Source organism: Tiliqua scincoides, chromosome 8, assembly GCF_035046505.1.
Source record: "Tiliqua scincoides isolate rTilSci1 chromosome 8, rTilSci1.hap2, whole genome shotgun sequence".
Lineage (NCBI taxonomy): Eukaryota > Metazoa > Chordata > Lepidosauria > Squamata > Scincidae > Tiliqua > Tiliqua scincoides.
The window spans coordinates 29,564,506-29,694,689 of NC_089828.1; the positions used below are offsets into that span (position 1 = coordinate 29,564,506).

The 130,184-nt window shown below is 45.7% G+C and overlaps 9 protein-coding genes across 9 annotated transcripts; 4 read left to right on the top strand and 5 right to left on the bottom strand.

Annotated features, from left to right (window-relative positions):
* Positions 1-4,325: 4,325 nt before the first annotated feature.
* Positions 4,326-11,219, bottom strand: CALR3 (calreticulin 3). Its single transcript, XM_066635534.1, has 9 exons — positions 11,117-11,219; positions 9,496-9,597; positions 8,682-8,885; positions 8,099-8,193; positions 6,443-6,652; positions 5,601-5,714; positions 5,369-5,512; positions 5,025-5,117; positions 4,326-4,485 (listed from the first exon to the last, which is right to left on the bottom strand). The coding sequence occupies exons 1-9, from the start codon at positions 11,217-11,219 to the stop codon at positions 4,345-4,347; spliced, it is 1,206 nt and encodes a 401-aa protein (XP_066491631.1). The 3' UTR covers positions 4,326-4,344.
* Positions 11,220-11,681: 462 nt separating this feature from the next.
* On the top strand, positions 11,682-23,339 carry C8H19orf44 (chromosome 8 C19orf44 homolog). The gene is made up of 8 exons (XM_066635061.1): positions 11,682-11,845; positions 13,131-13,742; positions 16,480-16,795; positions 17,971-18,047; positions 18,429-18,885; positions 18,990-19,085; positions 21,422-21,588; positions 22,909-23,339. Exons 1-8 carry the CDS (start codon positions 11,756-11,758, stop codon positions 22,990-22,992), a joined length of 1,899 nt encoding a protein of 632 aa, XP_066491158.1. The 5' UTR covers positions 11,682-11,755; the 3' UTR covers positions 22,993-23,339.
* Positions 23,340-23,343: 4 nt separating this feature from the next.
* Positions 23,344-35,580, bottom strand: CHERP (calcium homeostasis endoplasmic reticulum protein). Its single transcript, XM_066635060.1, has 18 exons — positions 35,477-35,580; positions 34,142-34,315; positions 33,626-33,807; positions 32,678-32,815; positions 31,304-31,455; positions 30,717-30,828; positions 30,531-30,620; positions 29,605-29,836; positions 29,201-29,379; positions 28,619-29,048; positions 27,677-27,915; positions 27,241-27,374; positions 26,945-27,031; positions 26,332-26,481; positions 25,799-25,909; positions 25,350-25,444; positions 24,429-24,614; positions 23,344-23,924 (listed from the first exon to the last, which is right to left on the bottom strand). The coding sequence occupies exons 1-18, from the start codon at positions 35,517-35,519 to the stop codon at positions 23,920-23,922; spliced, it is 2,739 nt and encodes a 912-aa protein (XP_066491157.1). The 5' UTR covers positions 35,520-35,580; the 3' UTR covers positions 23,344-23,919.
* Positions 35,581-38,234: 2,654 nt separating this feature from the next.
* On the bottom strand, positions 38,235-48,639 carry SLC35E1 (solute carrier family 35 member E1). The gene is made up of 6 exons (XM_066635502.1): positions 48,173-48,639; positions 45,579-45,649; positions 45,171-45,308; positions 44,881-45,006; positions 43,266-43,511; positions 38,235-41,538 (listed from the first exon to the last, which is right to left on the bottom strand). The coding sequence occupies exons 1-6, from the start codon at positions 48,576-48,578 to the stop codon at positions 41,305-41,307; spliced, it is 1,221 nt and encodes a 406-aa protein (XP_066491599.1). The 5' UTR covers positions 48,579-48,639; the 3' UTR covers positions 38,235-41,304.
* A 7,954-nt stretch (positions 48,640-56,593) lies between these two features.
* MED26 (mediator complex subunit 26) lies at positions 56,594-67,460 on the bottom strand. The gene is made up of 3 exons (XM_066635937.1): positions 67,078-67,460; positions 61,708-61,782; positions 56,594-59,211 (listed from the first exon to the last, which is right to left on the bottom strand). Exons 1-3 carry the CDS (start codon positions 67,150-67,152, stop codon positions 57,550-57,552), a joined length of 1,812 nt encoding a protein of 603 aa, XP_066492034.1. The 5' UTR covers positions 67,153-67,460; the 3' UTR covers positions 56,594-57,549.
* Positions 67,461-71,115: 3,655 nt separating this feature from the next.
* On the bottom strand, positions 71,116-75,918 carry SMIM7 (small integral membrane protein 7). Its single transcript, XM_066635943.1, has 5 exons — positions 75,811-75,918; positions 74,330-74,371; positions 73,247-73,299; positions 72,053-72,143; positions 71,116-71,244 (listed from the first exon to the last, which is right to left on the bottom strand). Exons 1-5 carry the CDS (start codon positions 75,897-75,899, stop codon positions 71,229-71,231), a joined length of 291 nt encoding a protein of 96 aa, XP_066492040.1. The 5' UTR covers positions 75,900-75,918; the 3' UTR covers positions 71,116-71,228.
* Positions 75,919-78,527: 2,609 nt separating this feature from the next.
* Positions 78,528-93,463, top strand: TMEM38A (transmembrane protein 38A). Its single transcript, XM_066636553.1, has 6 exons — positions 78,528-78,809; positions 83,577-83,733; positions 84,314-84,498; positions 85,838-85,925; positions 87,809-87,926; positions 90,957-93,463. The coding sequence occupies exons 1-6, from the start codon at positions 78,686-78,688 to the stop codon at positions 91,188-91,190; spliced, it is 906 nt and encodes a 301-aa protein (XP_066492650.1). The 5' UTR covers positions 78,528-78,685; the 3' UTR covers positions 91,191-93,463.
* Positions 93,464-97,849: 4,386 nt separating this feature from the next.
* LOC136659157 (tetraspanin-33-like) lies at positions 97,850-105,397 on the top strand. Its single transcript, XM_066636249.1, has 9 exons — positions 97,850-97,926; positions 98,228-98,285; positions 99,241-99,365; positions 99,886-99,960; positions 100,210-100,305; positions 101,705-101,830; positions 102,807-102,968; positions 103,659-103,759; positions 104,787-105,397. Exons 1-9 carry the CDS (start codon positions 97,870-97,872, stop codon positions 104,797-104,799), a joined length of 813 nt encoding a protein of 270 aa, XP_066492346.1. The 5' UTR covers positions 97,850-97,869; the 3' UTR covers positions 104,800-105,397.
* Positions 105,398-107,565: 2,168 nt separating this feature from the next.
* NWD1 (NACHT and WD repeat domain containing 1) lies at positions 107,566-128,667 on the top strand. Its single transcript, XM_066635535.1, has 18 exons — positions 107,566-107,649; positions 109,052-109,168; positions 109,429-109,720; positions 110,182-111,436; positions 111,798-112,001; positions 112,111-112,273; positions 112,800-112,917; positions 120,338-120,502; positions 121,192-121,389; positions 121,661-121,783; positions 122,332-122,531; positions 123,019-123,291; positions 123,526-123,616; positions 124,366-124,520; positions 125,151-125,193; positions 125,729-126,288; positions 128,087-128,195; positions 128,378-128,667. The coding sequence occupies exons 1-18, from the start codon at positions 107,566-107,568 to the stop codon at positions 128,665-128,667; spliced, it is 4,440 nt and encodes a 1,479-aa protein (XP_066491632.1).
* The last annotated feature ends 1,517 nt before the right edge of the window (positions 128,668-130,184 follow it).

A 130,184-nucleotide genomic window follows, 5' to 3' on the forward strand; every position in this document is an offset into this window, starting at 1 on the left:
AGGGAGCGACCCAAATGTAACTAGAGTCAATGGGGCTTACTCCCAGGAAAGTGTGGATGGGATTGAGCTGTAAGGCTGCAATCCTATCCACACTTACCTGAGGGTAACTCCCCATTGACTATAATGGGACTCACTTCGGAGTAGACACGCATAGGATGAGGCTCTAAGGCTGCAATCCTACCCACACTTTCCTGGGAGTAAGCCCCATTGACTGTCTTCCTACTCTTTGCAATGCACCATGGCAGGGATGCTGCAATAAAGATGTAACTGGCAAAAATTGCATTGCTTGCAATCAGTTCGTTAGTCTGAAAGGCTTGTTGTTTTCCTGTTATTCATTCTGCAATTGATTTTGCTTTTTTTGCTGTTCACTGTGCTGGGCTGACTCTCCAAAGAAAGAAACACTTATAGTTCCTGCTTTCTTCTCCTGCAATGGGTGGCTGGTATCTTAAGAGGCAAGTCTTTCCTCCCCTTTCCTTTCCAAACTGCGTCCATTCATTGCAGCCTTTTGACCTTTAATGGAAGGAGGCTCCACCAGTTAGTAAACTATAAGCCGCATTATATGTAATACTCAAATCTTAACCCATTTTTGCCCACAGGTGTACACATTTGATCCTTGTTGTGTATATGCAAAGATGGGCAGAAATGGCTTTTTAAGCTAGCACAGCTTAAGAAACAGCTAGCACAGAGGCTCACTCCTGGAATTCAAATTTTGCTAAAATGAAATCCACCAAAGGAGCTCTCAACAACACCTAGTTTGAGACTTCCTGACACCTGAGATAGTGTGCCAGATGCTGTCTCCTCCTTCCATGATGTGCCGGCTGCTGGACTGAAAAAAGGGAGAGGATGGAACAGAGTGGTGGGCTCAAGTGCTGGAGACACTCTAGGCCACCACTCTCTTTCTTTCCACCCTACCAGTCTGCCCCCCCCTCTACTTTTTCCAATTCAGGCAGTGGGAGAAGCAGTAGTTGAGGCAAGTGGGCAGAGGTGGCTGCCCTGTGCCCATCTGCTGCCTGAGACAACCATCTCAGGGCCCAATCCTATCCAATTTTCCATTGTCAGTGCAGCTGTGCCAATGGGATGTGCACCCCACACCCTGTGGTGGGGGGACAGTCACAGAAGCCTCCTCAAGGTATGGAAATATTTATTCCCTTACCTAGGGGCTGCATTACAGTTGCACTGGTGCCGGAAAGTTGGATAGGATTGGGCCCTCAGTTAGCCTCATAGCTACTGCTACTGACCATCTCTACTAATCCCTCATGTAGCAAATATACATCTGAGAAAGGCAGAGTCCTGATTCAGGCAAGATAACCTTCACCCACTGAAGAGAAGAAACTTCACAATAAAACCAACACTAATTTCTCCTTCAGGGATGTTGAAGAACAGCATACTATTCCAGGGACATCTGCTGCTTGAACACTTTCAGGCTGACAAATGTCTGGCACCAAAGACAGCTTCAGCAGAAAGCAAACTTCCTGAAAATGGTTTGCCATAGGAGGCCAGAATAGTGAAAGTCTCTGTTTCTGTGGAATAACTGAGAACCTTGGATAAAGTTTTCAACACAACTTAAAGGGAAGAAGGCACATTATTCCTCTCTCCCAGAACATCTACCAAGAGTCAGACATGGCTAGAATGCCTTTGGGATGAATGAACAGGCTCCCTCTGCAGGCAAATACATCCTTTCTAATGCAGACTAGTAGACACCTAAGGTTATCACTGCTTCAAGGTGCAATTTCTGAAATGCCAACACAAGCGGCATAGGATATGGTGTAGGTACATCCTTAGACACTGGTGCAACAGCTGCATCATCGTAGCAATACACTAAGGGCACTAGAATAATGCTCTGCTGATGTAACTCCCACAGCTATCATGTGAAAATGTGAAAAAACTACCACCAGCACAAACCCCCAAGTGGGATGAAGATGCGGGAGGGACATAGCAAGACAAATAGAAGCTGAAGTACACCACATCCTAAAGCCCCTGCAGATGACAGACATGCCCCAAATGTCAGCAAAATGCTATACTGACATCAGATCTGTCATAGGAATTGAAAAAGCCATATGGAAACAATGGAGAAGAAAAAAAACACTAGAAAATCTGGACTCCTGCCCAGCTTCCCTTCCACTTTCCTACAGCAGGATACACAGTCAATCACCACACACCAATCCCAGTACTAAAACCCATCAGGCAGCTTCTCAATATAGGTAGAGACCAGACCCTCCTTCACATGGCCAAGGTGCAATTTGCATACCACAAAGGAAGCCTGCAGCATGCCTGGCAGAAGTGATCAGTGTGATCCCAGCTGGTCCTCCGGGATTGCTGACCAACTTGTTCCAGATAGGCCCATTTGTTTTGAAAAGTCCATGATAAACAATGAACCAACTGGTGTAGTTACTGACACCCGCTACTTGGCAGGTGGCAGTACCTGCTACTTGGCTACCTGTTGGATACTTTGTAAAGGGACAAGCGCACTGCTGGGATGAGATGGCTGGCAACCTGACGTGTGTTCCTCTTTTAGATGCTGCTCCATCAGTGAGACTAAGCAATAAAAACTTTTACATGATTACCCTTGTCACTTTGTTAGCAAAGAGAGATCCTTTTTCCCCATCCTAGTTGATTCTTACCTATTCTGGCTTCAAGGAGGGACTTTGGGGAGTGGAGAGACCTCTCTGCTACCAGGGCTCAGAGTCTGCCAAAACCTCAGTGATTCCTTAGCCTCCTTCCTAGTCCCAAATCACCTGTTCTCTGCAGCCATGCTGTATAAGGTTCTGGGGGAGAGGAATGATAGCATAACTGCTACACCAGGGCAGGTGTCAGCAATGACACAAAGAGCATAGGATATGGGTATATGTGGCTAAACGGATGGGGCCGAGTCACATGCAAGTCCTATGACTGGCCTATATCAGTGCCCCCTCTGATTATGTGCAATATCCCAGCCCAGTATGCCTGAGGAATATTAAGTGTTCTGGGAGGTGCTCTTTGCCTCATAGTGGCTCGGTTGTTAGAAAGCAGTTTTGTAGACTGACCAGTTTGAATTCTAGACCTACCTCTACCTCTTATTTTGTCCTTTCCATGAGTGTTTCTGGCCAGCCATGCAAAAGGGGAGTGTGCTGTTGGTTATGGCAAGCTCCTTGAACCTGACATGTCTGGCTCCTAAGTCTGTATCTTTGTGTAATGAGCTACCAGCACCCTCACACCCCTGAGTGCTGCTGAAGCAAGACTTTTGGCTTGTAACAGTCCCTTTCTTGGCAAAAAGTTCCTTCCAGCAGGTGAACTCACCCTTGCTATAGACTTGTGTGTTTATTTCACACGGTTCCCCTCTTTCAAGGGAGCTCTCTTCTTTCCTCTGCTCACCTGGAGTCAAACTGTAGTCTTGGAAGAGTGTGTATAGGCAAGTGGCATAGGAGTTGAAAGGAATCTTGCCCATGGCAGGGGGCATGGCTTGCCCCCCACCCTGCCCTCGGCCTCAGGCTACCAGCTCCTCTTATCTCATAGTAGGACTGGCCCTGCCACATGGGTAAAGCTCATACCTCAGAAGATTTGCATAAGATCTGCTTATTTCTCCATTTTGATTTCCCTGTCAGAAACCAGTGCAGCTAAGAGAGCCACCTTAAACTTTACTTAAGACAAAAGCTGACACACTCTTTTAAGGTCCTTGAAAACACTCCCTTGGTCCTGAGATAGCTCTCTGAACACAAAATAAGACTTCTTGTATTCTAGTAGCTTTAGGAAAAAGAGTGGGAAAGTCATTTACTTATTTTGCTCCACTCACACTTTTCTTATGATTGATGAGTGGTGGTGGGATAAAGCAGCTTTTCTTTGCAGAAAAGAGTCCCAGTACCTTTTAGCTTTCTCACCGATCAACTCATTCTGTTCCATTGGTTGGGTGAGAAGTCATCTGATACTCTCAGCCCCCTGCTATTACAAGGAACAGTTATACCAGAAGTTGCATCTTGGGCAGAAGGGCAAACACTGCTATCCCTATGCTATGGATAAAAGTGTGTAGGGAAACCAATTTGACTGGTAGATACACCTACACTGCACCACACTGATACAGACACAAAGCAAAGCCTGGCTGCCTCTTGCCCAGGAAAAATGATTAAACATTAATTGTGAAGGGGCAGAAGAACTGCAAAAGCATTTATTGAATTTTTTCAAAATACGTATTTGTGAAAATGTCACTCTCTCTCTCCTCCTTTGCTTATCAAACTAAAGCTACCTTAACAATAAAGACGCAATAAGGCTCTCAAAAGATAATGTAAAATAAATAAATACATGCAATACCCCCCTCCCACCCACACGAACATATTTTTATGTTAACTCATTTCAGTTGCCTTCCAAGAAAAATCAGAGCTCCTCCTTCTTGGCCTTGATGGTCTCTGATCGATTCTTACGAGTGGTTCTCTTCCGGGGCACTTTTTCACCTTCCTTTCGTTTCATCTTCTTTTCGTCCTCAATTTGCTTCTGATTCATTTGCTGTTCAGGGTACTGAAAAGTTTACATGAGGGGAAAGAAAAAAATAGGAACCAGTCAGGTTGTTTTCCCAGTCATGCAAGTTTAGAGCAAACCCACACATTCACAGAAGCTGTTCACAGATGGACAAAAGGACTATGGGCCCAATCCTATCCAATTTTCCAGTGCCGGTGCAGCTGTACCAGTGGGGCACGCACTGTATCCTGTGGTGGGGAGGCAGTCACAAAGCCTTCCTCAAGGTATGGATTTATTTGTTCCCTTGCCTCAGGGCTGCATTACAGCTACACCGGTGCGGAAAAGTTAGATAGGATTGGGCCCTTAGTCAGCTTGTTCTGTCTGCCTCATCCACAAACCATGAAAGAAATCTGGCATCTTGGGGTGTTGGTTGCCCTCAGGCAGAGTTTGCTGAGGGAACACCACTTTTGGCTTCCATGGGCAACAGGTTCAGGAACAAGATCTACAGACTCACATAACTCTCTGAGGCAGGTTAGGTCGAAAGTGTGTTTGTGACTGGCCCTTTGTTGAGTCCTCCTGAAATCATTTGCATATGTTACCTTTGTTTCTCCCCAGGTTTCATCACCAAATTCTTCAGCATATGCCTCATCATCGGTAACTAAGAAGTTATCGAAAATGGTTCCAGATCTCACCTGCAGTGAAGAAATATAAAGTAGAATCTGTACAGACACGTTTCAGTTAATGGCTTTGGAGTGGTTTACTAATTTTGAGATCATTTCATAATGATATTATTATATTTTATTAAGCACTGCCCAGAAAGATTCACGTATCAATGTCTAATTATTCACAGGTAAGTATTTTATTATAAATCATGAGAATAAAATTAATTAGTGTCAATACAAAAATAGAATGCTTTTGAATAAATAAATAACATGGAACAGACCTGCCAAAGATCTAAGCCAATAACACTGATGTTCTTATAGATCGAGATGCTAGCATCTGGCACGTACTCCAGATTGTCAATTTGTGGGTGGGGCCAAATGCCTTGGTACTTGGGGTTGGCAATCTTTCTGGGTTTCCATTCCCCCTGAAATAAGTCAGATTTTTTTCAGTACCCATTGTCAGAATGGCCATTCAGCTCTTCAAAGTCATTCAACATGCAAAAGTTGTCATACCCTGTAGAGAGGATTCTTCAGCAGAGGGGGTTCCCAGGTGCCTTGTTTTGCCTCATTCCAGTCTTTAGGTTTTTCAGCACTATTGTCCACAATGTATTCTGAAACATCCCAATCCTGGAAGGGGGCAGGAGAGGAAGCATGAAGGGAAGAAAGGGAAGAAATTGGGGAGAAATAAACAATGATACCATCAGATCTGGGCAAACACACAAGGTGGGGATGTGTGACCCTGCTTTTTATGACAGGTAGGTGTTAACATACTTTTAACTGTGGGACTGAGTATGCAGGGAGATCACACATTTCCATCCTGGAAATCAGGTGAGTTTCATGGTCCAATGAGCTAGCTCAGTCAGGCCCCTTGCTTACTGGTCGGTTTTTTGTGTTGTTTTTTTTTTTTGGGGGGGGGGGAGATGCTCAACGACTAAATACCACAGTACTGACAACAAGGCTACTATCTTCAAATGACTCAGTAACCCCTTCAAGTTTCTGAGGCATCACAGAAGCCTCTGATATGTTAATGTCCAAAATAGATTTAAAGGGGGGGAAAATAGAAGCAGCGATTTTCACTAGAAAAGTGATATTCCCTTCCTGAGACCTGAACATAGAACAAGAAGCAAATCTAAATGGACCCACAACATAGCTCTTTATCCACAAATAGCAAGAGGCCAGAGCTGAGAGAGCTTTGGTCCTTCTAACCTGGTACCGTCTATACTGATTAGCTGTGGCCCTTAAGATTTCAGACAGAGAAGTTCTACCTAGTGCCAAAAACTAAACCTGGAACTTTTTGCATGCAAAGCAGGAGCTACAGCCCCTCCCTGGACTCAACTACCCAGCAAGATGATTACCTCTGGCTTGGTGTCCTCTGGATCTTCTATTTCTGCAGTATCATCCCAGTCCTCTGGTTTTTTTACTGAGGGGTCATTTATTTTCCTTGGAGGCAAGAAATCCCAATCATCTTCCAAGACACCTTCTGCAACTACTTCATTATCAATTTTCACTTTATACATGTGATCTGGTCTTAAAACAAGCGTATATAGGTGAGTAAATCCATCCACCTAAAGCAAATTACAGAGAAGATAAAGACTGTTTTCTCTCTCCACCAACTTCATGAAAACGTGTCCACAGGAGGCTAGCTGTGGTACAGCAAAAACCAAAAAGTAGTCTTGTGTGTTCTTAAAAGTTTGATGGATTTAGTGTGGCGAAAGGCTTTGTGGACAGAAACCATTGCATCTGATGCATAAAGAGTCAGCCATGAAACAGCTCAAGTTCATGTAAGTTTGTGTCACAATATCAAGTTGCCACAAGATTCTATGTGGTTGGCAAGAATGTAGTCATGCTTCAGGAAACATTGTTCCAGCAATTTTACCACACATCCGCAAACAGAGAGGCCACTCGCAACATATTCCACTATGAAAGGGAACAACACACAGGAAAAGAATGAGCCCTCTACCTCTGCGCCACGCTTGAGGACAATGGGAGACAGAGTTTTCCATGACCACTGACTGATTTTAGAAGTTCAAAGGAGACCAAAACAGCTAAGAGGCAACAAATGTAATTACCACCTGCCCTTTCCTGGACAGAGGAAAGATCTGTTCAGAAGGTTAGGTAAGAGGATCACCCAGGAAAACTCATCCTGCACAGCAAAAACACAACAATGAAGCCACCTTTTCCACCATAACCTAAACAAAATGTCTCGGTCAGTGGTTTCCAAACTTTTTAGCACCGGTACCCACTTTTAAAATGACACTCTATTGGAACCCACATAGCTTTATGAAGCAAGTTTTTTTAAAAAAAGTTTCATCTTACTAGTAGCTCAAGCTTCAACTTTCTTTGTTGTTGTTGCTGTTGTTTATGGGGGGGCTACTGGAGCATTTGTTGAGTTCCACATTCTTCAGATGAGGAGCATTCTGATGGCCTTGCGGTCCCCTCAACCTGCCCTTCAAAGTGACCGAGGCACAATCATTTACAACAACAACAACAACAGTATTTATATACCGCTTTTCAACTAAATGTTCACAAAGCGGTTTACAGAGAAAAATCAAATAACTAAATGGCTTGCACTTGAATAAACACACACCTGCAGCTCAGTTTTCCTTTCCGTAGGGCTTAATATATTTTCCTTGTCATTTGGGGGCAAGGACTTTCTTCTCAAGTTTTTTTGGAGCCTGCATTCACTGGATTCGGACCATTCTGGTGACGCTGCGGTCCTCTCGGCTTGCCCTTCAACTGAGGCACAATTGCTTACTCACAAGGAAATGTGCAAGTGTGGCTCAATTTCACTTTCCATAGGGCTCAATACATTTTCCTTGTCAGCTATCAGTTTGTCAGTTTCATGACTTACCAACAATCAGGTCAGGACCCATAGTTTGGGAAAGTAGTTGATCCACGTGCAATCCATGAACTGCTTCTAATGCCCTGGAGCAAGACCCTTGTGGGGCACAACCTTTATACATTTTCAAGATGAAAGACAATAGTCATATTGTAATTGGTAGTGTACTTACTCTGCATCGGATTTGTTTCTTAATGGGATAAAGTTTGTCCTTGTAGTTTAGAATGACATGGACTTTCTTTGTATCAGATCCACAAATGTCAGGCCCTGAAAAAGAGAGCACAGATGACTTGTCTTGGGCCTCTTTAAACTTTCCAAAGTCCTCCCCCTGATATACAGTTTAAGCCATTTCTGCCCAGTGTTGCATATACACAACAGGGATCAAATGTGTACACCTGTGAGCTGGGCAAAAATGGGTTTTAATATTCAATCAAAATGCTCGACACTTTCCAAGTAACACAGCTTCCTAATGAACTTTAGCACTGACTCAAAATTACAATCTAACAACCTGACCACTAGAAATTTGTTTGCCCAAGGAAGTCAAGGAATCAAAAAAGGATGAATCTTTCTCTCAGTAACACGCATCCTGGGTGGATTTTTAGAATCTGCACATTCATTTTGCTAATGAAAGAGTTTTGCTGCATTTAGATCTTTCTATCCGTCCCTCTCATTTTTGCTCTGTGCATCCATAATGGATCTAAACAGGGCAAATTTTAGGACCTGGTCTCAGCCACTTACAGCCCAGATCAGCTCACCAAACATGATGTAATACAGGGATTCTCCACTCATGTTCTTCTGGTCCAAGTTGGAGGGGAAGATTTTCACATATCCCCCACCACAATCGATCTTCTGTTCATGCTTTACTGTGTACTGGATGACCAGAGGTCTTCCTTTATTGCTGAATGGCTTAAATCGGGACGAGATGGCATAAAACTTTAAGTTCTCACTTGTCTGCAGACCTACAGCATGCAACAGATGACACAAAAACCGCAGAACTGTGAAGTATTTTTATCAACAAATACCACTGAAGTGGTATTATTAATAACACTGATTGGTCAGCATGGTTGGCACACTTGAGGTTTTTTTTTTTGCATTGTAAATCCAGACATTGTCTTTCATGAGCAAAACTAAAAACTCGGAGTCACACTTTTAAATTTCCTCCATATTTGATGCTTAGCTTACCTTTAATGTAAACCACAGCATGGTTTAATGTAAACCATAGCATTCAGTTACATGGTCAAGTTAGATGGGCTAACTCCAACCATGGTTCCTTCCACTCAATGGCTGGCAGCTATCTCACCCTCTTGGTGCTCCATGAGGACCATTTGTGTACAGTTCACATGTCCAGGATCAAGAGGAAACATGTTTGGGGACTAGGGCAGTGATGATCAGGGGAAAGGAGAACACTGTGGAAGCCAAAGCAATGGGATGGAGGGGTGGGGAAAAGGCTACCTATTAGCCTTAGCCTTATGGAATCTCCTCCAAGTCAGTTATTTATCAGTTTCTTAAAAGCAGTTATAAAGACTGAAGTTGCTATACCAACAAATGTCTAATAAATATCTTCCAAACCTTTGTCAGTTTCTTGGTTGCCATAAAAATTTCCAGCTGTCAGCCTAAATTTTCCATAGTTCGATTTATGTTGAGAAAGCACCCATCTCTCCTGCCATCTTGCTGTTAAAAGGGGAACAAAAAAGAGGAACCATTTGCTGACAGATGTAAATATCTGCCCATAATGTGTAAGCCCCTACAGAAATTGAATCCTACTTAAAATGGAACACTATGCACAAAAAGGCAAAGAGCTAATGACATTTATAAGAGGCACACTGGATAAACACACAGACAGCACATGTATAGGCATATCCATAGAATAAGATGGATATCAACACTCAACTGAACCACGTGCGTATCTGTTTCTCTGCATGCATATACTGTATAGAATTTTATTAAGCCTATTCAGCTTCCATGTAGAGTTTGTTGCTACAAGATGTAGTGGTGATGGCCATTGGTTTAGATGGCTTTAAAAGAAGATTAGACTACAGAGGAGGACAAGCCTGTATCAATGGATATTAGCTATGATGGCTATAAGGAACCTCCAGGTTTAGAGGGAGGTTGATGACCCTCTTGATGACCAACTCCAAGGTAGAAACAACAACAGCGCAATCCTATCCCCCCCATAAAGCACGTTTGCAGCTACTCGGAAGCAGGCTGGCCCAGCGCACAGAATATGCTGGCCCAGTGGAGCGGTGTTGGAACAGCATGAGTCTGTGCTGGCACAGGTGGACTGGCACTGGAGCTAGGAAAGGGCAGAGGGAGGGAAGAACAGAGGCAGGGAGGGGGCACTTCTGGGTGGGGTGAGGGTGGCCCAGGGGATGGATTGGATCAGGGAGGGGATAGGGCCAGCCACAGTGGCATAGGCTGGATCTCAGGCCCTGGTCCCAGTGCCGTTACTCGGTCCATTCTGATTTGCGCCTGCAAGATCATGGGTGCAGATTTGAGTAGCTCCATAGGGCTGCCTGGGCCGTTGCTTGGGGTAAGGGGACTGAAATCCCCTTACTCCAAGTTATGTCCCCAGTTGCACCAAACCTGTGCTGGATACTTGAGCAGTGCCACCACTGTGTGAGTACTCAGGGATGTGCGGTGGGTGGGGAGGCAGGTGAGGCACAGCCTCCCCACTGGAGTCCTTCAGAAAGCACCACCACTGTGTGAGGTGTGAGGGTACTGAGGGACATGCGGTGGGTGGGGAGGCAGGTGAGGCAGAGCCTCCCCACTGCAGTCCTTCAGAAAGCGCCACCACTGAGTGAGGTGTGAGGGTACTGAGGGACGTGCGGTGGGTGGGGAGGCAGGTGAGGCAGAGCCTCCCCACTGAAGGGCTTCAAAAAGGAGCACTGCTTTTCGAAGCCCTCCAGTGGGGAGGCTCTGCCTCACCTGCCTCCCCACCCACTGCACGTCCCTGGTGGAGTCCCCAAGAGAGCCTGAGGGAGGCGACAGGGAGTCGTGAAACAGCCCTTCCAGGCGCCACTTTCCTTCCTGACCTCATGGGACTGCAGCCTTCCCCATCGGGAACAGGGCCAGGGTAAACCCGTGAGTGCTCGCGTGAACAGGCCAACTCGCGTGTTAAGGGAGGCCGTGTCAAGGCTTGAATCCCACACGGTGGTCCGGCCCCACCCGTGACCCCCCTTCAGGCCGCCACCTCCGTCCAAGAACTGTTCCTGGAAATAGACAGTGCTGCGGGCAGCCCAGGCCAGGGACAACACAAAGACCACCAGGGCCTGTGTTCGTGGAATGCGCTCCATCAGCCTGCCCAGGCCAGGCCACAACGGCTCCAGGGAAACGGCCTTTCGCGCGCTTCACAGAACGCTCTCTTCCTATTGGCCGTGTCTTTTCCCACCCTCCGCTCAGAGAAGTGTTTATTGGATGCTGGCACTTCGCCCACCCCCACACTCATAATCTGATTGGTCACATTTTACGTCCCTCACGAGACTATCAATGGAACGCGCGGGGACTGGTTAGCCAGAGCACCAGCCCTTTAAGCCCATTCCGATCGCTCATTGGCTGAGCCACGGAGAAGGCGGCACACATGACTTTAGGCGCTCAGCGTTAATTGGGCATCCTTGAACCTACACTTCGCTGATTGGTTGTTCTCTCTGTCTCTCTCTCTCATCCACCTCTTTTGAGCCAATGACAGAGAACCGCACGTGGGCCTCCAAACCCATGAAGCGCGGGAGCCCTCTACGGCCGGTGTTGCCAGGCGACGCGGCCCCAAGTGGAAAGGGCTGGCTTTGAGGCCTCGCCTTGACGGGCTCCCGGAGGCCATGGTCTGACCGGCACAATGATACGGCGGGCGGAGGGCAGGAGCGCGGCGCTCGGTCGCGCTCAGGCTCAGCTGGCCGGGAGTCGAGCCGCCGCGAGAGGGGCGCAGGTGAGGAATGCTGGGTGGGCGGCCGCAGTTGGAACAGCCCTGATTGGTCGAGCTTCGCTATGAGGTCATGCCACCTTTTGGGGAGCGAACACTGTGACGTCACTGCGGCACTCTGGATGACGTGTTGCACGATGACGTCATGGATGTCCTCCTTAGGGTTGGGTGGTCTTAGACTTTTTCTGTCCATTGAAACTTCCCTTAATAAGAGTGCCTCTTGAGATGAGAGTGCCCCTGAGCATGTAAAGAGTGCATTTTATTTCACCCCTAGGGTGCATGAGTGGCTGTTCTTTCTTTCTTCTTCTTTTTGTAGCAATTCAGGAAATTTAACTTACCAAATTTTGTTACTTACGGCAACCAGATGCGGTGAGAGCCACTGATTTATGTCCCTTTAAAAGAGGATTATATATAATCCTATATATATGTACTTGAGAGGCAGGGACGTGCAATGGGTGGGGAGGCAGATGAGGCAGAGCCACCCCACCGGAGACCTTCAAAAAGCAGGACCACCACTGTGTGAGGCATGCAAGCACTCACTACCCATGCACAGAGCATTCCCACCAGAGTCCTTCGAAAACCAGCACCACTGCCAGGTGAGGCATGCAAGCACTCACAACCCACACACAGAACGTCCCCACTGGAGTTCTTTGAAAAGGAGCACTGCTGCCATGTGAGGCACACAAGAACTCAACCCAGGCACAGAACTTCCACACTGTTCTTCAAAAAGCAGCACTGCCACCGTGTGAGGCGTGCAAGCACTCACAGCCAACGTGCAGAACCTCCCTACCGAAGTCCTTCGAAAAGCAGCACTGCCACCATATAGGTGTGCAAGCACTCACAACCCATGTGCAGAGCGCTTGGGTTGTGAGTATTTGCATGCCTCACATGGTGGTGGTGCTGCTTTTTGAAGGACTCCAGTGGGGAAACTCTGCCTCACCTGCCTCACCACTGCACATCCCTGCTGAGAGTAAGCCTCATTCAACATAGTGAGACTTCCACATAAACACGTATGGGATTGTGACAAATTAATGGAAAAGGAGGAGTGATCCATCAGTGGTTCTTAGCCATGAAAGCTGTGTGGGACTTCTGTGTTCAAAGGCAGTATGCTGCTTAATAGGTAGCTGCCAGGGGGGCAACAGAAGGAGGAGGCTGTTGCTTTTCCTTCCCTGCTTGTGAGCTTCCCACTGGGACATTTGGTTGATCACTCTTGGAAACAGAGTGTTCAACTGGATGGATCCACCTTGGTCTGATCCAGCAGGGCTCTTATGCTTTTGTTTTCTTCTCACAGGAACATTCTGGCAACAGACCTGTTCACCTTGCAGTCAAAAACAGTAGTGACAGTTGCCTCTCCATTCACTTGGCCAGCGATCTGAGCAGTATCTCAGGCACTAGCCCCCAGACAAGAAGGAAAGAGATGGATGATGAGAGATCGATGGAACCCCTTATGTTGTCCAGGCCTCCTGGCCGGTTTCTAAAACAAAAGCCTTTAGGAACCAAAGATGGTGGAACAACTGGGCTCCATCTTACTGCAAAGACAGACCCCAGCACTGCCTCTAGGTCCAGTGCTGTCCTGAGGAAGCTGGCACAGATTGAAAGCAAGATCAGGAGCCGGAAAGTCAGACTGGAGACCAGTGAAATCAGTCAGGAGCTGTCAGAAGAGGAGCTTTTCTGGAGCAAGTCTAGCCAAGATCCTGTGCAAGGGGTGGAAGTAAGAAGAGGAGGCCTTGGATCCCCAAAGAGAGAAACAGGTCCAAAGGAGAACGTGATTCCTGTTTCAGATAGGAATGTGCCTCTCGGAGACAGAGCTGGTCCTGACAGTGAGGAAGATGGTGAGGTACATTTCCTGGGAGGCCTCTGGAAATATGAGAAGGAACTTTCTGGACTCAGCCTTGGGGGAAAGGTAATTGTTATTTTTCAAAGTTCAGGCCTTAAAAGAGCTTGGTAAAAGGGCACAAAAACAGCTTCCCTGGGGTTCAGATCTTTTGCTTGGGTGTAGAAGCTGAATAACTAAATTATGTAAAGCTTGTGATTTGCATGTGTGACATGCCTGTTTGCAGTTCCAAGATCCACTGCTGTGCATGGGAGAGAATTCTTCCTTCTTCAGAACTAAAAATCAAAAATATTGATTTAGATAAAACTTTATTCTAGCTCAGGAAAAAGTGGTTGCTTAGAGTTTGGTTTAGAACATGGGTTGGGGTGAATACCTGGTTCTGTATATACTGCAGGTCCATAGGTGGCACTTTGCTAGTGAACAGAAAGAGTCTCCCAGTTACTGTATTCCTGTTGTGAATCTGTGGTTTTTGCCTTTCGTTGCAGCCCGATTCCCATTTGCTCTGAAGCAGGTTCCCCTGAAATCAGTGGGACTAGCTTCCAAATATACATTTTAACCCATTTTTGCCCAGTCCGCAGGTGTACACATTTGATCCCTATTGCATTTACAGAATGTTGGGTAGAAATGGCTTAAGATCACAAAATATGTGTAATTTTGTTCCATTCTTAAATTCTTTTAAAAAATTCACAGCAATGTACAATGCAGATATTTAAAATACAGGTGCAACCTATTTATCCACAGATTTTTTTTATCTGCGGATTTGTCTCTGGTGGGGGGAACTGAAAGTCACACACAGCTTTGCCCTGCGCTGGCTTCTCATTTCAAGGCAGCCCAAAACACTGCAAAAACGCTCCAACTGGCCCAGTCAGGGAAATAGCCCTGGAGCCATGGAAGAGGTTCCCCTTGTGAAGGAACAGTATCACTTTTGGAGCCCCTGAGCCAGCAAAGAGGCTGAAGAGGGGAAGGGGGGGCAGAAAACCTCTGTAGCCAGAGCATGTGCAGCAAGGTGGAGCTCACTCATTCACACACACAAGGGCAGGTGCGGTAGCAACAGAGAAGATTGCTTTAAAAAAAACCAGGGAGTGTTTGCCCAATTCCCCCCATGGTGCAGGCTCTCCAGCCTATGGAAACAACAGTCCAGCAAGCAAGCCTTCCCAACAAGCAAAGCATTCGATTTAGGCTACAGTCCTCTCCACACTTTCCTGGGAGTACAGGAAATGACTACAATGGAGCTTACTTCTGAGCAGAAAAGCATAGGACTGGACTCATAGAAGCTCAGCATCCCACCTGTGAAAGAAGTGGGGACAGCTGGGAGGGCTGAGGAGGGGGAAGCAGGAGGGGGAGGAGAGGGGATTGCTTTAAAAAACCCAGGGAGTGTTTGCCAAATCCCTCCCACTGAGATGGTGCAGGCTCTCCTTACTTCAGCCTACAAGTCTTCCCAGCAAGCCAAAGCAGGAGATTTAGGCTACAATCCTCTCCACACTTTCCTGGGACTAAGCCCCATTGACTACAATGGGGCTTACTTCTGAGTAGAAACACAGAGGACTGGACTCTTAAAAGCTCAGCATCCCACCTGTGAAAGGAGGCGAAGGAGTGGAGGGCAGGCGATGGGATTAAGAACAGCTGCCTTAGTTTCCTTCCAGCCCCAAGTGTCAGGCTGCAGCGTATTTGCTTAACTCTATGGAATTTAGCACAACACGTTTTTGTTAATCCAGACAAGTCACGGAATGGAACTAACTCAGATAAATAGGCTCCACCTGTACTGTATAACAATATGAAAAGTACCTAGGATCAATAAGGTGCAAAACAACAGAAGGGAAAATCAGTTTCTTAGCCCATTAAGGGTCCGATTCAGAGCCCTGTGCACTGGCTTACCACTGGCACACACTGTCACAAATGTGCTGTAAGGCGTGTCTGTGACCATTACCACAGGCCCAGTGCTGGAGTTAGCCCAATCTGAGCTCGTGCTGGGCCAGCTCCAGCACTGGGCCAATGTTCTACCACTCAGCAGCTCACCCAGACCTCCAGACAGTGATGTGAGTGGGGGGGGGTCGTTCCGGGGTGGGGGAGGCGATGTGGCGAGGGGTGGGACTGACAGAGCTCAGCTCCTCCAAATTCTGAGACCCATGTCAGCCCTCACAGCCCAACACAGGACTCCTCATTTCTGCAGTGGCTCAAGAGCTACCCAGTGTGCACTGGATACCAAAGCAGCCATTTTTGGCTGCACAGCAGTCCCATGCTCCAGGCAGCTCAAGATTGGGCTGTAAGACTTTTTGACAAAGATGAAAGGCTTTTACTTGCCTTGCAGAGACATCTGGGAGGCAGCCAGAGAGATGATGCCCAAGATTCTGGACTCAAACAGAGAAGTCCTTTCTTTTCGTGAATGCTGACCTCACTTTGAAGGATAGAATCTGAAGAAAGTATAGTACTGATTTTGTAGATCATAAGTGCTGGGGTGCATAGCTCAGACTGGATCAGGACCAAGGAGATGTTTCTGAGATCCTCAAAACCAAGACCTCTGTGGGTTTTTGACTTTAAAACCATTTTGGGCCCAATCAAAGCAAAGTACTCCCAATGATTTCAATGCAAGAGATGCCTGTGACATTCCTCACTTGCCTACAAAATTCAGTGGGACTAAAATGTGCTTCACATGGACTAGACTAGGCAATTATATTTCTAGCTTCTCAGTGCAAAGGTCAAAGCTGTTTTGCTATCTACTTGTCTGAATACTACAAAGCATTTTTTTCTGCTTTCAGAATGATAAAGTTTGCATAAATCTCTTTCTTTCTCCTCTCCCCCAACAAAGTCCTTCCTGAAGAGTCAGATCAAATCCCCTCCAAAGACACCTTCCCCTCCCAGCTTAAGATCTCCTCTTCCTGCTAGAAATTATCAGAAGAGACTCTCCCACAGGACTCCCTCCCCACCAAGTAGAAACACTCCAAGGCTGAGCAGGGCAGCGTCTGGTTTGTCATTGTCCTCCCTGAAGGACAGTGGACCAGATGCCTCTTCCCCTGTGAGCTCCATCTTCCCAAGCGGGAGATCTTTGTCTGGACGGAGTGTCATCAGATCGCTGGATGAGCTGTTTTCAGAAGCGGATGACACGCACTCTAGCAGTAGCAGCGGTGAGTCACCCACAGTGCAATGCTAGCCATGTGTACTTAGGAGTCAATCTCATTGTGTGTGGTGGGGCTTACTCTCAGGTAAGTATGCATAGGATTGTGCTGTCAGAGCAGAGAGAAATAAAGGGAAGAGCAAAGGAGAGCTAAAGATTGTAGCTAAAGATTGTTTGGTGAGACTCATTTACAAGAAGTTAAGAGTTGACAGATGGGCAGTCTTAGTGGCGCTGAGGCAGGCAGCTCTTTCTAGGAAGGAACTTGAGGAAAGTGCCAGTTTCCCTAGTGGCCACACCTTGATTAACAGCCCAGTCCTAACCAACTTCCAGCACTGATGCAGCTGTACCAATGGGGATGCTCTGCATTCTTTAGTGTGTGGGGGGCAGTCACAGAAGCCCCTTCAAGGTAAGAGAATGTTTGTTCCCTTTCCTCGGGGCTGCATTGCATCTGCATTGGCGCTGGAATGGTTGTTAGGATTGGGCTGTTAGTGTTATTGCAGGCTTTGGGGCTTAAGGACATGACTGGCTGTCCCTGGGGAGATGAGCAGTCTGACTGCTGAGGAGTGTCTCTTCACACTAAGCTCCCAGGACATGTGAGAGAATTCGTTCTCTCAGATATCTCTCCCCCTACATTCTGTAGCTGACAGTTCTTAGTGGTCCCACTGTCTCTTGAATTGTTGAACTAGTCCCTTCAGTTGTGGCTGTGGAATTTAGGAACCAGCTCCCTGTTGCAGTGTGCCAGATCTAGGAGCTTGCAGACTAAGTCAGTGACATGCATGCATGTGCACACATCATTTAGGGCTTATGCCTTGCTGTAGTGGGGTCAGGTCATTTTGGATGGTTGCATTTTTGGACTCTCCTGATTTTATATTGCATGTTACTTTTAAATTTTGTTCCTCATTTGTATTAAAGAAGAGTTATAAATTCCCTAAAGAAAATGAATGGGGCTTTATAAGCTGAAACCACACTGTGGAGACCGTATCCTCAGGAAGGACCTGAGTTCTGAATTGTCTCTTCTGCAAGCTCTGGCTAATCAGCAAGTGGAAAAGCTCAGCCTCTTTTTAAGACATAGGATATGATTTCTGAAAAGATATGATTTCTGCGAATTTATCATGTCTTTTTAATGTGATAACTTTTGAGATCATGGGCTGCCCCACTAAGTGACAATGTCCCTCCCAATTACAGATTTTAGAGTGAATGTTCTGAGCCTTGATGACTTGGCACCCAGCATGGTCAGCCAGGAGGAGGAACCTAAAATAAAGGTAAAACATCCATTGTGCTGTCACAGAGGCATCTTTAGGTACTGAGAAAGCAACTCGCAGCCAATCCTATGCATGTCTACCCAGAAGTAAGTCCCATTAGTGTCAATGGGGCCTACTTCCAGGAAAGTGTGGATAGGATTGGACTGACAGTCATCTGGAACACAACAAAGATCCTCTTTTCAAAGATCCACCCTTTCTAGTGCTTGTGGGAAACTCTTATTCCAAGGGTGGATGCAGTGGGATTGTAACTGAACTGCCTGGTTTCTACTAGGATAATGTTTAATACTGCAAGCATTGGGGTTGCATGATGTGTTTTGACTGCTTGTTCTGCTTGTTCATGTTGTAGCTAGACTTACGCTCATTGAAGAATGCATTTTCCAGGCCAAGACAGTGCAGGCAGCTGGCGAATCAAGCAAGGAACAGGCCACTGCCCTATTTCCCGTCACTACCCCAAGCACCTTTAAGGCCTCAAATGCCACAATGGAGAAAACAGCAACTGTGGAGGAAGATGAGGAAGTAGAGGATTTGGGAGAGACTGAAATCTCCGAGCAACTAAATGGCAGTTCTGCTGAACATTCTTCAAGGAAACCAGAGAGTTCTATTAGTGCAGAGTATTCTGATGACTTTGAGCCCTCTGTGTCTGAGGAAATGGAGAGTCAGTATTCCTCAGAGGAATCCCAGGGCAGTTCAAGCAGTTCTGTGCATTCCAGGCCATCCAGTTTGTCCTCTGTTAGCTCTTCTCCAGCAGGTAAAAGAAGCACCAAGCCACTGAGGATAATGGTGAAGGAAGCAGCTGTGCAGACAAGCTGCAGTTCACTCACTTATCACTGGTTACAAAGTAAGTCAGGGTGAGATACAAACCTTCTTTCAAAATCTGTGGCTTCTTAGGCCTAGGACCAGAGCTTCCTTGAACTTAACTCAAAACTGTTTTGGTCTCCACAGCTGAGGCTGCAGCTACTCTTGGCCAGACTGCAGGAGGAAGTGCTGTGGTAGCCCCACCTATTGCCAGTCACGTGGTGAGCCTGGACACTGTGGAAGGTATGGTCCTCCCTCTTTTTTGATTTGCACTATCTATGCCTTTCACTCAGCCTATCACAGTCACCTCTTGTGAGGAATGCCTTGTTTTTCCCATTTTTTTGCATTGTTTTCCTCTTTTTTTGAACACTTCAAACTCTTCAGAAGTTCTTGTGCAGTCATTTAGAAACAACTGAGACATGTTCTTACAGCTGCTTTTTTCCTTTGTTTGAATGTCATTACCAGCCAGTTGTGTGCTTGCATGGATTCAGGGTCATTCTCCTTGACTGGAGTAGGCAAGCTTCAGATTGACATGCATACACCTACCAACTGGACAGTCAAAATTGTGTCTAGGGCAGCAGTATCCAAACTGTGACCTGCTGCGTTACAAATAAGCTGTTGGGGCTCAGTGCTTTCCGTTCCATTCTGCAGTCACCTTTCTTTGCACTTAGTCATCTCACAGCCTCAAGCCGGGTAGCCGCTGCCCCTAGAAAAATGTGCAGCTGCCCACACGAGGCTGTGGGAGAAGGGTGTGAAGAAGGGTGGCTGTGGTGTGGAATGGAAAGCACTGCATCCAGACAGCTTATTTGTAATGTAGGATTCGGTCCATAGGCCAGGATTTGGAAGCCCTTGATCTAGGGAAAGAGGTGAGCTGGAGGGGCCAGTTGAGTTTGACTCATCTAGTCAGGTGACACTGTAACACCTTCAAGTTGAAGTTAAGTTTAAGCGCAGAGATACTCTGCGCATTTTCCCGCAAAGCCTGCTGTGAAAACTGATGTTGGTTCACAGAAAGCACACCCACTAAGTGTATTCTTAGGGGATGCCTGCAACTGGGATTCCTGCAACAATGTAAGTAGCTAGCAGTAGGGGCTGTACTAGACACATCACGGAATAAATTTTTTTGTTTTATTTGCTTTCAGCACAAGCCAGGATTCAGTCTGTATCATTTTGCTTCCCCAGGGGTTTGGTCTTGGGAAGTATTTCAGCTCTATTTCCTAGGTGTTACTGGTTATTGTATCCATTTGATCAAGATTTTCTATGTGTCCATTGAGCTGGGTTCAGGCATTTCCCATCAACCTGCTTTTATTTTTCCTCACTCCACCCTTTTTGGTTTAATTCCTTTTCTTCTAGATTTTTAAAAACTAGTTGTCTTTTGACTCTTACCTTGTTGGTCCATGTTCATGAGTAATGCAGTGGGTTGTTCCATCCAATTGCTCTCAGACATTATTGTGGTCTTGATTTTAAACAAGAACCCTGATGCTGTCCTGGGCAGGGAGTTTATCCCAGATAGCCTGGGATGGGACCAGTTCTAGCCATTGCCACCATCCCAGGCTATCTGGGATAAACTCCCAGATTTTAAAAGCTGGTCCCCTGTTCAGCTGCTGATGCCACAGAGGGAAAGTAGAGAGCAGGATGGGTGTGTGAATGCCCTTGGTCAGCTGGCCTTCTCTCAGTACCTTCCCTAACACCCCCCTCCCCATCCAGACATCCTTATGGTGGTCCTTTGCACAGATGCATCCATGAAAACGAATTCCTACAATTGTGTAGATCACACCTATGTATAATATGTGCATGTGATTTTTTTTCTTTAATAGAAGACTGAAGTCTTTGTTTCAGGTTGGGTCTCGCAAGTCATTCTAGGCTACAAAGTGACGCTATAGAAGCAGAGGAAAGGAAGTACTCTGTCCAACCCAGTGCTTACTAAACTCTTACAAGGGAGGTGGAAGCATGGTGTGGGGGGGGGGGGCAAGGTAGCAATGCAATTCCCAGGGATTGTGCTGCTGCTGGGGGAGGTTTTTTTCATCTCTGGGCGGAGCCCTACAGACACCTCTGCAGGGCTCCCCCAAGCCTCTGAACTAGTAAAAAAAAAAAAAATTAGAATGAAAACCACTTCTGGTTTTCAATCCAGAACAGGAAGAGGCTTTCATTCTAGTTTTTTTTTACTATTACAGAGACTTGGGGAGCCTGGAAGAGGTGACTGCAAGGCTCTCCTGCTCCTGAGGCCAGCATTCCATCTGCTAAGCTGGAAAAAAAACCCTCTCCCCTGGCAGCAGCATGATCCTAGGGATCACATTGCTGCCTTCCCCACAAAGGGCTGGAGTTACGTGCTTCCCAGGCTGGTAGATCAACCCCAGTTTGGGAACCACTGCTCTAACCAGACCAGGGTTGAATATTCGCCCGCATAACACACTCCAGAAAAAAATTCTAAGCACTGTGGGCTGTGGCAGTTTCTAGATGGAGAACAGGGCGTGAACCTAAACATTAGAGCCCTTTGGGCCCAATCCTGCAATGGGGGGGGAATTCTCCCCCTCAAGTCTGGGTCTTTAAAAGCTGCTGCTACTTTGTCCCTCTCCCTCCAGCCCTAACAACATACAGTCCAGCTGTCTATGCTTTGAATGACCTGTTGAAGCAGAATGTGCTACTCATCCAGCAGTTTGTGGAGTTCAGTCGCCATCTTCACAACTCTGTTGTGGCTTCACTGGAAGAAGAAGAGTTCCACTACCATACACTGGAGGAAGCCAAGGCGGTAAGCTTGTGGGAGAGATGTTAAGTTGTGTGAGGCAGTGAGGGGGATATTTTTCTCCCTATCCTGCTGCTCTTTTTCATGCTCATAGTACTAGCCTGGACTAAGCCCTTGCATACTGCTTGGTTGAATTAATAGAGCTGGAAAATCTGAAATAACTGGGAATAGTTGCAGGGTCCTAAGCTGCTGTGACCCTCTTAAACAGCCTAGAGCAGTGGTTCTCACACATTTAGCACTGGGACCCACTTTTTAGAATGAGAATCTGTCAGGACCCACCAGAAGTGGTCATGACCGGAGGTGACATCAAGCAGGAAAATTTTTTACAATCCTAGGCTGCAATCCTACCCATATTTACCCAGGAGTAAGTCCCATTGACTATCATTGTTAAAAGAATATACATAGTAGCTTGTTAAAAGTACAGGTCTGTAACATTTCCCCAAATGCAGTCACATATCATCAAGTCTAACATATTAAAAATAAAATATCGAAATGAATGGGGACCCACCTGAAATTGGCTCCCGACCCACAGTTTGAGAAACACTGGCCTAGGGAATAATGTCTAAAAGAGCCATGTGGTCTTTGGTCACCCCTCAACTTAACATCTCTCACACTTTCACTATAGTTCAGCTAGTGCTTAAACATGTCTCTCTTCCCCCCCCCCAAACATTCTGTCTCATTTTAAAAGAAATGGCTGCTCTTCCATGATGCTTAGGAATAGTACTGGAGGATGCCTTCATTCTTATTGAAGGAAGTGGGTTTCAACTTAAACTCAAACTTTCATATTTAAAAAGCTTGCAGGCTGGGCTTAAGGCAAGATGGCAGACTTAGTGCAGTCAGATTTGTGAGAATGATGATGGTTGGTTGCCAAGCTGTCAGGTCTAGTAAGTCTAATATCCACAATATAAGAGTTCTATCTTCCCATCTACTTAGTAAATTTCTGAGCTAAGATGGACCTAACTGCTCCTTCCTTGTATTCCAGCTAAACCTGGAAAGCATCATAAAAATGAGACCATTTGCTCAGACATACTTAGAATCTGAGGTGGCTGCAACACTGTAGTAATTCACACTTTCAGCTGAGAGTTCTCCTTCAAGGGAAGCTCTCAATGCAGGTTAATCCTCCCACTTAGCCTGGATCCATCCCTGTGTGTGCAAATTTACACAGCCCTGCCCCAGCGAGAAAAGTACCCCTCACTAGGAGATTTCTGATGGAAAGGAAGCATTCAGTCCAGTATTCCTTCTAATGATGCAATAGAGTAGAAGAGGGAGGTGCAGGCATGTGCCCTGACCTGTTCTTGAATCTTCTTGAATTGCATTTCTTTGTAGTACATTGACCATAACAAGCCCCCATCTCTGACACTGGAACAAGCTTTACAAGAACTGGAACAACAGGGGCAAATGGCATTTTAGACTCTTTTGACCCAATGGGAGGAGAGGCAAAGGTAGCTGCTGCTCTCTGCATCAGAAGAGTCACCAACACCACCTCAAAGACAATTGCACTGATGGATAAGAAAGCAACCCAATGACTAGATTTTGATTCAATACAAAGACCTTGGTAGAGAAGTCTCAGCAGAAACTACTGTAACAGCCATCTGTCACACCAAGCTTGTGCTTATAGAAATCTCCTCCAGGATTGGTCTGAGACCAAGTCTACTGAACTCAAACTACACGCCTCTATTGACACTATGCACGTAGCCTGGAAAAAAATCACTCTAGTGCTACATTTTTTCCTGCTCCACCCTGAATAAAATTTAACTGTCATATAGAAAAATGTCTGTTTATTGGAAGGCAACAGGAAGTACAATAAGGTAGCCAACTTGGATAGTTGCCAGACAGCTAACAGATTCACAGCTACAGTCAGTCAGTTTACAACTGTTGCTACCTTACCACATCAAAGATTGTTGTGAAAGCAGGTTTTTCCTATTATACAGGTGGGGCAAATTAGGACCCTCAGGCCATCTGAAGCTGGTGGTCTTGGTACACCCTCACTTAGTTACAAAAAAAGGTATTTTGGAAGGGAGCCTCTAGGAAACACTTTGTATTTAGAAATGGGAGGGGAGAGCATTAGGGACAAGGAAGTTTACAGCACTCCTTTTCCTTCTCATTTCAAGGGTATATACAAAAATATAAAAAGGCCTAAAGAATTTGTTACAAAGCACTGAACATCCCTTAGAAGCAATACTTGGGAATGGTTAACCCTCTGTGTTCCAGGTGGCATGGTGACTGAAGAAGATGGGAAAAGGTCTCTTAGGGAATTTAAGATGTACAACAGGAATCTTGATTCACTTGCCCAGTGCTCAGTAGCTGCTTGACTGGCTCTCTCCACTTCAGACAGCATTAACCTTCACAGAAAAAACAAAACCATGTATGGGTTGGAACAAGAGAAGCATGTGTCAGACCTGAGAAGAACCCCACTTTCCTCCCTTTAATCATAAGGGGTACAAGACATCTTAAGGTTCATGCAAGCAGACTGTGTTGTGCTGGTCAAGTTTTAATTACCCAAACAGAGAAAAGATGGCATTAGCTCTCCTGTTCTCTAAAAATAAAAAAATCCCATCCGCAAGAAAGATTTGCAAAGTACTGGAGTTTTGGGGTGGAAGTAATTGAAATTTCTGCACACATTAAAGTCTCCAGTTTGATTCTAATCATTATTCCTCTCCCCTTTTCCCTGTTAAAGACCAGTAGCCAAAAGCACTTGTTTTGGGAGTGGCATCCACACCATACTGAATGATAGGGGCTCCCCACTTCTAAACCAACACTTGTTTAGACTGTCTTAGAGGAAACGGTTAACCTGACTGGGATTCCCAACCACTCAGACCAAGCCCCACCACCTGTCAGAAACTTACTTTCATCTCTGGCCTTCATGCGAGCAATAAAAGAATAACTTTTGTTCCTCCGGTAGTTCTCATAGGGGTCATCAAGGGACACTCCCACACCCTTGTACTGATCCCACTTGTCTCGGATATCCCCTCCTTTAATGGGGTCCTGGATTCCTTGCTCCTTGGCACCCAAGCCCCCAGATCCGCTCCACCCTGAAAACACACAGTGTGATCAGTGGCATGAGAAGGTTGCGTATACAATAGATTGAAGGAGGGGACCCCAGAATGCATACCATGATCATCTCCACAGATTCCCTGGATCAAGATAGTGGCCTCTGCCCAGCTACCCCAATATATTCTTCCTGCTTGCATATATTATTAAGATATGCATCAATGACTCTTGCAGGCCCCTAAATATACATCCTGGCTCTTGGTGCAATGTTTAAGAACCTCTAGGAAAGAAAGCGGCTGCGAGATCTCCTTGGAGGTTCCCCATATCAGCAGGACCCCTACTGAACGTATCCTTTGGTCTGGCAAAGCAAGGAAGATTCTGAAAACATAAATGGCAGGACAGGGGCCATATGGACAGAGAGACTCACTCCTGCAGGCAGGGTCACACTAGACTGCTAGACTGCAGTGGGGCACACCTAAGTGTTTTACAACACCAAATCCCTGGCTCGTACAATAACTCTCCATTGTGTCAACTGTGCCAGCTTCTCTTCTTATTGACTGCTTTGACATCTCCACCCTTCCCCAAGTCATTCACCTCAAGTTCTTGAAAGATCTGCAAATGCATCTAGCAACTAAGGCATATCCTCCGAAATCCTTGGTAAAACAAAAATGACTTCCAAGTACAAGAAAAAGACCTGGAGAACCTTCCCACCCCACCCCAAAGGAACATCTCTTTCTGCCTCCAAAAAATTAAAGCACAGAGTCCAGGTTCCTTACCCATCTTCACTAGCATCTGGTGCCCCTTATTCTCCTCACCAAGTCTTGATTCAGGGATAGGTGGTCCAGAACTGGAACCCAATCCGGCTGCAGAGCTACAGGGAAAAAACAGGTTAGAGCTAAGTACCAAAAACCTTCTGGGTGCTCAAAGCTAATGTTTGCTAAGGAAGAGCAACTAGCTAGGAAAGGTTGTAACTGAACAGAGCTTGTGCTCACATATCAGGTACACTGTCCAGAGTGGCACAAAGTCAGAGCAAAAGGCCTTCAAATGGGGTGCCCTGTTCTTAATCAGAGAAGCAAACATGCTGTGTTAAGGCTGAATGATTCTTAGGTATCTGCAGGCTGGGCACAAACAACAGCATCAGGCAAGATAAATATATGTACTATCAACCTTCTCAGCATTTCTCTTTCTTCTGGGGTGAATAAGCAAATACCCAGTCAAAACTTACGGGGGTGTTTGGCTGCGAGATCGGGACCGGCATCTCCTTCCAGGTGAGTAGGATTTCGATCGAGATCTGGACCGGGAGCGACTTCGAGAAGACCGGGAGCGGCTCCTACTCCTGGAAAATTAAAAGGTAAAAATAAAAGTTTTCTCCTCTGGCTGCTTTGCAAGGCTCCCCTCATCCTACTGAATCTGAAGAGGAAGATTTTCAGAAAGTTCTACACAGAGAGTCAGCAAGTGCTCTGTTAACACTTCAGCTGTGCTCTGGTTCTATCCCAAGAAGCAAGCCCATAAGGAGGTTTCCACAAGAAAGTCAATTAGCTCAGAACTAAATGCCCCCACTCTGTCAGGCAAATGTCTCTGCAGAACTAGAAACCTGGCATCCACTTCAAGCACAGACAAACTGGAATTCTCACTTCTGAATTCCATCCAACTCCCAATGCTGTAAACTGCTCACTACCAACCAGTGACCAAGGAAAGACATGATCTTCCACACCCCTCCCCAGTTAGGCCTCTCCCAAATGCCACCCCCTCTCTCACCTGGACTGCGATCTAGAGTAGGAACGTGATCGAGAGCAAGATCGGGAGCGGGACCTCGAGTAAGAGCCAGAGGATTTTGAAGACCTTGAATTGGAGCGAGAGGAGGAACGGCCTCGACTTTTGGACCTGCTACGGGACCGTGATGGACCACTGCACCAAACAAAGGAGAAACAGGAAAAGGTCACACTGTGAACTGACTGCTGGAAAAGCAGAGAGCGCAACATTGCAAACCATCTTGTACTCCACAGAAGTGCCTCAGTCACAACCCACATTCCCAGGAGGGCAAAGAATTCACTAAATACAGAACTTATGACCATCATGAATCCACACAAAGAACGGCAAAGGTGGCCTTTTCAGGTGGCCCCTCTTGGCACCAAGTGGCTTTCCTCTCTCGAACAGGGTGGTCTTGTACTCCTAGAAAGTGCTTATTGTGGGGTGTCCAACTACAGGTGAGACGCCTTCCAAAAGGGGACCTGCTTGCTGGTGAAACCCTTTCCCTTTCTGCATCTGGACCTGTCCCTTTGGCATACTACAACAGAAACCTTGACACAGACAGACCGTTTGGAGGGCAGATCTTGCCTAGACTGTTGGACACACTTTGTGGCAGTCCCACCTGTTTCTTTTCTCTTGCCCTTTGCGCCGACGAGCCCGCATCTTCGCTCTGAAGAACTCATACAGTCCGTTCTGCTCCCAGCCCTCACTGCAAGACAAAGTGAAAAGGAGAAGAACCAGGTCACTTAATGGGACAGTCTTTCTTGGACTCAAGGCAGCTGTGCAGAACTCCCCTCTCACTTGCCAAGCAAGCCAGACAGGAAGGCAGAAGTCAAAATACTGGGCAGGGAAGTGCCATTGAATCTGCAGAAGAGCCTTTGGCCTGGTGTGTTGTTCATGGGCTGGTAGTTCTCTTACCTGTTTCTTGGCCTATCATGTGATGGTGGGCTGTAGAAGGCTTCAACTGCAGCCAGCAATCTCTCACTGGGGGGCATTGGAGGTGGCAGGCGGATGTCTTTAGGATCCAAAGGCTTGTACTCATGATCTTCCAGCTGAAAGCAGCAGCAACAAAGCTACAGTTATATCTCAGACACAAGGAAAGCCCCGACACAAGGGGCCAGGCCACTGTCTCTGTTCCCTGCAGCATCCTGTCTGTCCCATTCTCCTGATTCTACTCAGGAGAATCATCTGGGCAGCAACAGAAGTGGCACTGGGAAAACAAACTTGCTTGGTGGAAATATGCAGTTGGAGAATGATGCCTCAAGCTGCACCTTGGCACAGCATAAAAATGCATCTTCAGAAAAGTGTTTTAGAAAAGCAGCATCAATCACCTGCTCCCCCCATAACCACTTACTTTGACTAGGGGGGCCATGAGTCCTGCAGGGAGATCAAAGTAGGGGACGTTTGGCACCAGGCTGGGATCATCATGATTGACATGAGGGGGGCCCTGCCTGCGCATGTGGGGTGGCTGCCCATTAAATCCATGCGGAGGTGGCCCAAAGTCAGGATGCTGCGGCCCACCCCATGGGGGGTGCTCACTGATTCCAGGGTGTGGCATACGGTGCCCGGGATGATGATGAGGGGGCCCAATCTCTGTAAAGGTGTAAAAAGAGAAAGAAATTTTTAGGGACTCAAGGGGACTTAGAAAGGTGGCAGGCAAGGAATACCAGTTAAAACAGGCACCTCTTCGGAAAAAGACTGCTAAAAATTAACCTTTTGATAGCTTAAAAAGGCCGCCCCAATTAATTGAGCAGATTTTTAAAAATGAACTACTGGTAACTGTTAACAATTAATGAATTGTTTCAGGCTATGGGAATTATGAAAGGGGGTGATTATTGGGCAGGGTCAGTAAGACATTTCTTCCCTTTGTTCTTTCTTCAGGGATTTTTATATATCTTAAAACGTGAATAAACTTTCACTAAACAAAAACGATTTTTAATGTGAGCATTTAAAAAAACTGGAGGTGGCAAGCACCAGATGGCATCTTTTAAGATGAAGCTTGCCATGACATCTGTGTGCATCATAAAAAAAACCAAAGGTATGGCTCCCCCCTTCTGAATGTTTTTACTGACAAGCAAACATGTATAGATTTAAAACATATTAAAAGTCATACAATTAACCAACTAGAATTTATTTAATTAGCCAAGAGTTTTTCTAAAGCAAAGGCACAGCTCCTCAGCCCCTCTAAGAAGACACCCCCTCCCCCCAGATTGAACCCCAGAATTCAGACATCTGAACTGGATGTGCAGCAGCAACAGCAGTGCCTGGATGAATCATGCACCTTCCAGCCACTCACCTTGAGGGAAATCACCCTGGGGGTAGTCAAAGCGGTGGGGATAAGGAGGCCGCTCAAAAGGGTGCCTTGGGGGGAAGTCGTCCTGCATGAACCGAGGCGGAAACCGGTTGAAGTTGTGGGGGTGGGGTGGCTGGTTGAACTGGGGGTGCTGCTGGTGAGGCGGGAAAGGCCCCCTGAAGTGGGGTGGCCGCTGCATGCGGAAGGGTGGCTCCCTCTGACCCCCACCCCAGGGTGGCTGCTCATGCTGGCTGTTCCAAGGGGCCTCAAACTGGTTGTTCCAAGAAGGGTCAGGCTGGTTATTCCAGGGGGCTTCGCGCTGGTTGTTCCAGCCAGGCTCCCTCTGCTCATTCCACATCCCTTCATGGTTGCTATTCCATGGGGGGCAGTGAGGGGGGCCTTGGTGATGCGGAAATGGAGGCTGATCTGGGGGCTGCAGGAACAAAGGCACACAGTTAGTTACAAGGAGCATGGCTTACAAGGAGTTAGCTACAAAGAGATCAGAAGGAGCACTGCTGTCAAGCCCCAGGCACTCTCACACCCCATACACACAAGCTCCTTCCCACTTCAGACCTATGCTAGTACCTGCTGTTGGCCCCATGGGGCTACTGGATGTGGCTGGTCAAACCAGGGTGGCTTATTGGGAGGAATGTGATCATGAGGCCCAGGCCCACGAGGTCCAGGAGCAGCAGAATCAGGCCCCCCAGCCCCACTGGCTTCATAGTCCGTTGAGCCTGCCAGTGGAAGTGGAGCCTTTCCTTCATCTGAAAGAAATTCAGGGTTGAGAGACAACAGTTGAGGTGAGTCAAGGGCCACATTCCAAGGTTTTCAGCTACACGAGAGGACTCTCTGCTTCAATGAAAATTTGGTTTACTTAGGCTGCCACAGGCTCCACTACACAGGCCCAAAATGCCCTTGTGCTCAGACACAACCCAAGCAGGACAAGGTGCTCCCTGTTCCCACCAAGGGCCCGCCACCTGCCAGTTTACCTGCTTGAGTGATGGGAGTAGCTGGTGGAGGAGCTGGGGTTGGAGCTGCGGCTGGGGCTGTAGGGGCTGCTTTCACTTCGCTCTCCATTTGGGGGATCTGCATTTGTTGCTGCTGCTGCTGAGTCAGACTGTTGACAAACTCCTCATGCTGTGTTTTGAGGGTCTGAATCTGCTGCTGAAAGGCAACTTGTACAGGCTGCACTACACTGGCAAATTCTGTGATCAAAGTAGCCTGTGAGGATGGAACAGAGATCGAATCAGTCTGGGTCTGTGCCATTCAAGCCATCTTGCACCATTCCCAAGATGACAATCCAAGCGTTTGCCTTTGAGCTTCCCACTCAGGTCATTAAAAACTGAACCAGTGAGCAGCCAGGTCCCTACTCATTCCTAAAGTCTTACAATAACCAGCCAACTGCCTTTGCAAATATGAAGAAAGCATCAAATGAATGTCATTGCACAGAAATGTAGCTGGACCCACGTGGCACAGGCCAGGTGGGGCTAGATTCACAGAAACTTTGGTGAGCATTTTGGTAATATGGGCACATGAGAAAACACATTGGACATTGAGTGAAGATGGTTATCAACACCATCCAATATTTTGCATTTAATGCCCCAGACTCCATATTATCCTTATGTTTTGTTAAAGTATAGAACTTTGAGAACTACATGAAGCAGTTGTTATATCTGCCAGCTACAGGTCAATGAAGTATGCAAAAAGGGGGAGGGGAAACCAGCTAAGAACCAAAACATGAATGGAGGAGCCAAATTTTCAATGCCTTATTAGACAGAAGTTACATATATTCAATATTTAGGAACTTCTCACAGCAAATAGTGGATCAAAACTGCCAGACAGTGTGTTCAGGGAACAGTGCTCTCCCCTCCACCAATTCTCTCCTTGGCTATGGTGACTCGGGTCCCCAGCTCACCTGGTACTGCCCAAGCCCAAGTGCTGGGCTTTGCAACTGCTGGATGATTGATTCATCAAAGTAGCCATTTTTCTCCCACAGCTGAAGAAGCTGTGGGAAAGACAGAGACAGAGGAAGGCAGTTATTTGGCAGGTTGGATTCCAGGCAAGTTCTCGTTTCCCCTGCAGCAATGCCAGCAAGGCTCACCCTGGCAATCTTCTGCTGCTTATCTTCCTCCACAGCCAGGAAGCTGGTGCAGTAAATTGGCACCACCACCTTTTGCAACGCAGCCAAAAGGTCACGCTGTTGCTTCCGCTGGCTGAAAGAAAGGAGAAAGAAAGGATGTTGTCTGGGTCATTGCTGGGAGACAGAGCCAAATGGTTACAGCTAACTTTGAATGCCCTATGTGGCTGGGTCCCTGCAAGACAGTCTACTCTCATAAGAACCCATTCCACTGACCAAGGTCATATTTTCAGTCATTTTTCTAGGTGTCCTTACCTTTGGAGCTTAGGCAACCAGCAAGAGGGCTATCCAGTTATGGAACCCTCTTCCCACAGAGGCATGCCTGGCATCCGATTTGGTGCAAAGACATTGTTTAAACTGATTTTTGTTGACAGGTTTTGTTGTTATTGCTCTGTCAAAAACTGCACTTTTGCTGGAAACTGGTTTGGAAACCAGCAACACTGAAAGAGGTTGAGATTAAGCTCAACTGCCTCTGCCATGCCAAAAAGACATTTGGGCCAAGTAACAAGCCTGCATCCTCTCTCAGCGCCTCGCCCACAACCCCTTCTCACCAGTGATGGAGCACATCATTGATCAGGTAGATTAAATGCAGCCGCAGCTCAAAATGGGCTCCCTCGGCAGTGATGCGATTGCGCAGGTGTCCAGCCATCAATTCACAGTGCTGGGGAGATTTGGCATTGCTGAACATCCAGTTCTTGCCAGCCTGGAAAGACAAACTTTCATGAGCAAGGACTGCTCTGGGGAGGTGGGAGAGCTGTGCAAAACTTGCAGGAAGAAGAATTATGGAAGCAGGAAGAAACTCTGGAAAGGGCTTGGGAGTTGGGCCTGATCAAACCAGAAATGTAGTTTTGCAAGAGAATCGTTCTATTAAAGAAATCTTAGTTAACCAATTAAATCTGCACAAACTGGCATATGTGAAAAAAGTTATTTAAAAATACACACACTATAGATGACTTAGAAGAACAAAAATTAACTGCAGCAGGCGCCGTCTTAGCGTCTTCTCTGATGGTACCTACCTGCTGCAGTTTTTATAAGTACTTATGAGCCTATGAAACCGCTTTATACAAATTCAGCCTATCAGTCCATCTTGCTTAGTTCTGTTTCCTTGAATAGATAGTGGCTCTCCAGGGTCTCAGAAAAGAGCCTTTCCTGATACACAGATATCACCAGGACTGAACCTAGAGTCTTTTGCATGCAGAACAGGTGCAATATCACTGAGCTATGGCTCCTCTTTTGGGGCTTGGATGCAGTAGTGGTTAGACTAGGACGAGGGAGACTTGAGTTCAAATCCTCATAAAGTTATGAAGCTCACTGGGCAACCTCAGGTCTGTCTCTCAGGCGGATCTACATCCCAAGGCTGTTGTGAGAATAAAAGAACCATGCACACCACCCTGAAATTCTTGGAGGAATGGCAAAATATAAAAGTAACTAACTTGAAATGAGCTGTCCAGTTAAATTGGGGGTGGGTCGGACACAGGCACACACATTTTTAACTGATCATGTTGTTTTAAAATTAGTCTGATTAACTCAACACTGTAGCCCAGCTACTGAGAGCTGAGCCAGAGTAAACAGGAGTGATTCAGAAAACGGTAGGTAGCAATAATGGAGGGACTAGTCCTGCTCTCTGCTCCCATCAGGAACAAGGATGCTCTCAGCAGCTCGAATGGCTTTTATAGATTTGCTTGACCTCTTTTCGAGACACAAGACGAACATTCTTGTTCTGCTTCCCCACTGCCTGCTATGTTCACTGCCTGTTCCCCAATTCTAGTAGAAATTCACCAAGGAAAACAAGTGAATTCTGGACAGGGTCTTCACCATGTGCTCAAATTTCATGAGCCAATCACAGCCTTATCAAAATACTTAACAAGCATCTTCTCAGACTGCCCCCTCCTACTCCTCTGGTCAGTTTTGCTGCCCAGACTTACCGAGATGGCATCTTTTGTGCAGGTGTCAATGATGGGTTGCAGCAAGTTGTCAAACTCATTCATGTCCAGCTGAGTCTCCTCCAAGACTTTCTGCATTTGCTGCTCAACAGCCAAAGCAACTGCAGAGGAGATCTGTTCCTAAATGAAGAGAGATGAGGAAAAGTACCTGAGTTTAGCTCAGGCAGAAGATCCAGAGCTCAGAGTCCCAAAACTTCTCCTCAGAAGCTGAACTGGGCTACAGTACCCTCCAGGTTTGTTGAGGCAGGCTTCAATGTTTGCGGGCTTCAGCCTGCTTGGTCAGAATCCACGGATGGTCATCACACCCTCATTCCTCCCCATCAAGGAACATATGGCATCAAGTTTACTCTTATCAGGTCATTCCCACAAGTGACAGATTCATGGGCTCAAAACTCAAGCAGCCTACAACCATGCCATGGAGTTCACAGCCATGAACTAGAAACAACTCCATCCTGGCAACCCAGCTAGTAATGTCTCAAAAAACAAAACACAGGGCAGCTGCCCTCTTAGCTAGGATGCCTTAAGCCAAGCCAAGGACAAGAGCTCATTAAAATTCATCATCACAGGCAAGCAACATCTGTTGCAAGTTCTTCAAAGCAACTTGTGTTGAAGGGTAAAATAAAAAATAAAAACTTTTTGCCAACCATCTTAGCTCAATAGGCTATAAAGCATGAGAGCAGCAGGTTCGGAAAGCTCCCGGCCCTTCACTGTGCATATTTTCAGGTATCACAAATGGAAATGCATCCAAAAGTTTAAAGGTGGCTTCTTCCTAAAAGCCTGCCAGCAGTCGGGTGTGTGAGGACTGTGATAACTGCATAAGGCAAACGTACCTGCAATATATTTCTAGGTGGTCCTTGGTTCTGTGCTACAGCACCCCCTTTGTTTCACAACATAGAACAACTTACGCCATGGCATGCCTGCAACCCTCACCTGCCTCAGGGCCAAGAGATGCTGCTCCTGCTGCTGTAAATTCCACTGGCTCTGCTGGATCAACTCCTCCATGGACGGGGTCCCTTGAGGAGTGGGAATGGGGGCTGCAGGGGGCAAGGTTGGTTGGGCTAACGCCTGGATCTGAGGACTAGTCTCGATGTCTTGGCTCTGCTTGCACAACACTGCAGAGAAAAAGAAGCATATAAGAACAGGTTCTGAAAAAGTAGCTCACAACTACACATACATACACACACCAGCCCCTTCCAGGTACAGAAATTCTTCAAATACTTTGCCTACTCAGTTACTTCAGATGCTCACAAACTGAAAATGTTGATTCTGAGCTTGACTCCTGGGTTTTTGTCAGGAGCAAGGCCATCATCTCTCAGTCCCTTTTTGCAAAATGAAGATAATACTTTTACAAAAGTTGTTATAAAGGAACTGAGACTGTGGGTGAAATACTCTGCAGCGCTATATGAATTTCCTTCCCCCAATGACACACATACAACCCAGACTTACACTGCTGCTGCTCCAGGGCCAGCTTGTACTTGTAGTAGCCGTAAAAGTCCCCCCCAAAGAGGAATGAGAACTTGGGATTCTCCTTCTGCTTTTCCATTGTCATTTTCTCGAACTCAGGGCCATTACGCGCCACAAACTGGGCCAGCTTGTCAATGACATTGCGCAGCTCCTGGTCTGGAGGAGGGAAAATCCAAAATATGTCAAGAATTTGCCACCCAATGAACTGGGCACAAAATCGAGCTCCTTTAGAGCCCAGTGTCAGTGGAGCAGAACACACACATCAATGCAACCATAGATAAGCCTCTCTCTTTTGTTGCTTTATTTCATTTGTTAAATGAAGAGCAGGGACAGGAGAACTGTGGGTCAAATTTCAGTTTTCCAAGTAGGAAGGACAACCAGAACAGCAGCATCCAACAAACTGGACTCCACCTCAGTAAATTTATTAAGTCTTTAAAGTAACACAAGCTATCTACAAAGAATCTTTATAAGAGCTTTTCAAGTAGATTTTACTGTTTTAAAAAGCCATTTTATTTACTTGGTCCCTGCAAATACTGTATAACTTTTGGAAACTGAGGCAAAAAATTAGCATATATATATATATATATATATCAGCCATTCTGTAGACAGTCAGGCTGAAGGGTTGGATAACAATTTAATGACTAAGAATAAATGAATTGTGCTGATGATATCTCAGTGGATGTTGCAGTTAGTGACGTATATATATATCACTAACATCCATATATATATATATGGATATATATACATCACTAACTGCAACATCCACTGAGATATCATTTAAATATCTAAGAATTTAAATTTAGAAAGCAGATAAACCAGCAGCTTAAATGCATAAAACATTAACTTGTGTTACAATCATCACCAGCAGCAGCCCTGGCAGATATCAACTTTTACTGTCCTACAGAATTTCTGCTGCCCCTGAGCATGTCAAGAGTGCTAGCCCTTGTGCCGAAGGCAGACGCTCCCCCCCCCCCAGCATGTCAAGAGTGCTAGCCCTTGTGCTGAGAGGGCAGACGCTCCCCCCCCAGCATGTCAAGAGTGCTAGCCCTTGCGATGACAAGAGACGCTCCCCCCCCCGAGCATGTCAAGAGTGCAAGCCCTTGTGCTGAGAGCAGGCGCTCCCCCTGAGCATGTCAAGAGTGCTAGCCCTTGTGCTGAGAGAGAGTAGACGCGGGAGGAGAACCAGACCAAAACCCCCATTATCCTGATGAGCCAACGAGGGGAGGAGCCCACAGAGAGGCTCGGGCGGCCCTCGCTGCCGTGATTCCACTCTCGGGGCAACCTAACGGCTTCCCCTCACATCGCGGGCTCCCTCACCTTCGGGCGGAGGCGGCAGCGGCGGCGGAGGCGGCATCTCCATGATGGCGGAGGAGGGAAAGCGCCGATACACCCGACTCCACGCTAGGCCCCGCCGGCCGTCAAGCGCGCCCGGGCGTAAAAAGAGGTCCTCTCCTTCACGACACTGACGCTAGACACGCGCTTGACGTTCACGTCACCAGGGAGACTAGAACACCGGGAGGGGCGGGGCCGGCTAGGGGTTGGGTTGGCTTTTGGGCATAGAAGTAAGAAAAGACTAGAGGTACATCTTCACTGAACATAAGATGGGTCCCTGTCGAGCAGGCGCAGGACCCATCTAGCCCAGCCCTCTGTGTCTCACAGGGGCCACCAGGTTCCTCAGGGGGCACACAGACAGCAAGAGACCTGCATCCTGAGGCAGCCACTGCCAACACCAGCAGGCGGCTCATACCATCACAGCTTGTGACCTGGGATGGACTTTTCCTCCAGACACCTGTCCAATCCCCTTTCAAAGGCATCCAGGCCAGGTGCCATGACCATATACTGTGGCAAGGAGTTCCGCAGAGTAATTATACCTTTTCCCAACAGAAACCTTACATAAGAAAAGCCATGCTGGATGAGGCCAAAGGCCCATCTAGTCCAGCTTGCTGTATCTTACAGGAGCCCACCAGATGCCTCAGGGAGCACACAAGAGACCTGCATCCTGTTGCCACTCCCTCGCATATGGCATTCTGAGGTAGCCCACCTCTAAGACAAGGAGGTTGCATATACTCATCATGGCTTGAAAGCTGTGGTGAATTTTCCTCCAGAAATGTGTCCAATCCCTTTTTAAAGGCATCCAGGCCAGGTGCCATCCCCACATCCTGTGGCAAGGAGTTCCACAGAGCAATTACACACTGGGTAAAGAAATGTTTTACATTTGCTTTCACGTAAATCAGTTTCCATCTCAGAAGCGTTCCCCCCCTACAATTAGTCTTTTCGGAGGGACTTCAAAAGTTATCCGCAAAAAGAAAAGTTCCTGTATTTTTTAATCGTGCAAAAGATGTGATTTCTAAAAAAATTAAGCCTAGGAAGCCCACTGACTTTGGCTTTTAGATCTAGGCTGGGACTATCTCCATGTTCCCCAGGAACTGAATTTTGAGAGTGGGTCTGGTCTTCTTCCACCTTCCCAGCTCTGAGCTTGGTTGCTCTGCCTTCCAGTCAAGCCCTCCCCACGCAGCCCTTTCGCCTTCCACTCAAAAGGAGGCGGCAAAGTCAACAGTTCGCCCCATTCATTGAAAAGCGCTCAGCCTACCAAGGGGGTGGGACACCCAGCGGTTCTCTTAGTCTTTCATCCCCTCTGTTCAGCTGGACAACCTGCTTTGGTAGACACAGGTAGAGAGGCATGCAGTGCAAGTCCAGACATGTTTACTCTGGCAGCTCAGCCAAGTTTGAGAGGCGGATGCACAAGATCAGGGTGACCAGACATCATCACTGCCAGAGGACCCCGTGTCCCAAAATGTAGGACATTGAAGAAAAATGTAGGACAGGACAAAATAAAAGCTAAAAACACATATATTGATTTCCTGTGATTCATTTAAACACTCTATTATTTATTAAATGTAAAACTATATTACGTATAATTTATCAATTACAATGCTATGCACTGCCTGCAGGGGCCTCTCACAGGGAAAACAACATTTATGATAAGTTCTTTTCCAGGCCACGGGCTAAAAAAGAGGACATGTCCTGGAAAAACAGGGCATCTGGTCATCTTGGATACAATCCAGTGAGTTTTTTTTCACCTTATGGTAGCGACTTTCAACCAGTGTGCCACAGCACATTGGTGTACCATGAATGGTCTGCAGATGTGCCACGGGAATTTGGGGGTCATTTATTAGAAGGGCCATTAGGGATGTGAGGCCTCCACCAACAGCATGGTGTGCTTTGTCAATTGTCAAAAAAACCGATGGCGTGCCTTGACCATTTCAGCATTTTGTCAGTGTGCCATGAGATGACGGTTGAAAATTGCTGCCCTAAGTGTAGAGCAAGAGAATTCTCCCTCTCTCAGAACCATAGACCAGTGGTCTTCAACCTTTCCGGAGCCATGACCCCAATAAATGAATAAAGTATGAGACCACTGATCCCTCTCCTCCTATTCGCACACCCGTTGCCACCCTCCCAGCACTGTTCACTGTAACCAAATATTATTATTAGAGACAGCAGGAAAGATCTGACCCAGCAGGGTTGCTCTTACATCCTTATAGTGCAGGGGTGCCCAAACCCCAGCACGGGGGCCACTTGTGGCCCTCGGGGGCTTTCAATCAGGCCCTCGGGGAGCCCCTAGTCTCCAATGAGCCTCTGGCCCTCCAAAGACTTGCTGGAGCCCGTGCTGGCCGCTCAGCAAGAGAACGACGGTTCGACCTTTCACGAGCTGTGGGACAAGGGCTCCCTCCACTACTTGCTGTTTAATGTCTGTAATGCAGCAGTGGCAGTGAAGGAAAGGACTTTTATAGGCCTTGAGCTACTACAAGACCTTCATTCATTCACACAAGTTCCATCTCTTATATATTCATTTATGTAAATTTATTCAAATTTTAAATTGTAAATTCTTTTTTTCCCCGGCCCCCGACACAGTGTCAGAGAGGTGATGTGGCCCTCCTGCCAAAATGTTTGGACACCCCTGTTACAGTGTGATGATGGCAGCTCAGCAGGTCTAAGTTTGGCATTTCAATAAGAGACTGCAAAAGCTCTGCTGGGCTCTCTGTTGCCTGGAAAATAACACACAGCCACACCTAAGAAGGTTCTGACTCTTGCAGAATTTAGTTTTATTTACATTTTCAATATTTAAAAAGCATAATTACAACACACCCTTTCATTTTATCCAATTTTAAGTCTGCAGGCTAAAAAAATCCATGATTCCTGTACACTACAAATGAAACTCAAAAGAAGTTGTTCACCTGACCCAGGAGAGAAGGGATTGTGTATATTTATAATATGTACATCCACATCTATCAGCCTCCATTAAATATGCCATCTTCAGAAATCAACAATGCCCTTCAGACAGGCTTCCTCTTTGAGGAGCAGGCAACTGACAGTACAATCCAGAACATAACCATTTGAGGGCAGGTCCCATAGATTTGAGTAAAAACAAAGAGTGCCAAGGTTTAAAACCAAGGAGATCTGTGGATTGCACTGTATGCTGTCTCCCAGGCTGTGGCCCTAAAACCAGTGACTTCCTGCAAGCAACATGCTGAAAAGATTCCTCCAGGAAAGAAGAGCCCAAAGCTTCAAGCCCAGACAGGAAAGGTTTATAGGAATTAACTTCAGCTCCCATTCCCAAATTTAAGCCCAGAATCAATCCATCTCAAAGCCTGTTTGAATATTCAGACAAATTCCATAACATATGCCACAGAACACCCCCCTTTTCCTAACATGCTTTGGTATTTACAAGTATTCCCAAGACCTTCTTGAGACTTGCAAGGTCACACTATACTGGAATTTGCATCTCAAGATGGCAGAGCCATGCCTACACAGGAAGTCCATGACAGGTTTTCTGCAAGAAACCAAACTAAAAACCACAGTTTTGCAGACTGAAGCAGTGCCATCCCATGGAACAGTGGGGTGTGTGTGAGAAAGAAATTAAGTTCTGTAGTTTACAAAATACACACTTGGTTGAAACTCTGACCTAAAAGCAGATTGTTTTTAAAATGCTAGTTCTTTATCCCAGGAATCTGTTTTGCTTTCTCTGGAGAGTTACAGAAGTTTTACAACACAATTCAAATCTAACACAGTGGCACACAGAATTCCCAGTTACATATATATAAGAACATAGGGGCTTCTCCCTCCCCCCACAAATACACATCCTCAGAAGTCCCAGCCAAGACAAATGGGTAGTACATCCCAATTAGACTAGGTACCAGAAATATTTCACTGGACTCTGAAAATGGGATCTACTGGCCTTGTCGGTGTAGGATTGCTTCTTCAGAGGGCAAGATTCCTGCATGAAATCCATCCTGGGGTGGGGTGGAAACATTTCACCTCAATATTAAAAACACACACACGCACACACACATTAAATTACATGTCTCAATCATTTTCCCAGAAATATCTTCCATCTTTTTTCTCCTCCTTCCTCCCCTCCATCTAAGGCAGCCTCAGTGGAGCAAGACACATGCTGAACAAGGATGGGAAGAAGGGCAAGAAGAGAGGAAACAGACCTCACCAGCAAATCCCAGATAAAAGGTGAAGGACAAAAGTTTGCAATGATATAGCGCTCCAGCCCCACAATCATAGCCTTCCATATGTCATGAGATGACATTGGGAACCTCCAGGCCATGGAGCCCTTCCTTCCCCTCCCCTTTGGTACCCAATCAAGAGTACCTTCTCGTAGAATGGAACATATCCCATTTCTCCCACCCTACAGATGCAGGCATTTCCGGCTTAAACCCGAAGAGCTGGATTTTTTTCTCCTCTACTCAGAATAGGGAGATTCAAATCTTGCAGGCTGAATTTCCAGGGATACATCAATGTTCTGGGCAAAGTAGGTAAGTTGCGTGATTGGGAGGGATAAGTGCTTTAAAAACAAAACAAAAATAAATTATCAATAGGGAAGCTATAAAATCATTCTGCTTGCTTGAAAAATTAAAATTGCCTTTCAGGCTAGCCAAGATCTATCTTCCTGCCATGAGACTCCTGGCTCTCTGCAAGCTGGAGCTGCTTCTTTTTTCACCTGGGCAAAGATGACCACCTGGTTATAACCACATAGAGGAGAAAACCCACAGATGTTGGATGAAGGCTTTGGCCACAAGTAGCATAAGAGGAATGGCAAACTGTGCCCAACTCCAGAACGTGGCAGTTTCCAGGCAAAGGGGGGAGTAAAACAGCTGAAGTCAGTTACACTGGGGAAGAGAAGCGTGATCAGCACAGCAATATATCCACACCACATGACAAAAGCTGGACAGTGGAATAAATCAATGCTGCTATGGAAAGCAGAAAGAAAAGCGCATTTTAAAATTAGACAGGGAAAAACTCAGGGTATACTCACCCACATTGCATCAAATGACTTTTCAACATAAAGTGAGTTGTGTTCCAAATGCCCGGGTGTATGCATTTGGGGAAAAAAGAGTCACTATAAAGGTAGCTAGACCTCATGATTTAAAAAGGGACAAACAAACAAAAAGACCAGACACAGGATCCTTTAAGGTCTATATATGTGCTACACATTACCAGTGTAACCCCTTGCTGGTTGATTTTTTTTTTTTTAAGACCAGTAAATGTTTTTGCTCTGACTCAAGCTGAACCAGTGTGAAACTGAAAACAGTTCTCTCTTAGCAACCCCTCACAATGCTACATTAGCCAGAGCAAGAGATGGGCAGCTATTCACACACAGACATACAACATCTCACAAATGCTACAGGATATAACAAACTAACACCTCTTGCCCTCATCTTCTCATCTCCAAAGGAGAAGAGAGAGAAGCTGCTTTGTGGGAAATTGCACTTTGAAAGCAGCTGTAGAGTTTAAAATGACAATGCAAAAAGGCAGAGAGCAACCTAAACGTCCAAGGGGACAATACTGGCCACACTTTCACTGCCATGGGCAGTTAACAGATTCGAGGGCGGTTGGCCACATGATACCAAAGCAAGAGTTCAGGGGTCCCACACCACCAGAGCTCTGCTCTGTGCAACCCTTGGTAGTTTCTGCCTGCAAACTCCTCAGCATTCTGGGTCCTCCTCTTCAGACAAAGATGACCCCCTCTGTCCTTCAAAAGCACGTCTTCTCCAGTTGCTTCTTGGAAGCCCCAACAAACATGCTGGGGGAATCCAACCTCAACAGTCCATGCTGGCTGGCCAAGAACAGATCCTTCACTAGACATCATAGCGATTGGAGCTGTACAAAGTTGGGTAGTTCTGCCGGCTGTACTGGAAGTGATCTGTGAGGACACTGCCTCTGCCATACTGGAAGTCCCCATGCTGAGTAAAGGACCCAAGTCCATTCTGAGATTTTTCAGGGGTGTTCCGATGCCGCTCCAGGTTACCAAGGTCCCCTGTTGTAATGGGTAGAAGTTGTTTCTTGGCTTCCCGGTTGGCATCATACTTTGTCTGCGGTGAAAAAAATGCACGTCACAGCCTTGTTTTTCTACAGATTCATGGTGTAAGTTTCTGTAAAGCACAGTCTGAGGGAGGCAGCTGCCATCTACTATCTCCCATCATCTATAGTGCACCAACTAACTGCCCAAGCTCTTATTTATTAAGATAGCCAACTGCACCTTCTTTATGATTGATGTGGCTAAGAGCTGCCTGTAGGATGGAAACTAAGAGTAGGGAGAGGTGGGTTACTCCCAAGTAAGGATGGTGAGGAATTGCTAGAAACCTTTACAGTAAAATAACTGAGCTGCAGCAAAGGCAGCATTGAGTTAAGAGACTGCTTTGGCTCTGGAAGTGCTTCACAGTTCAGTTGTCAAGTGCATATTTCACTCATGCAGAAGGTTTTGCATTCTGTTACTGGCAACCATCTGCAGCCAAAAAGAAGCTCAGAGAGCAGGGCTGGGAAAGACCTCTCCCTGCCTGGGGAGAGACCCGTCAGCAAGAACAAAATGCACAGGAAGGCAGCTTCATTTGTTTAAGGAAGAGTCCATAGATCAAAACGTATGCTTTGCCTGAAGAAGGTCCTAAGTTGCAAGGCTGGGAAAGGACTGAGAGGTGCTGCCGGAATACAGTTCTGGACAATACCGACCAAACTAGGCAGTTGTGTATGTTTGGTACATGTGAAGGAGGATGAAATTCATTGTCAGCAGGATGTGGGTTACCACCACACTGGACTGTTATCACTATTTTTTTTTAATCCCACCCTTCTTCCAAGCAGGCCAGGGTGACAAAAGTTTCCCCCCTATGCTCTATTTTATCCTTGCAACCACCCTGTAAACTAGGTGAGGCAAAGAGTGTGTGTGACTGGCCATCCCTCTGAGCTTCATGGACAAGTAAGGATTTGAACGCTGCTCCTCATCAGACACACTAACCATTCAACCACATTGGCCTTCATTGTGTTTCTATTCTGCTGTATTCTGCCCTTCATTCCCTGCACTTCTTCAGGGTCCTTCAGGGTCCGGGAAATAAAATACCCAGAATTGGTTCAAAGCTTGCAGGTAGGTACAGACCAACTACTTTAAGTTGCTTAGGACCATTGGGATAAGAGAGAGAGAAGATGGATGTGCAGCTTCTCAGAGACTGTTCTGCACAGGTGCCTTCCTAGACTCAAGGACTACTGAAGAGAAGGATGTTGCGAAGGCACCCACAACTCCCTTTCTCAACCACATAAAACTAGTCAAGTATACCAGTTTGTCTTTGCTCTTATGGAATGGATGAAGACAACAAGAAAGTCCCTTGGGTCCCTTCGGGGGTAAAGGTGGGGTATAAATGAAGTAAATAAATAAAATAAAAAGAGGCTGCTTTCTAGCGAATCAGGCAATAGGTCAATCTTGCTCAAGACTGACTACCACAACTGAGAGTGGTTCTCCAGGGTCTCAGCACGAGAGAAACCTTTCCCAGTCAGTGATACCCAAGATCCTTTTAACTGGAGTTGTCAGAGATGTGGTTTGGTTGCTTCTAATTATGGCCTACCACCAAGACGGCCACAGAGAAAGAGAACCTGAGGATAACCTGCCAATCAAACATATATCCCTATGTAACTGAATGGCAAACAACACAGAGTATGCTTTCCAAACCTCCATGATAAGCCCTCCATCTACCCAGGCATGTGTTTTCAACCAATTCTCTCCTATAACGCCATGACCCACAACAGCCCCCAAAACAAGCCTCCTGTCACATACCTTGTTGTACAAAAAGACTCCCAGGATGGCAGTCAGCATGCCCAGCACATTGGTAGTGGTGACAGGGTTGCGGAGCATAAGGAGGGAGACGCTGATGACTGTGATCCTTTTGGTGGCATTTGCAACTGAATAACTCAGCGGGCTAATGAGGTTCAGGATGCTGAAGGCAATAACATTCTGGGCAAAGTTGCAGAAACCACTGACGGCCAGGAGGAGGATGGTCCAGGGCCATTGGGCCATTGAGCCCTGTGCAAGGGAAACCACTCAACTGAATTAATACAACAATATCCAAGCAAACATCCAATATCCAAACAATATGTCAGCAACATCATTACCCAGCAAGGCTGCAATCTTAGGCATGCTTATGTGAGTCCCACCAAGTTCACTGGGCCTTGTTTCTCAGGAAATATACCTAAGGGTGGCTTGCAAGTAGCACAGTGACTGTAGAAAACCAGTTATCTTGAACCCATAACTTATTTATCTATATCTGCTCCATTCAATAATATCACCTTGCAAATGCGAGCACGACTCAAGTTTCTTTCTCTAATCAGAACCAGTGCCTGAAAGATCCACAGTTTCAGACTCCACACTTTCACTCTGAACTTCATGGATTTCAGAAAATGGAAAGTTCCTACAAATGAGAGATGCTCCTCAACTCTTATGCGTATCTGTGTTCCTCAATTAAGTGTTTTCAAATATTTCTTAGATTATTTCACTAGACGCAGAAGACGGACAAATATGAGGCAAGTGATTCCCTTTAGACAGGCTCTCTCCTCTTTGAGGAGTATGAGAATACTGTACAAACATTTTCAGAATAATAGTTTCCCTCCCTGATTTCCCCAACCTTTTCCCACTGCTTATATGTCTGGCACTCTTCCTGCCACCACATTGCCCTACAGTAGCCCTACAGACCTCCAGTCTCGTTTTTAAATAATGGATTTTATACAACAGCAGTGTCCGTCTTTTGTCTCTTAGTGCTGCGGCTCCCACTGAGGCCTTATCAAACTGATAGTGCTGCTCAAGATGACACAGACAGGGATGGCCAGGTCACAAGGTGGACAGAAGAGACTGCTTCAAGAGGTGGCAAACTAATTAGTGTTGCCCTGCACCCTGTGCCTCCCCTGTTTCACTGTGAGCGCCTATGCTATTTTCACTCAGACTGAAACAGCACCAACCCACCTGTTCCTCCAGTATTGCTGCCACAAACAATTACAACAGCAGAGCTGGAGAAAGAAACAGCAAGAAACAGATTTGAGAGCAATCAAAACAGGGTGGCTTTGCCTTCCCCATTGTCTCCTTAGGTAGGCAGGCAAGGAAATGGCGAAGCGCTTCCTTCCCACACACCCCTCTTATCACTGCTTCTTCTGCCTAGTTAGTTCATCAAACAAACAGGTTAGGCATAGCATGCTGGAAGTGGAGTCCACTTTAACTTGGACCAAGTCTGGATAGACCTGGGCACAATGCCAGCTCTAACCAGAAGACAGGAAGCAGAAAGGACCAGGATCACAATGGAACAATATGGGATAGCAGATCTGGCAATGGAACCTTCCACAGCCTAGCCCCATAACAAGCAACCAGCCTAAGAATCCCATTGCAGAGCTGTCCTCAGGCTTACCAAATCATTCTCTACAAGAAAGGAGGAAAGATCAACGAGGACCCATGTTGGGATCATGAAGAATACAGCATGGCAGCCGAGGATGTTTAGCAGCCGAAGGTGGTGGATTCGGGAATCTCTCAATACCTGAAAAGACAGACATTTCAGAAACCATCCCTTTACCAAGGACCAGGCAATACTGACCTAGAAAAAAATCAAAATTCTTAGCTAGATGCTTCAAAAGATAGCTTAAATTATTGTAAAGGTGCAGAGATACTCCTAGCTGCCAAAAGACAAGTCAAAACATATACCTTTTTGGAGAAAATGTTCTGAAGTGAGAAGCAGAGAGTTGCTGCCAGAGCGCTGACAAGACCCCAAGTGTCAAAAGAGAGCTCAGTCACTGTGGCCAGCAGGACTCCACCAATGATGGGTATGAGGGACAAATACACCTGGGAAACAGAGGAGGAAGAAAGGACTTAAGCGGAAGGGTGTGATCTTGACTCTTGGAGTTCAAAAGCACAGAAGCTACCTGTCAATCTCCCAGACAACTCTTCTTGTTCCATACCTACAAGTCTCCTTCAAAGCACCATCCCCAAAAACGACAAGTAAGCCTGCCCTGTCTCAATCTCCCAGACAACTCTTCTTGTTCCATACCTCCAAGTTTCTTCAAAGCATGATCCCCAAAAAGGACAAGTACGCCTGCCCCTGCCCCATCTCACCTTGGTAGTCTGTTTTTCCTTCATGATGATTCTTGATAAGAGAACTACCCAAATGGGCATTGTGGCCTTAACTGAAAGAAGAAAGAAGAAAGATTAGAGGAAAGAGGCCAGCAGAAAGCTTTAGGGAGACCTGAACAAAACAACCAGGAAACTGATAACAGACAAAGAAGACAAATCTTTGCTCGCTCACTTTACACACAAACTCCATGATAACAATTGCCAAAGAAAAGAGCAGCAGCTGCTCTCCACAATGCCAATCCAATAAAGACACATCAGAGAGTCAAGAGCAGACCAGTGTGAACCCCACCCATACTTCTCATTTTAGAAATTAAGCACATTGGTCCTTTGAACAATGTGCAGAGCACTTCTCCCTCATGAAGCTTCAAATTCCCTTCTAGAACACAGTTGTTACATATCTGCTATATTTCAACCACCAATTTCTCCAAAGAGTTCAAGGTGGTGTACAGGAATTTACTCAATTTTATCTTCACCAACCCTTCAAGGGAGATCGGAATGAGAAAGTCTGGTCCCACAAGACTACCCAGAGAGCTATAACTAAATGGGAGAACTGCATCCAGGTCTCTGCGGCCCAGCGCTGCCTTTCCATCTCAGTTTTCCCTCTGACTGAAAACATTCAACATGTGGTTCATAAGCCTTCTCTTCTAACACATTACTAGCAAGAATTCCATCCTCCAGCAAAATGCACCTCTTCATATAGAGGTGTGCTCCCCACCTGCCATGGGAATATAGGAAGATTATTCCTCTAGGAGCATAAGCAGAGTACATCTCTCGGAAAGCCTCATCAGCACTCTCTGCAGGTAGGAATTCCTCCCTTCTCTGTCCTAAAAGACAGAAACACACACCGCACTGCCAAATAGAGGGAAAGTATATCTTTGAGCCATATGCAGACTACTGCTCTCTCAATTCTGAGCTTCAGCAGCCCTCACTCTGAGAGAGTACTGCATGCAGTATTCATTACAGGGGAGAAACATTACAGGCAAGAACTCTTCTCCTCCTCAAAGCCATGCCCCTGTGTTTGAACTGAAGGAAACAAACACCTCTAAGTTATATGCAGTGTTACCATTAATCTAGACCTTCTGCACATTGCTTAGAAGCACATTTCTCCAAAAACTACTAGTAAAAATACCTTCCTTTTTCTTAGCCAGAGGTGTTTTCCATCCCCATTTCCTCCAGTGATTTTCAACCTTTTATCACCTGACACTGACAAGGTACTAAAATTGTCAAGGCACACCATCAGCCTTTTGACAATTGACAAGGCACCCTGTACTGCCAGCAGGGGGCTCACATCCCCCAATGGCCCTACTAATAAGTGGCCCTCCCCCAAACTCCCATGGCACACCTGCAGTCCATATATGGCACACCAGTGCGCCACAGCACAGTGGTTGAAAATGGTTGATCCAAGTCATCTTTGGGCCATATGCAAGGTGTTCTCTCTCTCTCCAAGCATTTGTACATGTTTCAAAAGTACTCTCCTCAAAAAAGATTACTGGTAGAAATCTTTTCTTCTTCAGAGATGAGCTTCCCATTCTTCCTTTAATGTAGTATAGAACAACTGTGCCTCTAAGCCACATGCAGACTGCTCCCCAGTCCTGCAGCTGCTCTGCTCAGAAGCACCCTACCGGTTGCCTCCCCCAACATCTCCCCACATGTCACAGAAAAGGAGTGCTTTTTAAAACCCGTTTCTCTACAGACACTCTGCAAATAGTGATCAACCCCATGCTTCCACAAGTCTCTTGCTCTGCAGGTGGCTCATTGGTTTCCCTCCACTACCACCTCCTCCCCAGGGGTGGATCCAAGGGGGGTCCATGGGTGCATGCCCCCCCAAACTGAAACCAGAGAAGAAAGGTGCCTACCAAGACAGGGAACAGCCCAAGCACAACCAGGAGCCCACATCTACCCACCTGGAAGAAGTGGATTGGGAGCCCAGGTCTACCTGGCAGGTAGACCTGGGCTCCAAATCTGGATGAAAGCCCATGTCTACCCACTGAGCAAACCAGTCACAGAGGCCAGTTCAACCAGGTCTACCCAGCAGGCACATCAAGATTCCAAGTCCAGGTGAGAGTCAATGTCTTCCCGCCTAGCAAACCAGCCACAGAGGCTGGTTCAACCAGGTCAACCCAGCAGGGAGATCTGGGCTCCTAATCTGGTTGAGTCTACCCGCCGAGCAGCATGGAGACTGAAGTTCAGCCAGGAGCCCAGGTCTACCTGCCTGGTGGACCTGGGCTCTGGGGCTAAGGCAGGGCTCATGGCCCCACAAGCACTAGATCGCCCCTCCCCCATATGGTGCAGCCTAAGGCATGCCACTGAAGCAGGGACCTGCGACCGGTGGGGTGGCAGGTGAGGCAGAGCCTCTCCACCGGGGTCCTTCGAAAAGTGCTGCTGCCCATGGGAGGCACCCACACTTTGTGCGTGGGTGGTGGGTGCTTGGGTGCCTCCAAGGCAGCGGCGCTTTTTGAAGGACCCCGGTGGGGAGGCTCTGCCTCCCCTGCCTCCCCACGCACCATGCACTGAGCATGTGCAGAGTGCTTTCCCCCACGTGCACTGAGCATGTGCAGAGTGCTTCCCCCTCATACCGGTGTGGGCGTAGGAGACGGGCACACGCCAGAGCGAGACGTGGGCGGAGACGGAGGCCAGGTACTTGCCAAAGGCGAGCGGGAGGATGAGGCGGGGGTAGGCGCGGGGGGGCAGCTGGGCCGGGCCGGCGGGGGGCACGCGCCAGGCACGCAGCAGGGGCGGCAGGAGGGCCACCAGGCCCAGCACGTGGCACAGCGAGACGGTGACGGGCCGCGGGAAGAAGCTGAGCAGCACCTTGTTCACCACGTTCCCGCCCGCACTCAGCGCGTACCAGGCCAGGCACAGCACCGGCACGCGCAGCTGGGACGAGGCCGGGGGGGGGCCCCGGCCGGGCGGGGGCGCGGGTGGGGGCGCGGGCGGGTGGAGCGGCGCGGGGGGCGACGGGGGCGGAGCGGGGGGAGGCATCCTCGCGTGGAGGGCACAGCAGCGCTGACGACGCCTCTGCCGGTCCGGCGCGCCCGGGCTCCCTCGCCACGCGTCACTTCCGCCCGGGCGCAGGAAGCGGAAGCGGGGCGCCGTGGAGGCCCGCAGAAGGGGAGGGCGCGGGGTCCGCTCTGCACAACCATGGAGGCGGCGGGGCGCTGCGTCACGTGAGCAAGCGAAGCCTTCCGCTCTCTGGACCTGCTAGCTGGGGGACTCTCTCCGTGAGTGTAGACACACACTCTCACACGTAATTGTGTGCATGTGCGGGACTGGGTGTGTGTATACATATGTATACACACACACAATTATTTGTGGGTACAGACACACAGTATATACACTCACAAATCATTGGGTGTATTATTATTGAATGTGAGACTATATATACACACACTATATACAGTCTCACACCTACAATAATATACACACGCAAATATTATATGTGAGATTGTATGTATATATACATACCTACACACACTATATAGACTCACACATATAATGTGTGTATATGATTATTGTAGATATGAGACTTTGGGTGTACACACACACACACACACACACACACACACACACACAAGGTCTTGCACATAATAATTGTGTGTGTGTGTTATTATTACACACACAATTAAGTACGCGGTGCAGAGCCAGCTATCACAGCAAAGCTCAAGGATGTCTTGCAAGGCATGAAGCACCTTGGCAGCCTCAGCCTTTCTGACTGGAAAGTATTTCCTGCAGAGAAACCATCTCATCCTAATCCAAGGAAAGCAGGAAGAGTGAACTTCTGCATCCAAAGCCTTGAGACCCCTCCTGCTTCACGGCCTTAGTACTGAAGATCATACTTGGTCAAGTTCTCTGGCCTGTGATGCTCTGCCAAGATCCCACACCCTCAGTTTTTATCAAATTTACCTTGACTTGCAGTCTGATCTGTACGTACCTGAGGAAGGCAAAACCAAAATATCTGACTGAAAATGCTCTGTTTTCTCATTCATGCCCAGACACTCATAAGAACATAAGAACAGCCCCACTGGATCAGGCCATAGGCCCATCTAGTCCAGCTTCCTGTATCTCACAGTGTCCCACCGAATGCCCCAGGGAGCACACCAGATAACAAGAGACCTCATCCTGGTGCCCTCCCTTGCATCTGGCATTCTGACATAGCCCATTTCTAAAATCAGGGGGTTGCACATACACATCATGGCTTGTAACCCATAATAGATTTTTCCTCCAGAAACTTGTCCAATCCCCTTTTAAAGGCATCCAGGTCAGATGCCATCACCACATCCTGCGGCAAGGAGTTCCACAGACCAACCACATGCTGTGTAAAGCAATATTTTCTTTTGTCCTAACTCTCCCAATACTCAATTTTAGTGGATGTCTCTGGTTCTGGTGTTATGTGAGAGTGTAAAGAGCATCTCTCTATCCACTCTGTCCATCCCCTGCATAATTTTGTATGTCTCAATCATGTCACCCCTCAGGCGTCTCTTTTCTAGGCTGAAGAGGCCCAAACGCCGTAGCCTTTCCTCATAAGGAAGGTGCCCCAGCCCAGCAATCATCTTAGTTGCTCTCTTTTGCACCTTTTCCATTTCCACTATGTCTTTTTTGAGATGCGGCGACCAGAACTGGACACAATACTCCAGGTGTGGCCTTACCATTGATTTGTACAACAGCATTATAATATTAGCCGTTTTGTTCTCAATACCTTTTCTAATGATCCCAAGCATAGAATTGGCCTTCTTTACTGCCACCGCACACTGGGTCGACACTTTCATCGACCTGTCCACCACCACCCCAAGATCTCTCTCCTGATCTGTCACAGACAGCTCAGAACCCATCAGCCTATATGTAAAGTTTTGATTTTTTTGCCTCAATGTGCTTGACCTTACACTTACTTACATTGAAACGCATCTGCCATTTTGCTGCCCATTCTGCCAGTCTGGAGAGATCCTTCTGGAGCTCTTCACAATACGTCTGGTCTTCACCACTCGGAAAAGTTTGGTGTCGTCTGCAAACTTTGCCACCTCACTGCTCAACCCTGTCTCCAGGTCATTTATGAAGAGGTTGAAGAGCACCGGTCCCAGGAATGATCCTTGGGGCACACCGCGTTTCACCTCTCTCCATTATGAAAATTGCCCATTGACACCCACTCTCTGTTTCCTGGTCTTCAACCAGTTCTCAGTCCATGAGAGGACCTATCCTCTAATTCCCTGACTGTGGAGTTTTTTCAGTAGCCTTTGGTGAGGGACCATGCCGAACGCCTTCTGAAAGTCCAGATATAGAATGTCTACAGGTTCTCCCGCATCCACATGCCTGTTGACCTTTTCGAAGAATTCTGTAAGGTTCGTGAGGCAAGACTTACCCTTACAGAAGCCATGCTGAAGTTAATACTCTGCTGAACTCAGAGCACCAAGGGAAGTTAATACTTTATACTCTGGGTCAAATAGGCTCTAATCCGCAAAGGTTTCTGCCACAATGTATCTACTAGTCTGAAGTATCTCAAGATTATGTTTACATCCTCCAGCATTCATGCTCATGTTGTGTTCATGTAAATTTTGCACAGAAATGCCCTAAGCTGGATCTTATATTTCAAAGTTTTTGGGCTCCCCTATTGACATTTCTTATCTTATTACACACACACACACACACACCATGATTTTCAATCAAGTGTAAGTCACACCTAGCAAAGCAGGTTCTGTCCCATGGAAATTACTGCTCTACTCCCTAGCCCCTGAGGTGCCACCAGACTGCTTGTCATTGAGGACAATTGTTTTGTGAACAATCAGATGTTGAAAACAAGAGCTTTACATAAAAATGGCATAAGCTAGACATCTTGCATTTCAAGGTCTTTAGGGCCCCACTACAGGTTCAGCCTCATTATTTGCATGGGTTCCCTTTCAAGCACTCAAGTGGATGGCAAAAAACGCATTATAGCAAATCAATTTAAAAAACAAAGTTTCTTTGTTCCAGTGATTTAAAAACAGCCTTGCTGACCTTTGTGATGTAAGATAAGAGTCATTAAGACAACAATCCAACAATCAGTCTCTCTCAAAGTGCTTAGAAAGGCTCTTCACTCAGCTCCCCCTTCACCAATGCAAAGTGATCAACTTTCTTTCAGGTGCTTTCAGGGGGAAGGGGGGTTGCCTGGAAAGAGAAGGATTGATGGATTTTCAGCCAGCTGCCCTCTCATTAAGGAGGCTATTGTTAAAGGACTGATCAGTTTTTAAAACTGATTTTAGTTTAAAATCAGGAAGTCTGGTCTAGAGGGTATCTGGCTGGCATCCTTCAGTCTCAGAAGACTATGGTGTCACGCTCTGAATGGTGGTTCTGGAACAGAGTGTCCTCTCCAGTGCGCGAAGCCTGGGTAAAGTAGGTGTGGAGGATAGGCTGTTACCCATGCAGCAAATCCCCCCTCTCCACGTCGCTGAAATGGTCCAATGGAAAGGCAGAGGCCAATATGGTTGGTTCCAGCGGCGTCGCAGGAGTTGCCAGAACGTGACTGTGTTCAGCCATGAACTGCCTCAGGGACTCCGGCTCCGGATTTTGCCTCGAGGTTGACTCCAGAAGCCTTTTCCATAACTGGATGTAGCCACAAGGCAGTGGAGGTTTGGGATCAGAGTTTTCCTTCTCTCAGATGAGCTGTCTTCCCTGGCTGACGAGTCCCATCTACCCGGTGGCTGTTTAGTCGCCTCTTACGACAAGTACAGTCAAACTGAGGGCCTATTCTTATCCCCAGCCCCCAGGTAGAGGGTAGAGCCTCCGTTAGCCTGAAGATAACATCAGATGGTCACCAGTTCGAGGACACTGGCAGCTCACTGAAGGGCTGAGAATGGCAAGACCTTGAAGCAGCTGACAAGCCCAGCTGAGTGATTCCACCTGCTCTTGCTGTGAGCAAGAAGCGTCTTGGCTGCCCTCCATGTGAGAGATGGAGCTGCCTGCCAGCCTGCGTGGGAGAACTGGAGGCCAGAAGTGAGACCAAACCAGGAAGATCCATTCTGAAATGTTGTTGATTCTTGAAAGAGAGAACCTCTATGATTGTAAAAATCCCTTTGAGGGATTTAGAAACACCTGCCTATGTAAACTGCCTTGAATAAAGTCAGAGGAGTAATCTGATGACCAGAAATGCGGTATATAAATACCTAGTTGTTGTTGTTATTATTATTATTATTATTAAAGGGGTGCATTTTTCCCCTTCTCCAGGGATCAGCACATTCTTCTCATTTGCAGGGGCCATTCCTATTGAGTCAAATCCGTGTATAAAAAGGCTGGACCTGTATTTACAATGCTTCCCCCTCTATATCAATGGACGGTCTGTCAACCATCATGGATTTTACACACTAGACTCAGGTGCCATAAAACTCTGATGGACCCTAAATACAGTTTTTTTTCTCAGTCTGGCAACCCATGGAGGTGGTAAATAATAAAAAGGCCAATATGCCTGGTCCCTCTGGAATTGGTCTGTAAGGTAAAGACATCCCTTCTCCCCCACTGTTCACAGGCCTAAATTTCCAGGACCACTTCAGTTATGCCCTCTTTGCCTTTATATATGCAAAAACAAAGAAGAAACTCCACCCAGCCTGTTACAAATTTCACTGAGAACCAGTAATTCTCCTTCCTTTAAGTATTGCATCTGTGAACCTGCCTTCTCAGGATATGATCTCCCACACTTGGTAAGAGAAAGCATCTGGTGGCAGGAAAGTCACACAGCACTATGCATAGGGATAGTACTTCCACATGGCGGGAGCCTACTCCCCCCCTCCCAGCCCCACAATAAGTCTTAGGGATACTGCTTCTGTCTCTGCCACAGCATACTGGAGAAAACATAAGCAGGTTCTGTAGCCCTAACTTTATCCCTGACATTAAAGAAATGGCTGTAGTCACCTAGAAGATTAAACAAATTATAAACCTTTCACATATGGGTTAGGGCCTTCACTAAAGTTACAGAATTAGTATAAGCTGCTATACTAACAGAGATGAACCAAAGAAATCACATCTCCCTCCCCTTTTCCAGAGCCTGGTTCTGTCATAGAAAAAAGCTCACAGAGGAAACCACTTACCAAATACATGATCATCAGGCATTACTGTATTTATAAAAAGCACCTAATATACCCTAAGCACTGTACACCTTCAAGAACATATCTAGCTGCTTCACACAGAAATAGCTACTGGTCCCTCTAGCTCCACTGACTGGCAATTTGGAAAACTGCAAGCAGATGAAAAAAAGATGCATTTCCCATCAAGTACTACCAGAGATAGCTTTAGCTAGAGATGCCAGGGATTGAACCTGGAAACCTACTTGCAAAGTACCAGTAGGCATCCCATCACTCTCCAACCTCATTAACAGAGAAAGCAGAATCACCTTTCCTATGGGCTAATCCCTATAAACATGGGAGAGGATAAGAAAAACAATACTAGAACCAATCTTGCAAGTCCCTTTTGTTAAAGCAGCACCTAAGGCAGCAGGTGACAAACCCAGCCAGTGAGCTGGATCTGGCACCTGCAAAAACCTTCCCCGCTGTGTGTAGAGCTTACTGTTCTACGCTGCACCATCTTACCTTTCAATCCAATCTTCTCATAAAGTTGCACCAGGCAGCCATTTCCACTGCCTGTCATCCCAGAAGGCTCTGTGCCCCTATTTCAGGGTGGAAGTGACTGCCTGGTGCAACTTTGTGAGAAGATTGGATCACAAGATAAGACACAACAGTAAGCTCCATGCATGACAGGAAGAGCTTTTCCCTTACAGTTTGATATATGAAACTACATCTGACTGAAGATATGGCTGCATCTCTGTAAGACTAAGCAAAGACTAACTTTCAGAGAATTTTTGCTTCAATTTATAACAGTTTCTGTTCCACCTATCAAAGTGAGCATGCATGTGCACAACCCACTGGCAACTCACAGGCCATGCTTTGACAAGATGGGAAGGGCTGAATTTGTTCCCTCAAGCCAACAGGCACCTAGTTTTGAACAAGGCAGAGAATTATCTGAAAACTGCTTCTGAGTTATGCTGCTGAGATAAGTAAAAACTTAAGCTCAATTGAAAAAAGAATCTTAGGACCAAATCCTAACCAACTTTTCAGCACTGGCATAGCTGTGCCAATTGGGGTGTGTGCTGCATCCTGCAGTTGGGTGGCAGTCATGGAGGCCTCCTCAAGGTAAGGGAATGATTGTTCCCTTACCTCGAAGCTGCATTGCCCTTACCTTGGTGCTGGAAAGTTGGTTAGAATTGCAACTTCAGTTGTTTAATGTGTTTTGAGTTTTAGTCAATTCACTGATCAATCAATCGATTAAAACTCGCACATTTTGGATGATGTATTTTCACCCAGATGTGAGAGAGAATGGGAATGCCTCTTCTCAGATGATGCTTGTTATCTGCATTTTTAATAATGCTTGTACAGTATTAAAAAAATAACATTTCAAAAGCCTGCTGCCCAATTAGCTCAGGCATCTTTTCAGTCATTTCTAATGTAGCTAATCAAAAACTGAAGCCCTAAAAAGCTACATTGTACATGAACATATAGACATACACTGTCCCCTTGACTTTACAAATAAGTTATTTCTAAGCACACTACAGTAGGGGTGGGGAGACTTCAGAAATCCACTTTTTTGTTGTTGTTTTGCTTTATTTTTACCAGAACTACCCCAGGTGCAAAGTTCTGGCTGGAAGGAGGCAGAGCCTGTTGAACCCCACAAGCCTTATGTTAAATGACCTGCATACACAAGTACAAATCTATATCTAGATTACTACAGATCAGGGATTTAAACAAACTTTTGAAAATGTCAAGCAATGCTGCACAAATTCATGGTCAAAAGCAACCTATTTAATACTCCTGTTTTACAGGTGAGAACATGGAGGCCGAGAGGGAAGTGATTAGTACAAGATCAGCCATGTTTGAGAAACTGGTTTACTTGCTAAAATACTCCTATTATTAGGAATATTTATATACCATCTATCAGCAGAACAGTTGCCAAAGTGGTTTACATAGCAAAGAATGTAAAGGATGAGGCCCTGTCCCAAATGGGCTCACAAACTTAAGGACTAGAAAAGATGTTCTTCTGGGATAGCTGCTCTCCCTTTGCTTGATATAAATAGAGCCACCCACTCAACTGGGCAAAGAGGCATATTTTAAGTAGGGGAAACTACAGGGTGTCAGAAACTTTGCTGGCATACCTTGAAACATTCAGAGACCTACCAGCAGATCTCAATCTACCCTCTGCCCATACCCACCCCAAGGACACATAAGGCCAGCCATCTTCTCAGCCTGTCAGCTATCTTCGTGTCTCCCCATTTCCTGAGAACCACCAGCTCTCTCAGAGGCCATTCTCATGGGAAATTGGGCTCAAAAGCAAATGACCTCAACCACAGCTGGCTGTTCCAAGGCACATTAGTGTTTCTCTAGAAACTTAATTCACAATTATCTCTTGCTTGTACCAGCCTTGCCAATTCCTTGGATGCATCTTTGTGACAAGATACTTCCAAACAATGAGAACCTAGAAAATAGTCATGCATAGTTTATATTTTTAGTCACATATATCACCTTGCTGTCAATTAGGTTGTTCTTGTTAATTCCAGCTGAACTACTGAAATAAACACCCTATATAATCATGCAATTAATTTAGTTTGTATCTCAGACTTGGCTTTGAGCACCAACATGCTGTGTGGTCCACTAATCAACTTTGTAAGGTTTTGCTCTGTATGCTTTGCTCTTAGACTCAGAAGCAATAAAGCTTCTTTTTGCATATTGACACTGGACCGAGCTTACTTTCTTCCTCTGAATCCAGAAGAACCTTCCAAGCACACAGCTGCTGGTGTGGAACAGGACTGAAAACAACCAGGTGGTAGCACCACCACATACAGTATCACACTGACCAACCATACAGAAAGTTGTGCTTTGTTCCCCACCACTGAATACCTTTCACCAGACCAAAAGTATGTCAATTGCTTCTAAATATATTTTTTTAAGAATCCACAGTGAGATTTGTGCAAATTTTTTTTATTTCCACATTTATATCACAACGTGTCCACTGAAAGGACCAATAGCAAAGTTGCTCCCTTCTGTGCCTCGGAGACACAGAAGTTCTAGGTACTGTACATTCACTAAGGCTCTTTGTTTTTGCAAATCGCATTTGTGATGGATATCCATAAGGCAAACAATATCTAAAGGAATGGTAACAAGTATATTTCCAGCATACAAACAGGCTTCCATCTCCCCCTTCACAGGACATTTACAAACTAGTAGCACCCTCGATACAGTTGGATTTTTCTTTAAACAAAAAGGCGATTCTCCTCCCTGCCCGCCTCTAGAAAGTTTGCAGAAGAGGAAAACACATGCTCCAGGTGGTGGTGGAGCTGGGAGAGTCGATAACACTTTTTGCAGCATTTCTGAGCTTGGATTGAAACTGAAACCAGATTTGACTCTGAGTAGATGGAATGCTGAACTGAAGGTGGGCACCTCTGTCCCCTCCCCTCACTCCCACCAGGCAGCCTCACAGTGCAACAAAACATGTCTCTGCTATATTTTTTAAGAAAATCAAATCAAGACAAATAAATAGACTTAACGACTGTATTAAATGTTCCACAATCCCCCCACCTCTGCCTGCCTGCCTGCCTGCCCTCCAACTTTGACATTCACAAAGTGCTGGAAACAAGTTTCACCTCTTGAACACTCACATTTTTTTTTTCATTTTTAGAGCTGGCTAGAGAGTTTGGAACTCTTTGTGTTTGTTTTGAAATCAACCTTCCTTATGCCTTCCTTTGCAATTTTGTTAGTAAACTGGTAGCAGCACTTCACAAAAAAGTGTTCTTTTGAACAGGGAAGAAGGAACTGCCAGTGTCCAGCTCTCTTACACACCCTCTCCTTGGTGAGCCTGTTTCAGAGTGCCGGGGGGTGGGGGGGGTGGCACAACCCCTGCCTGTTTTACTAAACCTGCCAGTGTCAGAAGCATCTCAGTAAAACTGTACTCAGTCTAGGCAGATGTAAGGCAGGATGTTCAGGCGCCCATCATCCCCATGGGGGTCTAGCGATATGCATTGCGTCCAATCATACCAGTTACCCTGTGTATCATAGCAACCATTCACACCTGGCCAGTGATGGCTGCATATTCTGTCGAGGTCCTCCTGTGTCACATCCCGAGTCACCCCCGGCAAGTCTGTGGGTTTGCTGTGGGGAGCCAGGACATGGGTCTTCCTGGCTTCTCTCCTAGTGCTTTCCTCCTGCTTTAAATATTCAGACATGAAGTAATGAGCCCCAGGAGTCTGCACCCCCGAAGAGGACAGTAAGCTACTCTGCCTGTTTAAATAGGACTGAATGATTTCATTCCGGGACAACTCTTTCCAATTCGTTTGTTCAAAGGGACTCTGCAGGGGGGGCTTGGGCTCCTGTTTGTCCGTGCCTGTCCTGTGCTGTTGCTCAGCAAGAGCAGGGATGGCCCCCACCAGAGAGTCCCGCTGGGTTAAAGGCTTGATTTCGCCCGTCTTAGGGTCAAAGGTCAGCCGACGCTCCTTTTTTAACCGGACTGGCTTGACCCCACCCTCTAGTGCCTGTCCATCCAAACTGACCACACAATCCTTGGGACGGTACTTTTTCTTCTTCTTGCTGTCAGACCCAGATGCGGTGCTGTCGCTATCTATCTTTGATGCATCTGGCGAGAAGTCAGCCATAGGCAGCAGGGACTCCACAGGGTGGGAGCCTGACCCACTGCCAGGAAAGGTCCCTGCAGTAAGTCGATGTTGGCTCTCAGGGGCTGCTACTGGCTCTTGGCAGTGCGGAGGTGCCTCTAGTCCCAGCTGCTGAGCTGCCTCCAGTCTCTTAGTTAATGCTGGGGGCGTTGCTGGTTGTGCCAGAGAAGGAGGTGGCGACAAGGGTACTGCCATGGCAGCATCCAAAAGTGGCGGCCTGGGAGATGGGATGGGTGTTGAGCCCTTGGGGGAGTGCTGGCGGGCAAATGTCTCCAACCGGGAGCTCCTCGGACTGAACGAGGAGCAACGAGGACTCCTGGGCTGGCCAGCAGCTGTCTCCTCTGCTTTCTCATGCAGCTGCTGTTGGAGCACGGCTGTCTTGACTAACGAGGAAATGCTGGTGTGAGGTCGGACTGCATTGATGGGGATCTTAGCAGGCTTGTCATTTTCACCGAGTTCTGCCCTGCTGCAGCCTTCTGGCCCTGTGGGTAGGGTCACATCTGGAGGGCTAGGGAAACTCTCAGGGCTGCCCCCAATCCCATTTGTTGGAGGCGGGGAAGAGTTTTGTAATACTTCATAACTGACTTTGGAAACTTTTGATGGAGGGCCCTGGTGGCTATCCCTGGGTTCCCCTTTTCTTTTTCGATTCCCTCCTGGCTTTTCTGGTTTTGGAGAGTGCAGCTTTTGAACATCATTTCTGTTCTTTGTGTCGTGAACAGCCTTTGATCCAATCACAGCCCCAGGAGGAGTTTCCACTCGACAATTGTGAGCCCCGCCATTAGCTGAGCCAGGAGGATTTGGCAACCCTCTTGAAACGGCCTCATTTGGTGTTACAGGCTCAATCAGTTTCTGCCAGTTCCGCAGTAGTTTCTTGGCACGCTTGGCGAGCTCCTCATTCTTTGTTTTCTTCCTCACATCATTGATGAGCTTCCCCAGCCTTGTTTCCTGTGTTGTTGTTTTTTAAAAAAGGGAAAACAGACTGTATTACAAGGTTTATGATTAAGTAAAGTTGTAGTCACCTATTAATCCCACAACCCAACACAGGAAGGGACTTTCTCCTGGTGGTCCCTAGTTGACATGCCCTGAAAAGGTTTCCTTCAAAATGCAGAATGAGCAAGAACAAAAACATAAGAGCCCTGCTGGATCAGGTCAAACGGCCCACACAGTACATCACCCCGTTTCCCACAATGACCAACCAGATGCCACTGAGAAGTCCACAAACAGGAGTTGACTCATATCACTCCGCTGCAACTAGTACTCACAAACATATTGCCTCTGAACCTGGAACACACAGTCATCATGACTATCAGCCATTAACAGACTAAACCCCCATGAATTTGACTGATCCCCCTTTTAAAATTGTCTAAACTAGTAGCCACCATGACATCTTGCGGTAGCTAATATAATAAATTAATTATACTTTGGCGCATCCCTTCAAGTCAACTATTCCCCATACGACAAGTGTTTGCATCCTTTTAAAGTTATGAGGTTGCTCCACAGTCCAGGAGGTATACTGCAAAAATAAATTTTTAAAAAAGGGAACAAAACAAATACCCTTCCCTGGGTAATAAGATGGTGTGTATGGGACTTTGCACAAATCCACAGCCATAGGATAGTACAACGTGCACCTGGCTTCTGGATAAAAAGCATTAAGTGCATCAAAGCTACATGGAGAAAGTGGCACACAGCTGGGCCATTTAACCTTGTCCACGTACAAGAAAAAGGTACAATTAGGTAAGGTGTGGGGCTTTACTGAAAGAACTGCTAGGGCAGTGACTGACCCACAGCAACGTAATCCATACTGTCAATGTTGCCAATTCAAACCACTAGTACTGATGTCCATATCATGGTCATAGTTCACTACGGGACAAGAGCAACAAGGAAACTGCTCTACAAAATGAGTACCCTGACAGCCAACCTACCTTCACTACAAAATACTATGCAAGTTAGACTAGAGAAAACTGCAACTGTTTGACATTTGATCAAGCATTGGATCATTTGTGATTCAGCAAACCACAATATGACATTTGATACACAGCTTGGTGGGGGACTGCAGCAACTGTGGAGAAAGTTGCAACTACATTTCATCCTGTATTCCACTGGACTTGCCAAACAGTTACAGTGGTATTTTCTCTACATGACAAGGGCTCACACTCTTTTAGAGCTATGAGGATGCTCCAAACTCCAGGTGGGGGGGGGGGTGACAACCTAGGAACTGTGTTTTTCTGGACAGATCATGATAGGTTTTCTGAATCTCAGCCAGGACATTTTTAACTTCACAATTTTTCAGGGGTAATTGCCCACAATAGCTTTCCTTGCAATAACTCCAAAATGAGTGGCTCTATCACTTTGCCTTTTTAACACACTGTCACTGGCAGTGTGATACATGATGGCAATGGAAAATTGCCATTAACAATTTTCTAGGGGAAAAAAGGACCTGAGGTTCAGCATTAACCTAGAAACCAATTAGATTTCCCATGGGGGCAACTTTGTAACCCAGCTAGGTTTAATTAGTTTAGCCCAAACTTTCATTTCTCCACCCCAGCTAGCTTGTCCACACCAACCACATTATTTCTTCATGCTAGAAAAGTACTCTAAATAGCTCCTGATTTTCAAACAACTTGACTGGATGGCCAAGTAATCTATGACAAAAGGAGAAATAGTTTCAATTTTTACTAATTATTGAATTTAGACCTTACTGAATTCTATATGCACTTACCTGGGAACTGAAATCAGAAGAATTTATTTCTGAATAAACATGCATGGGTCTGCATTGTGAATGGGCATATGGAGCACAAACCTATGCCACAAGACAAATTTGTATGTATGTGCTTAATGTGTGCATTTGTATTTACTAAATATGTGGAGGAGTACAGTACATACTGAGACATATGCCAACTTCTACCATCAAATACAATTAAATTTTCTTGAACTTCAGTTCTAAACTCCACAAATCTAGATGCGTACTACAAATAAACAAAATACATTTTTCCTATTTCTAAATGCATTAAATAATTTTTAAAAACATTATGATGTGGTAGTGTAGTATATGTTTGCATTAATAACACAGCAAAATAAAAAACAATGTGATTGTATGATTGCTTCAAGATTTTTTTTTTCCCTGCAGTGTTAAAGTGCATGTGTTTGATGGTCAAACATTTCATTTGCAGGAACCTCATTTCAATCTATGTCACTCTTGTAGATCTTCTGAAGGGTAGCCCAGACATTTTTAAAATAAGAAATATATTTTTAGCCTGGCTAAAGGAAGGAACACAGCGCCAGAGGAATCAGAACTCCATACTGGGACAAACCATACAGTGCAGATGCACTCATGGCTGCTCCTCCAGACTGTAAGCCTCACACCCCTGAATGAAATCACCCGGTAACAACTTCTAAGGGTTTATGCACCAAAAGGAAACAGAGCAGAGCTCTGGAACACACCTCGAGTGCCTCTTTGGTAATGGGGTATTTCTCCAAGCTGGAGATCACTTCCAGTACCGCGACCATGTTGTGTATCTGGAAAAAAGGAACAGAAAATAAGTGCCACTCAAAGAGATGCTCAGGTCTCTTAAATGTTTAACTGCACTGGGCTGTGTTGTACCAGGAAGCAGAACTATGGATGGCTGGCCTGTACTCTCAAATAGATAACACAAGATTCACGCAGTCAGGGTTAAGGCTTTTATACACTGAAACACATTTAGAAGCCTAACAACAGCATCTTACAAAAGAAAATATCGCCTCTATAATGCCATCATTTTGCATGGTACTTTACAATGTACAAGATAGCAAATTCCTGCTCCAAGCAGCTTACAGTCTAACATTCAACAAAGGGGATATAACAGAGAAGAACATGGAGGCAGAGTTTCTACAATGCCACTTATGAAATACTTCCCCCATGGCCTCCCTTGAGAATGCCACTGAAGGATCCTGGGCACAGGATGCTCTGCAAAACTCCAGCACTCAAAAAAGACCAGCTAAAGAGTCCTCACATACAAAGCAAGAAAACCATTATGAACCACACACAAACCACTATTAGGACACTCTATGGCAAATTGCTGTGGCCCCAAGAATTGCAGTGGTGTCGATGGCCAATTCAGGTCAAGGCACCAAAATAAATGGCTGTCATGCCTCTTCTCATGACCATGAAGCTTCCTAATCTCAGAGCCCAAGACTAAAGGGAGAATCATGGGAATTTTCATGTATTGTTGGATGCATCCACACCGGGTATTCCCTCACTACTCCAGGTCTGTTGTTAATACTACAGCTGAAGACAGGCAACAAAGACAATCTTGCAGAAGGGAACTGTGCTGCTGCCAACAAAAAAGCAAACCCAAAAGACCCAATAAGCCATACCACCCTCACATGAAAAGCCCCCAAGGGCATCTGGTTGGCAAGAGTAACCTAGGGAAAAAGCAGAGAGCAAATGCATTATGAATGTCTGTTTCAGGCTGAAGATTGCAATTATTTGTACCACAGAGGTGAGAAATGAGCAGGATTTGTCAGGGGCGGGGGAAGAAAGAATATCAAACCCTTAGCCAAAGCTTGGCTCACTTGCTCACTTTTCCCCTCACTTCAGGGAAAAGATGATAATTCCTAGAGCTGGAAGTGGTCCCCAAGCCTCACATGTGACAGAAGAATTCAAATGTTACAGTTGGGTAACATTTTATTTGTATCAAAAAGGTTACAACTAAGCAAGAAAATCATGAACCTGAAAGCGTGTTGGTTTCTTTACGACGCTATCATTGATCAAGGCATTACCTACCGCAACATTTGAATTTCTTCCCTAGCAAACGATTTCCTTTACATGAGAGAAGATCAATTCAAAGGACCATGACCAATCCTGTCTGGCTAGGCCTTTCTATCATCACACTACTCAAACAAGGAAAGACATAAGTTGGTCAAAATGTGAAATCCATGAACACCTGCAAAGGAACAAGCTACCATACTCTCCATCACCAGATGCAAAAGGGTAGCCTCAACCCGCAACACTTGTTAAGATCTTTCCCTCAGAAGTTCTGAGCTAAAAATGTGGCTGTGAAGACAGGAAGCTTTGCTTCTGCCACTATGACAGCACTGCCACTGTTAGGAGAGACCAAGGGACATAGGGTTATGAAAGAAAGCAGCAGCAAGACATCTCCTCAGCCCAGCAACAAAGCAAAGTCAAAGTGCAACAGACCTAACTTTGCCAAAAGGCAATCGCCACTGCATTGAAATCACATGAGCCCAGCTAAAAAACCTCTTAGTAGTCCAAGATAGGATGTGCAGAACAACAAACATGGACATGGTTTAAGAAAAGTCAGCCCAAAATCTTCCCCATATGTATGTCCCACCTTCTAGGAATGGCAAGGAAGCACAACTCTGGAACTTCATCATTCTATCACCAGTACAACAATTATTCCCAAGAGATCACTATGAAACCTCAGGGTTAGAACAGGATTGATCCAATTACTGCTATTCCATGTGTGCGAAGAAGTCAGCCACAACTTTACAAGGCAGCTTTAGGCCACCTGTGAAAGATGGGCCTAACTTTATAAAACAGCAAGCACAAGAATTTCTGATCCTCTAAAACAGGGGTGCCCAAACCCCGGCCCTGGGGCCACTTGCGGCCCTCAAGGCCTCTCTATGTGGCCCTCAGGGAGCCCCTAGTCTCCAATGAGCCTCTGGCCCTCTGGAGATTTGTTGGAGCCCACACTGGCCCAATGCAACTGCTCTCAGCGTGAGGGCAACTGTTTGGCCTCTCAAGTGAGCTGTGGGATGAGGGCTCCCTCCACTGCTCGTTGTTTCACGTCTGTGATGCAGCAGCAGCAGCAAAGGAAAGGCCAGCCTTGCTTTGTGCAAGGCCTTTTATAGACCCTGAGCTATTGCAAGACCTTCATTCATTCATATAAGTTCATCTTTAATATATTCATTTATGTAAATTTATTCAAATTTGAAATGTAAATTAATTTGGCCCCCGACACGGTGTCAGAGAGATGATGTGGCCCTTCTGCCAAAAAGTTTGGACACCCCTGCTCTAAAATGACTGAAATGTGCTACATTTCATGCCAAATATAATAAAGAACACTAGAGAACACAGGGGTGTAGCAAGTGAGCAATGTATATAGCTCTGGGTGGCTCAAGAAAGTTAGCCAAGCAACAATGCTTAAATGGAAAAGACACATATTCCAGATTTTCTAGAAGGGTTGAAAACTGCACTGCAACTTGGGAAAGTTGATAGATCCAACAGTCTGTCATGCCATCTTTAGTATGCCCAAGCATTACACAAAAAGGAACATTTAGGAACTGTCTACCGAATCCCAGGGGGTATACACAGGAATCTCTGGACTGGGGAGAAAAAAGCAACCACTGCCACAGTAGCAGGGCACAGCGTCGGATAAGTATTCCCAGGAAGTCATCATGAAACCCCAGTGCTGGAATAGGATTATTCACAGGGGCTCAAAGTCACCCTGCTACCAGCAATGGCAGTTTGCCATCTCTGGTTATGGCAGTAAGGGAGGGCCCAGGCTAAGCTCATGCAGGGGACATCTGGGATTGAAACTCACTCAGAGTTTCAGCTGTCAAAGAGGAATGGCCGTCAGTACTAAGATTTACTTGCAAAAGAGCACTCAGTGGACTCCCATAAACTCTTAACAAGAACCTTCCGCATGGAAGCAGGTCAACCGAATACATTCCTGTTCCTTCTAATCTAGAACTTCCTATTCCAACCTTTTGTGACCAATTCATCACTACTACTTCTATCTTCCACTTGTTTTTTTTTATGATAAACATGCTAGCCTTAGTCCTTCTTACAACTGATCCAAAGAATAGAAAACCCTTCCAGTTCACTTTCTGCAACAGCCACAGTCAGATTCCATCCTTAGGGATGCATCCAAAATTGCTGCAAAAGGACGGACAAGTGAGCCATCCATCTAAAGTGGCGAATGTGCTAACATGCAAAATGTTACCCAAGTGGTTGAATAAGAAATAACTTCAGCAGAATCTGGAAATGGAACTTCCTTGGCACTAACTAGGATACAGCCAGAAAAACCAAGCTAGGGTCCTCTGTATAGATCCAAGAGCCTCCCCAACACACTCCCAAAAAAGGAAGATTATATCATTTGTTTTCCAATCTGGCAGGATAGGGAAGATGAAGACTATCTGACACAATTTCAGCCTGAATGAAGGAGTTAGACATAGCATGGAGGAACAAAGGAGAGACTGGGCAGGGGATGGGATGGCAAGTATTCACTTGAAAGAGAATGAATTATTTCACCAAATTTGAGGCCTTCAACATTGCAGTGATATTTGGGCAGGGAAATGAAGACTTCTTCAAGATCATTGCAAAGGAAGGAAAGATGAAGGACCCCTCTGAACTCCTCAGGAAGTGGAGTCTTGTGTACAACCCTAGTGGTTGAGGCATGCAACCTGCAAGCAGAACAGCCAATGAACTGCTGGTGTGAGGAGTGAGTCCTCAGATGCCACTCATAGGGGCAGACTAAGATGTGGAACAGGGGACAGATTAAAAACATGAAAGAACCTTTGGAGGCAGAAAGAGAGGAGGTGAGGTCCAAGAAGGTTCAAAGCACTCCTCCACCCCTTCATCCCCCAGCAACCAGGAGCTGCCTGAATGCTATACTACAGCCTCACTTTGCAAAGACTAGCTTTACCTGGCTCTCAGTTGCATGGCTTGGGTGGTGCAGCTCCCAAGAACCAGGGAGAGAAGGAAGGTGGAATAAAAATTGTATCAGATGAGAGAAGCCACTGGCAGGGAAGGGAAGGGGAGAAGAAATAACTACAGAAGAACTGGGAAAAAGAATGGAACACAGCTTCTAAAGGTGCTCTTTATGGGGGGGGAATCAGCAGATGAGAAATGCAGGATGCACATAAAGAGCAAAGAGCTAGCTAAAGGTGTGTGTGGACTCCATGTGTATGCAAGGAGACATTCCTCCCATCCACAGATTACTGGAAGGCAGGGGGCTCAGAGGGAATGCGAGAAGGCTGTACTTTGTGTGTGTGAGAGAGAGAACTGCTTCTTCTTGTGGCAGAAGAGAGCAGGAAGAAGGCAGGTAAAGTAGAAGTGAAGGATGACTGTGGAGGCCAGGTCACTGGTGGGATACTGGTTAGGTAATAAGTCATGTCTCCCCTATACACATAATAGGGAGAAACAACTGAATTGTCTCACTGGGCAAGTGACTAAAGAATATGCAGCCAACCAGAAAGAGGGATCCACAGGCAAGAAGCCCCTCTCCCCTTCCTCCATGTCTACATACACGTGTGTGTATGTATAGTGGGGGGCCACTGAACTGCCTCACTGTGCAGGTGACCAGAGAATATGCAGCCAACCAGAAAGGGGGATTCACAGGCAAAAAGCCCCTCATTCCATGTCCACATACATATGTGTGTATGTATAGTGGGGGCTACGCAACTTCCTCACTATGCAGGTGGCTAGAGAATATGCAGCCAACCAGAAAGGGGGATCCACAGGCAAGAAGCCCCTCTCCCCTTCCTCCACGTCTACATACATGTGTGCATGTGTATAGTGGGGGCCACTGAACTGCCTCACTGGGGAGGTGGCTGGAGAGAATGAAGTGAAGGATGCCGGGGGGGGGCATTAGAGGTGAGGAATGAGGCATCCCCCATGGTGTGTGGGTATGTGCTGGGGGGGCAGTCAACTGCCCCACGTAACAGATATATGGGGAGATAGGTAGCGAGGTGATGCGTACCCCATCTGGGGCATACACTGGGGGCTCGCCCACTTTGCAGCCTGGAGAGGAGGGAAGCAACTGACCACCGCCACTGCAAGGGACCGTCCTCCCCCCTCCTCGGACTCACGTTGCTGTTGGGGTCGATGGCCTGCAGCAGCCGGTCCCTGATCTGCTGCGGGGAGGGTCCCGGAACCGCTGTCATTGCCCCCCTGGGAGGGAGGAGACCCGAGGCTGGCGGGGGGAAGAGGGAGGAGGCCCCCCTCCCGCCCTCTTCTGCTGCCGCTGCCTCTTCCTCCTCCCCTTCCTTCCTTCCTTCCTGGCGGGCCTCACTCGCCGGCCTCTCCGCGGGGCAGCGGCAGCCGCATGTTCCGCCCTGGCTCGCTCGCGCGCCCCCCGCCGCTGGCCGCCGGGGGTGAGGACCTCAGCGAGAGGGGGGAGCCGCGACCTGGCTGGCTTGGCCTGGCCTGGCCTAGCCTAGCTCAGCCGGGCCTGGCCTACCCTGACCCAGCTCGGCTCCCACTGAGGAGGAGGCCAAGCTCAACTGTGGGCAGGAGCCAGCCCCGCCGCGCGGTGCACCCTGGGACACGCCCGAGAGCGACGGCAGCGCCTGACGCACGCACGCACGGCGCTTCTGTGACGTCACGGCGCAGCACCACCCATCTCGAGCGTCGGCGACGGGAGGGACGTTAGAACCCTCGTGACACTGCGCATGCGCAAGAAAGGCTCGCTTGCCTGCCGGGGTATAGACACTTGCGCAGCTGGTGTCAAGCGGGGGAGGGGAAGTGCCTCAGGTGGCAGCAGAACAGGCGGGAAAGGGGGTGCTGCATCTGAGGCGATTCGTGGCTCCTCACGCACTGGTGGCAGTGACAATCCCTTCCGCACTGGGAGCAAGTGCAGTCTGTCCCTGGTCTGTCTCCCTGGCCATGGGCCTTCCTTCTTTTCCTCTTTGCCTCAGACTGTTGGCCAAGTGTCTCTTCAAACTGGGAAAGGCCATGCTGCACAGCCTGCCTCCTGCGGGCCGCTCAGAGGCCAGGGTTTCCCACTTGTTGAGGTCCACTCCTATGGCCTTCAGATCCCTCTTGCAGATGTCCAGGTAGCTGTGGTCTACCTGTAGGATGCTTTCCTTGCACGAGTTCTCCATAGAGGAGATCCTTTAGGATCCGGCCATCATCCATTTTCACGACATGACCGAGCCAACGCAGGCGTCTGTTTCAGCAGTGCATACATGCTAGGGATTCCAGTACGTTCTAGGACTGTGTTGTTTGGAACTTTGTCCTGCCAGTTGATGCCGAGAATGCGTCAGAGGCAGAGCATGTGGAAAGCGTTCAGTTTCCTCTCCTGTTGTGAGCAAAGAGTCCATGACTCGCTGCAGTACAGAAGTATGATCTTGCAATCATATCATTGTATTACTATGTATTTAAAAAAGCACAACACTGTGAGGCAGTAGTGTGAAGCATAAGCCAGGCACCATTTTTCCCCACATCACTGGTCAGCCCACATTTCAAACATATGTAGAACACACACCAAAATGTCTATGGTGTTTCTTAAATTGCAAAAAAAGGGTTTGTGAAAGTGGTTAAGGCCCCAGTCAGAGTAGATTCCACCCCCACCCCGCCCAGGCTAAACAGGCAGCCTCTACCCTCTCTGCTTATGTGCAACAGTCACATCACTTTAGCACCACTGATCTTCAAAGACATATGAAATGAATCAATTTACAATCATTTTTGAAAGGGGAAAACCTGCAGGAAATACCCTAAAAGAACTTCGAGAATATCTGTATTTCCAGCTGGGGATGTTTCAAGGGCAAGGCAAGATAATCTGTATCTTTGAAAGGATCAAGGTCAGCTTGAGGGTACAGGATGCTTCCTTTGCTGAGAAATGAGACCAAGACAAGACCCTCCTGTGCAAAAGCAAGGCCATTTTTGCCCTTGGCTATGGAGCCACAGTAGGGAAGTCTGCAGTATGGGGCCATAGTAGCGTTTCTGCCCACTTTGCACCCCCTCACATACAGCACACATGGGAAAGCCATTTTGTTTTGACAATTAAATACTCAAGTACCCAGCTTTAAACACATCTTCCAAAACAGGCCTCTGAATAGAAAGAACCAGGGAGTTAAACCAAGCCTGAATCCAACCCAAACACCAGTTCAGAATTGTGTGTGTGTGTCCCAAAGTAACCTATGGCAAAAACAAAACCAAAAAACAGGCACTCAGTTTTCAACGTATGTTTCATTTCCTGTTTTCTATTCTGATGTATGTAGTTTATTTAAAAAAACCTTTAACATGATAAGTTTTAGTAATAACTATTTAATTTGAAAAATATGTATCACTGTAATACATCTGATCTAATACATTACAAGCAAAAAGAATTTGATAATTATTCTGCACAATGTGTGCCTAAACTCATTTGAAACGTAAATCAATTCAAAATGTTTGAACTTTTTTTAAATTAAGGGTGTTAAATAGAATACAGGTCCAACCTTGTTATACACTTGATTTTTTATACACGGATTTGACTCAACACAAATAGACACTGCAAATGAGAAGGAATGTGCCGATCCCTGGAGAAGGGGAAAAATGCATCCCTTTAAAATCAGTTTTAAAAAACTGCTTTTCTTACTGTTGTAGAGACAGTCATGCAAGCGATACAGGTATAACCTAATTATCCTTAGATTTTTCTATCTCAGTTGTTTAACAATAACCGCATTAATGCATGAGGAATTCATCAATCATTCTGCCTTCAGGCAGCTTCAGCTTCACTCCAAGACCCCTCCCTTTCCCCTGAGCCTGTGAAAGAAAGATAATCATTTTGCATTAGTGAAGGGAGGGGCCATTGGCTGCCTTTCTAAGCACCTGGAGAGAGACTGATTGATGAACTGTCTTCTTAATGAAGCTATCTTACATCACAAAGGTCAGTTAGGCTGTTTTTATCATCTAGCAAAAGAACATTGTTTTTTAAATGGATTCGATTTAGTGCCATCCACATGAGTTCTGGGAACCCTCAGGAATAATGAGACTCAGCCTGTACTGATTAACCTAAACCAAATTCAATTTTTTAATGGTTTGACTCCCTATGAAAAGCATTCCCCACATGTGCATAACTGTGTAGGTTGATGCCAATATTGGATAGCAGCCTGAGGTCTGGTCTTCAATCAAGGAGGCCAGGTTTCAAATATCCAGTCAGCCATGAATCTGGGTGACTCTGAAGTTGTCCTTGTCTCTTAACCTACTCTATTGTTGTGAGAATAAAGGGGGGGGGAAGAACCTATCAGGTACACTGCCCTAAGGACCTTGGAGAAAGGGTGGAATTAAAACACATAATAAAAAAAAACTGAGAGAGGTAATGACCCAAAACACAAGCCCATCTAGCATTTTAGACCATGAGGCTGGGCTGCAGGTATGGTTGACACAACTGCCCCACCAAGCTTTTAAAAATCTGCCTCGGGCATTATTGTAAAAATGTAAAAGCAGGACATAAATATTTACCATAAATAAATAAAAAGCTGTTTTTAAAAAGCATCTCTATTTTGAAGAAATATGTTGGCAGGCATGGACTTTTCTTCTCTCCCAGAAGAAAAGTCAACCCAGTTAAGATCCAGAGAGCCCTACAAAGGCCAGAAGTTAGCTTCAATGAGCCACAAAGCAAGGATAAATTGTGGCAACTCCACCTCAGGCCTCAGTATCAGATGAAAGGATATTCACTGTCACCATGATTTTTCCTGATCTACTCCCTCAACTGAACCTTCTCATGCTCCCAGTTGTCCACTCTCCTCCTTGGTTTCCCTCATTCTATCCTTTAAATCAAGTGCAGCAAGTCACATACATGCAAGAGGTTTTCTACTTCTTGCAAGAACTGGTCTCCTGTGTCAAATCTGCCAATGCTATTAAAGGGGCAGGGTGATATACTAGTAACTTCAGGAAAAGTAGCTAGCAGCTACATTGTTCCTCCTCCCTTGGGGGATCTGGAGATGTGCCATTCCCAGAGACTCACTGCCTGCCTCCCCACCTGAATCAGTAGCATTGCAGGATCCCACCAAGGGGGAGCTTCCAACAACAAGCTTCAACAAGAAAGCTAATTATATTTCTACAAAATATCCCTGCAAAAGAGGACAACTGCATAGTGTTCCTATTTGCTATTCTAGAAGAAATAACAGGGCAGAGTCTAATATGAAAAACATGGCAATGTTTTACTTCATAGCACATATTTGCAACTGAAAGTCATATCTGGGATATCAGACAGTAACATTTACAGGTGCCAGCCCAGTCCACCAAAGATGTTTTAAGATCCAAATAACCTAGTGGAAGAAAAAAGGAAAATTAATGACCATTCTTTTACCCCAGTTATCCATAAAACAGGATACTGACTGTAAATCAGAAGATAATTTTCATATTTCAGTGGGAGAGCTGAGGTGAAAGCTTCACCTCTTTCCCTTAAAACTGGTGCCTGTCATATCTTTTTATTGCACTCTAGCTCCATCTGCTTCTTTTGCCCATCCTGTGACACAGTTGAAATGCTAAGAGACTAAAGCCAGCTTATTGCCGGTGCAAACTGTAAGGCACATCTGCAGGGCTTAGCACCAAAGCTAGCCCAGTGCAAGCTAGCACTGGGCCAGCACCAGTGAGAGGCCAGCAGTCAGCCACTTAGCGGTTGCCTGGACCACCTGGCAGCAGAGAGGGTGTGGGGTTGGACTTGTGGGGGGAGGAGGCATTCTGGGGTAGGGGGAGCCAGGTAGAGGGCAGGTGCAAGGTGGGAATGTGATGTGGCAGGGAAGGGAGCCGGGCAGGACCAGTGGAGCTCAGCTCCACTGGATCCAGAACCCCGTGTCAAGCCTGATAGCTGACACAGAATTGAGTAGCCCCACTGCAGGGCTACTTTCCTTACACAGGGAAAGGGGATGAAAGTCCCCTTCTCCTGAGGATGTGGCGGTGGCGGCTGCCCAGGACACACTGGATGCTGCAGCCACCATTTTGGTGCCACAGCAGTCCCAGGTTGCAGGCAGCTCAGGATTGGGCTGTAATCATATTGTGTAAATGCTCAAGCATGACTTAAAAGGCACACACTGGAGAGACCATGAAGACAGTGCTCCTCATCCTCTTACTTACACAATCATGCAGAACATCATGAAGATATTCCACAGGGCAATGAAGATCCGGAAATACCTCAAGCTCAGCAGAAACTCCCTGATATTATCACCTGGGAGGAGAAAAAAAATCCCACAAAGAAAAATCAATAAAATAATTGCTATGTATCACCACCTGAGGATTTCACCCTCACTTCTTATATCATCTGGCAGCAATAAAATGAAACATAATTAACCATCATTTGTTAAGTACCATATTGGGAAACAAAACATCATACAATTGAATGGGAGAAATTTTTTTTTTACAACTAATGCAGAATTGAAACAATCAGGAATATGAAACCCATAAGCTAGGCGGCAGGAGAACTAGAACAGAAAATTATATAAAACCCCTAGTGTGGCTATCCTGTGTACCAAGTAAAATGTAACCTAGAAACATGCATTTATGGTTCCATTCTACAAGGTTATTTTAACATGACAAACCATAGTTAAGTTGTCAGATGGTTGTGTATTATAAGACAAATATATTTGAAAGGTGGCAAACTTTGGCTGTTAGGAGGATTTGTTGTTTTTAGAAAGTTCTAGAGAAATGTAATATTGGATTAATTTTTATGCAAACTGGAACTACAGAGCATGAAAAAATAACAGCATGTCAACAACACTAAAGGTGCTACAATAAGCAGTAGATATGACACAATCCCTAACCTGAAGGCTTAACAACTATCACACCAAAACCTGGCTGAAAGCAGATGCAGTGCAAATTTTCTGAGTCTCAAGAACATCTGGGGATAGATCATTCCAGACTGTTGTTCAGGAATTGCATGGGGCAACTGCAACATCTCTGTGGTGGCAAGCAATGTGAACTTTTAGTCAGCAGCAACAGCTCTGTGTTTTGCTTCTGGTTACATCTTTAATTTCTAAATAACTCTTTGGCATCAGAGGACAGCCACAGGGGGATTTAAAACTTTCACATGCCAAAAGGAAAATTAATGACCAATCTTTTACCCCAGCTGTCTGTAAAACATGATACCGACTCTGTAAAGCAGAATATAATCCTCATATTTCAGTGGGAGAGCTGAGGTTTAAGAAGTTGGCCACAGCTGTCTTAGGAGTGCATGGCCCCACATCACAGAAGGCATAACTCTCTTACAAGACTGCAGGTGGTCTGTCAGAATGGCAACCTTAACTAGAATCCTATGATAGCCTCAACATTTACCTGTAGTTGGTTCCCTTGCTTCTTCACCAAAGCCCTGACTCTCCTTCTTCTTCCTGAGAATCAGAGATACAAGGATTACTTTCCCTGGAGTATGCTGGTAACTCATAACTGATGGGCAACAAAAGATGAATTAGGCAAGTTCATGGGAGGATGAAGAGGAGTCAATCAATGGCTATTAACCATGATGGCCATCAGAGTTGATATTAAGGTCCAGTGGACCTTGAAGCATGAATTGCTGTGCATGCATATATGCACACACATTATTGGTTTGCCCCTGCTCTTGTACCTAACAGGCAGGCTGGGGGGGGGGGGAGGGAGAGAGAGAGGTGAGCTTGGCAGTGGCAGGCCTCCCATCCTTCCTGCCACAGCATGCTCTAAGCAGCAGCAGAGATCTTCATGCTGCTCAGAATGTCAGCTGCATTGATCGGGGGGGGGGGGGGGGGAGGAAAAAGTACCAGAGCAGCCTCTCTCTTCTCCCTCCTCACCCAACAGGAACAGACACCAACAGGAACACTCCCAGAGGACTTCTGGGAACATCCAATTGGCTGTTGCAGGAATTGCAGCCACCTTAATGTTCACTTAGGAAAATAATGTAGTAACTACATTTCTAAATCTATGAGCAACTCATTATGTTACTATATTTTCTTTAAGGCTGCCTCAACTCCCACATCTACCAATAAGGACTCTATGTGCCCAGATAAGCCCATTCCTGGAGTTAGAACTGATGGTTAGACAGGAATTCCAGGTTCAGCGGCTGTCCTTCTGAATAATAGATGCAACAATGGAACACAACAACGTTAAACAACGGAACACAACAACGTTAAACAATGGAAGGGCTGCTGCCTTTATGGCCTGCTTGAGGGTTTCTCTGGGCTAGGATGGTGGAAATCCCAGATTCTGATCCCTAGGGGTTACAGCTCCCCTACCTCAATCCTTGCCTCCCACTACCCCACAGAGCAATTTCCATTTATAAAAACAAATTATATACTACCTTTACACCTTCAAAAAAAGCAATCAAAGTGGTTTGCAAAAAAAATCACAGAACAAAACAAAATTTAAACCAACAATTTATCTAGTACTCACAGCCTGAAGTTTAGCACAGCTCCTGCATTAACCAGTAGTGTCCTATGCAGAAAAAGAAAGTTGCACACTTTAAAAATATTTATATTAATAATTACAATAAGAATTATATTTAATATTGTTATATAAAACACTTCATATTAAATTAAACTAAATTAAAACCATTTTAATACAACATTTTATTATATTTCAATACTGCTCTTACTCTAGTGAGCTCAGCGTAACTTATAAGGCTCCCCTTTATTCTCACAACAACCCCAAGAGATAGGTGAAGTTGAGAGGTGATGAATGACCAAAGGTTCATTGACAGGTTCAGTATAGAAAGGAAGTGAACCTGGGCCTCCCTGTTCTTACTCCAACAACAGTATTTCCCAAACTTTTTTGTCTGGTGGCTCCCTTGACCTACTGGGCCCATTGGCTGCAGCTCCCCATTAGGACTTCAATCCTGTACATTGTATAGGGCTTTTCACAAAGATTCCACATCTCCCCCGGATGGTTTCCTTGGCTCTCTGGGGAACCACTGCATTGCAACACTGAATCATCAGCTTACATTAGAATTTCTCAATTAGTGGTACGAGTATCACCAGTGGTACTTGAGGTGGTGTCTCTGCCACCCAGTAGCAAGACCAGGAATGTGACGCAACAAATTGTGGTAGGAGGCTCAGCCCAGCAGGCAGACTTCCAAAGCATGCTTTTCTGCTCTTGAAAAAGCCCTCCCATCCACCCTGAGCCTCTTATTGGTGGTTTTTCATGTCACATCTGGTTTCCCAACCTAGCAGTAACTGGCCAGTTACTTCTAGTGGTACTTCAAAAAGATAGACCATGTTAAGTTGCACAACAGAGGAAAGACCTTGAGAAACGCTGACTTATATGGGTCTTTACAAAGAATAAAGACCGGCCTCTGCCCCAATGAGCTTACATTCCAGAGAACAATATTTTACCAAATACTTTAAAGACCTGAAATATTGTGGCAGCGAGGGAAAAACAAGCAAAGTGACATGATGAATAAAGTGGATAGGCCCCCTATACAATTTAGTGGTTCTCAAACTTTTAGCACTATGACCCAGCTTTTAGAATGAGAATCTGTCAAGACCCACTAGAAGTGACATCATCAAGCAGGAAAATTTTAACAATCTTAGGCTACAATCCTACCAGGAGTTAGCCCCACTAACTATCATTGTTAAAAGCATAGACATAGTAGCCTGTTAACGGTATAGATATGTAACATTTCCCCAGATGCAGTCACATACTATGGTAGCATCAAGTCTAACGTATCAAAAATGAAATATTGAAATGGGGTTCCACCTGAAATTGACTCACCGTCTGAGAAACACTAAGGCTTAATGCAAAGGGGCAGCCCCATAGACCTCCCACCCCACACATGATGGCACTTGAAGAAGAGGCAAGAGACTACCTAACCCTCCCTTGGTGCAAGTGACTACTTAGCAGCCCTGTTTCCTCCTCCTCCCCCCCCCCCCGCTTACCCGAAAAGCAGCAAATCCCCCAGCATCCTGCTGCTGCCAACAATCTCCACCGACACCGGAAATGCTCCAATGAACGTCAAAGAGCTCATCAACCAATGAACACTCAGCTCCCCTTCCTCTTCTCAGCAGACAGAGGGCGCCCGCTCACCTTAAGGAAGGTCTCCTAGACCACGCCTACTATTTAAATACGCGCTGCCTCTGAAACTGCACTGGATGGATTCCCTACCGCAGATCACAGACCAGTTGGCTATCATTTCTGCGCATGCTCTGTATCATTAAGTGACGCCACGCGCCCTTCCCTTCCCTTCAATGGATGTCCTTGTCCAATGGGTTAACCCTTTTCTGCCCGGCCCACAGGTGTACACTTTTGTTGCGTATATGCAACGTTGGGCAGAAACGGCTTTGAAAAAAGAAAAAAGCAGTGGGAAGGAAAGTTTATTTTAGGAAGAACTGGGGTGAGGGACAGGAGCAGGGATTGTGAAAGGTGATTGGCAGGAGGCTCAGCTTGGGGGGAAGCAAACAATGCTGGCCTGTAAAACTCACTGCCACATTTATTTACCTTAATAATATATCATCTTTCTATCTATTAGTTACTGAAGGTGGTTCTCAGCAAAGGCATAAAACACAAAATCAACACAATCCATACAGTATAAAGTCAATTTAAAAAAACACAAAATATTAAATTCAAGAAACAAATAGAGAATGTGGGAGGACCACATGGCAGCTTCAAGCTGCCATACAAGTTGCAAGTTTGGCCCTTATTTAACCCAGTTTGGTCCTTTAATCCATTTCCGCCCAGCCCACAGGTGTACACATTTGATTCCTGTCCTGGAAAAGAATTTAAATGCCCTCCCTTTCCCTTTGAGTGGGCCCCTGCAGGCAGCGCATAGCCTTCTTGTAATTAATAAATTATATGTAATATAGTTATAAATTTAATAAGTAATATAGTGTCTAAATTAACCACATGAAATCAATATACAAAATCTTGTGGTTATATAAATTAGGGCGCAATCCTAACCCCTTATGTCAGTGCTTTCCAGCTGCATCCTGCAGTTGGGTGTCACTCATGGACACCTCCCCAAAGTAAGGGAATGTTTGTTCCCTTTTCTCAGAGCTGCACTGCCCTTATGTCAGTGCTGGAGAGTCAATTAACCCAGTGGTTCTCAAACTTTTTAGCATTGGGACCCACTGGAAATGATGTCACTTCTGGTCATGACATCATCCTCCTACACTCCCAAGCAGCTGCTGATCTGTTTAAAAAAAATTCCCCAAACCTTCCAAAGTCTGCATTCTATTCACACTTACCTGAGAGTAAGCCCCATTGACTATCATTGTTAAAAGCAAATAAAGGGTAGCCTGTTCAAAGTACAGATCTCACATACCATGGTAGCATCAAGTCTAATATATTAAAAATGAAATTCACACTGAAATGAATGGGGACCCACCTGCAACCCACCTAGTGGGTCCCGACCCACCCTTTGAGAAACACTGAGTTAGCCTATTGAAAGCAATGGCTTTTATTTTGTCATATCCTACATTTTGGGCTGCCTTGTCCTCTTTATGACATCTAGTCATCTTGAAATGGCCAAAAATAAAAATATAAATACTGTAGGTTGTGAATGCTTTAAAAAAAAAAGAAAAAAAGCACCCCTATCAGGTGTCTGATTCAAAGCAAACTTTAAATGTGCCATAACTGAGTCATTCCTGATTAGAAGTTTCTGAACTTTGGTTATGTCTTTCACCACCAGGCGAATTCTCCTTCCCAGATTTCCTGTGGATGGGTGGGTCAAACTACCTGGATCTTATGGTGAATACTGTATATTCCGGTTTCCTTGGGACAGAATGCTCAAAAGCCCCCTCCCCTGAGCTATGCAGCCCAGCACTCATTTGTCTGGACAAATTCTGTGCAGCGCCGAGTGCTTTTGGGCCGCTTCTACACATTCCATATGAGGACGTCCAATCTCCGAAGCAGTGGCGTAGCCGGAGAGGATGCAAAGCGGTACGTTTTGCAGGGAGCCTCACTGCAGCGTGCAAGAGTCCCTTCCCCTTCCGAGCCATTCTGGGCAGTGGGTGCAAAGCAGATCTGCAAAGCAGTGGCGTAGCTGGAGGGGGTGCAAAGCGCTAAGTTCTTCAGGGAGCCTCATTGCAGCGTGCAAGCACCCCCCCTTCGGAGCCATTCCGGGCGGTGGGTGTTCTGCAAGGAGCCTTGCACCCACCGCCCAGAATGGCACCGAAGGGGCGGGCTTGCACGCTGCAGTGAGGCTCCCTGCAAAACGTAGCGCTTTGCACCCCCTCCAGCTACGCCACTACTCCGAAGCAGGCGCGTGTCAGGGCTTCAGCAGACGCGCGCAAGGTGTTTTTAGGTGGGAGGAGAGAAGCCTCTTAATTGGAGCCAGGGAAATGATGCTGGAGCGGAGAGAGAGCCAGAGGAGCGCTCCCTCTGTGGGAAGGGCGCTCTGCACGCGCTCAGAGGTTCCACGCCAGTCAGGATAACGGAAGGCGGGGGTCCAGGCAGGAGCCAGGAAGGATGCTGTCCCTCCTGCCCCCATCCCCAGTTCAGAGCGAGGCCTCCCAACAAAGCGGTGAACTGGGGGACTGAAAGGCGCGCGTATGATGCTGGCAGAGCAATCCCGGAGGGAAGGGCCCTGTGCACTCTGCACGCGCTCAGAGGCACGCCGGTCTGGCGGTGGAGGGCTCCGGGCCAAGGCCAGGGGCGGAGGCGGGGGCGTCTCCGCGGGGCGGTCCCTCTCCCTGCTCCCCTGTGCCAGCAGCAGAGCTGAGCTGAGCCGAGCTGCCCTCGCCTCCGCCGCCTGTGCGCCCCTGCGCTCCGCCTCGCTCGCTCGCTCGCTCCTCTCCTTCCCCCGGCTGCGCAGCCATGGATCTGGTGGGGGTGCTGGACGTGGGCGACCTGACTGCCGCCTTCGCCCGCCTGCCCGTCTTCCCTGTCTTCGACCTGGGCTACTTTGTCGTCTCCATCCTCTACCTCAAGTACGAGAAAGGTAAGGAGAGAGGCAGGCAGGTGCAGGGGGAGGGGGCTCCAAAGGGACCCCCCCTTTGCATTTGGTTGCCTTCACCTCTGGCCCATCCTTTTCCCCCCTTCCCACCATGGCTCAGAAATTTAGCCGGGGGGGGGGTGTGTGATTGCCTATCCCTGGATCCTCCAGGGACTAGAGACGAGGACCCCCCCCCAGCACGCACACACACACACAGAGCCTTCTCTCGCTTAGCACCTCTGTGCTGTTCTCCAACCCTACCCAGAGATGAGTACTTATGGGGCAGGTGGAAAGGGGTTGGTTTGGGGGTTGGGGTGGAGCGTGATTCCTCCTCCTTCATCGAGATCCGCTTGCCAGCACAATGCATTTGGCACAAATTCTCATTCATCTTTCCTGGATTCAGTCCTCCTAACAAGGTGTGGGGCGGGTCCTTCCACATCCCTTCACAACCCCCCCTTACTGAGACCCAGCCTGGAAAGGTCAAGGGGATGCTCTTCTTTCCAGCTACCCACCACCACCAAAGATTGCCGTCCCCCCATTACAGCTCCACACCAACTAACATGTTCCTTTACCTCTGCAGATTCACTTGGAAAGGCTCTGGGGAGGGCTCCTTTTCATACGGGGGGGCGGGGGATGGACGTAGGAATGTGATCAGATTCCTGTCTGGCACAAGAGGTCAGAGGGTGGTCAGAATGAAATCTTTGAAAAGTGTCGTGCTGGAATAAGAAGAGGCAAGGGTGGGAGTTGCAAAAGATTAAGGAGGGGGAGAAAGGGGACAAATCCTCTCCACAAGAGAAAATGTTAGAAAATGGGACCCGCCATCACAATCCCACACACATATTGTTTTTGTGCTGCTTAATCCAGCAGTTAAACTATTAGCAGCCTTTCTGCTTCTACGCTGTTAGGATCCTCTTGCTGAGAAAGGGTTACTGATCCATGTCAAATGGGCCCCCAGTGTAGGGGAACAGGATCCTGAATCCTACTAACTAGGACAACAAGGGTCACTTCTGTGCTGCACCTAGCACATTGCTAGGCACCAAGTGACAAGAGTTGGAGAAATGGACCTTGTAAGGCAGAAGGGGTTTGGCTTGTGTTGGGGAAGATGGTGGTTGCTCAGTGGAGGATTCCATGGGGTAATGCAGTGGAGGCAGGAGCGGGGTTTCCAAAGATCAGGAAGGATACAAAACTTTCTAAAAAAAGGAATGGACTTGCAACATCATCACACACATACACACACCATCAAGGGGCAGAGACTGCCTGGGCTAGGAGAAATCCGAGCTCCCAAGGCTGAGCCCCTTGACGGATGGCCACAGTTATGTCTCTCCTTGAAAGGGCAGCAGGCTGGTGGTGCCTGTGACAGCTTAAGAACTGCTTGGGTGTTGTGGGAAAACCATGTATGTGTACTTGGGTGAAGATGGGTGGGGAGAAGAGAAACCTGTATGGGAATGCAGAGCTGGGCTCCAAAGAACATCCAGAACCTCCTACTCACAGACAAGTTAGGCCATCCAGAACCCAGTCCCTGTGTCAAAAACAGAGGTGCTCAGAACCAGAGCTGGGCATCACCTGAAATTTTGCAACAGTTGCTAAGGGCAGAATTCAGCATCCTAAGAATGTCAATTTTTTTTTTTAAAGCAAGTAACTGGTTCTCATGACTGAAAAGAATTCAACAACTATAATTCATAAAGACCAATTCATAAATTCATAAAGACTAATAACTTGTGTTGTTTTTTAAACAAAACTCCTCTCCCTATCTAAATCACCAGATGCTGGATTCTCTTTTAAATCATGAGGGCTAATAACTCGCTTTATGGACAGCTGGTAGAACCAAATGAGATTTTTGGATGGGAAATGAGGAGCTTGAATAATTTCCAATGACCAGGTGATAAGGCTTCATGTAATCTTCCCACAGCAAGCAGGATAAAGAATTTTAAAAATTCATAATACACTATCATAAATTAAATAATTTAAAATAATTTTTAACATCAGAAGCAAATGCAAATTTTTACTAGAGTGTGTGTGTGTGTGTGTGTGTGTGTGTGTGTGTGTGAGAGAGAGAGAGAGAGAGAGAGAGAGAGAGAGCCTTGCTCCAATTACTGCATTTGTGACTTCTGGCCCATCCCCCAAACTGGATGTTATTTATTTATTTGTGGTTTATTTCCTGTATGTGATATCTTATAGTTGAAGTCCTCTGCCCAGGCCAGGTCAGCTTGCAAAGTAGAAAATATCCAACAATAAAAATCACATACTCATAAAATATAACAATCTGATATGTAATCAATGGATTTAATTTATTACATATCAATTAAATATATGTATCAATATATACTATACAATACAGTATATCAATATTGTATTCCACCTCTCCAGAGCTCAAGATGGTTTCCCTCAACATAAACTAATAAACTTATTGATAAAGTAAATTAAACCTATAATCATTTAATGCAGCAAACTCAAGGGTGGCAGCAGTAGCCTTCTTATGTTTTATTATGTTACTTGATTGACAGGATTGATTGAAGACATTTATATCCTGCCTTTAAAAACCTTGCTAGGCAGCTTACGATGTTTGAAGTGTGCTTTTTATTCATTGTGCTTTTATTGCAGGTTTGGATTGTTTTTATCCAAAATTGTGAAAATGACATTATGAAGCATTTTTAGAAGTGGGATTTAAATATGGCAACTAGCCACTAGGATTGTGGTGCTTCCTTGGCAGCCACAGATCTTCCAGAAGAGGACAAGGGTTCCAGTCCCATGTCTGGCTCCTGGATCCTGCCCCATCCTGACTCTTTTCCATTTCAAACAACATTCAGGTGCTGAGCAAATAAATCCCTTCATTTGCCTAGGGAGGGAAATAAAACCACCCTCCTTCTCTCTAGCTGGCACAGATTGCGTGAGGCCTCTTTTGGCACAAGGGAAAAATACTCTTATCGCATGGAACAAGGCCTCCTTCTAGCCAAAGAAGCTCTGAAGCAAAGTTCACCCAAAGTAGATCAAGACCAGCTCCAGAATTCTTGTGTTTTCCCACAGAAACACCCATAACAGTTTCTGATCAGCGACTGCTTGGGGCATCAGCAAACCAGTCCCCAAGTTGTCCCATTTCCCCTCCCTGAAAAGGCTGTTCATAAACTGTTTCTTGGGAGTAGTGGCATCTCTGGTTACTTGCCTGCCACCCCTGCTCTGCTGCAAACTAATTCCTTTCTGAATTTAGAAGCAAATCCAGCCAGCTGCTTCAGCCTGGGACTGGGGATAGGGAGGGAGACTCTGTGACATTCGAAGGCTGCGTCTTCCCAGAACAACCAGAGACCTAATAAAATAAAAATTCAGCAAAATATGAACAAGCATTAAGCAATACTAAAGGAAACCAGATCAACAGAATAAAACAAAAGCCACATCAACAACAAAGCCAGCTGGGAGGGAGGGATAGGTAGGTAGATTCCCACCTGTGAGAGTCGGTGTGCTTCTCTAAAGAGAGTTCAGCTGACTGGATGGACCTGGGTTCAGATCTCTGCTCACCCTCGTCCCTCCCTTGGCCTCATTTTCTCCAATCTGTAGAATGGGAACCTCAGGTTATTTCAACAATGGAAAATGTAACCATGGTCACTATTTGGTGGGTTGGTAGTGCAGTTTGGGAACATGAGGTTATTTTTAGACATTTCAGAGATATCAGTTTCACAGAGTGGGGAATGGACAGACTTCATCCCTTCGGAGGTTGGCAGGTGTAGCAACTGCTTGAAGTATTGAGTGTTGGCTGTTTAATGAATTTGGAACTGCCAAGTCTAGGACTCCAGAGTCACAATGGACATTCAGAGCCCTTTTGCAATGAACTGTGGAATCAGAGCAAAGTGTGTGTTAGGCACTGTACAGAATGAAGAAGTGATGCCAGTCTACGCAGGAGAGATATTAGGCATGAGGTGGGGGCAGTGGTGTCGTGGTAAATTTTGAAGTGCAGGAACTTGTCATGACATCCCCAATAGCCTCACCCATCAAAGATTATACGGCCAAAAAATATTTAAATTTAAATTTCTTAGAGTGTTTTCTCCTCTGCCACTTATTCCTACTTTGAACTTACTATGCTTAAATATCTACCTGCATTCATGCCAAGCTCTTAGAAAGGGCTGCTGTAGTTTACATCAAATGTGCAAAAATTGAAAAATGGAATTAAAAAATATCTCAGATAGTACCAAAGATATATTAATCTTAGGCTGCAATCCTATACACACACTTTCCTGGGGGTAGGTTCCATTGAATTCAATGGGGATTACTTCTGAGTAGTGCTATTAATCTTTGCATATTTTCTCAGGTGTAAGTCCCATTGTGTTTAGTACGATTTACTTCCAGGTAGATTTGCACAGGATTGTCGCCTTAATGTAGCAGGAACTACATACTGTTTATCAGGCAGCCTTTGGGAAAGGCAATGAGTCTTAAACATTTACTCCTAGGCAGATTTCTTAGTTTGCTTCCTCCTGAGCCTTATGCCTGTTTTCAGCTGAAAAAAATTCAAAAGCAACACTGGAACACTCCTGCTGATTACATTGCTGTCCCTGCTCCAGGAGACATTGCAGAGTCCACTCCCCACTGCTCCCCCTTGACTGTATCCCTGGTTGTGGGGAAGGGCCACTGATATTCCCAATGCACTTCAATTGCAGTCTTTGTCAGGAGAGTGTTTGACATCTTTCTACACCCACTCAAGGAAACTGCAGTAACCTTTGGCAAACACAAGATGGGGTTAGGCTTGGCCAGGGGTGACTCAGGGCATTCTTTCTCCTCTTTCCACAGGGGCTGTAGAGCTGTCCCGCCAGAGCCCCTTTGCCTCCTGGGTCTGTGCCATGCTTTACTGCTTTGGCAGCTACATCCTGGCTGACTTGCTCCTTGGAGAAGCCCCCATTGACTACTTCAGCAACAACTCCAGTGTGCTTCTGGCCACAGCAGTCTGGTGAGATCATCCCCCTGGCAGGAGGCCTGGCCCAAGGTGACATCCTGCTCCACATTTTTGTGGGACTTCAACAGACAATCTGTACGTCTCCCAACCCTACTTTAGAAGTGGTGGTGGTAAAATATTGTCCTGATTAAAATATGCACTTGATCCATGGAAGAGCTGCTGAATGTACTGCCAGCTTCCTTGCACTGTCACCAGTCCATGAAAATAAATGCTGCCATCAGCTCTATGTGCATGGGCTCCAAAAGCAACCATTTTCAGTCTTATGCCAGTAAACCCATGTGAGTCTCTGATCTTCCTGCCACATGTCCTTTCCTTTGTCTTAGCTCATTGGAAGTGGATTAAACACAGATTGAGAAAGAGGCACTAGGAAGGCATTCTCCCAGTGTGTCTAAGATTTTTAGAAGACCACTGCTGGATCAGCATCTGGTCTTCTATTTGGCTGTCATGTAATGATAATTGATATATTTCTGCTCTTTAAGGAATTTGGCTTATTCCCTTTTAAAAGCCATTTAAGCCAGCAGACATCACTGAATCTTGTGGCAGTAAATTCCATAAATTCTACACTGCCTTCCAGGTACCTGACCTTCTACTGCCCCCTGAACATCTTCTACAAGTGTGTCAACTTCCTGCCTGTAAAGCTTGTTTTCGTGGCCATGAAGGAAGTGGTCCGAGTCCGCAAGATCGCTGCTGGGGTCCACCACGCCCACCACCATTACCACAATGGGTGGCTTATCATGGTCATCATTGGGTTTGTCAAAGGTAAGCTCCATGATTCTGGGACATGATTCCTAGCATGTATTTCCACTTGGCTTGCTGCAGGAGGTGGTGATGGAACAGCTGGTGCCCCTGGCTGCTGTATACCCCCAAAACAAGAACAGACAAATCTCCTGCTGGACTAAAAGTTCTCCTTTGGACTAGAACAGTGGTATCCAAATAGGAAACCACTGTATCATGAAAAAGCCTTCCCTTTCCGAAATGGTGCTTACCATTCTGCTGTGGCATGGCTTTTCTTTCAAGCTGATCTGGGCACAGGGATGCAGAATGGTAAGTGCTACTCATGGGGGGAAGGCTTTTTCCAATCCCCAGATCCAGCCTACGGGCTGGGGTTTGGAGAGCCCTGCACTAGAATGATAGGTGGTTGAATCATCCCTCAAACCGCTGAAGGAAGGGAACTTTGCACTTGAGCAAAGGCACTCTTTCCACAATTCACAGGTTAAGTATTGAAGGTGGCTTTCTGAGTCAGGTTTTACTGAACTCAAAATGAAGACTTACTTTAAGATTTGGGGAGGTGAGGAATCACTGGCAGAAGCAACCCTCACTCACAGCATTGTCCTTTTGATATCAGGGGAGGGGGAGAAGATATTTTGTATATTTTTCTCTCTTTTTTTGCCACAGAAAGAAAAAGACTTTCCCTGAGCTGTGCTTAGCTTATAAGAGGCTGGACATTTTCCCAAGATACCACCACCTTTACCAGCCTGAGGCTCTTCCCCATATCCCTCCCACTAGAGTTCTTGCGAAAGCCCAGCTGGTGCAACTGAGGCTACAATCCTATCCACACTTTCCTTGGAGTAAGCCCAATTTAATTTAATGGGACTTACTTGTGAGTAGACATGCACTGGATTGTATTGTGAGTTGTGGTGGGGATGCTGTGATTTTTTTTTTTTTTTTTGCTGTTTCAGTTTAAAACTTGTTTCTGAAAACATGCGAGATGAAACTTCATCTTCACAATGTAGATTGGAGCTTCCAGGATTCTAAACAGAGCTCATTGCCCAGAATGTCTCTCTTCTTCAATAGCCTGCCCTCCCTCTGTGTGCATGTGTGTGTGCACACGTGTGTGTATCACACACACACACACACACACACACACACACACACACACACACACACACACTTTTCCTTATGTGTCTGTTGATTTAGATTGAAACCTTGCATATTTGTTCAACACTTTGCTTTTCTTAGGCATTTGAGCAATAATAAATATGTTATATAACTACAAAGAAGCTCAGCATTTCCTGCCTCTACCCACCAATCTTTGCTTGGGAAATGGAGACTTGTCACATGCGGATGTGGATGTCACATTTTTCCTTTCATTGCCCAGGTTCTGGGGTTGCCTTGATGTCCAATTTTGAACAGCTGCTACGTGGTGTTTGGAAGCCAGAAACCAATGAACTTCTTCACATGACGTTGTGAGTAGTGTCTGAGCCCCTGCTCAAGTTGGGGAGGTTCATGCTTGACCAGGAGCATGCTTTGTTATTTCTTTTCTTTTAATATATGTATATCCTGCCTTTCTTCCTGTAAAAATGAGATGAGAGATTAGATTCAGAATGGTGAGAGGTCAAGAAGGAGCCGGCTGCAGTTTTCCCTGGGATATTTCCCCTGGGATACTGAAAAGCGGCCGTGGTGACATTCCGGCAGTACAGCATCACAATTTCCACCCTCCTGGCTGTGGCATTCCTACAAGTGTTTTTCCAAATGTGACACAGTTGCCATCCAAAGCACACTTACCTGGGAGTACGCACCATTGAACACCGTGGGACTTACTTCCAAGTGAACATGCCTAGGATTTCACTGGCAAAGTTATAATCTTATGTGCAAGTTTGCTTGAATTTGGACTGCCTTTCAGCCTTGTTTGTGCTATTTATGTCTGTCATTAATGTGGAACAGGGAGCATTGCTGTCTGGGAGAAAAATCCAAGTATTGAGACTTTCTAGTTTTTTTGGGGGGGGGGGAGAAAATTAAAAGAGAACATGATAGAGACTGAAAAAAAACATGATTAGTGGAGACCTAAAAGTCTTTCTTTCTCTCTCATTAGAATGTTGAGTCACCCAATAAAACTGACAGGCAGGAGTTTCCTTCACACAACAAGCCATTAATATATGGCATTCATTGCTACAAGATATGGTAACAGCCACTAACTGATTTTAAAAGATTAGATAAATTCATAGAAGAGGAGAGGTCTAGCAACGGCTAGGCTAATTACCACTACAGTCGCTAACAACGGGACTTCCCATGTTGAGAGGAAGTTGCCTCACAATACCAGATGCTGGAAGAAAACAATGGAGGAAAGTTGTTGTTGTCTGGCCCTGCTTGTGGGCTTTCAATTGGGGCATCTGTATTGGGACAAAATGTTGATAGTCTGACCTTGGTCTGATACTGCAGGAATGTTGTTCTTAGTTGCCATGCAAATGAGTTGGTGGAGGTTTGACACCTGCTTTCCAAAGCAATTTATAAGAAGAAATGCTTCAAGTTATACAAGCAAAATGACTCCTGGACTCCTGAGTGCCCAAAATAGCAGTAGTGGTGCCAGGTTGCTGACACCTCTAAGGCAGTGGTTCTCAAACTGGCGGGTCGCGACCCACCAGCTTGTGTAAAGATGCCCTGTTCCCTTTAAGGGGCTGGGGGGAAGCAGCAAAGCGATCCCCAGATTCGCGCCCCTGCGGGTGGAGGGGGGCTGTTTTTTCACAAACCATATGTGCTCCCAGGGTCCAGGGGGTGTGGGGAGCCCAGCACAGTGCTTGCAGGGCTCTCCGTGGCTTGTAAACAGTGAAAGTTCCAAGCATGACAAAACAGGAAATTCTCTTTCCGGTTTAATCACGCTTTGAACTTTCACTGTTTACAAGCCACGGAGAACCCTGCAAGCACTGTGCTGGGCTCCCCACACCCCCTGGACCCTGGGAGCACATATGGTTTGAGAAAAAATAGCCCCCCGCCCCCCTCGGGGCGCGATCCTGGGGATCGCTTTGCTGCCCCCGCAAAGACTTACCCCAGGAGTAAATCTCCCGGGAAGTTTGAGAACCACTGCTCTAGGGTATCTCCTGATAGCACATTGGGCAGTACTGCTACCTCTGGGATTAAGGATTCATGGGTTAGCCAGGCACTGTGGACCCTATGTCAGGGCCTCACCTAGTCTACTCCTGATACCACCCCATCCACACACTACTGTCAGGAGATCATTATCTTGAATTCCAGCTAGAGAGAAGCAAAGGTAGGAAAGTGTAACACACATTCTTTTTGGGGAGGGGATTCTTGCAGCAGTGATGCCTATGTAACAAAGCAATTTCCCTTGCAGCCCATCGAAAGCCAGCCTGTATGGGGCACTGCTCTTCACCCTCCAGCAGGCTCATTGGTTGCCTATCTCCAAAGCCAGCCTAATCTTCTTTTTCACCCTCTTCATGATAATTTGCAAGGTGAGTCTTTATGAGTGAGGCTTGGATGGTGGAAGGAGCAGGGACCACTTCTAGCTTTCAGTGGGGCCAGTTTGTGAGTGGAGATTGGTGAAAAAGAAGGAAAGGGTAGAATTTACTTTTCTAGACCTGTCTTTTGTCTCTGGAGCCATGCCAGATAACCAGTGTAAGAAAATTTCAGGCCTGTGGAGTCTCCTTCGTTTTTTTACTAAAACTCCAGAAGTCTACCAACTGGAGTCATTTGCAATGTAGTGACTTGAGGAGGGCAGTCAAAAATTTAGAAATAAAGAACAAGGTGCTTCTGAGCACATTTATTTATATACCACCTTTCTTATGTTCATTCTTCACCTTGGAATTTTTTTTTTTGGTGGGGTAGTACTAGAACTGAGATCGCATTTAGGGCGCAATCCTATCCTGCGCTGGAACAGGAGGCTTGCACTGTATCCAGCACAGGATAGTGGCCAGAGGCAGCTCAGCAAACATTTCCCCTTTCCTCCAGATAAGGGCTGCTGGCCCCTGTGGGTCTCCTCGGACTTGCACCACCTCTGGAGGTGGCACAAGTCTGAGGAGAGCGGAGTGGCTTGAAGTCCTTCTGTTCTCCCTGGGAATGGGGGTTGGGATCCAGCATAACTGCCAGATCCCAGCCCCTTCTCCCACTCCCTGCCCACCTGCCTCTGGGCGGATCTTAATCCTAGTTAGGATTGCGCCCTCAGTTGTGTAGGGGTACATTTCAAAAGGCAGGAGTTCATCATAATATGCTCCCATAGCCACGCCCCATTAAGACTGTAACAAGAACAATAAAACCAACTTTGAATTTCTTCATTAGAGAGTTTTCTTCTCCTTCCATTTATTTCTACTTTGAAACTTTCCTATAATACTTACCTGGAAGTTTAAAAACGGTGTTATTTATTTTACTGTACTCAGTAAGCCCATTGTGTTCAGTAAAACTTGGGCTGTAATCCTGTTTACTTACTGGGAAAAAACCCTCTGTGAATAGGGCTTAAACCTAGGCAAGTGGGCATAGGATTGCAGCCATAGAGGAGGAGGATTGCAGCCATGGGCAGGAGGTCTTGTCTAGAGGGTAGAGCCCGAAGATAACATCAGAAGGTTGCCAGTTCAAGGACACCGGCAGCTCCCTGAACGACTGAGAATGGCAAGACTTTGAAGCAGCTGACAAGCTCAGCTGAATGATTCCACCTGCTCTTGGTGTGAGCAAGAAGCGTCTTGGCTGCCCTCCATGTGAGAGATGGAGCTGCTTGTCAGCCTGCATGGGAGAACTGGAGACCAGAAGTGAGACCACACCAGGAAGATCCATTCTGAAATGTTGATGGTTCTTGAAAGAGAGAACCTCTATGATTGTAAAAATCCCCTTGAGGAGTATTCCAATGACCAGAAAGGCGGTATATAAATACAGAGTTGTTATTATTATAGAGTATCATCGTTTGCCTATTTACTCATAAGTATATCTCACTGCATTTAATAGGGCTTGTAAGTAAATTTGTATAGGATTGTAAATAACATAACATGAGCTACAAACATTCTCTCTGTCTCTTGGGAGATACGGGGGCGCCCATATCCGCAAATTCAGTTATGTGCAGATTGGGTCTGCGACATCCTCATGTGTGGTCCCTTTGGCTCACCTTTGGAATATCCTCTGAGCTCAACATGTCTGTCCATGGCCTCTACTAGGCTCAGACTGAGCAGCTAAAAACACGTGACTTCTGGTTTCTCAGTTTCTTCACTGAGAAACCGGAAGTCACATGTTTTTAGCTGCCAAGCTCAGTCTGAGCTTGGCAGAGGCCATGGATGGACATTCCTGGCTTCTGCTGAACTCAGAAGCCCCTCCAGAAGGGAGGGGAGCTAGGCTCCCCTTGCCTCCCATGGGTCCAGATCGCAGGAATGGGCATTCACCCATATCTGCAGTTTCGGCTGTCTGTGGTGGGTTCAAAAAATGGAACCCCCATGAATAAGAGAGCACCATTGTACAATGGCTTACCTAAACATTAATTTCTGTGCCTGAGAAAATGTCTCAGGGCCCAATCCTATCCAATTTTCCAGGGCCAGTGCAGTGATGCCCATGGGGCATGTGCTACATCTTTGGTGGGGAGGCAGTCACTGAGGCCTCCTCAAGGTATTGGAACGTTTGGTTCCTTACCTCAGGACTGCATTGTGGCTGCACCAGTGTTAGAAATTTGGATAGGATTGGGTCCTCAGTTTGTTTCCCTGTGAGCTTGATGCTTCTTCTCAGCTTAGATCCTTCTCAAAGAAGTTTGAAAGGCAGCACTTTTCTCCTACGTGTCGCCAGCTGTAGGAGAAGTCCTGGACCTCCTATTCCTCCCATTCGCCCTTGACTGTACCCCTGCTCACAGTCCTTCCACACAAACCCCGATTTCCCCCCCCCCAAGTTTTCATCATTTCAGCAGCATGACTTTGGTGGCATGTAGGGGAGAAGCCTTTTTTGCTGCTATTCTTAAACAGTCAGATACCCTTGCTGAGCTGTTGAAGTGGTGCAAAGGTGGTGCAGGAGATAAGGCGATAACATGAAATCTCCTCTTTCTTCCTCCTTACTGATTTTATTTATTTACAAATGTATATCCTGCTTTATCTCCCTCATGGCATTCAAAGCAGCATTTTTGTGGGAGGTTGAGAACCCAGCTCCTTACACAGTCTTTTTCCTATATTCATTTGATTGATTTATTCCTCATTATTTTGCTTTAGTAGCTCCAATTGTGTTGTTGCATTTTTGTATTGATAATGCTTTTAATTGATATTGAAAGTTGCCTTGAGTCTCCCAAAGGGAAAAGGGCATTGTAAAAGTGCTTTAAATAAATAAATATGGGGCTTGAGCTAAATGCTGGGAACACCATTTCAGGACACCCCCTTTGGTGCCTTACAAGAGGCAATAACGCCTGTGAGTTTTCTTTTGTTGCCACTGCCTGACAGTGCCTCTGATGGTGGGGTTATACCAAGACAATGGAGCAGCTGGCAAAGCAGGCAATCCCTAATGGATCCCTTTCTTGTCTTACCTGGCAGGTCTTCATGACGGCTACTCACTCCCATGGCTCTCCATTTGCACCCTTTGAAGGTGTCGTGTGCCCCATTCTTTTTGGTTCTGTGTCCGCCGGCCACAACAATCACCACCACGACCACCATCACCACGGGAGCTCCCATGAACCACCTGCCCCACTGCCTCCTCAGCTGCCAGCCAAATCAAGAGAGGAGCTGAATGAAGGCACCCGGAAACGGAAAGCTAAGAAGGCCGAATGAACACCCAGCCAATGATCCCATCCAAACTGCAAACGCACTCCAAGCCTCAAGGGACTTTGCCCACCCTCCCAGCACCTTCCAAGGACATGACCAGGGAGGTTGGGGGGCCGCCAAAGGTTTGGCAAAGGGCCCTGTGTTCCACACCCAGCTGCCGCCACTGTCTTACCAGCCTTCCAAGTGGTCCTTCACTTGTCTGGCCAGCCTCCCTTCTCCTCAAAGCCCCTTCTTCTTCCCTGGTCCTTGTACATAGGGGAGCTGGAACCTACTTGTGAGGCTCTGCTAAATGACTGAGAGCAGCCTCTTAGCATCAATGCAAGACACAAAGGTAAACCATCAAAGCAGGGCCTCAGGCTGAGGTGCTGCTGCATTGCACATGCATCAGAGTGCAAACTCTGGGATTCTGCCAGGTTCTGCATCTAGGCAATGGAATTTTGTTCCCCTTGTGCAGTTTAGCAGAGGGCGGTCCAGCTTGTCAACTCTCCAGTCCATCACCTCATTTCTGCAAGGCTTCTGGCACCAGAAGGAAGTGTGAGGCATACAGCTCAATGTTGCTGCTCTTGTTCTTTGGCTGTGCATGTGTGTGTGGCATGTGTGCGCTGCTCTCATTCCCAGAGCTAGCTGAATTTTGCTGTGGGAAAGTGAAGCAAGGCATCCACTTAGAAACTGGTCTCTGTGCAAAGTACTGTGGGAGGCAGAGCCCCTGCATCAGTGTAAATTATTGCATTAGGATTATTTATTGTGTGCAGTATTTACTGTATGTAGCATTGTTTGGGGGGGGCAAGCTTCTGAGCTGTGTTTTTATGTTCAAAAACCCCAGGACAAATTGAAAGGCAATTCCTCAGGAACTAGTCTGAGTCTTCTTCCTGCTTCAAGGGCAGTGGCCTCTTTTGTATTTTCCTAGGAATGCTCTGAAATGGATTATGGGAGACACAATACAAAGTGGGACAAATCCTCTGTCCTGGAACCTCCTGGAGCTTGGCTTTGCGGCTGCAGCTGGGGTGGGGTCCGCTTGAATGTTAAAAGGAGTTGCTCATCGGCCTCTGCCAGTTGAACATCCAAGCAAGGGGGACCTGAAAGGATCCTGCTACCTGTCCATCATCTTTCTTGCTGCAGCTGGGGGCTTATTTGGAAACCCTGTTTCAAAAGCCAGAGCTAGCACAGCCCTAAAACATGTGAATAATGGACTGCCTCTGATCATGTGCAGAGTGCCTCTTTTCTACCTAACTCTGCAGCCCTGGGATTAGGGAGGCCTGACATCTCATTACAAATGAACTACTGGCTAGGACCCTGGACAGCTCCTTGCAGGGCCACTGGGGAACAAAAGTTGGGGGGAAGTGACTGTCCTGAGTGGGAGAGATTAGGAACTGCTATGAAGTGGCATTGGCTCTGTTCTTCTTTGCCTGTGCTTTGAGTTATGCTGTGCCCTGTCAGCCCTCCATGGAAGGTAGAGAATTAGCCATCACAAACTTGGACAAGGGTCTTTGAAGAATCCCTCCCTTTCTTCTTTCCCAGAGTGTTCTGAGGTTCAGATTTTCAAATCTGAAATGCATGCAGCTCCAGCAGTCCTGCAAAAGTGCCTTTTCTCTGATAATCCTCCTCCCCACCCCTGATCCCACCCCTGTGTAAGGTGCAAGATCATTTGTGATTTTGGGGATGTGGCTATTTTTGAAATAAAGAGCCCCTCTGATATGGCTGGCCTGGATGTTTGAACGTGTTCCTGTCTGAAGCTCTCCACAACATTGGAGAAGAGGCAAAAGGGGGCAGGGAATACCTATAGCCATTCTTCTGAGCTTCTGCAGTGTGTCTGCAGGAGTCTTACAGTATATACCAGGGGTGGCCAAACCATAGCTTGGAAGCCACATGCAGCATATAAAGGTTGGCTCGTGGAAATATGTTGGGTGTGCTCCTTTTTGCATCACAATTAATATAAAAGATAAATTTAAAAAAATTCAAGCTTTATAATTATTTACTGGGTTTAAACTGGGAGTCCACTGGATTAAAATATAAGTTTAATGTTCATGGTGAGTAAGTACATTAAAGAATTTAAGTGCTTCTGTCTTGCAGCTCTCAAACTTCTGAAGTTTATCATGTGTGGCTCTTAACGTTAAACAAGTTTAACCACTTCTAGTATATACATTGGTTCCCTTAAAAAACTGTGTAACCCTTTGTGGCTATACCATCTTTGTGGCTGTAGAAGATAGAAATTATGAGATGTGACCTTGGCCAAGAGCTATGTAAAACAAATAAAGCACCCACTGGAGTCAATGAGGAAAGTTAAGGCCTTCAGTTAAAAGTTTGTCCATTTTGCTGTCCGGCTTTTTTCTTGGTTTTGTGGGAGAGGGATATCTAAATAAGACATCACAAATTAAGGTTTCTGTGACTTCTGGTGCCACACAAATAGAGGCAGGGGATTGGTGAAATGGCATTTGCTTAACCTACTTGAAAGCACGTCTAAACCCTGTAAGTCCTTAGGTAATGTCCATACTTTTCAGCAACTCAGGGCGCAATCCTAACCAACTTTCCAGCACTGGTCTAGCCGCAATGCGGCCCCAAGGTAAGGTAACAAACATGCCCTTATCTTGAGGAGGCCCCGTTGACTGCCTCCCCACTACAGGATGCAGTGTACGCCACACAGACACAGCTATGTCAGTGCTGGAAATTTGGTTAGGATTGCGCCCTCAGTTCTAGTTAACTTACAGTGGAGGTAAGGAGTTCTTCTGTGACTCCTGCAAGGTCATGCAAGGTGCTTCTTTTGTTCCACTCCTGCATGGCACAGGGAAAAAATAATTTCCATTTTTGAGGTAAAGCTCTTGAGTTCCTTCCTTAATGTAGAAGACTGGTCATTTTGTTGTTTGTGGAGTAGAGAATGAGGTGATATGCAAGTCTGGGGGGGGGGGGTGCTTACAAATAGAGCTTTAATCCATTTCTGCCCAGCCCACATCCCTGTTGCGTATATGCTGTGTTGGGCAGAAATGGCTTAAAGGCATCTAGAGATCACATTTTGCTTTACCCAAACTGGAGAGGCAGATTCTGTTCTAGGATTGAGATATGGATGCACAGCAACTTCTGGTTATCCCCAAGAGTAGCAGAAGCACACTACATTGTTTTTTGACACATGATGTGGAGAATGATATACACCACCCAGTGGGCATGTGTCTAAGGACCCTCCATGCCCAAGCCTTGGCATCCATATTGAGTGATCTGCTGCTTCCGTCTCACAGCCATCTTCCTCCCTGCTTATCCATCTTGGTTAATGGGAGCCTCCACACCTTCACCAACATCCCTAGCTGAGGCCATCAGGTCCTCCAAACTCTATTACTTTGCAAAGTCCTGACCCTCCCAGGAATGCTGCTGCACTGGGCAGAATGTCCCAAGTTCCAAACCCTGAACGTCAGCACCTCCATGCCTGCCTGTGCGCATATGTCATGGGCATCTGACAGCTCATTCTGCTGAGGCGTCTAAATTTAGCTGCAGCTTTCATCGGTAAGGAAGCTCTAGCCTTGCTCTGTCCTGCCTGGTACTTCACTCTCTCTGTGGGACTCCTGTGGAGTTTATTGCTTCCTTTTCTTTCAGAATCTGGCAGATCTAAGAAATAGAGAGCAAGAAAGATAACTTTCTGAAATAGTTGCTCTCACTTTAAAAAGACCATGGCAGGAAAAGTTATTAAGCTACCCATTCATTAAGTTGCCATGTTCAAATCATGTGTTTGTTTCCCATCCACCTTTCCTCCTGACTTGAGCTATCAGTTTTGTGGAGGGTAGATCCTGTACTGTTCTACCTTTCTAAAAAAGGGGGGGATGAGGTGAGACCCAAGGGGTGGAGGTTCCCCCTTCACCGAATGTTTGAGGTCTTTAAAAAAGTAAAACCGAACTAGAATAAGTGGAGTCACCAATTATCTAAAATCCAAGACTCGTCCTGTTCACAAAGCATGGTTTTTGTGGGCTTTTCTTTAGGGGTTGTTCCTTTGGAAAGGGGAAAAGGCCACCATGCACATCTGGAAGGTTATATGCTGCTGGTCCAACAACTCAGGAGCATTCAGTTGCTATGGAACCCCAGAGTCACCCCAGAGTCACCATTAATACACTGAACCCAATTAATTTCCCTAGTCTGTGATTACACACAAGAAAAAAGCACTTCTTCATTTTGTGTCCCCCAGCTTCTGCTATTGAGGTAGGATGCAATTCTATGACAATGAAAGCAAGCCAGTGTGGTACAATGGCTAATGTGCCTGAAAAGTGTTGATGAACAGAAAGAGCTGGATTTGAATCCCCTTCCATCACAAATCTTTTGTTGCACCAAATACATAAGGGTGAGGCTGCAGTCCTGCACAGCCAGTGTGGAATAGTGTCTCATAACAAGACTAACAGTGACTTATAAACACTGAATTCAAATCTCCACTCTGCCACAAATATTTTCTTGCTTTTGCTGAAACGGACTGTCCCCCTAAGTGTGCATGTAAAGATGAAGTTGCAATTTACACAGAGCCTTTGTGGCACAGTGACCAGGGTTGCCAACTCTCCAGGAATCCATATCGATCTCCAGGTGAGCACTGAAAGCAACCCAGGAGATTTTAACAGAGCCTCCTTAGCGTAATTGCATCATGTCATCTTGGGAGAGAAAATAAAATCTCCAGGAATAGCTTCGGCCAGAGCTGATAGTCTTAGTAGTTCAGACAGTAACTGGACTGTCTGAAGAATCTAATAATGATTACAGCTAGGGCGGGGTTGAAACACTATTTAGCCATAAAACTTTTACTGCAGCAAACCCCAGCCCTGTGCTTTTATTGTTATATTGTTAGCATAATTTATTGTTAAGATACATTTAATTTAATCCAATTCCCCACCGCTCCTCTGTCACTGAGTTTCAGCTGAGCCTCGTGGGGTGAGGATTTTTCCTATTATTCTGTATAAAGTGCCATGCACACAGTGGCACTGATCAAACAATTTATGTTTTATAGCTTTTACAAAATGTGTTGGCTGCCAGGCTGCAGCGTTCTTTCTTGGCTATCTCCTCTTGTCCAGCAGCTCCCTCTAGTGCTCGCTAGCTATAAAGTGTTACACCTTCTAGGGATTTGCTAGAGACTTTCTCATGGGGTTTTAAATGTTAGCCATGCTGACAGCAATGTCTCATAAGGGCGAGTTTTGTTTTCTTGCTTTGGTCTTTGTTCCTAGTAAATCACTGTTCAGATTGTTAGTTGTTAAGGTTATCATTTTTCAGGGTTTAGCTCGGCTCATTTCTCCAGGTTCTCAGGTAGTAGGCAAACACTAAAGGCACAATCCTAACCCCTTATGTTATGTCAGTGCTTTCCAGTATTGGAATAGCGGTGCCAATGGGACATGTGCTGCATCCTGCAGTTGGGTGTCACTCACGGAGGCCTCCTCAAAGTAAGGGAATGTTTGTTCCCTTACCTGAGTTGCATTGCCCTCATGTCAGTGCTGGAAGGTACATACTGACATAAGGGGTTAGGATTGCGCCCTAAGACAACAATGTGCATATAGCCTGCCACTATTTCTCACCCTGCAGTGGCAGTGAGGGCCAACTCCCAGAGTGCCAACTCAGAGTGCCAACTTGAGGCAAAAGCTCCCTGTTCTTCTTTGTGTGCCTAGACATTTCTGGTACAGGGGACACAGAAGTCCACAAAGTGACTCTCTTTCAAACAGAGAAGTGTTGTGCCCATCTGTGGAACAGCAGCACTTCTAGAAGGTTGACCCTGCTCACCATATGATAAGGAAGAGTTAACCAAACTACTAACTATTAATTTTTATTTCAAAGGCTGTTTTTGTAAAATTAAACAACTAACATCAAGGTATAGAATAAAGATGAAAACTGAGGTAAAATCTGTTAATTTGTTTCTGAAGGACAAAGGACAGATGAAAGTATTGCTTATGAAACTGCTTAAGCAGTGGTCAAAAAGAATTCTGAAAAAGTGTTTTACCCACACTTAAGACACATAGTGTGCATTTTCTCTTACTCAAAAGCAAGGGCAGAATGCTTAACAAAAGCTCTGGAAGTTTCTGAGGTCAGTTCTGCTTGTGCTTAGACCTCCACTACATGTGACAGCACAGAGACCACAAAGAAGAGCTGGTTATACAAGCACGTTCCCTCTGTGGCATGTTGGGAGAATGTGGAATTTGGTTATGGCATACAGCCAAGACAAATGAACTTGAACCAAACTGAACTGGTGTATCATGCATACGGTATTCATTCCCCTCAACCAGAGGTGCCAAGTGACCTCATTACGGCGCTGGGTTTGGTCCATCTGGCTATGATTCGGTGCTCAGCAGCTGAGCAGACTGCCTCCTTTGTCTGCCTTGCCCTCAACACATGGCCCCTGAATACTGTCTGGTACCAGGTTTGCCTTGCATGAGATCAAGCCCAAACCTGTCTCGGACATGCCCCCTGTAAGCAATGTGCTGTCTCTCCCTTCCTGTGTGTTCTCGTCACACCCTTTTGCTTCCCTGCAACCTCCTTCATTCTCTGGGTGTTCCATTTCCCCCTCAAGGGCACCAGCTGTGGAACAAGCAGGCGAGCTAAATACACTACAACCACCCACACTGAAATGTTCAGCTGAATTTGTCAGCCTGCCATCTGCTTTTCTAAGTACTTGGAGGCTGGCAGCCAGGGCCTCAAAACTGGCATCTCACTCACAACTCGCTACGCCAAGCAGACAGACGGAGCAATGCGCACCAACCAGGTCATCAAATATACTCTCTTTGCTTCCTGCTATCTCTTCTGGGTGAGTCAGTCAACACATGGCAGGGTGCTTGGCGAGAATGAGATTCACTCAGGGAATGCCAAGATTCAGGCTTACTTCTTTTGAATTGATGGTTATGTTGTGGCCACCTAGTAGCAGGGCCAAAGGCCCCAGAGACTGGGATGCATTGCCAATTCCTCCAGATCTCTGTAGAAGCAATCCCCTTTACAGTCCACCTCAGGCTGGAAGCTCTTGGCTAATTCCAGGTTTGCCTTCTACACAACCAGGGTAAGGCAGGATGGACACAGAATTTTGGAAACTGTTTGTGCTTCTGTCCCTCTAGGTAGCCAGTGGGCTCATGGTGGCTGTTGGGATATACGCCAGGCTGTCTAAGGAAGCTGGTAAGGAGGTGTGGCCCCCATTCTGCCTGGTATTGGGGAGGCCAATTAAATTTCTTTGTTGGCATTTGCAAGACAGGCAGGGTGATGGGAGATTCTGCCTAGATAGATCAGCTTAGCAAGATGCAGTAGAGGAGAAGCTGCTACAAAACTCTTGCAGAGAAAAATCTTGCACACTGAATTCTTGTGGGGAAGCTAAAACTGTAATGGAACTGCTGAATGTTGGGGTCACAGGAGGCAAGAAATAATCCATTTCAAGCCTTCAAAAGTATGAGGTTTTGTTTTGATTCTAAGTTATGCAAATTCAGAACATATAGTGTGGGCAAGATTTTTTGCTTTCTGACTTCAAATTTAATTTGAGAGGTTTCATGAAGAACTTCATTGTGGGGCCTATTTACAACACTTGGGCTCAGAATGTGAAAGTGTATGAAAAAAGCATGTTTCTGAGAATGTCTAGAATGCCTTTTCTTGATTATTTAGCAGATGATGGAGGAGAATGAGAAGGGTCCAGCAAAGCATATCTCAGCTTTTCAATAAGCAACTGCAAAGTGTTTGGTTTTGCCAGGTCTCATTTTCGATCCAGCTTGGAAAGTGTATGTTTTAATCTCAGTTTTTGCAAAGCTTAGGTTAACTACCAATAAAGTTTGGGAACCCTCAAAGACAGCCAAATCTGATCTGACAAAGATAGAAGTGGAAAGTCATATTTCAAAGTGGGAGGAAGGAAGGATCATTCTGAAGAAATTTTTCCAAACTAGCAGCTCAGCACTACTGCTTCATCAGTTCCTTTGGACATTTCAGTCTAGCTACTCTAATACCAACCATTGCAGTGTTACAGGTGGACTTTCTTGTGCTTTTACGTTCTGGTCTGTCTTTCCTCTCCCCACTGTGTGCTCTCGTTCTCTCTCTCTCTCTTCCCCCCTCCATGGTGCCTCCAACCTGGATTCCTGTCTTCTCCCAGGTGCTGTGGACTCCCTGCTGGCTGACCCCTCCATGATCCTGTTGGCTGTGGGGATTTTAATGTTTAGCATCACCTTTGTGGGGTGCCTGGGGGCCCTGCGTGATCTCACTCTGCTGCTGAAAATGGTACAGTAAAAGGTTCTTCCTCCTCTGCCTCTCCCATAAAACTATCTTCTGATGGGCAAATCATCCTCCTTTGAATAGCAACTGAAAGGGTAACAAGCATCTCCATGCCTTGCTTCTGGTCTTTCCAGAGGCATTGGACTGAGCAACACTGGAGACAGGATACTAGAGAAGACTTACTTTGGTCTGATCCAGCAGAGCTCTTCTCAGGATAGCAGAGTGAATTTGCCATGTGCAGAGGTAATCTACCTCTGAATATCAGTTCCTGGGGAGCAAAACTTTGGGGAAAGCTGCCTTCAGGCCCTGTGTACTTCCCACTGGGCATTTGGTTGACCTTTGGTATAATTCAGTGTTGAACAATGTGTTGAACAATGGCAGATGTGCAACTGCTAAATAGCACATGACAGGGCTGGATGAGACTTTTTGACTATACTGGGTCCTTGGCCAAAGTCTTGGGGTGTTTCTGTTTGCTTGGATTCCCCCTCCCTGCAGCTCTTCTGGTAATGTCTTTTTTGCTTTGCAGTTTGCCTGGATGTTGCTCATTATCTTCATCTTGCAAATTGTGGCAGCTGTCCTGGGATTCCTCTTCTCTAGCATGGTAAAGACTTCATCCTTAGTAACCCTTTTAGTGCCAAAATGGGCACGGGGTTCCAACGGATGTTCTTCAGGTCCTTCAGGTTATTTGGTGCGTGCTGGTGGACAAGATTATATGCCTACAAAATTAGGTTGTTAGCTGTCTGCCTTGAATTGGTAGAACAAAAGCAAGGTATACTTTTTTTTTTCTTGCTGGTTTGGTGTTGGTTATCATGAGGCAGCCCCTAAGACTCGGTCTCCCAATCTGTCCCAGGTGATGGAGAAAGCCACGCTCCTGATGGGCCAAGCCATCTCCCACTATCGCGACAACCTTGATTTGCAGAACCTCATTGACTACATCCAGAAGAAGGTACTGAATCACTTTGTGCTTTTTCCTTGTTTCTGGGGGCAGTCAACAGCTCTTAAACATTTGTATTAATTGATCTGAATTCTTAGCTTTTCAGGTCCCAAGGCCTATAATTCTGCTACCCCTACCAACTCTATGCCCATTGCCCAACTGCCTCTTGCACCTCTCCCAGAGGTTTCTGAGGGGGCTAAGAAACATTTTTGTTCCTTATAAAGTTGGTACAGTAGAAGACTGCACCCATACTACTTGTTTGGGCTTGAAGTGCCTTTATTTGTTTCTTTCGGAGAATTCAGACAATATCAGTGCCAGCCTATTTTCTGTGTTGTCCTCCTGGCTCTTTTTGATCAGATCTGTTATTTAAAAATAAATAAATAAAAATATTATTGTAGTGCAATATTAAGCTCTATTGAAGCTTTATGAGGGGGATACTATGTCTGTAATTGAAAGTCTTCTTTTAGGTTTTACCCCTTCTATTGCTTCCTGTTGAGGGCAGTAACAGCATTACTGATGAACAACATCACTGCTGATCAATATTAATCAATGTTACTGATGAATGAAGAGGTTGATTAGTCAGTTCCCAGGTTGGAAAGGAAGCAATAACACAGGCCTACAAAATTGAGGGTCAGAAAATTTTTTCCCAAATTTTATGGTGGTTTGATATGAATTTGGGGTGCCGATTCAAAAAATGGCATCCGTTTTGCCCTATCACGTCTAGTTTGGGAGATATAGTAAAGCCTCATTAGTGAATGGTTCAAGCAGCTTCCTCATGAGGAAGCTGCTTGAACCATTCACTAAAGAGGCTATGCTGTGTCTCCAAAACTAGACTTGATAGGGCAAAACAGATGCCATTTTCAGAATCAGCACCCCAAATATACCCAGGAATTGGTGTAACGGTTAAGGAAGCAAAATGTGTGTTGGCCTGTATAAGAGGGGCAAAAGCTGCAGGAAGGACTAATAATCATTGCAGAGGATGTTTGTTGGACAGGACTTACTGGTGATAAAACTTTATAGAAGGATCTTGATTTTGAGGAAAGGCACTGCTAGGTAATATAGCACCCTCTTTAAGTGTTGTGTAGAACCTCCTTTTTAATTCTGCTTCCAGCTGATTGCTGAAAAGCAATATCTTAGCAGCCATGTTACTCCCATGCTGTATGGGAGTAACAGCAATAAGGGAAATGCTCATGCAACAGGTTGGGGAAGTTCCAAGCAGACACCCCATTTTCACCCAGGCTACTGAACTGTGTGACGGCCAGCTAGTTCCCTGGGACCCTGTAACAGAATTCTGTCAGGCTGGGGAAGCACATACATTTCCAAGAGATTTCTATCTTTTCTGAGCCATGTGGACCAGATCCAGCTACCTCAGACTCTTCACTCCTTGCTCCACTTCCCTTGTCATTCCCAGTTCAAGTGCTGTGGAGTCCATTCCTACAAGGACTGGTCTCAGAACATTTACTTTGACTGCCAGGACTCCAACCCAAGCCTGGAGCGGTGTGCAGTGCCCTTCTCCTGCTGCTTGAGGGGCAAAGAGGTAAGGAAGGTGCTCCAACAGACCACATATCAATGCCAGACTTAACAAGATTGCAATTTTCTTGAACAGAAAGGAGGTTCTCCCAGCTATGAGGCCAATTTCCCAGCAGTCTTCCAGCTTCATTAGCCACCATGGTGCAATTTAGGATCCATTGGAAAGTTCAGAACAGACTTTATAGGATTCGGATTGGTTTTGTTTAGATAAGAAAGCACTGGAGACTTATTTGGACATCTTTGTAATCATCCACCTAATCACAGATATGCAGCTTGAGAAAGCATTATTGGGGCACTGAAACATGTGCATAGGGAGTGTGTAATATTGGTTCACCTCTCCCAGATCAGAACTGCTGACTGAAATCAGGGCCTAGGAGAGGGGGGTAAAGGGGGTAATTTGTACCCAGGCCCAGGGTCTAAAGGGGGGCCCAGGAGCCAAAGGAGGGGGCCCAGAAATTTCCTGAGATCTTACGTTTTCCTATCTACTCAGACTTGTTGCCCGCAAGGGATGCTAGGGACACTACCACAACTAGGGATGCTGGGGAGACTACTGATGTCACATGGGTTGGTAGACCTGGGCTCAAAGACTTTTCCAGCTGTGTCTACCCTCCCCCCACCCTGTTTCACCCCTCCCTACCCCTATTCTGCTCACTGGTCACCTCCTTCCTCCATTCTGTTTCACCCCTCCCCCTTTGCAAAGGGGCCCAAAAGAAACTTTGTACCCCCTGATAAAATTCCTCTCAGAGGCCGTGACTGAAATAATCCATGCTCTCTTGCTTAGAGAGTTCTTCTCCCAGATATGCATGGGTAAACAACAGATAAATAAATTCTGCATTCAGAGACAGACTATTCTCTTGTTGCATTACACGTTCTAGGGCTGAAGCTGATGTTCTCACTGGTGAAGCTGATTTTCTCAGGGGTGAAGAAGCAGCCCTGTAGTTCATGCCCTCAGGATTTTAAATAACCATTGTCTCTCCCTACAGACCATTCTGAATACAATGTGTGGCTATGGAACACAGAACCTGAAGGCCTGGGAAGCTGAAAGTCTGGTGCATACTGAGGGCTGCCTGGCAAAAATTGTTAGCTGGGGACAGAGCAACCTGTTGCTGGTGGCAGGGCTGGCCTTTGGGCTGCTAGTCCTGGAGGTGAGAGCCTTACAGCACAATCCTATGCATATCAACTCAGATATCCCTCTGTGTTCAGTGGGACTTATTCCCAGGCAAGTGTGATAGGATTTAAATCTAAATTTAGTGGGGGATTGCAATGAAGCATCTCTCATGCCTGGACTGTTGAGGGATCAGGAAAACTAAAATCCCACAATCACCCAAATCAGAGTCACAACGACATGTCTTAAGACACCCCTCCCCCCGAGAAGCCTCTCGATCCCTTGGAGGGGAAGGGAACAGAACCATAACTGAGTGTTAGAACACCTGCTTTGCAAGCCCAAAATCCCAATTTCCTGATCTATACATCTTCAGGCAGAGCTGAGAAAGACCCCTATGATCCTGGAGAGCCACTTCCAGCCAGTGTAGAAATTCCTGAGCTGGATGGACTAACTACTTTAATTTGGCTCACAGAACTTTTATCAGGAGCATCTATAGCTCAGTGGTAGAGTAATTGTACATTCAGAAGGTCCCAAGTTCAAGTTCCCAATTTCAGGGAGAGCATGGGAACACCTCTGTCTGAAACCCTGAAAAGTCACTATGAAAGTATGGCCTGACTCAATAAAAGGTAGCTTCCTTTGTTCACAAGTTACAGCTAGTAACTGTGAAATCCCAGTGAGAAGGAGGGCTTGTCTGACTACCTCCTGGATCATGCTCTTCTTCCTCTTTCAGGTCATTGTCTTCTCCTTGGCTGTTATGCTAATTTACCAGATTGATTTCATCATTCAGAAGCGCAGGAGCACTAAGAGGAGGAGAAAAAGCTGCCCTGAGAAGTGAGCTGGAAGAGAGCAAGACAAGTTGTGAAGAGTACACACACACATTCACGCACAACAGTGCTTTCAAGCAGGGGATATTTTACCAAGTGAAAGTTCTGGTCTGTGATGCCTGCTGCTGGTCTGCCTTTGTAGTTATATATATTTGGCAAAGGCAGAACAAGCAGTCCAGGACTTACGGTGCAATCCTATGCGTGTCTACTCAGAAACATTTCCCTCTGAGTTCAGTGAAACTTTCTGACAGGTGAGCCTTCTCCCATGCCCAATCCTATGTGACCTCTGCGCCAGCGGTACGCTCATATTACCAGCTCTGAGTGTCACAAACATGCCACAAATCATGTTTGTGGCACCCTTTGAGTAAGCCGCACTGGCAGGGAGGCCTGCTCTGCCTACCAGCACCACAGGGGAAGTCCTGGCTGCCACCGGCAACCAGGTAAGTGCCAGGTGGCGCAGGGGCATGTAGAGGTGCTGGGGTGGGGGAGGGCAGGGGCTGGTGGGAGGGAGGGGGATGGGACTAGTGGGGGCTTCCTCCATTGGGTCCTATGCTCCGTTTTGGGCTCAGAAAACTGACATAGGGCTTCTCAAGTCTGTGCCGGTGATTTGGCTGGTGCAGACTCAAGTAGCCCCATTGCAAGGGATGGAGCTTTACTTGGGGTAAGGGGACGAATCTCCCCCAAGGAGACCTCTGGCAGCTTCCTTGGCCCTGCAGGTTACAGTGGTAGCCATTTCAATGCCACTGTTGCCTGTAGCACCGGGAAGCTTAGGATTGGGCTGCCAATGAATCAATGGCAATTAAAGAACACTGTCCATACTCAAAAGTCAGCCATTCTATGGCCTCTTTTCTCTAAGGCTTCAATCCTTTACCCATGTAACTGAGAGTATGGGCCACTGAGTAATTCAACGGAATGTATTTCTGAGTAGTCATGCATAGGATTGAGTAGGAATGCATACTTTACTGTGAGTAAATCTGAGAGGGGGGGGGCCCAACGTTGGTGTAATAAAATCTTTTTTTTCCTTTTCATTTTAGCAGTGCGGAGTGATTTTTCTTTATCATTTGGAAGAAGTGACTTTTTGCTTCAGTGAACGGACCTTCATTGACTTTTGCTATATGTGTGTGTATGTCCTGGTTCTTTATTCTGCTTTTATGATTTGAATATACAACAGCAAAATTTAGGAAAGTGAAACTGGGGGAGAAAAAATTGTTTCAGTTTTATGGTTTCAACTCTAGAGATAAATAGATGGGGAGTAGATGGGGAGGATACATTCTCTAGCAGGTGCAGCATTTAGGCCAGCCCACTACAAATGTTCTTGGCTATGAGTGCGAGTAAGAATGAGGGCTATTATGTTTATGCCCTGTATGTGGGCTTCTCATGGGGGTTTCATTGGGTTGGACCATTGTAGGAAACAAGATGCTGGAATTAGATGGACCTTTCATGATCTGATCTGGCAGAGCTCTTTATATGTTTATGGTATTCTAGAAAGAGGAGTTGCCTCTTCTCAGGAATATTTTCCTGTTGAAAGGTGTTAAGGGGATGACTAGCTTTGCAAAAGAAGACCCAAGGTACAGATCCAGTCATTCCTTGTTTTCAGCCTGTAGCCTTCTTGTAAAATCAAGAAAGCAATGTATAGGATTTGTTTTTTTTTTAAATAAATACTGTACTAAAATAATGTGGCAAGCCAGCCTTGATGGATCATCAACCTTGGAACCAGGGGTGGGCATAGTGGACATGTATAATATCTCTGGAAATAATGCAATAACCACCCATATTCCTGGTCTCTGTTGTGAAGTTCTTCTGTGATAAAACTACTGCAGCTGTACCATGACCTAATACTCCTGCAGCTCTGCAGAATGAGGACTCCTGTTCCACGTCTGTTGACTAATGCCCCAGGTGCGCATCACTTGATAATGTTCTATGATGTGACCCCCTTGAGGCTCTGCCCCAGTTGTAAACATGAGTTGCCTTGGCAATCTGATCCCAGTGGTACAGGAAGCCTTGCAAGGCCCTGGGGGCACCTTCAGCTTAGTTCCAGTGTGACAATTAGCCTTGCCTGGCTGGTTTGTCAGAGTTCAGCAGAAAGCTCGCAGAGAAAACAATAAACCCTTTCCTGGAGTACAACCTTTGGGGTAGGCTGAGCCACTATTTGGGCACCATCTCCAAGCAGACCTCCAGGCTGGAGTCCAGGATGAGCCTCAGCCCAGACCTCTACCAGGAGCTCCTTCAGGGAAAATGGGGCTCACCCTACCCCCGGTCATCCAACCTTGTCCGAGTCTTCGTCAGCTCAGCTCCCACAGGTAATCAAGCTCTGTGGAGGAGAGGGAAAAGCTCTAGGACATTGCAGAGGTAGAGTCTGTCCTCTGGAGCCTTCTTAGGCCACCATATCCTTTCCCTCTGACAAATGCAGGTGAATAGGAGAAGAGATAAACTGTGGTATAAACAGGTCATTGCTGACAGTTAAAAAAAGATGGAAAAATAAGTTCAAATTGGGATACATTTAAGTAGTGTAAAAACGGACATGCATTTTCTCATAAATCTAGTTGCAGCAGCCTATAATAAGACTGTGCATGGTTATTATTCTCATACTTCAAATAGGGAGACGGGAGACAAGGCTGAAGGAAAGTGGCACATCAATAGGCCATCTTATAAGTCCATGATGAAAGTAAGATTGGAAAGGTGGAACAGTGGAAAAGTTAATAGCTTGTGTTTTTAACCGCCATGTTAAGTTCACTCTCTTAAAATAGATGGCTTTAAGACATATGCTAGACTATGGACCCAATCCTATTCAGTGTGCATTGGCTTACTGCCAGCGTGTAATGTCACAAACGTGCCATAAGGAACATTTGCAGGTCCCAGCACCGGTGGAGTGCTAGCGCTAGCTCAGTGGTTGCAAGGACTGCCGGGCAGAGGAGAAGTAGGTAGGGGTATGGGGGGAGGAGGTGTTCCAGGGCAGGGGGAGGCAGAGTGAGGACAAGGAGAGGGTGGGGAGGAGGCATGCGGGGGGGGGGTGGAAGGGTGGCAGGACTGGTGAAACTTCGCTCCACCGGATCCTGAGCCTCCATGTCAGGCCGTCCACCCAACACAGTGGCTCTAAATTCTATAGTGACCCTCGGGTTTTCATAGAATTGAGTAGTCCCATTGCAGTTACACCAATTCGTGTAACACTTCCCCTGTCCCTTTAAGAGGCGGGGGAAGGGGAGGGAGGCAGCAACATGATCCCCAGGATCATGTAGCTAAGGGGGGGTGCTTTGCACTTACTTCAAGAAGGCAGGGCTGCAGCAGGCTGCAGGAGATGCGGAGAGCCCTGCACAGCACTCCCCGAGGCTTGGAACGTTTGCTAAAAGCAGGCACAAAGCACTTCTGTTTTGCAGGAGGTGCTTTGTGCCCACTTTTAGCGAACGTTCCAAGCCTTGGGGAGCACTGTGCAGGGCTCCCCACACCTCCTGTAGCCTGCTGCAGCTCTGCCTTCTTGAAGTAAGTGCAAAGCACTCCTCCTTGCCCCCCTTAGCAACACGATCCTGGGGATCGCGTCGCTGCCCTAGCCCCTCCCCCAGTACTTACTGAGGGAGTAAAGCTCCCTCAAAGTTTGAGAACCTCTGGTCTAGGCAATCATCACACAAAGAAAACATCTGAGTATAATTTGGGGGTATTTTTTCATATAGACACATGGGGAAAGCATTACCACCTGAGAGAAAATTGCACCATGGCATATCTTTTCAAAGAGAGTTTGTGGGGAAGACACTCCCAACAGATTTCTTCTCAGGCACCAAAATAAGTCTTGTTCTCCTGCCTAACTCTTCTGTTGCAGATATGGCGGTAGAAAGGGATGCCCTGATGGAGGCAGCTTACCCAGAAGTGCAGGCCATCTGCCAAAAATATGGGTTGATATTTGAGGTAAGCTGGGTGCCCCGAAACACTGGTCATACCATCTACATGTGGATGACAGCTCTGGTGTTTGCTTACTGTCTTCAATGAGCAGCAATAGTTACAAGAACTGCAGTTGGATGTGTTTGTGGAGGATGGACCTTCCAATGGGAAATAGTCGCATTATTTAATAATACAGTGGGCCCTCTGTAACCACAGGACTTTGGTTCTGGAACACCATGCAGATACCAAAATCAGCAGATGTTCAAGTCCACAGCAGTCACAGTGACAAAACTGCATAAATTAGCACAAATTGCCTAAAGCATATATAAATTGCCTAAACTTGCATAAATGGGCAGGGTGGGTGCAAGGTGAATGATGCTACAGCAGGGTAGCTGATTGAAAATACGTTTTCAATCTGCAGTTGATAAAAAGCCCAATGACGGTTTCATGCTGGCCCACTGCCAGCATGCACTGTCGCAAATGTGCCATAAGGCATGCCTGTGATAGTTAGCGCCGACCGTGCCAGAACTGACCCAGCATGAGCCCGCACTGGGCCAGTGGTGATCGGAGGCTGGCTGGAGGCTGCCTGGCACTTTGTGTGAGTGCTGGGCAGCAAAATGGTAAGTCGGGGCAGGGAAGAAGAGAGTGGGGCATGAGAGGGGACAGGACCAGCAGAGCTCAGCTCCGCCAGATTCAAAGCCCTGCGTCAGGCCTCCCTGTCCAACACAGGGTACTTTACTCTGTGCTGGCAAAATGCCCAGCACAGAGTCGTGTAGCCCCACGACAAGTCTTCTTACCTTACCTCGGGAATGTCCCCTTCCCTCGAGGAAACATTGGGGGGCTGCCAGCAGCTGTCCAGTGTCCATAGGATGCAGCAGCACTGCTGCAGCCCTGGGTGCTCAGGATTGGGCTACTTACCCACAGATGTGAAGCCCATGGATAAGGTGGGCCCACTGCATATCTTTTTGTTCAGAGGTAGTATGATCTTATCAGATATGAGGAACAATTAATAAGGAATTACTGCCACTCTGTGGGTTTCCAGAGGCAACTGGCTGGTCTTGTCACAATGTGCTGAGCTGGGCTACATCCACTCACAGCATGCTTCAACATAACAATTTGTTTGTTTGCATTGACAGCATAACAAAGGCAAACGGGGCAGCACCCTTATGCTTCTAAGAAACAAAAGAGAAATCCCAAAGATGCTTGTAAACGTCCTTAATGTTATGTCTCATCAAATGTCCAAAACATTCAGAGTCTTTTAGTTCTTCCTATGAAAATTCTAAGTCAACTATAGGGACATCTAGTTCTCTTTTCTTTTCCCAAAAGAAGCATTCAGAAGTTAAGGGTAACACAGGAAAATTTTCTTTGTTTTCTTGGCTGATATGATCACCTGACAATTTCTACAAATCCCCTGTCAAATCTGCTCTAGGTAATTGATTTAAGATGGGGCATCCATAATGCTATGGGCACTGGCCATGCAACTGCACAACTCTTTCTGGAGGAGATCAGACGCTGTCAGAAGTTATCAATTGGCCCCAGTTTCATTGTAAGTATAATTTTCTCACCCCACAACACAAGATCTAGAACTTCAGGTCTACAGCAATGAGAAGACCACTGGGAATCAGTACTCCAGGTTCTGGAAGCGTTATGGTGATGGTGGGATTCTAAGCATTGGTCTCTTGCTTCACCTTTCAAGAGGCATATCTCAGATGGGCTCCTGATTTGGATATCCTTGGCCCAGCTTAGCTTTCAGGTTCTTGGAGATGGCTTCTTTCTCTCTATCTGACAAAGTCCTTTCTGCCACAGGCACTTATTGGAAACCACTATGGCAACTGCCCTCCCCCTCTAACCATCAAGGAACGGGAATTTGAGGCCTTGCTTTCTCAGCTTCTGGTGGATCCCCACACCCTGCAGCTCCTGGCCCAATGGTACCTGAAGGATGAGAACTCTATTCCTCCTGTGTATGTCCTACAGCGGTCACCTCAGCCAAGGCCTGACCAGGAACAAAGCTTGGTCTTGGCCCTGCAAAGGGCAGCTTGGGAAGCAGAGAAATGTAGCCTCATTAGCCAAGAGCAGCGCCAACTTTACCACAAATCAGGTGCGTTTCCATAGCTGTGAAGAAGAAAGCTCACATCTTGAAACCAGTTCTCAGAGCTGAGGTTTCTCCCAGCCTTGCTTTTAGTAGCAACATATGTGCCAAACTCACAATAAAAGTCTAATAAATGAGCCTCTGAGTTTAAGGTTTAACTTTTCTGAGGTGTGCACCTTATGCTTGGATCCTGTCCCAACTCCACAGTTGACAACTGTGCCCCTATATAACAAATTCCCATTTCAACAATGGCCCCCTATAGTTTATTTGTATGAACATATAATGATGGAAGGATGAAAGCAATCTTCCATCCTGCTGTGACATTTCTTTGTTTAAATGTATAGTTTATTTTCATCCTCACTGGTCCTTGAAGGGAGAGGTGTGTTTTTGGTCCTTGCGGCTTTATGAACATTGCTCCCAATTCTCTTTCCTTCTGTTTTGCATGCTTAGCTGCCCCCAATCTTTTCTAGAGATCCACAATGAAATTGAGACTGGCCTCTTCAGCTCTGGGGAGAACGAACTAGGTGCTGTTGTATTCTTCAAAGAGCTTGAAGAATCCACTGGAATCCATAATCCATTGGATGGTTTGGAAGAGGAAGAGGCAGATGGTGCACTGAACTCAGAAGATCAACAGATGTTAGCAGAGCTGAAGACAAAAATTGCCAACTTCTATCCTGACCAGCTCAAGGTGCACAAGGTTTCAAGTAACATGACTGACAGTGGCCTCCGGCACAAGCCACAACCCAAGTACCTGAAAGAGTTTTGTGAACAGTTCATTGTTGCCACCAACCACCAAATGCTGAGGAGCTTAAGATCCCAAGAAGGCAGTCTTGGGAGTCCACATAGCTTGTTCCAGGAGCTGGCTCACCATACTGCCCTGGGCCAGGAGCAGAGCCAGACTTTCTGCTGGAGGCAGGAACTTTTGGATCACCTTTGTCAACGCATCAAGCAGAATAATTACCAGGCCCACTCACCTCTTGTCATCCATGGGCCACCAGGTTGTGGTAAAACAACCCTTTTGTGCCACCTGTGCAAGGCTGTGCATGCCGTCCTGGGGCAGGAGACAGTAGTGGTACTTCGGTTGCTGGAGGCATCACAGCTCAGCTCTGCATGTGACAACCTACTCCACAATATCTGCCTACAGGTGTGCCTGGCTATGGGTTTGCCACCTCCTTGTGCCAAAGGGGGTGGCAGTTCAGTTCTGTTCTTCCACAGCCTGCTTCTCTCAGTCTCCCTCCAGGGTACACAGCCACTTGTGTTAATCCTTGACTCTGTGGAACAACTGTGTGCACCCAGAGATTTTTCTGGAGTTTTCTGGCTACCAAAAGTCTGCCCTCCAAAGGTACACATCATCATCTCTGTGCTGCTGGAGGAACACAGTGCACTGCACAAAGTTATTATGTCACCTGAGGATTATTTCGAGATGGGGCCTCTCTCCCAAGAGCAAGCTGGAGAGATCTTGGCCAAACATTTGGCATCAGTCAGGCGAACACTAAGTCCTCCTCAGCGTGCTCTGTTCCAGCAAAGCTTCTCAGAGGGTGGGCATGCTCTGCCAGTGGCATTGGCCATCAATGAGGTCCAGCAGTGGGCTTCATACACTCCACTTTCAGCTGTAGTGGTTTTTTCTACAGCTTCTGAAGCTGTTCATCACTTGTGTGGATACCTAGAGCAAGTTCATGGCTCCATTTTTGTGGGGCATGCACTTGGCTATCTTGCCTGTGCCCGGTGAGTACAGTGTATGTGATCTCTCTACTAGTAGTTAAGCCAGTAGATAGAAATTCCCACAAAAGAGCTCTGGAATTGGCAGGTACATTATCATCACTGGCAAGAAATCTTATGAAACATATACAAAGTGATAGGACATAGGTCTCTTTTTGATCTGGAGAAATGTTAAGGCAAAGAATTGGTCGCACAAGCTTTCCTTCCCTTTACGATCAGTCATGGCTATGGCCAAGACACTTCCATGTCTCACAGCTTAAACACTCAGAGATTCCCTAAAGTGAGTAGTCAGGATGGGGCTCAGCACATGTGTAATGATCTCACATGCTGGGGCAAGAGGAGGATTATTGTCCCTTCCTTTACACAGATGTGGGCTTTCAGAAGCAGAACTGAAAGATATCCTTTCCCTTGACAATGAAGTTCTCTCTGAGGTTTACCAGTTCCATCCTCCTCCAAGCAAAGTGATTCTACGCCTTCCACCTCTGCTATGGGCACGGCTATACCATGATTTGACTCAATGGCTGGTGGAAAGGTGGGCCGATGGCTTCCTGTTGATGGGCTTCTTGCACAGGTCAGTAGCCTCGTGCTTGCTGTTGCCACCACTGCTCCTTCTATCTAGGGCTGACAAGGCATCTGGGGAACTGGTAGATCCTAGTGATACCTTATCTTCTTTCCTCCAGGGAATTTTCCGATATTGTGCAAGAACGGTACTTGTTGACACCAGAGGAAAGAATCAAACGCCACTTGCTCCTGGCTGACTTCTTCAGGGGAACATGGAGCTGGGGCATGAAAAAGCCTGTCGAGCTACCATCTTCCAGCAAGCCTGTGAGCGTTGATAGGAAGGTGAAGCTCTGGATTTGGAGGGAAAAAATGAAAGGAAGAGGAAAAGGGCAACATTAGATCTGACTTGATTACTTGGTTATTTTCCTGTCTCATTTCCTTTCTTTTCCTTTTAATCCCAAACCCCTTTTCCTTTTATCAGATGTAATATGTTTTGATCACATTGCATTCAGTATCAGGTTCCCTGCTGACTCTCCAATCACAGGCTGGCTATCAGCTATTCCTTACATTTACATTACATTGTAATGAGGCAAAGCAGCAAATGAAATTTGTTCAATCAAACAATAGGTGACAGAGAAAGAAAGAGATCACACAAGAATACTAACAAACAAGCAGACATCATGAGAACCAGACATGTATTCACTCAAGTAGAACACCAAAAGCAGATGTGTAACAATGGCAATCTGGTTTTTTTTCACCAAAGGTGTTGAGTCCTAGGGCCCCCCATGTACAGAGGCAGCAGGCTGGTTGGAAGCAACCCATCTGAGTTGTCTTGCTAGTAAGTAATATTTGATCCCTTCTAATACAGGTAACTCCTCAGCCATTATGGTTCTCCAGTACACTTGCAAATCAGAGGAAGCTGAGCGAATTGCCCTTCCATTTGTTGCAAGCAGGACGGATAGAGGAGCTGAAACGGGATGTTTTGGGTAAGGGATAATGAAAGTGTAACAATTGCCATGTTGGATCAGATCATTGCTTGATTTTAATGGACTGAGTTATGCATTGTGTGATCAAGTACTAAGGCCCAGAACAAGCATGCAAAAACCAATGTGTAAATCAGCATTCCCATGGATGTTTGGATGCAAAACCCACATGGGTTTCTTTATCTGTGAGCTTTTTCCCATGCACTATTTTAACTTCTTAATTTGTGAGTTTGGAGTCTTCCATGTGGTTTTTTTAAAAATATTTTATTTATTTATTACAGATACATGTAAGGAAAATGGGTTATACTTAGGGCTGGTACAACACAGGTCACACATGAGGGTATTGGCCCTGGATTACAACATGCATCGTTCAATTAAAAAAACAAAAACAAAAAACATAATAATCATCAGTATTATTATTATTATTATTATTATTATTATTATTATTATTATTATTATTATTATTATTAACAGTATTTATATACCGCTTTTCAACTAAAAGTTCACAAAGCAGTTTACAGAGAAAAATCAAATAACTAATGGCTCCCTGTCCCAAAAGGGCTCACAATCTAAGAAGATGCAAAAAGAACACCAGCAGACAGCCACTAGAAAAGACACTGCTGGGGTGAGGTGGGCCAGTTACTCTCCCCCTGCTAAGTACAAAGGCTATCATATTTATCAATATAAAAATTTGAATTTACCGAAACACTTAATATTGTTTAACTAAGATTATCTATCCAGTCATAAAAAGACTTCCAATATATTCTTACTCTATCTAAATTTCTTTCTTTCATTCTTTCTGTTAAAACTTCCATTTCTGCTATTTCATAAATTTTGTCTATTAAATTTTCTCTAGTTGGCACATCTGTAGATTTCCATTTTCGCGCAAACAATATTCTTGCCGCTGTAGCAATATGTACAATAAGATATTTCTTACATTGGTCTTTGATTTCTGATGTCACATTTAGGAGGAATATTTCTGTTTTGAATGGTAATACACAATGCAATATCTCTTGCAACAATTTTTGTATCATTTTCCAGTATTTCTTTGCTTTTTCACATGTCCACCACATATGATAAAAGGTTCCTTCAACATCTTTACATTTCCAACACTTATTTGATAACCCAGAATACATTTTTGCTAATTTCTCTGGAGTTAGATACCATCTATAAAACATTTTGTATAAATTCTCTTTAAAACACACTGCTTTAGTTATCTTAATATTTGTATTCCAAATTTGGTTCCAGTCATCCATCAATATATTATATCCAAAATTTTTTGCCCAACACACCATTTTCACAATGGAGAGAGGTGAAAAGCGGTGTGCCCCAAGGATCTGTCCTGGGACCGGTGCTTTTCAACCTCTTCATAAATGACCTGGAGACAGGGTTGAGCAGTGAAGTGGCTAAGTTTGCAGACGACACCAAACTTTTCCGAGTGGTAAAGACCAGAAGTGATTGTGAGGAGCTCCAGAAGGATGTCTCCAGACTGGCAGAATGGGCAGCAAAATGGCAGATGCGCTTCAATGTCAGTAAGTGTAAAGTCATGCACATTGGGGCAAAAAATCCAAACTTTAGATATAGGCTGATGGGTTCTGAGCTGTCTGTGACAGATCAGGAGAGAGATCTTGGGGTGGTGGTGGACAGGTCGATGAAAGTGTCGACCCAATGTGCGGCGACAGTGAAGAAGGCCAATTCTATGCTTGGGATCATTAGGAAGGGTATTGAGAACAAAACGGTTAGTATTATAATGCCGTTGTACAAATCTATGGTAAGGCCACACCTGGAGTATTGTGTCCAGTTCTGGTCGCCGCATCTCAAAAAAGACATAGTGGAAATGGAAAAGGTGCAAAAGAGAGCGACTAAGATGATTACGGGGCTGGGGCACCTTCCTTATGAGGAAAGGCTATGGCGTTTGGGCCTCTTCAGCCTAGAAAAGAGACGCTTGAGGGGGGACATGATTGAGACATACAAAATTATGCAGGGGATGGACAGAGTGGATAGGGAGATGCTCTTTACACTCTCACATAATACCAGAACCAGGGGACATCCACTAAAATTGAGTGTTGGGCGGGTTAGGACAGACAAAAGAAAATATTTCTTTACTCAGCGTGTGGTCGATCTGTGGAACTCCTTGCCACAGGATGTGGTGCTGGCGTCTAGCCAAGACGCCTTTAAAAGGGGATTGGACGAGTTTCTGGAGGAAAAATCCATTATGGGGTACAAGCCATGATGTGTATGCGCAACCTCCTGATTTTAGGAATGGGTTAAGTCAGAATGCCAGATGTAGGGGAGAGCACCAGGATGAGGTCTCTTGTTATCTGGTGTGCTCCCTGGGGCATTTGGTGGGCCGCTGTGAGATACAGGAAGCTGGACTAGATGGGCCTATGGCCTGATCCAGTGGGGCTGTTCTTATTTTCTTATGTTCTTATTGCATCTTTAACTGTCTCATCCTCCATTCTTATCTCAAAGAGAAAATTATACATTTTTTAATATACTTCCCCTCATCGATCAAAAATATTTTATCAAAACTTATATCTTCTTCATAAAAACCTATTTTTTGGTCTTCTTGTAATCTTGTTCTTATTTGCATTTCGTTCCACCAGTCCAATTTTATTCCTTTCTCTTCTAACTCAGACTTGCTTGGGATCTTGGGGTGGTGGTGGACAGGTCGATGAAAGTGTCGACCCAATGTGCGGCGGCAGTGAAGAAGGCCAATTCTATGCTTGGGATCATTAGGAAGGGTATTGAGAACAAAACGGCTAGTATTATAATGCCGTTGTACAAATCTATGGTAAGGCCACACCTGGAGTATTGTGTCCAGTTCTGGTCGCCGCATCTCAAAAAAGACATAGTGGAAATGGAAAAGGTGCAAAAGAGAGCGACTAAGATGATTACGGGGCTGGGGCACCTTCCTTATGAGGAAAGGCTATGGCGTTTGGGCCTCTTCAGCCTAGAAAAGAGACGCCTGAGGGGGGACATGATTGAGACATACAAAATTATGCAGGGGATGGACAGAGTGGATAGGGAGATGCTCTTTACACTCTCACATAATACCAGAACCAGGGGACATCCACTAAAATTGAGTGTTGGGCGGGTTAGGACAGACAAAAGAAAATATTTCTTTACTCAGCGTGTGGTCGGTCTGTGGAACTCCTTGCCACAGGATGTGGTGCTGGCGACTAGCCTAGACGCCTTTAAAAGGGGATTGGACAAGTTTCTGGAGGAAAAATCGCTTACAGGTTACAAGCCATGATGTGTATGCGCAACCTCCTGATTTTAGAAATGGGTTATGTCAGAATGCCAGATGCAAGGGGGCACCAGGATGAGGTCTCTTGTTATCTGGTGTGCTCCCTGGGGCATTTGGTGGGCCGCTGTGAGATACAGGAAGCTGGACTAGATGGGCCTATGGCCTGATCCAGTGGGGCTGTTCTTATGTTCTTATCTCTCCTTTAATATTCAGCAGATCGCTGTATGATTTATTTTGGTCTTTTTTAATCCAGTTCGGATTGGTTGCTATTTCAAGCGGTTTTATCCATCTGGGTAATTTAGAATATATCTTGTATTTTATCTGATCCCATATCCAAATTAAAGATCTTCTTAAAATGTGTTGTTTAAAATATCCATGCTGTTTGACTGTATCATAAAACAGGAATGCGTGCCAGCCTATTTGTAGATCATGTGCTTCTAGTGTTAAAATTTTCGAATTTGATACGAGTCCCCAGTCTTTTATCCAGTGTAAAGCTGCTGATTGATAATATAATTCCTAGTCTGGTAATCCAAATCCTGCTCTTTTTTTATCCTCATGAAGTAATTTCAGTCTTATTCTTGGTTTTTTACCTTGGCAGATGTATTTTGTAGTAATTTTATTCATTTCTTCAAAAAAAGTTCTCTTCAAAATAATCAGAATAGTCTGGAATAAAAACATTAATTTTGGTAATATTTTCATTTTCAATAAAGCTATTCTTCCCATTAGGGATAGTTGCAATTTATTATATTTCTCCAAATCTTTTTTTATTTCTTTCATTAATTTAATATACTTGTCTTTCATTAATGTCTTTTTGGTAATTATAATTCCTAGATATTTTACTTTGTTTGTTATCTGTAGTCCAATTTTTTTTTAATCATTCTATATCATTGTCTTTTATATTTTTCAGTATCATTTTGGTCTTCTGGTAATTTATTTTTAGGCCTGCTACTTCCCCATATTCTTTTAAGTCTTCTATCAAAAATTCTGTGGAATTGAGTGGATCTTCCAGGATAAATACCTAATCATCTGCAAACGCTTGTAGTTTGTATTCTTCACTTTTAATTTTGAGCAGTTTCACCCTGTCATCTTCCCTTATTACATTATTCAGTATTTCCAGTGTCAAAATAAACAACAATGGTGAAAGTGGACAACCTTGTCTTACTCCTTGTTGAACGTTAATCTCTCTCGTCAATTCTCCATTTACTCTTATCCTTGCTTTTTGATCTGTATATATTCCTTGTATCATCTTGATAAATTTTGGACCAAAATGTAATTCTTGAAGACAATTAATCATAAAGTCCCAATGTAAGTTGTCAAAAGCTTTCTGGGCGTCTAAAAACACTAGGGTTAATTTCTTATCTGGATGCGTTTCAAAAAATTCCAATATATTTATTATAATTCTGATTGTTTTTCAATTGTCTTTTTGGTAAAAAAAAAAAACAAAAAAAAAAACAAAAACCAGTTTGGTCTTCTTTAATTATTTGGTTTAGTATTTTTTTTAACCTTGTAGTTAAAATTGAAGCAAAAATTTTATAGTCTGTGTTTAAAAGCAAAATGGGTCTATAGTTTTTAATTTCTTTTTCATCCGTGTCTGATTTATTTATCAAATTGTTCCTTCCTTCCAAGAGTTTGGTATTTCTCCAGTCTCCCATATATCATCAATCACTTTTTTGAATGGCAACAACAATACTTCTTCAAATTTCTTATAATATTCAGCTGGTAATCCATCAGGGCCTGGCATTTTTTGGAGTTTTTGCCTTTTAATCGCTTCTGTAATTTCATTTTGTTGGCATCCTTCAGTCTCGGAAGACTATGGTGTCAGTCTCGGAAGACTATGGTCTTCCGAGACCATAGTCTTCAGTCTCGGAAGACTATGGTGGAAGACTATGGTGTCCAGAATGGTGGTTCTGGAACAGAGTGTCCTCTCTGGAGTGTCCTCTCCAGTGCGCGAAGCCTGGGTAAAGTAGGTATGGAGGATAGGCTGTTACCCCTGCAGCAAATCCCCCCTCTCCACTTCGCTGAAATGGTCCAATGGAAAGGCAGAGGCCAATACGGTTGGTTCCAGCGGCGTCGCAGGAGTTGCCAGAACGTGACTGTATTCAGCCATGAACTGCCTCAGGTTTCATTTATAGTAATTGTATTTTCCAATAAATTCTTTGATCAGCTAAAATTTTAATGCTATTATTTTTCTTCAGATATTCTGTTTGTTTCTGGTGTTCTATATTTTTTCTCCCATATAATACCTGATAAAATTGTTCAATAATTGTTTTGTTTATTTCTAATTCTGTTTTCTCTTTTCCAGTCAAATCTTTCAATATCTTAATATAGTTTTTTTGTCTTTCTTTTTTCAGCTTATAAGCTAACCATCTTCCTGGCTTGTTTGCATTTTCAAAAAAAATTTGTTTTGCCATTTTCAATTTCTTCTCCATTTCCTGGGTTTGCATTATTTTGATTTCATGTTGTATCTTCTTAATCTTTTGTTGAATTCTTTGATTTGTAGGTTCTTTCTGTAATTCCATTTCATCTTTCTCTAATCTTTGTATAAGATCTTTCATTTTCTTCTCTTGTCCCATTCTTTGTTTTGCTGCATTTCTTATTGCTACTCCTCGGAAAAAGGCTTTACTTGTATCCCATACAATTTGTGTTTTAGTTTCTGGATGAAAATTGGTCTTTAAAAAAAATTCCATTTCTGTTTTTGCGTGATTCAAAAATTCCTGACTATTCAAATGAGTTTTTCGTATTTAACTTCCAACTATTTCTCCTTAATTATTTATTTATTATTAATAAAATTGGATTATGATCTGCAAAATGTATTAGGTAAGATTTCAGTCTGAAACGTTCCATCTAAACTGGATATTGAGGCCCAGCACATATCAATTCTAGACCAGGAATTATGTGAATTTGAATAATATGTGAACTGTTTTTTCTCCGGGTATTGTGTTCTCCATGTGTCAATCAACTGTAATTCTTCTGCCGTTTCCAAAAAAGGTCTGGGTAGGGTTCCTCCTCTTTTTAGAGATCTTTTATTAAATTTTCTGTCCCATTTAGCTTCAAAAACTGCATTAAAAACTCCAAATAAAAAAAGATCCCTGTCTTCTCCCATAATTAATTTCTCATATAATCTTCTGTAAAACTTATCTTGATGTGTGTTTGGTGCATAAATATTGACAATTAATGCTTTCCTTGTTTCAACTTGGATCTCTACAATCAGAATTCTCCCATCTTCCGACTGCCATTTCAATTCCGGTTCCAATTTGGGGTTAACATATGTAGCTATCCCCCTTTTCTTTTGGTGTGGGTCTGAGGCAAAAAATAAAATTCCCATTTTTCTATTATTGAGAAATCTAACATCATTTTTTCTAATATGTGTTTAGAATATGTCTAATATGTGTTCAAAACCACGTGGGTTTTGAATGTCTGGTTGGATAACTCACATAGCTTTCTAATATCTATGAGTGTCATGTCTTCGGAGGAGGTGAGATGCCCTTACTGTCTCCCAGGGAAATCTCCTTCTTGCTGAGCCCTGAATATACATCTAGCATGTGGTTGTTTTTCTCTCACTCACTTGGAATGAAGTTTCAAACAAACAAAGGCAAAGGCTGCTTGCAAGGGCTGTTAAATGACACATAAGCTTCTGGAGGTTAACTATTCCCAAAACTATAGAAAAGCAGACAAAAACAGAGGGAAAACATGGGAAAACACAGAGGATTCATCATAGGGTGGAAGTTCCCCTCTGAGGCAGTAAACATCCTGGTTCTGCAAATCCTTCCTTGAAGTCAATTTAGGATGCTGTCTCAGCTACTCCAAGGACGCAAAACTCATGGATATAAAACATGAGTTTTCCGATCTGACATTCAAAACCCATGTGGAAGATTCCAAATTCCCACATCAAGAAGTGAAAAAGGTACTTGGCTTATTACAGAGAGAAAAATTTCATGAATAAGGAAACTTACATGCATTCAAATGTGTGCTAGCTACATTCATGGGAAATGCTGATTTCCACATGCATTTTTGCATGTTTGTTGTGGATCTGCCACTTATCTGGCTGCCACCCCCAATTTCTTCTCCTTCTGAGTTCTGCTTCCCGGGGGGCAAGGTGCTTCTTCCTGCCTAAAAACCCAACACTTGTTCCAGCTGCTTTTGTGACCTCACTGTCTGGATTCCTTCTGGCAGGGAACATGAACTGGATTGCCTGCAAAATTGTCACCACTGATGTGGGAAGCCTGACTTCTGACTTTGCCATGTGCCTTGTACACATCAGCTGTCCAGAACTGTGCCTTCTACGAGATTCTCTCCTACTTCTAGAACCCATCCTGGATATCACAGAAGGCCATGTAGGTAAGAGCTGGGTCTGCTGTCAAGTTTTAGGATGGTTCCGGGTGGGTGAGTAGAAGCTCCATATAAGAAGAGTTTGCAATATAGAAAAATGAGCTTCAAGTATGGGGGGGGGGAGGAAGTACACCTATATGTGTTCTCTCTAATGCAGGGGTGCTCACACTTTTTTGGCTCGAGAGCTACTTTGAAACCCAGCAAGGCCCGGAGATCTACCAGAGTTTTTTTTACAATGTTCGTGCCATCATAACATATAATATTTATGTGTACAATGTATGTTGGTGTACCTTGAGCCCCACTGAGTATACCAGGACTTACTCCTGAGTAGACATGCCTAGGATTAGGCTGTGAGGCTGCAATCCTAGCCACACTTACCTGGGAGTAAGCCCCATTGAGTACAATGGGCCTTACTCCCGGCGTTTCCTCCCAGAGGCACCTGAAGGGGGGTGGGTCGGCACTAGGCGATCTACTCATTTTGCCTCGCGATCTACCAGTAGATTGCGATCCACCTATTGAGCACCCCTGCTCTAATGGAATCCTAACATTGTTTTTCTGTAAGAAGTAGCCTTGGGAAGTGGGGGGAACGGTGATGACCAAATGAGCTGCTTTTGTCCCTTCAAGGTTCCAGATGCATAACTGACCCTGAAATTATGGAGCTCAACAATATACTGAGGCTCTCTCCTTTCCTCCTCCAGAAGTTAGTGTTATCTACACAGAGATGTTGGCACGGCTCCATTTCCTTGCACCATTCTACCCCAACCTCATTGGAAGTCTGTGCCAGCAGTGTTTGAGCTGGTTTGGTGCATGGCCCCACCCAGTCCTCATTCCTCTCTGTGGATTTCTCTATCCACCTGGTGGACCTCTGCAGAAAACAATTACTGGATTCCCCAAAGGTAGGATTTCTGTCTTCTCCATGATCATACCACTGTTTATCACTGTCACTTACACAGTAGTCATGGTGGTCTTTACTATGGTAAATGCCACTACTATCTCCATTGTACAAGATGGGGAAAACTGAGGGCAAGAGAAACTGACAGGCTTGGACCCAAGCTTAGTGACCAATCCACTAGCCACACTGCATGCTGTGTTAGTTATTAGACCCAGGGATCCACTGTGGTTTCTGCCATGGCTGCTACCACCAATCTTCTCTTTTTCCTCTTATAGGCACCACAGTGCTGGAGTTCAGTCTTGACCACAGAGTGCTCCTGGCTGGATCTAAGGATGGCTTGATGGTAGCATGGGACATGGACAATTTTACAGTGCGACACATCCTAAACGGTCACTCTGGTAAGCATCCAAATTGTATGTCTATTGTATGTCTGTCTATTGTATGTCTGTCCTCTGAGGTTTCCCTATCTATGGCTCAAGACTGCTGTTGCAATTCCAATTATTATTATATTGAGTATGTGCTGTGAACACTCTGCAGCTGTTTCTCCATAGCAGGTACAGACTCTATTTTTTGTTACCTTTTCCTGGAAAATCACTGTTCCTATTTTTGTATTTGGGTGATGCCTCATTAGTGTTGGGTGCTAGTATTGACATTCTTTAGGATTTAGCTCCCACCCATGAGAAGTTAAATCTCAGTGTGGGAGGCTGCATCTAGTCTGTTGCACCAGCTTCACTGGCTCCCTTGAACTGCAGGTGCAATTCAAGGTCCTGGTATTACCTCTAAAACCTTTTACAACTTAGGGCAGGGTAGCACATGCTCCTAAATGTAACTGTATCTGGGGGTTCATGCCAGCATTCAGAATTTTTTTGTCCCTTTGCATGACCTCATTTATGAGGGCACTTGGCTTTGAGTGTTCTCTTTTTCCTCATCCCTCCTTGTCCTGCAGCTGAGATAAGGTGTATGAGAGTGTTCAGAAAGGGGATGCATGCTGCCTCAGTTGCCTTGGATCACACCTTGCGCCTGTGGAATCTGGTTTCTGGCAGGGAGGAGCTCTCTATCCATAATGTTCACGCTGGAGAACAGAACTGGTGTCAGCTTCATCTAGATGAAAAGAACAGGATTATATATTGGGCATCAGGTTCAGAGGTATGGCACCAAAACTTCATCACGTAAAGTACTTGGAAGGTAGAGAACCAGCTGTGCCAAGTTCAGATAGGAAGACCAGCATATTGAGATGTCAAGATCACACTAATAGTTTAGTTTGGGATCTTGAGTCAAGAGCCCACAGGCATAATCAGATGATCATCAGGAAGAGTACCTAGATGTTATGTTTCAAGCAAATATTGGGATCAGGATCTGATGATGCACATCCTTAAATTTACATCTGTCCCCAGGAAAGTGTTTGTCCAAACAGAATATTTGAGTTAAATAGCCACTTTACAGAGTATTTTTCAACTCTAAAGTATCTGGTCCTCAGCTGTATGCTACAATCACAATCACAAATTCAGACACACCCACTTAGGGAAAAAAGGGTTTTCTTAGCATATCATTTGTGTGAATGAGCCTTGTACCTGCTTGGCAGTGATAGCAAGAGAGTCTCTGAACAGACTTTTTTTTTTCTTTTTTGCCCTAGGTCAATGCTTGGTATCTGGAGACAGGAATGCCTGCTTTCCAGATTCCTGTAGAGCCTCTGGATGGATGGCTCTGCACAGCTGTGTTCATGCCCAGGCTGGTGGTTGTAACTGTATCTGAGAGGGGAACTCTCTGCCTGTGGGACAGTATCAGTGGACATCTGTATTCAAAGCAAGAACTTCAGGGGCTGGGGGAAGAGGTTCCAACTTGCAGCGTGTTGCTCCAGAAGCTGGGCAGGATGGTGGCTGGCTTCAGCCAGGGCTCCCTCTTGACGGTGCTTGTTTCTCCATTGTGCAGGGACTGTGGGCTGCCCCAGGGAGATCTTTGGTGATCTATGCATGGCTTTGGTTTTCCCATGGATTCCGTGGAGATCTTTTCACATTAGTGAACTCTATAGAATCAGAGATTCAGTGCCTTGAAGCTTATTTCAGGCTTTCCTCCTCTGAGTGTGGGTGGTCCACACTGGAGGTGGGAGCTCCATTCCTTACCACCTTTTAACCCTTTGCAGATCTCTTCTGATGGACACAGTCTACTGGAAAAACTCCCTGCTGGACTTCGTTTCATGGTGCTTTCAAAAGATGAATCTCTTTTCGTTACAGGTTTGACTCTAGATTCTATCCCCAGAGAATGTACCTATGTTGCTTAACAAGGGCCATGTCAAAGAGCTAGTGCTAGTTGGTTAATCTCAGTAAGAGCCCAATTTTATGCATGTCTACTCAGAAGCAAGTTCTATTACAGTCAATGGGACTTACTCCCAGGAAAGTGTGGATAGGATTGTAGCCTAAGTTTGACTGAACTTCAGTTTTAATCATGTGACACCAGTTGCTTTGAAAAGCTTGGTTACTTTGCCTTATGGCCCCCTTTTTGAGCAAAAAGTGTCTTTGCAATAGTTAAAATGAGTGCCAATATTATATCTTAAATTTTCTTGGCTGAACTTTCAGTGCAGGTCAGGTAGTGGAAGGCCATTAATTGTTAGCCGTAAGAGCCTCAGAGCCCAGTCCTATTGAACTTTCCAGTGCCACTGCAGCCACAATGCAGCTTTGAGGTAAGGGGGCAAATGTTCCCCTTACCTTGAGGAGGCCTCTGTGACTGCCCCACCACCACAGGATGCAGCACATGTCCTGTTGGTACAGCTGCATCAGTGCTGGAAAGTTGGATAGGATTGGACCCTTGATCTATCCTTTTTATTTTTTTCAAAAGCTGGCAAAGCTTGTTTTGGATTACTTGGTGGTGCAAGGAAGGCCTTTTGCACAGAGGCACTTTTCATCAGCACTGTGGCTTCCCAAGTCTCAGGTCAGAACCGCTTTGGTGTTCAGAGCCCTGACTGACACATGCTTTATCTTTCCAGGCTTTGGACTGTGTGTGAGAGTCTTTCTGGCTGATTCATCAGGATTCCACCAACTCCTGGCCTCAGATTTGATGCACAATGGAGAAGTTAATGCAGCTGCCATCTCAGATGACAACACCACTGTCTTCACAAGCTCACATGATGGCTGTATCTGGGTAAGAAGCAAAACCAGTGGTCCTCTTGGGTGCCAATAGGGGGATGGTGGTGATATCATATTTTGCTGTGTTGAACAGAAGAAGCAGATATACTATAAATGCTTAACATAGAAAGCCCAGACTTCTGTTATCTACCCATCTTGTGTTGCTGGATGAGCTGTGTGCTATTTAGGGCGTGGTCCTAACCCCTTATGTCAGTGCTTTCCAGCACTGACTTAAGGGCAATGCAGCTCAGAGGTAAGGGAACAAACATTCCCTTACTTTGAGGAGGCCTCCGTGAGTGACACCCAACTGCAGGATGCAGCACACGTCCAATTGGCACCGCTAAGCCAGTGGTAGAAAATACTGACATAAGGGGTTAGGATTGCGCCCTTAGTTTTCTTCTTTATTTCCTAGGTGTGGAGTCTAATCAAGCAAGGTTTGCTGATAGATGTTTTGGGTGACACAGGGATGCCTATTATCCATTTGGTCCTCTGGGACAGCACTCTGGTGTCAGCTTCTCACCACACACCTTATCTCAGAGTCTGGGACATTGGTTACGATCGCAAGCACAAACAGCTTCTACCTCATATGGCTTGCACACAGTGTACTGCACTCTCTCATGATGCAAAATATCTCTACCTCCCCCAGACCAGCAAGAGCTATAATATTGTCATTTGGGACTCAGTGGAAGGTGAGTTATACAGGATGCAAAAGAGAAGGTAATACTGAGTACTAAAACTCCAGAAAATGAAATCAGAATCTTTCTTTCTCTGGCACTTCTGACACAAACCCACAAGCAAATCTTGGACAAAGAGTCCCTGCCTCATCCTTTATTGTACTGTAATGGCTGATTTGCCTTCAGTAATGTGAGTGTTCCTGTGGATTCTTACAACAATTAGAATAGTGCCCTTTATCCTCTCTTTCCCCCCTCTAATCTCTGCTGATCTAGTCTTGTTGAGATGGAAGCCCAGCCATGACCTCTGGTTTAATGTGAATTATCCTAGGAACTTTTTAGGAGTGTTGTCAAAATCTCATGGTCCATCAGTGTGACTTTTTTCCCCCTCTGTCTTTGTCCAAGGGACACTTAGCATTCCTATTTGTAGGTCACAATCATGATGATGAACAGCACAGTTAGGGTAGGAAAGAACTGAGATATGAAGCCAACATCATTAATCTCAAAAACGGCTTACTGTCTGGATGGTTATTGCTGATTTCTCTTTCCACAGGTGAGGAGTGTGATACACTGGATGTCTCAGCCCCAGTGCAATGTCTGGAAGTGGCTGAGCAGAGGAATCTCCTCTTTGTTGGACTGGCATCGGGAACAGTGCTGGTGTTTCCTTTGGATTCCAGGCAAGATGTTGGTTGCATCCCACCTGCAGAGAACCAGAAACCCATCAACAGCCTGGCACTGACTCAAAATGAGTTTCAATTAGCCATTGCATGTGATGACATGGTGCAAGTGCTTAATGTGGAGCAGGGAGAGTCAGGTCCTCTATTTGATCAGCCTATCTACACATTTTACACCCAGATACCTGGTGCAATTATCTCTAGCATAGCACTCCTGACAGGGTACCGAGTGCTCTATGGTATGACAAGTGGAGAGCTTTTCTTGTACAATTGCTCACATGGCCAGGTATTTCCTTTGGAGGCTCACAGCAGCAACATTACCTGCTTAAAAATCAGCCATGAAGAGAAATGGGCAGTAAGCGGCTCAGGAGACTCACTACAGTGCCTCTGGGATGTGGATCTCTGCTGCTGGGAACATGAGATGTTCTTCCAAAAGGTGGTACTGCTTGATACTATTACAAAACTTTCATTTAGCACAGGGTTAGCAGAGTTTAGCTTCTGGAAGCTTGTTTTCTTTTACTAGTTTCTTGGGAGCTGCCCACACAAATAGTGGTTTGCACAATATTTTGGTTGTGTTTTTACACACATACTCAGATAACTCTGTTGTGCTCTCTGCGTAATATTCCCTCCAGGGATGCACTCAAGTCCATGAGCCCGAGGCCAGAGTTTAATCCCGAGTCAGCGACCCCACAACTCGACTCGGGTTGTAATTCATGGCCGTAGCAACTGGACTCATGAAAAACATTCAGTCTTTCAACTTGAGTCATTTGGAGAAATGAGACCCCCCCCCCAAAAAAAAAAACGCTTAAGCCTTCCTCCTCCCCTCAACCTCCCCAGCCCCCACCTCCTGGAACCAACCAACCTTGCCACTGCCATCCTGAATGCTGGCTTCCGGATCACCCACAAGGCCTTTCAGCAGGATGTAGAAGCAGCAAAGAAAAAAGTAAACAACACACACACACACACACACAAAATCAAATTGGAACTCAAGTCATTTTGAGTCCTGGCTCATTTTTAGAGACACTGGCCCCAAGCTTCAAGTTGAGTCAGGGTCAGCAACATCAACAACTCAAGTCAACTTGAGTCATCCAAAAACACATTTTTGGGCGACTCAAGTCGAGTCACCCCAAATTGAGTGTCACAAATTTCTCTGAGCTAGGTGCCACCAGCCATCAATGTTCATTTAAACAACCATTTTGTTACCATAACAGAATCTTAAAATAGTATTTTTAGCTATTAATCATATAAAATTCTAATTATGGTTATCTTTTCATTTGACACAACAGCATTCCCATTATTTATATAATGGTGCCATGTTGACTTTACAAATAAGCAAATGAGACATGGTTCATGATCTAGAGCAGGGCTTTCCAAACCCAGGGGCCAGATTCGGGATTTGGGAAAAGCCCTCTGCTACATCAGCAGAGCTTACCCTTCTGCTTCCGTGCAGTGTGACTATCATGTAGATCTAGGCTCAGGGATATCCTGGGCAGGGGGAATTTAAGAGATAAGACAGCAAGTAAAAAGGGAAGTTTTTCCAAATACATGTCCAACCTTTTTATACACTGATTTTTTATCCACGAATTAGACTCAACGCTGATGGCCACTGCAAATAAGAAGGACCCTACCAATCCCTGGAGAAGGGGGAAAAATGTCCTTTTACAATCCCCATTATACAAACCACTTTTTAAGAGAGTCAGTCTATTAGAACTGCTATTTTGCAGCTTGCTCTGTGAAAAGTGACCCCTCCCCTCACCCTGGCTTGCTGAACAATGGAATGCAGAAGTGATTAATCACCAGCAATGAGCCAGAGGGAGCTGCAAAATAGCAGTTCTAACTGACTGCCCGACTGACTTGTGCTTTTTGTTTTGTTTTAACTGCTTTTATTTAATGCTGTTTTTGGTATCTGCGGGGAGTCCCAGAACCCAACCCAGAATCAAACCCCAGCAGATACCGAGGTTCCACCTGTATAGGGCAGAAAAATCCAATTAGGTTACTGCAGCTGGAAATAATTCAATGAGAAATAACTGCCCTCAGAACAGTCCTAAGAATGCAGCCTGCTGCCCCCAAAGATGAAAGGTCCTGAGTTGAGATGCACTACTCTTCCATCAGGAATTAGAATGTGCCATCAGGTTACACCTTGCCTGCCTATCAACCTGTTTTATGAAATTTATTTCACGTAATTGTTGCCTTACTGAATATTATTTGTTTTTCAAATAATGGTTGCTTGTTTCTAGCAAGATTCCTTCTCTCAAGGGATTCTGTGCGCTTGCTTCTCAAAGGATGACAGGTACCTGTTCACTGGCACACAGGATCAATGCATTACAGTTTGGGATGTTTTGAAGGGTAAGTAAAACCAGTTTTACAACAATTTGCACCTATAGTATGGGAAGATTACCAGACATACCAAAATACTGTGTGATTTTGGAATAAACGGGAATTTTCTTATTATGCCTTGGGATAAGGTGTGTAGGGTGGATGATATTGTACAATGTAATTTGAATTTCCTGTTGTTACATCTTCAATAGGAACCTTGCTTGCAGTGCAATTTGTGCACACAAATATTACTAAGATTATGCCGACAGCAGATGGCTTTGTGGCAACAACAAGACTTGGTTACATGGTCCGAGAGAAATTCCGCTGCCCCCAGCCCATTAGCCCTCACTACAACCCACTCTGCAACATTAAAGCCACATGTAGAGTGAAGTCTCGGAAGAATGAGGGAGATAACCCAGAAGGTCAGCTGGGTGATCAGAGAAATACTCTGGACAGAAACATTTGCACCAACAAGCTCTCACAAATTTGCAAGATTGTGTAAAGGATGGAAAAGAAGCAGTGCCAGGACGGATGGAAGGAATCCTCAGAGAGCCACTATCAAATGGCATACAACAGAACCTGATTGGTTTCATCACTGCTAACTTTTAAAAGATTGGTTAAAACTTTTCCCTTTCAATTGGATTTTTTTTTTAAATAATCATACCATTGTTGATGTTTTGTTTTGGTTGCTGCTTAGTTTTCAGTTAATGAAAATTGTGGGAAAATATGGGGTAATTTGCTTTTAAATTGTTTTGCTCTTTTTATTGTGCAGGCTGCCTTGATTATCCCTTTTATGAGAAGGATGGGCAGCAAAGAAATACTGCATTTTAAATAAACAGTTCTTTCTAATATCTTGCTCAGCAAGCAATCCTCCATTGTATGTATTTTGTGTGTGTGTGTGTGTGTGTGAGAGAGAGAGAGAGAGACAGACAGACAGACAGGCAGGCAGGCAGGCAGGCAGACACAGAGAGACTATACATGTGTGACAAGTTTGTCTTTCTTTAGCATTTCTTTTTTGATAAGAAATTTAGCTTCTTAACTCTGAAGATTCAAAGAGTTGGCATGACATGAATTTAAATTGTATTGGCAACCTTCAGTCTCGAAAGACTATGGTATCGCGCTCTGAAAGGTGGTTCTGGCACAGCGTCTAGTGTGGCTGAAAAGGCCAATCCGGGAGTGACAATCCCTTCCACACCGGGAGCAAGTGCAGTCTGTCCCTGGTCTGTCTCCCTGGCTATGGGCCTTCCTTCTTTGCCTCTTAGCCTCAGACTGTTGGCAAAGTGTCTCTTCAAATTGGGAAAGGCCATGCTGCACAGCCTGCCTCCAAGCGGGCCGCTCAGAGGCCAGGGTTTCCCACTTGTTGAGGTCCATCCCTAAGGCCTTCAGATCCCTCTTGCAGATGTCCTTGTATCGCAGCTGTGGTCTACCTGTAGGGCGCTTTCCTTGCACGAGTTCTCCATAGAGGAGATCCTTTGGGATCCGGCCATCATCCATTCTCACGACATGACCAAGCCAACGCAGACGTCTCTGTTTCAGCAGTGAATACATGCTAGGGATTCCAGCACGTTCCAGGACTGTGTTGTTTGGAACTTTGTCCTGCCAGGTGATGCCGAGGATGCGTCGGAGGCAGCGCATGTGGAAAGCGTTCAGTTTCCTCTCCTGTTGTGAGCGAAGAGTCCATGACTCGCTGCAGTACAGAAGTGTACTCAGGACGCAAGCTCTGTAGACCTGGATCTTGGTATGTTCCGTCAGCTTCTTGTTGGACCAGACTCTCTTTGTGAGTCTGGAAAACGTGGTAGCTGCTTTACCGATGCGCTTGTTTAGCTCAGTATCGAGAGAATGTGTGTCGGAGATAGTTGAGCCAAGGTACACAAAGTCATGGACAACCTCCAGTTCATGCTCAGAGATTGTAATGCAGGGAGGTGAGTCCACATCCTGAACCATGACCTGTGTTTTCTTCAGGCTGATTGTCAGTCCAAAATCTTGGCAGGCCTTGCTAAAACGATCCATGAGCTGCTG

Excerpts from the sequence above, each read along its gene's own strand:
- CALR3 (XM_066635534.1), bottom strand. The coding sequence starts at position 11,219 with ATGGAGCGCATTCCACGAACACAGGCCCTGGTGGTCTTTGTGTTGTCC. Across the intron at positions 5,715-6,442 it reads CAGAGGACACCAAGCCAGAG|GATTGGGATGTTTCAGAATA; the intron begins GTAATCATCTTG and ends GCCCCCTTCCAG. Across the intron at positions 5,513-5,600 it reads TGAAGAATCCTCTCTACAGG|GGGGAATGGAAACCCAGAAA; the intron begins GTATGACAACTT and ends GACTTATTTCAG.
- TMEM38A (XM_066636553.1), top strand. The coding sequence starts at position 78,686 with ATGGATCTGGTGGGGGTGCTGGACGTGGGCGACCTGACTGCCGCCTTC. Across the intron at positions 78,810-83,576 it reads CTACCTCAAGTACGAGAAAG|GGGCTGTAGAGCTGTCCCGC; the intron begins GTAAGGAGAGAG and ends CTCTTTCCACAG. Across the intron at positions 84,499-85,837 it reads CATCATTGGGTTTGTCAAAG|GTTCTGGGGTTGCCTTGATG; the intron begins GTAAGCTCCATG and ends TTCATTGCCCAG.
- SMIM7 (XM_066635943.1), bottom strand. The coding sequence starts at position 75,899 with ATGAGCTCTTTGACGTTCATTGGAGCATTTCCGGTGTCGGTGGAGATT. Across the intron at positions 74,372-75,810 it reads GGGGATTTGCTGCTTTTCGG|GACACTACTGGTTAATGCAG; the intron begins GTAAGCGGGGGG and ends TTTTCTGCATAG. Across the intron at positions 73,300-74,329 it reads GCTGTGCTAAACTTCAGGCT|GAAGAAGAAGGAGAGTCAGG; the intron begins GTGAGTACTAGA and ends TCTGATTCTCAG.
- SLC35E1 (XM_066635502.1), bottom strand. The coding sequence starts at position 48,578 with ATGCCTCCCCCCGCTCCGCCCCCGTCGCCCCCCGCGCCGCTCCACCCG. Across the intron at positions 45,007-45,170 it reads AGAACATTTTCTCCAAAAAG|GTATTGAGAGATTCCCGAAT; the intron begins GTATATGTTTTG and ends CTGTCTTTTCAG. Across the intron at positions 41,539-43,265 it reads GAGTCTTTTTGTACAACAAG|ACAAAGTATGATGCCAACCG; the intron begins GTATGTGACAGG and ends TTTTCACCGCAG.
- NWD1 (XM_066635535.1), top strand. The coding sequence starts at position 107,566 with ATGGCGGTAGAAAGGGATGCCCTGATGGAGGCAGCTTACCCAGAAGTG. Across the intron at positions 111,437-111,797 it reads GGCTATCTTGCCTGTGCCCG|ATGTGGGCTTTCAGAAGCAG; the intron begins GTGAGTACAGTG and ends TCCTTTACACAG. Across the intron at positions 125,194-125,728 it reads CATTTGGGACTCAGTGGAAG|GTGAGGAGTGTGATACACTG; the intron begins GTGAGTTATACA and ends CTCTTTCCACAG.
- C8H19orf44 (XM_066635061.1), top strand. The coding sequence starts at position 11,756 with ATGATACGGCGGGCGGAGGGCAGGAGCGCGGCGCTCGGTCGCGCTCAG. Across the intron at positions 16,796-17,970 it reads GCACTCTAGCAGTAGCAGCG|ATTTTAGAGTGAATGTTCTG; the intron begins GTGAGTCACCCA and ends TCCCAATTACAG. Across the intron at positions 18,886-18,989 it reads CACTTATCACTGGTTACAAA|CTGAGGCTGCAGCTACTCTT; the intron begins GTAAGTCAGGGT and ends TGGTCTCCACAG.
- MED26 (XM_066635937.1), bottom strand. The coding sequence starts at position 67,152 with ATGACAGCGGTTCCGGGACCCTCCCCGCAGCAGATCAGGGACCGGCTG. Across the intron at positions 61,783-67,077 it reads CCATCGACCCCAACAGCAAC|ATACACAACATGGTCGCGGT; the intron begins GTGAGTCCGAGG and ends CCTTTTTTCCAG. Across the intron at positions 59,212-61,707 it reads TTACCAAAGAGGCACTCGAG|GAAACAAGGCTGGGGAAGCT; the intron begins GTGTGTTCCAGA and ends ACAACAACACAG.
- CHERP (XM_066635060.1), bottom strand. The coding sequence starts at position 35,519 with ATGGAGATGCCGCCTCCGCCGCCGCTGCCGCCTCCGCCCGAAG. Across the intron at positions 29,837-30,530 it reads TTGGGCTTGGGCAGTACCAG|GCTACTTTGATCACAGAATT; the intron begins GTGAGCTGGGGA and ends CCATCCTCACAG. Across the intron at positions 29,380-29,604 it reads TACTCCCATCACTCAAGCAG|ATGAAGGAAAGGCTCCACTT; the intron begins GTAAACTGGCAG and ends AATTTCTTTCAG.
- LOC136659157 (XM_066636249.1), top strand. The coding sequence starts at position 97,870 with ATGCGCACCAACCAGGTCATCAAATATACTCTCTTTGCTTCCTGCTAT. Across the intron at positions 101,831-102,806 it reads GCTGCTTGAGGGGCAAAGAG|ACCATTCTGAATACAATGTG; the intron begins GTAAGGAAGGTG and ends CTCTCCCTACAG. Across the intron at positions 102,969-103,658 it reads TTGGGCTGCTAGTCCTGGAG|GTCATTGTCTTCTCCTTGGC; the intron begins GTGAGAGCCTTA and ends TTCCTCTTTCAG.